The sequence below is a fragment of the Lepisosteus platostomus genome, chromosome 5 (genome assembly GCF_059453375.1).
Source record: "Lepisosteus platostomus isolate fLepPlt1 chromosome 5, fLepPlt1.hap1, whole genome shotgun sequence".
NCBI lineage: Eukaryota > Metazoa > Chordata > Actinopteri > Semionotiformes > Lepisosteidae > Lepisosteus > Lepisosteus platostomus.
This window is the reverse complement of record NC_142615.1, coordinates 25,725,729-25,865,911: the sequence shown is the minus strand read 5'-3', so window position 1 is coordinate 25,865,911 and position 140,183 is coordinate 25,725,729. Positions and strand designations below refer to the sequence as shown.

The following is a 140,183-nucleotide window of genomic DNA, read 5'->3' as shown; positions in this document are numbered from 1 at the left end:
AAAAAAACAAAAACCTTCAGCATTAATTAGTCCAAAGCAAGCTAAAACCTGTACACAACAGATCATATACACCAAGAGCCAAACATTTCATAACAGAAAACCACGATCCAAAACAAAGAAACTAAAGAAATCTTCCAGTTGCAAAGGGCACTCTCAGAAAACATCAATAACGCCATCTACAGCATCCAGTGCAAAAAGTGCGGGGTGACCTATGTGGGGGGAACGGGTAACTCCATCCGAACCCAGCTGACACAACACAGGTACATCAGGAACCACGGGACTGGAAAGCAACCCCAACTGGACAGAGACAGAAAGAAAGAAAAAGGAAAGGGAGTGGATCAAAAGACTTAATACTATCTTTACACAAGACCTGTACATCAGAAAAACTGGGAGGGTTTTAGTCGTTGGAAGGAGAGTCCTCTCCTCCTTGTCCCAGATGGTCCCCTCTCGGATAAAGTCTGGGAGAAGGAGCTTCGTTCCCCTCTCCTAACTAGCCAGATCCTACAGGAACTGGAACTCTTCACCATACTAACACGCAACAAACAGAAGAATAACTGAAACCAATCAGCTATGGAAACTCACACAGCTTGCACAGTCCTACTAGGGAGGAAAACAAAAGACCCTGATTGCCTATTGAGATGTTAATGGTCCATGCATAATCCCCACCAGGGAAAGCAGAAACCCATTCACCAACTGAAACTGCACCTACTCATACAGAAACGTACAGAAGGAACACAGACCATAGGATACAAACTAGCCCCCTAGGAGGAACTACAACACACTGCCCCTTACAAAACAGGATAAAAACAAGCCAGCATGGACACAATGTTCCAGAACAATGCCTGAAGAAGACCCAGGCAGAAACATAGCGACACACAGAAAGGCAAGATAGTCTTCCTATGGAGCCACAGATTCTACAGAGTTAAAGCTGCCTAACAGTGGAAACCTAACGGTGTCAACGAAGCTTTAGGCATTTAAATGGTAAGTATGGATCAATCCAGAGTTGACAATGCACGCAACCATATGGTCACCCTCCACACTGCCTACACAGCAAACATGTCAGACAGGATACCTTCCACCAAGGAACCAGGATCATCTACAAAATGATCCAAACAGTCCACCATTTACAAAACACAGCAGTTTTATTGGACGGGAGAACCGAGCACCCGCCAGCCTACGACGGAAGACCGAGGAACTCATAAAACCTGCTAAGCCACCTAAACTCACATATCTGAAGCTGGTAAGCAATGCCAAAAATTGGCTTCACACCACACTGCAGATCCTCGAAGAGCACTACGACGAAAATCTGTCATACAACTAGAGGATCTTGAGCTTCCCCACTGGGAGGAAGCTTTCACACTTACTTCCAACTGATCAAAGAAACATTATGGGAGGAAATTGCAGAACACCACCTTTGGACCCTACAGTACACAAACTATCAATACTGGGTTAGGGAAGGACACTCGAGCAGATCAAATTATCACAGCAGTTTTTAAATTCTACAACGACTTCTACTGCGAAAGACTGCGAACAAGACCAAGTAAGAGTTAAGTTGTTTTATAAAGTCATTATTTTAGAGCAAGGTATAATTCTGATAAAAATACAATAAACAATATGGTGAAGCTATTGGAGAGAAAATTAAGGCTCGGTTAAGAAACGGAAACAGTCTTGACTTGTTCCTTTACACAAAAGTTATTTATTTTCAAAAGAGACCCATGAGGATTCCTCTGGTGTGCAAGACCTGCCTGAAGACATTTGACCAGTTTCCTCTTCACCTAAAGAGGGTGTGTATGAAATGAGCCTCAGCAGAGGAGATCAGCAAGGTCCTTCTCCAGGCCAGGAAGGACTTGTTGAATCACTTGAGGAATCGGCAGGTCAGGGATTGCAAGAGCATAGGGCTCATGTGTGGTGAGAATGTGAGACTGGCGGAGTCCATGGACTGTTTTATGTGGAATCTTGAAGACACATCAGCAAGGTAAGATATTTAGAATTTATAAGGGTTCTTCTGTTTCATTTCTAACCTTTACCTTTATGTAAGGGTATGTTAAAATGATATACCAGTGGTCCAGATGCCCTGAGCAAGAGGCTGCTGTCCAGGAGGAAGAGATGCCAGAGACTGAAATGGAAGAGGAAGGGGAAGATGTGAGTTCTGGAGAACTTTCTATTTTTTCCAAATGTATCTTTTGTTTTATACTTGTATTCTAGTTTGTCTTAGAAGTAAAAATGTTTAAATGTGTATTTTGTATTCCTTCTGTCCCCCCAGTTCTTAAAAGCCTCAGCAGGCTTTCAGGAAGATGGTGACCCAGGCTGGACTGGACAGAACGCACTCCCTGGATGCTCCTCACCTGGCTGGGTTTAAACAGGACCTTACCAAGGATCTTGGAGTGGCAGATTGCTCTCAGGAGGTATTTATTTTTTAAAGGCATTTAAAACTGAGCAGTGATAATTCCATAGCACATGTTTTTACTCCTTAGCTTAAAATTCACCCATGTGAAATCTCAGCCATAAACATAGTGACTCTACATTTATCAGGTAGAAAATGTTTCCAGATTCCTATTTTTATGGATCCATCTGCATCTTCCTTAAACTTTGTAAAGGGCCTATCCAAAACAACAATTATTGTAACCAAATGAAGACCACTGGACTGTCTCACCAAATCACTGCTAATTATATTAAGAACATAAACCATTTTCCGGGCTACATCCTAAATGATATCAGTGTGAAAGTAGAGGATCCCAGCCTGGATAACCTCATCATCAACTTCCAAAGTATCCTAAAGGATATTCAGAAGAAGAACAGTAAGAATGTTGCCAAGAGATTACTAAAATTAGGTCATTTTCATTATAAAACTTCTTTCAGTTGTACTTTTAATTTGAATACAAAAAAAGTTGATGAGTACGAATTTCTCAAACAGATATAGACAGTTGCAGAGTCCAGAACCAAGTACGAAGGATTGCTGGAAGGTGTTGATGGTTGCAAAGAGAGATGTGTTGCACAGACTGGGCAAGACATCACCTTGCCTGAGCAGCTTCTTGTACTGTATTACCTGCAGGCCTTTCTCCACCTGAAGCACCTGCAGCACCCAGGGGTGGTAAAGAACATGTTAAATCTTTGCGCATAGCGCTCCTTTGGAAGTACTTTGTCCAAGTTCAAAAGCAATCGTGGGATTTACTTCATGCGTGCAAAAAGCATGCCTCGCACGACAGATTTAAATGGGGAATGGAGCCTGCTTCTTGCTGTTTTTCCTGTGGTTGCAGTTACAAAGTTGATCGTGCTTTCACATTCTGTTATCAGTATTCACTGGCTGAGCTTTATCAGTTGGTTCGTAAAGGAATCTCTGCTTCGGTTCCAGAAAAGTCATCTGTAGTGTGTTTTTTTCCGTGCCCATGGCAGTCTTTTAAAGCTGGTAGTAATGGCGGCGAAGTTAATTTTTTATCCTCTTTAAAAGAATAAGGACGGGCTGGGGCGAGCTCCATTTACCACTCTTTCAGCTAACCGCCGAACTCGCGAACTGATTACACTGCAGAGCCACAGGCGCCTCGCTTTTCACCATTCTCTGGGTTAGGGTGAAAAAAAAACTTTGCTGGTATTAGCTGGCCTGCTGGGAGTACCTCTTCCTCACTGATAAGAAAGATTTGTGGTTCATCTTTCGCAAGCTGTATAGATTTCTTTCAAAACAAGTTGTTCCAGAAAGGAAACGAACACTTGCATGCACCTGAATTAAAAGGCATGGGATTTGCCCATAAGGATAAATTCTGTACAGTAAGACAGGAATAAAGGCACCGCTGGGAATCGGACCCAGGATCTCCTGTTTACTAGACAGGCGCTTTAGCCAACTAAGCCACGGCGCCGGCAAAGTGCTGTCCTTTGACAGCCACTTGGACACGTCTCAACTGCTCTGAGACATCTGCGTTCGGTGTGCACCGAGCCTGCTCGCCCTGCAAGTTGCCTCATTTACATGCTGTAGCGGCGAGGCTTAATAATAATGCAGAATTAAGTGTTTCTGAGCTTCCCAGATGAGGCCCCATTTCTCTGTTCATCTCTGTGGTGCAGCCACAGAGAAACCATTCATGCAAGATGTTTTCTTTTGATAAGGACAGCTCCCACAGGGGGATGCACTTAGCTAAGCCTGGCTATCATGATCAATGGTCATCCATTGGCCCCTATCTGTTTAGGGAGTGCCAGTTGGACATCTGGACTGCATTACTAAGTGTCAGGAGTAAGTGACTCATATCTCACCTTGATCAACCAATCAGGGACCGGTAGGGCCGAGTAACCCACGTGGGACTCTGATGCCCATGGAACTTTCAGCCAATCAATGAGCTGAAGTTCCTCCAGGTAAAAACAGGCAACACAGAAAGCCTGAGAGATTCAGATTCAGATTCAGATTCAACGAGATTCAGATTCAGATTCAGATTCAGATGCAACAATTCTAAAGGGAATTCAAAGGAGAATTCCAGGGCAGGACGGCCCAGGAGCAGAAGGCTCCCAAGGGCAGGACATTCTCGCAGCGCGCCTCCTGACCATCCTGAGACTCAGCCCGGACAACCACGGAACGGCCAGTGTGTCCGAGTGCCAGAACTTTCCTTTGTTCTAAGAGACTAGAGTGGAGGTTGCCAGAGAGTAACCAACAGCAGGCCTCGTGAACAGGTCGGAACTGTGGACAGCTGAATTACTATTCAGAACTAGCTCTTCATCAGGAACGAACCGGTCCTCTTCCTAACTTGCTGGGACCCACAGTCATCTTTTCTCCTGTGCACAAACTTTGCTAGTTAAAGCCAACACTAACTAGCCGGTCAGTGAGCATCAGCAGCGCACCGTCGCAAGCCGCACAGCACAGCCTGGCACGGAGCCAGAGAGCGCGGATTGGACAGCAACAGCCTGCAACTGTTTCTTTGTGCCCGCAGGAGATCTGAATCCCCAAAGATTGGATGAGTATTCAACTTCAATGCATTACAGCTGATATCAATTTAATTCCTAAGAGTTATGTACTTGTTTGAGTATCTAATGTAGAAGTTGTAACCAAGTTCACTTTACGAAACGGTCTTAATGAATGATATACTGAACGTATGTCCTCTTGATATGTGTAACACTTTGTAACTGATTGAATATATACCTTTTGTATTCTGATAACCCTCTCGATAAGATCTGTTAGGTTTACATGCATATTCTATGTATTAATAAATGTATCCTCGTGTGTTAGTACCTGTGTGTGCGCGTTGTTTGAGTTATGTCGCATGGTTGGATTCTAAAGCCACCAAAAGAATCAACTTTGTGATTTACTGCTACAATTAATAATTGTCTCAGTAAATGCCCAAACCCTACAGAACTGGTGCCTTCAGAGAGCCACTATGATTACATATTTGGCGTCCCTGGCACGGGCGTGGCAAGACTGAAATGAGTCAACCAAGCGGAATAATTCAATATAAAACGCCGCGGGTTTCATACACGACAATACAGTGTGCTGAAAGCCGAAAGAAAAAGTTCCCCATGCTCTTTAAGCAGTGCTTGATTGTTTTGTGATCTTTTGCAATCTACCGGGTTGATTGCATACTTGATCTTGTGGTTTTCTGTGGTAAAACTGTGATTTCGTACTTAAAAGTAATACTCTTTAAGTTTAACGATGGTTGCTAAAAGGTCTGAATTCGAGTCGCTATTAAGCACTCTCTCTAGCAGCGACAGGTCTGACCACGATCTCTTCCATATCTCCGTCAGCGGAGAAGCTAGGAGAATAAACCTCCATTCTCTGAGAGAGCTAGCGAAGGACATAGAGAGATTTGACCCCGCAGTGTCAGAGAATAATATCGAGAGTTATATTCAAGACCTCAGGTATAACCTGCAGTACCTGCCAAACGCCACAGAACAGGAGAAAGTGTTTCTGGTTAGAAAAACTACCAGCAGAGCTGTACATGAGTGGATGGCTAGGCAGATGAAAGAAGTCTGTAATGATTTTGAGCAGCTTTGTCAAGCACTTATCGAAGAATACAGTGCGTTTATTGACCCGACCGCTGCGATAGCCGCCGCTCTTAACATTAAGCACGAGAGAGCAGAGTCCCCTCGCGCATATTACGAGAGACTTAGACGAACTTATTTTGCAGGGCGAAGTGATGAGGGTTGTGAAGAGAACACACATTTCAAGGGTTTATTCATTGCGAATCTCCACCCGTCAGTCAGAAAGATGATCTTAATGCATACAGATGCACAGACCATGAAAATGACTGATATTAAGAGATTCGTGCAGAAAGCCTGGGAGTATGATGTCCAAAGTCGCTCTGAGCAAAAAGCTGCTAAAGCGACTGTGTTCGCCGTCAGAGCCAGCAGGGTTAATTCCCCCCTGCTCGAAGGAGCACAGGCTCCTGAGCTGGCTAAGCCCCGTTCCAAAGCACTTACACAGGACCGCACCCAGCGTCCTAAGTGCCATGAGAACGCCGGGGGAGGGAAAGGGCTAGAAAAAGCTGAACAAAAGGATTCAGTAGCCGCCCGCCTGCCCAGGCTTGAACAAGCTTTATTAGGACAGGGACAACCGCTCCCCAAGGCTGCCGGAAGCGTGAATGAGCTGATACTCTCCACTGGAGGAGGTGGAGACCCGCCCCCTCTCCCTCCCTCAGTCTATCTGATTGAGCGGAAGGGTTCCTGCCTGGATGAATTCAGCCACTCCCAAGTGAGCGCTGACTCCACCCCTGAAGTCACAGAGCAGGCAGTAAAACGCAGAGGAAAACCAAGAAGCTTTTACTTCAAGGCTGCCAGGGGAGATGTCTTACCCAGTGAGACACTGATTGACACTGAGGTTGAGAGGTGTTTGATGTCACACGGCAAGCTCAAACGGGTAGAAAAAGGAAAGGGCATGCGACTCAGAGAGGAACCTTTGGTGAATCACCAGAAAGGCAAGGTGTGGAAACAGGTCAAGGCTCCTAAGCCTTCTGTACAGAAGGAAAGGGGGGCCAAGAGGCAGACTGTGCTCACACAGTGCCCACCGAACACAGAAGCCTATGCGGAGATTCCTTCTGTTCCCTCTGGACAAGAAATATAAATATTTCCTTGTTCCCCAGATATACAGGGAAGTCGTGTCCCGGCTGAGGTCCCAACAGCCTCCCTGCCACAGGAGCGCTGCTCCGAGCAGCCGCCTGATCCACCAGGTAAAGCACACCCCTTTTACATCCCTAAAGAGGAGCAGATCTCCCCACCTGGCGATGAAAAGGAGCTTTCCCTGTACACCCTGGCACCCAAGAGGGGTCAGGACCACCACCCCGCAGTGGTGGAAGGGATCCAGATGGCAGGAGAGTAGGTTGGTGATGTAGCCCTCACCCTTAGCCCTGAGAGGTCCTCTATTAGTGAGGATCTGCTTGAGCAGCTGTCACAGGGCCACCGCCAGGTGCCCCTGGTGCAACATTCACAGGTTAGACAGGAGGTCCAGCTCGACGCTGAGACTACTGCGCTGTGGACACACCTGATCCCAGATGCCGATTCCCTCTGCTTTGACCCAGGGAACCTGCAGTCAGGTAACATTATTTCTCACAACTACCAGGTAGTGAGTGAGACTGACCTGATTGTTCCTGCCTCAACGTCAGGGTTGCCAACACACCCAGTCCCCCAGAAGGGACAGGGAATGAAAGCCGAGCCGGTTTTCTTACAGCCACCAGCTCAGTCTGTCAGTCTGAGTCTGACCAACAGTGGTTCAGCCAGACTGGAGCTGGATGGTAAAGTCACCCGCCTGCCAGTGCAGGACATCGCAAAGAGAGGTGTCAGAATCCCCGCCTGCACTGACATGGGCCTGGTGAGTGATAGTGAGTTCAAAGACAGTGAACTAGCTATCCCACTGCTGGGGCAGCTCCCTGAACCCCTAGCGAGGGAAGGGGGGAGCGAGCAGGTGTCCTACACCTACCCCCAGTGAACGTTTGTAAACATGCCAATAGAGGGATTCCTCAATCAGGAAGTGTGCAGGGTGGACCTGAACAGTGAGAATGGGGTAACAGTCCCAGATCACTCGGGTGCTCCAGATGACCACTCAGCCGAGGGTCAGGCATGCTCCACCACTGCACCACCCCCAGCGGGGTTCCTAGAGCACAGCCATGAAGAAATCGAAAAAGCAGATGCCCTGGAAAAGGAGGAGCAGCATCAGCAGCTGTGTCAGATCTCCCCAGATTTCCAGGATGTTGGTGCCCAAGATGCCACATGGCATACTGAGAAAGACACCATGTACAGGCTGTGCCAGCTTAGAAAGGCAACAGTCACTCAGAAGGAGATGACTGGGGTCAGCCACCCGAAAAGACTTTTGGGAGAACTGATTGCTGCCACCACTGTTGCGCGTTTGCTATTTCTGGTAGGTTTGTGTGCTACTGGCACTCTCCCCCTGACTGCCCCAAGAAGGCAGGTGTCAGAAATGCCAGAGGGTAGTGACAGACTGTATCGACAGCAGCAAAAGTTGGAAAGCTTAGGGAAAACCCTACAGGCAACTTCCTATGCAACAGGGTTAAACCTTATTCCCCAACCAGTGGACATGATTGCCAGTGTTATACAGTGGGTTTATGCTTGTGTGCAACAGTCCAGAATGTTGACACAAGACCTATTAAGGGAGTTTAGTGCCACTGTAGCCAGTCTAACCATGGCACAATTCCCAAACCCACTTGATTCCACTCTTCTCAGTAGAGGAGTATGTGACATTAACCACCCCATCGCTCATAGCTCACCCAGAAGGCAATCCAAGATTGAATTCGGTTCCAAATCTTGAGATGAGTATGGCTACCAAAGCTATTCATTGGCTGTGTCTAAACGACTCACCAATGAAGGGTGTAAAGCTACTAACGAGTAGAGGGAGGTTAATGAACCCCATGAAGAGCAGGTGGGAAGTAAATGGCTGGTCAACACACCACATTTAACTGACACTATGACTTGTGACAGGCATGATACAGCTACCGCAATGCAGCTACCTAACTTAACAGTTTTCCTGCAAGTTCCCGAGAAGGCCATAGTACAGCTTGAACTTAACACTGTACTGTCTAGAACCAGACAACATAAGACCAAACTTGAGGTCATGGATGCCTTCAGGTGCCACACTATTGAATTGGATAGAAATCCAAGAAACAGTAAGCCCTGAAGAGGTACAGGTAGTTTAGTTTGCTTTAATGGGACAAACCTCCAAACCACCCTAGCAGATACCCAACACAGGTGTTGTGGTTTATCGGGGGCTGGGAACAGGAACTGTTGTTATTGTAACACTACTGCCAGGTAGCTGGATCATGACTGACAGTGTACTCTGAATGATGTAGTCTCACATCAAGATGTACTCTGGGTAGCATGAATGAGTCAAAGGTAGCATGTCAAAAGAAAGGAAGTGACTTCTCCCCAAATATCTACTACAGAGGTATCAGATATTGACAGTGAACTTCCTCATGTGTAATTCCTAGACTGAGATAATGTCTCCTACCGTGTTTATACATACTCCAGGTGTTATTCATCCTGTTTGTATCCAATGCTGGTTCCGGTATGAATTCTCGAGGAGTAATGTAGACATTTAAGATTAATGTTCTAATGGCAAGGGACATCACTTAACTCTGTTTCGTTTTGAAGGCAACAACGCCTCAGGACCTCGTGACCTTCAAAAAGGGGGGATATGTAGCGGCGAGGCTTATTAATAAGAAAGAATTAAGTGTTTCTGAGCTTTCCCAAATTAGGCCTCATCTCTCTGTTCATCTCTGTGGTGCAGCCACAGAGAAACTATTCATGCAGGCTGATTTAAGGTTTCCTTTGATAAGGTTTCCTAGGACAGCTCCCAAAGGGGGATGCACTTAGCTAAGCCTGGCTATCATGATCAATGGTCATCCATTGGCGCCTATCTGTCTAGGGAGTGCCAGATGGACATCTGGACTGCATTCCTAAGTGTCAGGAGTAAGTGACTCATATCTCACCTTGATCAACCAATCAGGGACTGGTAGGGCCGAGTAACCCACATGGGACTCTGATGCCCATGGAACTTTCAGCCAATCAACGAGCTGAAGTTCCTCCAGGTAAAAACAGGCAACACAGAGAGCCTGAGGGATTCGGTAAGATTCAGTGGAGAATTCTGTGGACTATTCTAAAGGGAATTCAAAGGAGAATTCCAGGGCAAGACGGCCCAGGAGCAGAAGGCTCCCAAGGGCAGGACATTCTTGCAGAGCGCCTCCTGACCATCCTGAGACTCAGTCCGGACCACCACGGAACGGCCAGTGTGTCCGAGTGCCAGAACTTTCCTTTGTTCTAAGAGTCTAGAGCGGAGGTTGCCAGAGAGTAACCAGAGGATCCACTTGAGGTTAGCACCAGCAGCAGGCCTCGTGAACAGGTCGGAACTGTGGACAGCTGAATCACTATTCAGAACTAGCTCTTCACCAGGAACGAACCTGTCCTCTTCCTGACTTGCTGGGACCCACAGTCATCTTTTCTCCTGTGCACAAACTTTGCTAACTAGCCGGTCAGTGAACATCAGCAGCGCACCGTCGCAAGCCGCACAGCACAGCCTGGCACCGAGCCAGAGAGCGCGGATTGGACAGCAACAGCCTGCAACTGTTTCTTTGTGCCCGCAGGAGATCTGAATCCCCAGAGATTGGATGAGTATTCAACTTCAGTTTATAACTGCTCGAGAATTCAATTGTTATCCAAACCAGTTGATATCAATTTAATTCCTAAGAGTTATGTACTTGTTTTGAGTATCTAATGTAGAAGTTGTAACCAAGTTCACTTTACGAAACGGTCTTAATGAATGATATACTGAACATATGTCCTCTTGATATATGTAACTCTTTGTAAATGACTGAATATATACCTTTTGTATTCTGATAACCCTCTCGATAAGATCTGTTAGGTTTACATGCATATTCAATGTATTAATAAATGTATCCTCATGTATTGGTACCTGTGTGTGTGCGTTGTTTGAGTTATATCGCATGGTTGGATTCTAAGGCCATCAAAAGAATCATTTTAGGATTTACTGCTACAATTAATAATTGTCCCAGTAAATGCCCAAACCCTACAGAACTGGTGCCTTCAGAGAGCACACTACATTTTTATTGGCGTCCCTGGGTGGGCTGGTAAGACTGAAATGAGTCAACCAAGCGGAATAATTCAATATAAAACGCCGCGGGTTTCATACACGACAATACAGTGTGCTGAAAACCGAAAGGAAAAAAGTTCCCCTTGCTCTTTAAGCAGTGCTTGATTGTTTTGTGATCTCTTGCGATCTACCGGGTTGATTGCATACTTGATCTTGTGGTTTTCTGTGGTAAAACTGTGATTTCGTACTACTCGTAATACTCTTTAAGTTTAACGATGGTTGCTAAAAGGTCTGAATTCGAGTCGCTATTAAGCACTCTCTCTAGCAGCGACAAGTCTGACCACGATCTCTTCCATATCTCCGTCAGCGGAGAAGCTAGGAGAATAAACTTCCATTCTCTGAGAGAGCTAGCGAAGTACATAGAGAGATTTGACCCCCCAGTGTCAGAGAATAATATCGAGAGGTATATTCAAGACCTCAGGTATACCCTGCAGTACGTACCAAACGCCACAGAACAGGAGAAAGTGTTTCTGGTCAGGAAAACTACCAGCAGAGCTGTACATGAGTGGATGGCTAGGCAGATGAAAGAGGTCTGTAATGACTTTGAAGAGCTATGTCAAGCACTTATCCAAGAATACAGTGCGTTTATTGACCCGACTGCCGCGATAGCCGCCGCTCTTAACATTAAGCACGAGAGAGCAGAGTCCCCTTGCGAATATTACGAGAGACTTAGACGAACTTATTTTGCAGGGCGAAATGATGAGTGTTGCGAAGAGAACACACATTTCAAGGGTTTATTAATTGCGAATCTCCAACCGTCAGCCAGAAAGATGATCTTAATGCATACAGATGCACAGACCATGAGATTGGATGAGTATTCAACTTCAATGCATTACAGCTTGAGAATTCAATTGTTATCCAAACCAGTTGATATCAATTTAATTCCTAAGAGTTATGTACTTGTTTTGAGTATCTAATGTAGAAGTTATAACCAAGTTCATTTACGAGACGGTCTTAATGAATGATATACTGAATGTATGTCCTCTTGATATATGTAACACTTTGTAACTGATTGAATATATACCTTTTGTATTCTGATAACCCTCTCGATAAGATCTGTTAGGTTTATATGCATATTTTATGTATTAATAATGTATCCTCGTGTATTAGTACCTGTGTGTGTGCGTTGTTTGAGTTATATCGCATGGTTGGATTCTAAAGCCATAAAAAGAATCAATTTTGTGATTTACTGCTACAATTAATAATTGTCCCAGTAAATGCCCAAACCCTACAGAACTGGTGCCTTCAGAGAGCACACTACATTTAATTTGGCGTCCCTGGGCCGGCTATGGCAACGTTACAGTGACTATCAGAAATCCTCAGTGAAAAGGTATGCAGATACGGTGCAGATGCAGGAGCAAGTAGTTATTGAGACAGGCGAACAGTCCAGAACGTCAGGTGAGGTCCAAGGTCGAGAGGCAAAAGGGAGTTCAGTAACCAGTAAGCGAGATTCAGAGTAAACGCGAGGTATAGCTCTCAAAGAGAAGACTCAATACCGAGTAGCGGGAAGTGGGTTTTGGATGGTTAAAATAGTGCTGCTTGCCGCACAGCAGAGCGTGTGCTGATGGATTAACACATGTTAGTATTAACCCGCTGCTGGTACTGGTTAGTTCTTTTGTGAGTTGATCCCCGATGGTGGTGACAGTGACAGAATGCTGTTTTGTGATTGATGCTATATCAAAATATAGGTCCTGTAAAATTAAGCACAGAAATAAAAAATTTTAATTGACTTGTACATCTGTCGCACTCCTACACTATTAACATCCATTGGGAGTTGAATTTCAATTATGTTTCCACTTCATTCAGATATGTTCTCTATTTTTCAGATTGTTGGCAATGCCACATGTTAAAGAAGGACAGAGGAGTAGGAGGCCAGACCTGTGGTCAAGGGCTGGTGGAGTAGGGAATGAGATCAAAGAATTTCTTAAGTTTTCTAAGCTAGAAAAAAAATTAGGTGGCATGACTATATGTGTTCAACACTGTCAAACTTGGAGAGGATTGCTCCAGCAACAGGAAATGGTTATCAGTGATTTGGCATGAATATAGAAAAAAAGTAAGAACCCAAGTGCTTAGGGCGCAGAAGGGGGTGAGTATTGTTAAGGATTCCAAACCAGATGACAGTACACAATCTATAGTCAATATTTCAAGTCAAAGTGAGGGACATACAGATGCAACCATTCAAAACAAGCGGGCGATACCGCATTATTTTCCGGTGCGCTTGATGCAGTATTCCGCAAGTTACGGTATTAATACCGTATATTCTCGCATAGGGCTGAATGATACCACAAATAAAATAATAGTATCCTGAATTTCCGCAAGGTGGAGCTAAAAAAGCTCGACCTCTCATGTTTGAGCTGTCGCCATCAAAGTCTTTACCGAAGATATTACTAATAGTATTTACAGTATAATGAATGACCTTGGACAAGCTGGAAACTCAAAGTATTGCCCTGGTCCTCATTCACCATGCCTTTCACATGCTCATAGAAGATATTGATTTAGGAACATGTGCCCGTTTACTGTGCCCGTTTAAGTATTGAATATTTATATGGAATTTTACCATAACGTGTGTGAAATCCATAAACGATATTGGTTTTGGAACATAAACATACAGTATGTAAACTGTATATGGCTGGTCTCGGCACTTTAAAGAAAAAATACACACCGGTATTCCATTTCTCCCTAAACATTTTAAGCATCGCGGTCTTTAACTAACGTGAAATAACATGTGTATAAAAAGTGGTAGTTTTAAGCTTTTCTGCGAATATGCTCGATACCGGAGTCAACAAGCATACTTTTAGAATTTGATTAATAGGGAATATAATGTGGAATCATGTATCTAAAGAAATTAATAATGATATAATTTGGTTTCTGTCAAAGCGCAATGAAACCTATAACTTGATTCTTATGGACGCCTGGTCCCGCCAGGAATTGAAGAAAAACATGGAATTGCGTATCTAAAGAAATAACAGTATACTGTAACTATGTTCATGCACAAACAGTAGCATGTTACATTATTAATTTGGGTGTCTCCTCTTGGCAGAAAGCGCTAAATTGCATTTTGAGTGTGGTTTTTGACTTTTTTAAAATTACAACCCATACATAAGCTGATACTGTTTAGACTTTTAATTATTTTAAACTGTATTACAGCAGCACAATGTGCTTTTTCACAAAACCTAGAGTAATGAAATGTCTTTCGTTGTACAGCTTTTCAGCTAAATATATTTATCGCTTACACCTTACACTTGAGGTGCCTGACAAAAACCGGTTGAACAGCTCTGTTGGAGGTTTGCAGATCAGATCAGATTCCCTTCCCCCCACAGAAAAACAGACTTATTAGTCGCTATTCACTGCGACTCCAATTTCAGGCGTAAGTGATAGATCCCAGTTTAGCCGATCTTGTTACAGCATGTTACAGTTTACTCTTATTAACCATATTAATTTTAAGTGCTTAATGCCATTTTTTGACCACGCACGAATATTCTTATGTCCATATCTTCGCAAGGGAATCAGTGCGAATTGTAATACTAATTAAATGACTGCGGGCAATTTCCACCCCCTCTGACAGCAGGAACATAACCCATTCTCAGCACAGCAGCTCATTATAATATATGGTGTTCAAATCTTTTGCTGCCTTTTGCTGCCTCACAAAGCTTTAGAGAACTTAACATTTCTATTATCAACAAATTGTAAATACGATGTTTACATTGGCATTACTAATTTTTCACTTGAGTGTATGGAGGATTGTCTGCTGTCACTGAGAGCAGTTAATTAAATGTATTTTTTGATTCACAATCAGACAAATGCAACATAAATTGTTATCTTTGTCTTCTAAGTATATTAATAAACTTTCAGCATAGCTTTCAACCCGTTTAGATTTATTTTTCTTGGGATTTTGGGATCAAACGTGGAAAGATTAGATTAGTAATCATTTTTATTTTTTAAATACATTTTTGAAAAGTGTAATCTATACTAAAAAGCTGTATTTATTTAATACCACTTGATACTTATATTAATGGAGTTTAGTTGATACTGTTTAAACTTTAAATTATTTTAAATTGTATTACAGCATTGTACACATGCTTAAAAGAGGAGAAAACGCAAGCCTTCTTCAGGTGTAAGGGTCTTCTGCTCAGAATGAAACGCTAAAATGTAATGTAGGCTCTGAATGGGTTCAATTATGATTTGGGCTTGATTAAGGTTGCTACCTTTCATCCAAAATCCTGCTTGAATCCTTCTAAACTAAAAATTAGACACGAGAAGGGGCTCTGGTGAAATTTCTCTTTTTTTAAATTCTCTTTTATTCTTGGAAAAATATCTTACCCGCTGCAATCCGGGCACAGAAGGATTAAAAGAAGCCAGACAGGCAGGGGGAAGAGTTCTAAATAAAGAGGTATCCAGGTAACAGGGAAGGTAACAGCCGCAGACATGGCCTACTTAGCCCGCCAGGGTTACCCTACTCTCCCGGAGGAGGCCCACCTGGAGATAGCACTCCAGGAGTTCCTCTGGGCCCTGGCGCCGACTGAGGTGCAGTGCCACGTGATGCTGGCCGTGCCGGTCCTCTTGGAGCAGGCCCTGGCTCTGGCTGAGCAGGCTGATGTCGTATTCGAGGAGACCGGTGGGCACCAACGGAGGGGCGCACGGGGAATCAGATGGGGAGGAGGAGACGGCCAGCGCGGGGATGCTGGGGGAGCGATACCGGCTGGTCATCTGCCACAGCTGTGGGGAGAGGGGGCACATCGCATGGGAGTACCGGGCGCTGGAGCCCCGGGGACTCCGAAGGACATCGGGAAACGGGAGAGGGGTGGCCTAAAGAGGGGAAGGCTGCCCTTGACTCTACCCCCACTCCGGAAAGCCAGAAGGAGCGCTTCACCCCACCTGCTGCCGTGGGAAGGGTTGGCCACAGCCGGGGCTTATTTCTTCCCTGCCTCATCGAGGGCAGACCCTGCCAGGCCCTCGTCGACACCGGTTCGACCATCACCCTGCTACGGCCTGGTATCCAAGGCAGCCGGACCCCCAGGGTGCTCACCATGCACTTTGGGGCTGCGAGGGTGAAACACTCAAGGGGGGTCTGCCTTCAGTGGCAGGGAAGGAATAAGCCAACTCTTCCCACAGGAGGCAGGGTGAAGCGCTCCTTGCTTAGAATAGCAATATTATGGACAATCCATTGACAATAAATATAGAAATATAGAAAAGCACATATTAAATTTGGGAAATTTGGTTTCAAAAGTCCTCATATCAATGATGCCTATACTGTTTTCCTCTACAGTATGCTAATCTGTTGTAGTGCATTCGCCCCCCTCTTATTCGCCCCCCTCTTATTTTATAGAGAAATAGAGGTTGTACAGTATACGTTACAATAAACAATTAAACATTTACTGTCAACCTTTAAATCAACAATTGATTTAAAGACGATCTGTCAAAGCGCAATGAAACCTATTACTCGATTCTTATGGACTCCCGGTCCTGCCAGGGATTAAAAAATAACATGGAATCGCGCATCTAAAGAAATAACAGTATACAGTAACTATGTTCATGCACAAACAACGGCATGTTACATTATTAACTTGGGGGTCTCCTCTTGCCAGAAAGTGCTTAATTGCATTTTGAGTGCAAAAAATTTTGAGTTTTTAAAAAATTGCAACTCATAAATAAGCAGATACTGTTTAGACTTTTTTTTAAACTATTTTTTTAAAACAGCAGCACAATGTGCCTTTTCTCGAAACCTCCTAGACTAACGAAATGTCTTGTGTTGTACAGATTTTCAGCTCAATATCGCTTACGCCTGACATAAGAGGTGCCCGATAAAAAACGGTTGAACAGCTCTTTTGGAAGTTTCGTGAAAAAGCTACAGGAGTGCCAATCGTAATCGTTTTTATTTTTAATCGTTCAATGCAGATGGCTGATGGCATGTTCCATAAGAGAATGGTAATTAAAAACCATTCATATTTTCGTTGGAGTTTAAATAAAGTTGATGTTTTATCTACAGATGCAGCCATTCAAAGTGCGCGGTACAGACACGTACCGGAGGTAATTGGCTACGGCGTCGTGCATCCTGATGCGCGATGACGCAAAATACCGCGGTACGTGATTGGTTGACCGACAGGGGCACTCGTGGTCCGTTGGTCTGTCGTAGAAAGACTTACTGTAAACGTCTTTACTGTGCACGTTGTAGATATTGAATTTTACCACTGAAGGGAAATCTTAGTAGCTGAGCATAAAAAGAATAGGAGCATACTGTAACGCGTGTGAAGGCCATAAACGATTTTAATTTTGGAACGTAAACATACAGTATATAGCTGGTCTTGGTACTTTAAAGAAAAAAATACACACCAGTATTCCTTTTCTCCCTAAACATTGTAAGCTTCGAAGTCTTTAACTAACGTGATACCGGAGTCAACAAGCATACTTTTAGAATTTGATTAAAAGGGAATATAATATGGAATCGCGTATCTCAAGAATTTAATAACGGTATGATTATATCCGTGTACTGCGGCAGGGCTGTGTAGGGCTGTTTTGCCTGCTTGTTCATGTGAGCTGTCTTGTAGCCTACTGGTCTAGGTGCATGACTACCAACTGGCAGGTTGTGTGTTTGAATCCAGCTGGTGCTGGACTTTTCATTTTTATTTATTTATTTTTTAATCGCGTAACATAAACATATTACCGTATGCAAACTGTACTGTATACAGTATGTATATGTATATTTAATGTCTTAACTGTGCCCGTTTAAGTATTGAATATTCATATCTAATTATTTTTAACTTGATTTACAGTATTTGAGAGGTATGTCTTAACACCGATACTACAGTGCTTAAGTACTGCTCACGTATATGTTTCTAGGTTTATATTATGCATTTCATACGGTCAAATTACTTTTGAGCAACTAATGAGAAGTGCGAAACGGTATGCGTTTTAGGTTCGTTTTGTGCTTGATTAGAGATATCAAGTACATACAAGTCATTTTTTAAATGTTGTAGTTCGTCTTGAAAAAATGTTACGAATACATCATCTATCAACAATTACACAGGTTCTGTTTCCATATTGCGGATTTTGGTTACGTAATATTATTTTCTAGATTTCACGTTGTGAATATGATGGGATGTCTGATGGGATGTTTCTAAAAATCCATCCTCCGTAAAACGTCTTCTCTAGTTGTCCTGCATATGTATTTGCTAATGAAGCTGTGTGTTCTGAGCCTGGATCTCTACATTTCTGTATGAACCAGCTTAGAGGGCTAAAGACAGCTTGTGTTTAAATTGAGTGTAAGGCAATTTATGCTTCTAAAGTCATGGTCAGCATTTATTTTTGTACTGTGCTGTAAACTTGTTCTGTGCCAAGTCACATTATTTTATAGCGTTTTTATAGCGTTATCAAATACGGTGTTACTGTAGTTTAGTGAGTCCCATGTCACATGGTCTGTGATTGAAACCTGTAAAACCGGTTTAATTCGTCACAGCCAGCACTCTTCAGGTGTGAGGATCTTCTGCTCAGAATGAAACGCTAAAATGTTTGTGTATATTCTAATGGTAGTGGGGGCAGGGTGTGTGGGAACAGGTTTGGTTGAAATTGCATTGGAGATCTATGTTCTTCACACCTGAAACATTTTCTCTGAAAGCATTTTCTTCGCAGTTTAACCGATCTTGTTACAGCATGTTACAGTTTACTATTATTAACCATATTAATTTTAAGTGCTTAATGTAAAATCTTGTAAAAATATATTTTCATTGTTCAAATATACATTAAGTCTGACTATCATATAATAAGTTAAATACAAAACTAAAGAAAAAATAGGGTTAAATATAATTCAAAATATTTTGCTAACAATGTAAACTGTTTATGAATAATAAAATGTAATAACTAAGGAGTAGGATGGCACAGTTGTTAGTTGTCACACAGCTGCCAGCGCACCTCACCGTGCCAGGCCACCACTGCGTCACACCACACAGCTGTCAGCGCACCTCACCGTGCCCGGCCACCACTGCATCACACAGCTGCCAGCGCACCTCACCGTGCCAGGCCACCACTACGTCACAACACACAGCTGCCAGTGCACCTCTACATACCCGACCACCACTGCATCACACAGCTGCCAGCGCACCTCACCGTGCCAGGCCACCATTGCGTCACACCACACAGCTGCCAGCGCACCTCACCGTACCAGGGCACCACTGCGTCACACCACACAGCTGCCAGCGCACCTCACCGTGCCAGGCCACCACTGCGTCACAACACACAGCTGCCAGTGCACCTCTACATACCCGACCACCACTGCATCACACAGCTGCCAGCGCACCTCACCGTACCAGGGCACCACTGCGTCACACCACACAGCTGGCAGCGCACCTCACCGTACCAGGCCACCACTGCGTCACAACACACAGCTGCCAGTGCACCTCTACATACCCGACCACCACTGCATCACACAGCTGCCAGCGCACCTCACCGTACCAGGGCACCACTGCGTCACACCACACAGCTGGCAGCGCACCTCACCGTACCAGGCCACCACTGCGTCACACCACACAGCTGCCAGCGCACCTCACCGTACCAGGGCACCACTGCGTCACACCACACCGCTTCTTATTAGTTGCTCAAAAGTATTTTGACCATATGAAATGCATAATATAAACCTAGAAACATATACTTGAGCAGTACTTAAGCACTGTAGTATCGGTGTTAAGACATACCTCTCAAATACTGTAAATCAAGTTAAAAATAATTAGATATGAATATTCAATACTTAAACGGGCACAGTTAAGACATTAAATATACATATACATACTGTATACAGTACAGTTTGCATACGGTAATATGTTTATGTTACGCGATTAAAAAATAAATAAATAAAAATGAAAAGTCCAGTACCAGCTGGATTCAAACACACAACCTGACAGTTGGTAGTCACGCACCTAGACCAGTAGCTACAAGACAGCTCGCATGAACAAGCAAGCGAAACAGCCCTACACAGCTCTGCCGCAGTACACGGATATAATTATATCGTTATTAATTTCTTGAGATACGCGATTCCATACTATATTCCCTTCTAATCAAATTCTAAAAGTATGCTTGTTGACTCCGGTATCACGTTAGTTAAAGACTTCGAAGCTTACAATGTTTAGGGAAAAATGGAATACTGGTGTGTATGTTTTTCTTTTCATGATAGGTGTCGCATTTTAAATCATTTTCGTAGTTAGAAATTATGAAACGCCCTGTTAAAAGCAAGGAAGTTTTTATGCCCGTTGAAGTAAAACAAAATGCCTGACAAAGTATGGCTTGGACAGATTCCAAGTGCTTGTACAAATGTGCTAAAGAAATTATACCTTGAGTATACAGCTTGTCCAAAGTCATCCATTATTAATACTATTAGTAATATCTTCAGTAAAGGCTTTGATGCATAAATATTTCTGATAAAGTTAGGTTGTGTACTTTTGTCCAACTGAGCAATCTTGCTTTCATAAAATATACCAACATTTTAATGACTGATGATTAACATGCTGTAATACACAGTTCAAAATTAAAGGCTCAAATGCTTTACATGAGAGGTTAAGCTCCCTCTGGCGGTTTTACAAGGCGACGCCGGATAGTTAGTCACGTGACACACGTGAACTGCGTGATACCCCGGTGGGCGTGTCGCGGTATGCGGCGAAATACCTCACCCATTTTGAATGGCTGCATCTGTAGGGGCTGCTCGCCTGCGTCTGAATAGCGGCTTCTAAATTGTGAAAACATGTGTCTGTCTTTCCGTAGGGAGAAGGGAATCTGATCTGCAAGGCCCTTTGGCTACAAAAGTAAAAAGAAGGCGCTCGCTCTCTCTCTCTCTTTTGTTTATTGCATCCAATAATCAAAAATGACACAATAAACATAATTACCATAATAACGACCAACCAACAAAAACAACCATATAATCATAATACCAACCAAAAACATAGATAACAACCACAATACAAAATCAAATATATCAAACCATTAAAGCAAAACCGTCCTCCAATTATCAACAAATCTCAATATCTTGTGCGAATTATTCGTAATACAAACCAAAAATAGCCCGCAAACTCTCTCAAATTCATCCAATTATCATAATCCCACCCCTTATGCAAAACTCATCCCATCCCAGTTTATCCTCTTTATCATACAAAAATCCACCTCAATTTTCAACATAAAGCATTACACAAAATCAATACATCAACACTCCATACTCAACAACGATAATTCACAAACAGCCAGAACATGTAACTCCACATTCCCAAATAGACCTCATTTCCATAGCCCCACCCCTTAAGCAAACCCAACACCCCTCCCCTGTTCTCTCTCTCCGCTGGTGTTTGTAATCGTTTTTATTTTAAAATAAATATTAGCAAAGTAATGTATTTTAAAAATCTTAAGATTTCTATATTTATGTCTTTATTTAGTGGTTTCATTAGTGACAAAGGCTAAACTTTCTTGGAAAAATGTCTTTTATGTAAACCATGTTTGCTATTCATTCATTTAGGGCTAGAATATGTTCATTGTCTCCCAATGAAAGAAGGGTTCCTTTCGCCGTAGTCAGGAGACATTAGAAGCTTGCCACGCACAGACTGTTACACCAGTGCATTAGCATGTTAAAGCATTGAGGAGCCTAGGTTTCTTAACTAGTAAGTACTGTACTTACTGGGTTTTGGAGGGGGGAGGTGTCTTTCGCTGGAAATCTCACCCCCTTCTACTTTGAAAATACCTGTGAAACCGGTTTAAATTGTCACACCCAGCACTCCCGCAGAGAGGGGGGTTGTACTTGCAGTGCATCGGTATAGATGGGAAAGCCAGAGCCGACCGCTATGCTGCCCACGTGTTATGCTCTTCGTTAATGTCTAAGCCGGAACACATCTAATTTTGTATTTCTTTAAAAAAAAAATCATTTGCCCAGCCTAACAGTATTGTTGTTATTGTTTTTATCCTGTAAAGCGCTTTGAGGAAGCACCTTTAAAGGCGCCATTTACAATAAAGTTAATTATTATTACTATTGTTCATTTGCTGGACAGAGAGGTGAACATTATTACGCAGAAGACAAAGATAGCGATTTCCGTTGCATTGTGCATTGTGCTGCTGTAATACAGTTTTAAATAATTAAAAGTCTAAACAGTATCAGCTTTATTTATGGGTTTTAAATAAAGGCGATTTAAACTTGATTTAAATCAATATAAATGTTTATATTGTGACACAAAGGTAACTATTCATTGTTATTAAAATGACTTAAATTCGATCATGTTGTGATATTTAGAAATATAAATTTGTTTAGTGCGAGTGAAGTTTTATTTAATCTCTGACCCAGGGAAACGTTTTATTTTTTCAAAGAAATGTTTGTTAAAAAGGAAGTCATGGTTCCAGTGGGATTCAAACACAGAGCGTGTGCCATGGGAGACAGGAACCTAACCCACAGCACCACCAGCAAGGTCGCATGCAGAGTGCTGAAAAAGCCCTACAAACATTATCAACAGACATCGTACAGCGTGTACTATTCTTGTGTTGCGGTACATGAATATAATTATATCGTTATTAATTTCTTTAGATACGCGATTCCATATTATATTTCCCTTTAATCACATTCTAAAAGTATGCTTGTTGACTCCGGTATCAGGTTAGTTAAAGACTTCGATGCTAAAAATGTTTAGGGAGAAATGGAATACTGGTGTATATTTTTTCTTTAAAGTGCCGAGGAAGCCATATACTGTATTTTTATGTTCCAAAATTAATATAGTTTATGGCCTTCACACGCATTACATTATGCTCCTATTCTTTTTATGCTCAGCTACTAAGATTTCCCTTCAGTGGTAAAATTCCATATAAATATTCAATACTAAAACGGGCACAGTAAAGACATTTAAATCTTTCTACATCCGACCAACGCACCACGAGTACCCCTGTCGGTAAACCAATCAAGTACCGCGGTATTTTGCATCGTGACGTGCGAGGCCGTAGCCAATTACCTCCGGTACGTGTCTGTGTCGCGCACTTTGAATGGCTGCATCTGTCCAAATAAGTTTGGATTTTGCAGTTCATAAGAGCTAGCCTCAGTGATCTGGCTACATAACCCTCTAATCTTGTACAATTTGGCTTACATCACAAACCTGGTGAAGAAATTGCTCTCTTCCAGCCCCGATTTGATTTGCAGTGGGACTTGCAGTGTGTCACCATTGGGTGTGCTCCACATCAGGGGTGAGTAAAGATGAGTATTGCCATAGGTGAATGTAAGCAATTATCATATGGAATTATTACACTATATTGAAAAAAACAAATTCACATCCCTGGGTGGGCTCAAACCACAACCTTTCAGTTAACAGTCGAGCGTGGGCTAACCTATTGCGCCGAAGAGACTTTTTTTTTGTTAGCAGAAATTATCGTCTTCAAGGTGTATTAATTAGATTTCCATTTTATTTAATCAAAATGTGCATTTTGGTCTGATTTTTACACATACGGGGATGTTAGCACAGTATTCAAGAAGGTGAAGAAATAAATGTTTGACTGCTGGCTCCACACCGAAGAGAACAATAAAATTGTTACCGGAAACTACAAGTTAGAATTTAGCTGGTTTGATGGAAGCGATTATGGGGATTTGCATCGTTCTCTCAAAAGCATAATTGTATAATCAGAATCTTGACAAATACTACTGGCCTGGAATGTCTTGCGATTTTGATAAATTGGCAGGTTTTATAATTTATTGAAATTGATTTTGTCTCATGTTTAATTGAAATTGTCTTCATGAAATATATTTATTGTTAAAAATGCTCTGATGTATATTTGCAAGTTTCGCAATGCCCCAAATTTTAGTCAATGACGATCCTTATAAAGCAAGATACAACATGCTCTCTAATAGAGGCCTCTTGACTTCATTCATTAATTCATACTGTATGTACTCTATTTACATTCTCACTACTGTCAGTCACTACTTTCTGTACAGATGCTTGCTAACATTTCCTTTTCAGTCGTTTGCCAATTTTGGGAGCATATCATATCAGCATGGATTCCAACAATTACTGCTGAATTTGTGTGCAGAGTGAAAGCAATAGGATGGTGACACAAATGACATAACACTGGAAATGCAGAATTAATTTTGACTTTAGGTCAAATCAGGATTAATGGATCCATAATGCAATTATTGAAAGACTCAAGGAGAATGTTGAAATGTGCAATGTTGCCATTGAGTTCTGGATGTGAATCTGTGAATGAGGTATTTGTTTTGTTACTTTCCAAATAATAACTGAATTGAAATAATTGTGGCATTTTGACATATTTTACTCCCATTTATTTAAATAAGCATTGTGAATATGCTGAACGTGAGTACCTTTGTGTTCTTTTAACATGTAAAGGTTAACACAGTTCTCTGCAGTTTGCTAGACATTAAAAGTCTGCTCCATTTCACCCACAGACCAGATGAATGAGAGAATGAATGGCACAATTCAGTTACATTAAAACAGTCCTTGGTTACACACAAATCAGTTAATAATATATTAATATTATGTTTTTTATGTGTGATGTTAATGAACAATGAACCAGTGATCTTTGCACTATAAGCTCATAATACAACACAGCCCTGGCTGGACCAGCAGTCTCTATACTGTAGGATTACAAACTTACACCATACAGAATGGACCAGTGATCTCTGGACTGTAGGGTTACAATATGACACAGCTCAGACTGGAGCAGTGGTTTCTGGACTGTAGGGTTACAATTTGATTGACCCCTAAAGTTCAATAAATCTCAATCCACCATGTCAGTTACAATCAATTAATCAATTTATTTATCACCCATACCAACATTTATAGATATGTTTACAACACAATGTCCTCCTCGCAGGTCTTACTGACTGGGCAGAATGTGAAAATAAGACTAGAAACTGAGTCTGCAGCTCTGAACTGACCCCCAGGTTCAGGACTCCTGGATGGAGCAGATGTTCAGGAGGCACTGTCCCAGTGTTGCTGCATCATAGGGGCCTCTTCGCCACACAGACACCCAGAAAGTCATTCCTGTCAGGTCATGGCACCGATACTGTCACGTCCTTCACTCGCCCTCACCCTCGCAAACCCCATTACATTCCCAAACCCATTGTTTCATGCTCTCATTCCTAACTGAACCCATCACATAATTTTTCACTTTTGATCTCACCTTTCGGCTATGCACAGGTTCTTAGGAGAACTACCTGCCGGATCCCTGACAGATACAGCAGGATAAGATTTATTGTTAATTGATCAGACAGCGTTTCAGAGCTCTGGCTGACATTAGGACAGGGTCTATTCCAGCTGACACAGGGTCACAGAGCTTGTCACCACAAACCCAGGATAGAGGGGTTCAGAGAATGAGGTCTGGACTCTGTGCAGGAGGGTCACTGTGTCTCCAGAGATGCTATAAAATGACAGAGTTCCTGCCCTGTGATGCACATACACTCCTATTCTGGAGGAGGGAGGGTCAGTTACTGCGGTTCTCACATTGTTGTGCCAGAAAGAGCAACTGGAGCCAGAGCAGCACAAACTCCAAGACTGGTCATTGCGCCCAAGAACACAGTCAAAGCCCCCTTTCCTATTGATTCCTTTGTAGGTGACGCCTATAAAAGCCCCTGTCCCTCTCCACTCCACCTCCCAGTAACAGCGAGTCCCAAACAGCCCTTCTCTGCACAGCACTTGTCTCCAGCTGTCAAATCTCTCGGGGTGATCAGGATATTTCTGGCCCTTGTCACTCCAGGTCACCTTCCTGCTCCCATCAGACAGATAGAGATGTGTATTGACTGTGTTGGGGTCCAGCGTGAGCTGGGAGGAATCTAATTGGACAGAAGAGGAGAGTCAGAGGACACACAGGCAGAACAGAATCTCTGAGCAGATCTCATCTAAAGTCCAGCCCCCACACCCTGGGGTTTTTGATTGGAAAGAAGAAGACGGTCAGAGGATAGACAGGCAGAACAGACATACATCTCCTGAGACTCATGAGTAAATGCTGAGTTCCTGAACCCTGTGACTGTTTTGGGTTGTTTTTCACAAGCTTTTTCTCTCACACTTGGAAAATAATAGTACCACACACAATTTCAGCAAACTGCACTGTCTCAAATAAGATGTGTGTCAATGCATCCGTTTGTATCAGTGTGTGAGTCATACTGTGTGTCAGAGTGTATGTGTGAGTGTGCATCAGTGTGTGTTACAAAATGTGTATCAGTGTGTGTATCAATGTGTGTGTATCATTGTGTGTATCAGTCTGTCAGAGTATGTATCAGTGTGTGTATTCTTTCAACGTTAGTTGACTGAGAAGATTTTAGATTTTAGATAAGGTTTGCGACACTTGGAACAATAAACACTTCTAACTTCAAAGTAGAGAGGATGTTTGCTGAGGTCTGGAGTAGAAACAATTTTAAAATTTACCTTAGTACCTAGTTAAGGGCTGGATTAACGATTGTCAAGGAGCAGTATAGAGCACAATATAAGATGACATTAAGATCACAGAAAAAAGGGGGGGAGAAAAAAGGAGAAGATAGAGGAGTCCGCAGGAGTTGGGACTTGAAACTTGCGCCAGGCGAGAGCCCCTATTTCATGATCATCCAAACCAAACCTGACTGGAGCTGAGAATTTGAACCTTGTTAGAGAGAGCACACTGTTCTGTGTTTTTAGGGAACTTGGGTTTCCTGGGTAAAGGATACTTCAATTAGAAACGTCTTTTTTGCTTACGGTGCATGTTTATGGATAGGGATATAGGCTCCCATTTATTTGGTGGTTTCCAGGGTGCAATGAGAGAGAGATTTAACTGCAGGTTGCTTTGTATTTAGTTAGAAGGCAACTCATCTCTTATGTGGCCTCTGTAGGCATATTAAGAATTTAATGTTTAGTAGCAGTCTGGGGCTTTCTGGGTGATGAGAATGTTAGGCCTCTGAAACATTTTTTTTGTAAATACTGTACGTACAGCAGCGTGTGTGCTGTATGTTTTGTTGTGTGTAGTGTAGTTTGTGTCTTGTGTCATTGTAATAAATATTTGTTTTAACCAAGTGTGCCTGGATTATTACTCCTCTCAACAAAGCTGTGTCAGAGGACAAAGAATACACATGCCTCTAATTATACCAGCCACTTGGGTATATTGCTAGAAATCACTTACAAGTTGAATAATTATTTCATTTTTTGACTAAATCCTGATTTTCACCATTTCCTTACTCCCCATATGGAACAGTATCAATGTATGTGTAATATAGTGTGTATTAGTCTTTCTGAGTGTGCATCGGTGTGTATCAGTGTTTGAGTGTAAGAGTGTATATTAGCCTCTGAGTGTTTTGGTGTATCTCTGCTGTGTGTCAGAGCTCCAGATATCTGTCACTAGGAGATCTCAGTGACAACAGACTCACAGTGTAAAAGCTCTGCTCTGCTCCGGGGTTCTGGAGTCTGCAGACTATAGACATCACTCACTGGGGAGACACAGATAGACATTTCTCATCAGGGCAGATCTGTTGTAGAATTAAACCAGCTGGTTCTTTCATCTGTATTGGAGTGTTGATTTTACATTTATCAGTCGTGGATATGTTTTCCATCTCTTTCAGTGTCTAAAGCTTTGATTCCAGAATACATACTGTAGTTGAGAATTCATGGAGATTTGAGTCCTCTAGTACTTCAGTGGGTCCTTTTGTAGTATTGGGTCAGTGGATCCTAATGTATCTGAATTGTTCTACTGTACTCTGACTGTAGCTACTATTGTAACTGGACTTTTCTACTGGGACTGTAGCTATTATAACCTATTGTAACAGAAATGTTCTACAGTACTGGGACTATAGCTCCTATTATTAGATTATGTTTCATCACTAACCTGTTCTGGAGATCTTGACTAATTCCTTTTTGCAGATGTCTTCCAGTTGCTCTTTCAGTCCTGACACAGCTCTCCTCACAGCCTCAGTACAGAAGTGTGGACTGACAGGAATGATGGGGGAGTCTCCAGCTCCAGGAGAGACACAGAGAGACTGGACAGCCTACAGCAGGGAAGATAGAGAGGAGTTTCCAGTCAAACCTCAATGGGCTATGACACACATTCTGGAGGAGAAGCAAGAAGTAGCTCCATTGGAGAGCTCTGTGCCAAAGACATCTTTCTTTACTGCAGAGTCCTAGAGCAGTGATGTTACCTGGAGAAAAAGGATGTGATCCTCTGTGTGTGAGAGCTGGTTCAGTTCAGTGTCTCTCGTCCTCAGCTCAGCGATCTCCAGCTCCAGCTGCTCTCGGAGTCTTTCAGCCTGACTCACTGCAGCCCTCTCCTGAGCTCTGATCAGCTGTGTGACCTCAGAGCGAGTTCTCTCAATGGAGCGGATCAGCTCAGTGAAGGTCCTGTCAGTGTCCAGCACTGCTGTGTGTGCAGAGCTCTGAATGAGGAGACACAGGAATTGTTAGCATTATTACAGAGGAAAATACTCCAACTGAAGACAGAAAAGATGTCCCTCTATCCCTGATCACAGGAAGAATTTAAACTTCTCATGTCACACTCACAGTCCCGATAGTCATTGAGGTAAGATACTGATGCAGTGTCAGAGTTTCAGGCCGAATGGAGAACATCAGTATGTCCTCACATTTAGGTATCAGTGTGAATTAGGCTCCTCAGAACTAAAACTTGTTCCAGTCGCTGGTTGACTGGATTCCATCTCTACATCACCTCTATACTAGATGTTCTAAATTATATTTGTTGGGTGTATTAAGAGATATAATATTATCACATGTCGCCAGTAGCTATATCACCTTGCAGCTCTCAACTGGCAGCCCACTGAAGCTCAGCAGGGCTGAGCTGGGTCAGTACCTGGATTGGAGACCTCCTGAGAAGCTATGGTTGCCAACGGGGGGTGCCCACACTGTGGTCTGCGGGGACACTATACTGTAGTGGGCGCCGTCTTTCAGATGAGACTCTAAATCAAGGTCCTGACTCTCAGTGGTCATTAAAGATCCCCGGGCATTTCTTGATAAGAGTAGGGTGTTATCCTAGTGTCATGGCCAAATTTCCCTCCCTTGGCCTTTACCGTGGCCTCCAAATTGTCCCCATGTGTAATAGGATCCCACTTGCCCTGAAATGGACTGGCACCCTGCCTTATGCTTGTTGCTTGCTGGATAGGCTCTGGCTTCCCGCGACACCATAGGGTATAAAGCAGTTTGGCAAATGACATGACAATATTGTAACATGATGCCACTGTGTTTCCCAGGAGTACTGGTTTGTCCAGTGGCCAGCTATGGAAATGAGCTTCAATCTTGTCAATACCCACTCTGAGTGACTCCACAGCCTGGTTCAGCTCCTGCAGCTCCCTCTCTCTCTCCTGGAGACTCTGCTGGGTTTGTGTCAGTAGCTGCTTCTGTGGAGAAATGCAGATTCTCAGGACATTTCTCTCCCCACTCTCAGCACAGATACATTGTCTACAAGAAACTGAACAGTGTAATGAGTAAAATACAACTGCACAGTCCTGAGATATTGTTACCGTAGTACATACATTTTCAGGCCGGATCAATGTATATGATTGAAAAATCATGATTTTTCAGATCACAATTACTTTTTTTTTCCTAAACACATATTGATTTATATTTAATGTACTTTCATATATTACATTTCTCAAAACACAAGCGAGAAGATGGATTTACCCTGAAACAATTAAAGCAAACAGTCCATTAACACAAGATTGACTGGAATGTCCTCAAGATTATTGATGCATGGCTATCCTGTTGATCCGTCCTCTGAGCATTTGGAAAAGAGAGGAAATGATTCTTGGAGCTGACATTTCCAGATGCACCCTAGTGAATAACTCCATCTCTCGCAGCTCCTATGCCGAATTTCTAAGGACAGTGAATCTGTCTTTCTTCAAAGTTCTGCAAGCCTGTTGTTTCCCTGCTATTGTGAGATGAGGAGCTCTTTGGCCCCAGCTGAAGCTCATGAAGGTGGTTGAGGATTTTGTTCTTAATTGTGAATTCAGCTCCATCAGTCTGATGTTCTGCCTCTGATTCAGCACTCCTGAAGCGGCTTATCTCAAGCTTGTAGTGTTACTCTCAGAGTGGTGATATTGATGTCCTATATCCTGTCCTCTATTCTATGGTCACAAATGCAGTTTACTGTTATGGGTTGTCACTGTATGGACAGCTCATGAGGGTCTTGATGTTCCAAGTCTCACATTCCGATTGATGCTTCTGTGTTTTTCGTTCACAGTAAGATCTTACTGGGCTCTTTTTTCCTTCTTCAACAGGGGTGAGCATTCTGTCTCTGCCCAGATACCTGACAACCCTAAAACCTGACCAGGACCACGAGCTTCCAGATATCACTGTTCTGATCCCTGAAGGATGTGGAGGATGTGTTGGGGGTGGAAGAGGTCTGTGTGACATCTTCTGTGGTAGAGAGACCAGCTTCCTCACCTGTTTATGTAACAACACCATGATCATGTGGCATGGAGACCAGTAGACTGGAGGTCTCTTTCAGCTACAGCCTTTGACCATCGGAACAGCAGCTGAGACATTCCAGGCGGTTCATCTTCCTCTGTTCTGCTATTTAGGATGTGGCAATCAGAGCCCAGTTTTTGGCATATGAAGGCAACAGGAATCCAAGCAGGACAGAACAGTTTGTCCTCACACCAACCTGTGGATACTAACCCCAGATCACTCACTGTCCAGGTTCCACAGAGAGGAGGATGAAATTTGCCATCCATTAATCTCTTCAGTGACACAATAATCTGAATAATTGGCAGAGCACTGATCTGCTGATCTGTGACTTTAGACCATAAGGAATTCATGAAGAGCTGCCCTAGTTGTTCCAGTCAGAGGTTATTGTGATGAGCCTGTCTGTGTAAGAATTTCAGATCTCTGTGGACATGGATTGAGCTAAGAAACACCTGGATAACTTTGGACAAAACAAAACGATATGACATAATTGAGAGTTGTACAGACATTCCCTAATTGTTAAACAGTATGTGGAAATACAGTATATATTAACCTTATAGTCATCTCTGTTACTAATGTAGATAATTAAGGATAAAAAAACATGTAAATGAATACGAATGTTGATTCTACATCTTGTGATGATGTGTCTTCATCCATTGTGTCACTTAATTTCTAGTGCATTTATAGGAGTGAAAGGTGAGTACAGAGCTCTCAGTTACTGCTGTGTTAAATGGACAGTTCAGTAAATGAATGGGAGTTAGGGGTGAGTACAGAACTGTCAGTCACTGCTGTGTTCACTGTTCAGTCTAGTCGAGTTCACAGGAGTACAGAGCTGAACCAGGTGTGTTGCATTCCATTCATTCCAAAAGAATAATGAGCAGGTGAGGCGTGTCTACAAAGCAGTCAGTCACTGCTGTACTGCTAGTATTCTATGGACTCTGAAACTGAGAAATACTTCCTTGTTCCTCTATGAACTATTACAGTGAAAACCTGTTCTCCAGAACACATGGTGTGTAAAGATCAACTCACACACACCTTATCATCACACACTCCTAACACCCCTGTTTCCCCTGTACCTGAAAGCCCTCAGTAAAAAAAAAAAGTCCTCACCTGTTTCTCAGTCCTTCCTGCTGCAGGAGAGACACTATCATGACCTCTGTGTTCATCCATTGTGCACAAATAACAGACACATTTTTGATCAGTACGACAATAGAACTCCAGGGGTTTGTCGTGATTTGGGCATACAAGTTCATCCAGATGTCCAGTAGCATCAACCAGCGTGTGTCTCTTCAAACGGGCAACTTCATGGTGAGGTTGGAGGTGAGTCTGGCAGTAAGAGGCCAGACACATCAGGCAGGATTTCACAGCTCTCGCTTGACTCCCACTGCAGACAGCACACAGCACATCTCCAGGGCCAGCAGGACTGTGAGCAGGAGGAAGAGCACTGAGCCCTGTCTGCTTCAGTTTCTCCATCAGTTCAGCCAGCATGGTGTTCCTTCGCAGAACAGGTCTTGGAGTGAAGGTCTCTCTACACTGGGGGCATCTGTAGACGCCAGTGTGATCATCCAGATCCCAGTGTGCCTTAATACAGCCCATACAGTAGCTGTGCCCACAGGGAAGAGCCACTGGATCCTTCAGCAAATCCAGACACACAGAGCAGCTGAACTGGTCTTGATCCAGGAAATCTCCTGCTGTTGCCATTTTGTCATTCAGCACAAATACCACAAGGAACTAGAGAGCTGTTTCAGCAGAGGTGAAATTGAAGTTTGTGTCTGAGCTCTCTTCCTGGAGATGCAAGGGGTGTGTCCTTTGTAAAGGATGTGGCTTAGAAAGGGGTGTGGTTTTGAAACCAGCACCCAGCACTCCACTATGGTGATGGTATTTAGATCCATGAAGAGAAAGTGTGCTTCTGTCCCTGCCTGGCTCTCCCTGTGGTCAGATTATACTTGCAGATGAGCTGAGAGTCTCAGTGCCCTGCAGAGGATGACTACAGGATCAGCCAGCTGTCTGCTGGCTGGTTTCTGTATTCTCACAGGTCATTCTCAACTACACCCCAGTGTTCTCTCCAGTTTGGCATTAAGCAGTAGCAGGTTCTGTGTCAAGGCAGAGCCCTTGTCTAAGGGTGATGGGTTACCTTGACAACCACAGCTGGGGAAGTTAATTTTGGATGAGCCACAGCTGTGGGAGCTCTTTAGTCACACACTGAACACTTCCCCAGAGGGACCAGGTTAGTTGCCTGGTTTAGTTGCAGCTGAGAGAAGACGAATTCAAGGCTTCAACTAACAGACTCCCTCAAGGGGAGACAAGGACCGCTGCCGTGGTAGAATTCTGGCCATCACAGAGGACAGTCACCACCCCGGGCATGAGCTCTTTACCCCACTGCCCTCAGGCAAGAGATACAAGAGCATACAGACACTTACCACTAGATTCTTCAATAGCTTCTATCCACAAGCACTGCTATTGGCGAACACATTTGGCCATGCCCCTCAGACCACATCAACACCACCTACCTCACTGTAATTTTATTTATTGCACAACTGCAGTCATTGTTTACATGTCTGCATTGTTTACATTCGAACTGTTTACTTGTTTACTTGTACATTGTCTGCTGTTTGTTTGTATATTGTATTGAAGCCCTGTATGCACTTTGTGTTTTACACATTTTTAATAATTGAGAGACTTTCTGTCAGTAAGAAATCCATTGTACCAGTACATGTACCGGTTACATATGGCAATAAAGTTCAAGTTAATTACAGTGACAGTGTATCCTCACCAGGACAGGTTGAGTTTTTAGGCCTCGCTCTCCTTTATCTCTAGTCATGATGCTGCAAAATAGGAACAGTCCAACCTAGATTCTACTGCTCCAAGCGGTGCACTTTTTTCTTTCTTTTTCCTTTTTTTTCCTTTTTACTAAGCTCACAGTGGTGCCTCAAGCAAGGCATTGACTTTTACCAGTGTTTGCTGTGGCTCCTCCCAAGAACCTGCAAGGTTGCACCAGAAATCCACATCTTCATGGAGATTTTAAATGTGTGATACAGCAGAGTCCAACAGCCTGTGACTAACGAAATAGCATTTGCTGGCTTCAAAACTGCAATATTATGCAGTTAAAACATCCCTCTTTATTATTAATGAAGGAACATTAACAATTCATTTGTGATTCATTAACTTGGTTAATTCATTAATTCATTAACAGGTTATTGCTGATTCCTGCAGTCAATCCTGGTTTTCTGTGTACAGGTTTAAAACCCATTTGACTCTTTCTGGCTTTGTCTTTTCCTTCTGTCTGGAGACAGGGAAAATATCCTCTGTCAGAAAATGAGAGTGAAAAACAGAGAAAATATCGATTTTTGTTGTGTGAAACGGTTTTTGTACGTTGGTTATTTTCTCTCATGTTGTGAATAAAACTCCACTGAGTCTGTCTTACAGTTGCTTTGTGTGACTCTCACTTGTGCCTGTAAACACTCTTATTCCTGACACCTCTATCTAGAGAGTGTCACACCCCTGTCTCTGTGATTCTCTCTGGCTTTGACAAGGATTTCAGCACAGAAATACAGTGCAACTGCTAGAGCACTGATGAAGCAGTCAGACCTCCTGTCTGGAGCCCTGGAACAGTGGGACCTAGGACTGGGAATCAGGATTTGCTGTTGTGTGTGAAAGTCAGCATCATATTAATCCAGCACACCGGTGAGACAGGGTGGCCCTGATTGAGCTGGGCTGGCAGTGTCACTGTTATGGTTTCCAAATTATTAGAAACCACTAAAGAACTTAAACAGACCCTGCAGGGCACAGCGGAAGCCCTTAAATGGCAAAAAACAAAACTACAGTCTGGACATACATTTCAATACAAAGTTTTAATAAGAAATCCATGGGAAATTACAATATAACATTGTCTATAACACAGTCTAAGGATATTAGGATTTACAAGTCCAAATACAGGTGTAGGGAAAACCGGTTCAGGGACGCCAAATATGTAATCATAGTGGCTCTCTGAAGGCACCAGTTTTGTAGGGTTTGGGCATTTACTGAGACAATTATTAATTGTAGCAGTAAATCACAAAGTTGATTCTTTTGATGGCTTTAGAATCCAACCATGCGACATAACTCAAACAACGCGCACACACAGGTACTAATACACGAGGATACATTTATTAATACATAAAATATGCATGTAAATCTAACAGATCTTATCGAGAGGGTTATCAGAATACAAAAGGTATATTCGATCAGTTACAAAGAGTTACATATATCAAGAGGACATACGTTCAGTATATCATTCATTAAGACCGTTTCGTAAAGTGAACTTGGTTACAACTTCTACATTAGATACTCAAACAAGTACATAACTCTTAGGAATTAAATTGATATCAACTGGTTTGGATAACAATTGAATTCTCGAGCTGTAATGCATTGAAGTTGAATACTCATCCAATCTTTGGGGATTCAGATCTCCTGCGGGCACAAAGAAACAGTTGCAGGCTGTTGCTGTCCAATCCGCACTCTCTGGCTCGGTGCCAGGCTGTGCTGTGCGGCTTGCGACGGTGTGCTGCTGATGCTCACTGGCCTTCTAGTTAAGTTTGTGCACAGGAGAAAAGATGACTGTGGGTCCCAGCAAGTCAGGAAGAGGACCGGTTCGTTCCTGATGAAGAGCTAGTTCTGAATAGTGATTCAGCTGTCCACAGTTCCGACCTGTTCACGAGGCCTGCTGCTGGTTACTCTCTGGCAACCTCCACTCTAGTCTCTTAGAACAAAGGAAAGTTCTGGCACTTGGACACACTGGCCGTTCCGTGGTTGTCCGGGCTGAGTCTCAGGATGGTCAGGAGGCGCGCTGCGAGAATGTCCTGCCCTTGGGAGCCTTCTGCTCCTGGGCCGTCCTGCCCTGGAATTCTCCTTTGAATTCCCTTTAGAATTGTTGAATCTGAATCTGAATCTGAATCTGAATCTCTCAGGCTCTCTGTGTTGCCTGTTTTTACCTGGAGGAACTTCAGCTCATTGATTGGCTGAAAGTTCCATGGGCATCAGAGTCCCACGTGGGTTACTCGGCCCTACCGGTCCCTGATTGGTTGATCAAGGTGAGATATGAGTCACTTAGTCCTGACACTTAGTAATGCAGTCCAGATGTCCAACTGGCACTCCCTAAACAGATAGGCGCCAATGGATGACCATTGATCATGATAGCCAGGCTTAGCTAAGTGCATCCCCCTGTGGGTGCTGTCCTTATCAAAAGAAAACATCTTGCATGAATAGTTTCTCTGTGGCTGCACCACAGAGATGAACAGAGAAATGGGGCCTCATTTGGGAAGCTCAGAAACACTTAATTCTGCCTTATTATTAAGCCTCGCCGCTACACAGGCATAAGACAAAACACTGAGTCGCTCCAAAACCATACTTGTGCGATTATGACATAAGCCAAATACAGAGTCCAAGCTTCTCCATACGAAGGCACCTGTCACCAGGAACTGGATACATGCCCATTCCCACTGGGTAAACCAGGATACGGAATACCAGGAACTTTGAACCTAGGAACATGGAATAGGATTCATGAAGACATCTGGAACCAGGAAAACCCAAGAGTCTATGCCAAAGATCCACAACCAAGAAACCGAAAGCTTAAGTGCTGGAGCAGGTCCGACTGTACAAGCTGACACTGGAGATGTTACAAATCTGACAATGCTGAGCCCCGGATACAGGGTTAATCAACCTTATATACAAGCAAGCAACCAGCAAACTGATTCTGATTAATCTAAAGAAGAGTATTGCAAAAAACACACTCAAACAGGAATTAAAGGAACACTTCAGCACTAATGACCCACGGTGCATGTGGCAAGATATACAGGCCCTCACAAACTACAAAAGGAAGAACATCTGTGCATCTGCCCATCTGATGCCTCCCTGCCTAACGAACTCAACACCTTTCAGGCTCGGTTTGAAGCCAGCAACACAGAACCATTCAACAGAGCTTCACCCTCCACGGCTGACCAGCTGCTTTCGCTGTCTGCAGATGAGGTGAGGAGATCTCTGCTAAAAGTGAACACACGCAAGGCTGCAGGACCTGACAGCATACCCAGTCGTGTCCTCAGAGCAGGCGCCAATCAACTGGCAGGTGCATTCACAAACATTTTCAACATGTCCCTGGCCCAAGCTGTAGTCCCCACGTGCTACAAGACAACCACCATCATCTACTGCCCGGTGACACTAACCCCTGTTATGATGAAGTGCTTTGAGAGGGTGGTCATGGGGCACATTGAGGACACAATTCCAGACACAGTGGACCCATTCCAATTTGCCTACTGGCCCAACAGATCCACAGATTGTCAGGCTTGGAAATCACACCTCCAGTACACTAACTCCAAACACTGGGGTCCCCGAGGGGTGTGTGCTTAGTCCATTACTTAGTCCTTCCTCTACACCCATGACTGTAAGGCCAAACACAACACCAACTCCATCATCAAGTTTGACGATGACACCACAGTTGTAGGTCAGATCACAGGGAATGATGAGGGCCTACTGGGAGGAGGTCAATCTCCTTAAGGCTCCACGGTCGAAACATTGTTTTCTTTCTTCTCTTTTCAGCATGGAATAAACCTGTTACATGCTCCTTAACACATGTTGTGAGCACAACAACTTGAACTGAAGAGCATTTAAAACTAAAGGGCAGGAGGCACTATTTTACACAGAGGAGAGTGGGGGTGTGAAACAAGCTGACTAGCCATGTTGTTGAAGCCAATCCTCATGTTCCTCTGGAATCTGCCCCAGGCCTCAGTGCGACACTCCTCTCTCTGCTCAACCATTCCTCTCTCACCTTGAGTGAGTTTCTCTCGGCAGTGCTGGGGAGCAGGAAACACAGTTACCAGCCAGTCACACAAACACACCTTCATCATCATCATCATGTGCCAAAATGACCCTACATCACAGTGGCCTCTCGTCTTCGATCCAGAAGCAGTGTCCAGCCTTCAGCTATCTGTCTTCATGATCCCCAACATCCCTGCCAAGACCTGACGAGAGGCCAGGTCTGCTAGTACAGGAGTCTCAAGCCCAGTTCCAGTCCAGGGAGGGCCATATTCAGGATTTCTTTCGAACTTGGGCTAGCCAATTAACCAATTAAGCTAATTATGTTCTTATTAAGAGGTGGAAATAATGTGTTCAATAATATATTTTAATGTCTCACACTGTTGAAAACTTAACTCAAAACATTCAAGGTACAGTTTAATATTTAGGCCTGGATAAAGGTATTAGAATCATTTTTGTTTAATGAAACAGTTAGATCAACTTTGTAACCAAGACCTCTGGACAGGAAACCAAGAGAAACACCAGACCCTCAGGAATGGAGTTTGAGACCCCTTGTCTCACACACTCACTCACTCACACACACACACCCTCTCACTTCTAATAATAATAATAAGAAAAATAAGAATAATAATGCAGACTCACTGCTCTTGGGGTCTTGGGTCTGGCTCCGCAACCTGTGTTGGCTGAGTCACCTGTTACCTCCTGAAGTGGGGACAACAGACACAGTTCTGTTACAAACACGGTCTGCACCAGACTCAAAAGCACACAGACTCACAGACACACATTCCCACACACTAACACACACACAGATGTACACACTGTCAGATACAGTCTTCTCTTCCCCAAGAAAGGACGGCAGAGCCCTGCTACTGCGATGGGTTTTTGTCAGACACAACATTGGAGTCCAAGTCCACTTCCACACACATTCACAAATACTGACAGATATACACCCACACACTTACACACATCCACGCACAGATACACTACACACACTCACGGACATCATACACATTTATACACACAATCAGACACTCATACACACACCCACACACGTGCACACACACATTCACAGACACACACATAGACCCTGTACAGATGCAGCCATTCAAAGTGCGCGGTACAGACTCCACGGTACAGATACCGCAGGTATGATGACACGCGATACCGCGGTGCATGATTGGTTGACCAACAGGGGCACTCGTGGTCCGTTGGTCTGTTGTAGAAAGACTTACTGTAAACGTCTTTACTGTGCCCGTTGTAGATATTGAATTTTACCACTGAAGGGAAATCTTAGTAGCTGAGCATAAAAAGAATAGGAGCATACTGTAACGCGTGTGAAGGCCATAAACGATATTAATTTTGGAACGTAAACAAACAGTATATAGCTGGTCTTGGTACTTTAAAGAAAAAAATACACACCAGTATTCCATTTCTCCCTAAACATTGTAAGCTTCGAAGTCTTTAACTAACGTGATACCGGAGTCAACAAGCATACTTTTAGAATTTGATCAAAAGGGAATATAATATGGAATCGCGTATCTAAAGAATTTAATAACGGTATGATTATATCCGTGTACTGCGGCAGGGCTGTGTAGGGCTGTTTCGCCTACCTGATCATGCGAGCTGTCTTGTAGCCTACTGATCTAGGTGCATGACTACCAACTGGCAGGTTGTGTGTTCGAATCCAGCTGGTGCTGGACTTTTCATTTTTATTTATTTTTTAATCGCGTAACATAAACATATTACCGTATGCAAACTGTACTGTATACAGTATGTATATGTATATTTAATGTCTTAACTGTGCCCGTTTAATTGAATTAAAAAAAAATTATTTAACACGAACATTAAGCTGTTTACATCTTCCGCCTGAGAACAGTCACCCGTTGCTACCCAACGCAGAATGGTGATTGGCTGACACTATCTGACACCCCTCTGATTGGAGAAAAAAGACGTGCTGGTGTGCTATACACACTACCAGGAAGAGGATTTCTTTCTATTCAAAACGTGTATTTTAAAAGTTTAAGAAGTAAAAACCTTACAGCGTACACAGATTTCTAAACTGATCAGGATCGTTATCGTTGTCTTATGCATTATAATGTTCACCGCTCTGTCCAGCAAATTAATAATAAACTTTATTTTATATAGCGTTATAAACGAATAAGTAATTAGATTGCTCATAAACCTAATCACTTGCTTTTTCTTTTTATTTAGGCTCAGATTTCAACTATAGATCGTATTATTAATAGCCATAATAACAACCAACCAACAAAAACAACCATATAAACATAATGGTGGTGCTGGGCCTTCCAGTTTTATTTATTTATTTTTTAATCGCGTAACATAAACATATTACCGTATGCAAACTGTACTGTATACAATATGTATATTTAATGTCTTAACTGTGCCCATTTAAGTATTGAATATTCAAATCTAATTTTACCACTGAAGGGAAATCTTAACATAAACATACAGTATATGGCTGGTCTCGGTACATTAAAGAAAAAAATACACACCGGTATTCCATTTCTCCCTAAACATTGTAAGCTTCGAAGTCTTTAACTAACGTGATACCGGAGTCAACAAGCATACTTTTAGAATTTGATTAAAAGGGAATATAATATGGAATCGCGTATCTCAAGAAATTAATAACGATATAATTATATTCATGTTGCAAAAGAACTGCAACGGACATAAAAACTCCCTTGCATGGTTTCATTATGACCAGAATCGGTCTTGAGATATTTTTAACTTGATTTACAGTATTTGAGAGGTATGTCTTAACACCGATACTACAGTGCTTAAGTACTGCTCACGTATATGTTTCTAGGTTTATATTATGCATTTCATACGGTCAAATTACTTTTGAGCAACTAATAAGAAGCGCGAAACGGTATGCGTTTTACTTTTGTTTTGTGCTGGGACCTGTGGATTGATTAGAGATATCAAGTACATACAAGTCATTTGCCCCCCGCAGAGCACACACCGCCTCAGGACACTCCATCCCGGCCTCTCAGTTCACCACCGCGCAGGAATCTGTTGATGCTGTCCCCACCGGCTATCTCCCCCCAGGAAGCACAGCGGAATTCACAGACGCCAGTGGGACGAATAATTCTCCCAGATGTCCAACTGCTACCCATCACCCAGGAGATGGAGGGGGGGTTGTACTTGCAGTGCATCGGCATAGACGGGAAAGCAAGAGCCGACCGCTACGCCGCCCTCGTGTTTCGAAATCTTGTGACTTTTGAAATTTACTGGGGGTGGACCACGTCTGTAAATTTCGATGGGTCCAGAGGCAAAAGTGCCTTGCCTTGCAATCTCTGGGAAACCATTAGTACGATGGTGAATCGGAGATTCTCAACCCTTGCTGCGTACGACTGGAAAAGAATTTGTGATCGGATCAACGAAATGCTTCGTAGAAGGAGGCGGTCTTTTCCTCTTGTCTAACAGTCTGTCCACAAACAAAACATTCCTGTTAGACAAGAGGAATTGAAAAAAAAACAATGTTGTCAATGAAAACCGGTGTGTGTGTCTCTCCCTGCTGGATGTCCCTCTCACAAAATGCTGAATGAATAAAATAATTTTATTGAAAACGAGTTTGCGATTGTCTGGTCTTTAAATTCTGGAGATACGCGATTCCATATTATATTCCCTTTTAATCAAATTCTAAAAGTATGCTTGTTGACTCCGGTATCGCGTTAGTTAAAGACTTCGATGCTTAAAATGTTTAGGGAGAAATGGAATACTGGTGTGTATGTTTTCTTTAAAGTACCGAGACCAGCCATATACTGTATGTTTAAGTTCCAAAATTAATATCGTTTATGGGCTTCACACGCGTTGCAGTATGCTCAGGCACTAAGTAAAAGGAGATGCTTCGTATTGCTTGACTAATTTTAAAAACTAAGTTATAAATATAAAAATTGCAGGCGCTGCTCTGGTGCGTCGGCTCCTACACAGTGCCTGTCTGCCGTAAGCGTTACAATATACATACAGTACCCAACACTGCTTGTACCCATCTGTCATGCAAATAAAACACCTTGAATTGAATTGAATTGAGGGGAGAAGGGGGGGATACTAAAGCCAATACTGGCTCAATGGGCTTTGACGTGCTAATGCGTTGGTTTAACGGTCCGGGTGTGGCAGGCTTCCAATGTCAACTCAACTCGATTAGAAGACAATGAACGTATTTTAGCCCTAAATGAATTAATAGCAAACATGGTTTACATAAAATACATTTTTCCAAGAAAGTTTATAATAATACGATCTATAGTTGAAATCTGAGCCTACTTTAAAAATAAAGGAAAAGCATTTTCAGAGAGCAATCACGCTGTGTTTATGTAAAAAAAGTGATTAGGTTTATGAGCAATCTAATTACCTATTCGCTTAAAACGCTATATAAAATAAAGTTTATTTAGAGATGAATGATCAGTGTCGCAGTTTAAATAATGTGAGTCAGGAAACTAACACAGCGCCACCGGATTTAATAACGCAATAAAAACGCTATAAAATAGTGACACAGTACAGCACAGTACAACAATACTGACCATGACTTTAGAAGCATAAATTACCTTACACTCAATTTAAACACAAGCTGTCTTTCTGTATGAACCTCTAAGCTGGTTCATACAGAAAATGTAGAAATGCATTAGCCTGATCATGATTAAAAAACACATAATTAAACACGCGTTTGCGATTTAAATCAGAACATGATTTAAATCAATATAAATGTTTATATTGTAACGCATACTGTCCAGCCTCCATTTCTCTATAAAAATTTACTGTTGCACACACACACACAATAGAAGCAGGAACCGCTGTCAGAAGGGAAGATATGTTCAAAATATCGCAAATATCGATCATGTTGCGATATTTTGAAATATAAAAGTCAATTGATTGTCCATAATATCGCTTACCTATTTTTTCGAAGAAATGTTTGTTAAAATGAAAGTCCAGCACCAGCTGGATTCAAACACACAACCTGCCAGTTGGTAGTCACGCACCTAGACCAGTAGGCTACAAGAGAGCTCGCATGATCAGGCAGGCGAAACAGCCCTACACAGCCCTGCCGCAGTACACGGATATAATCATACCGTTATTAAATTCTTTAGATACGTGATTCCATATTATATTCCCTTTTAATCAAATTCTAAAAGTATGCTTGTTGACTCCGGTATCACGTTAGTTAAAGACTTCGAAGCTTACAATGTTTAGGGAGAAATGGAATACCGGTGTGTATTTTTCCTTGTGATATTTTAAGCTCTAGTTGAATGATAGGTGTCGCATTTTAAATCATTTTTGTAGCTAGAAATTATGAAACGCCCTGTTAAAAGCAAGGAAGTTTTTATGCCCCGTTGAAGTAAAACAAAATGCCTGACAAAGTATGGCTTGGACAGATTCCAAGTGCTTGTACAAATGTGCTAAAGAAATTATACTTTGAGTATACAGCTTGTCCAAAGTCATCCATTATTAATACTATTAGTAATATCTTCAGTAAAGGCTTTGATGCATAAATATTTCTGATAAAGGTAGGTTGTGTACTTTTGTCCAACTGAGCAATCTTGCTTTCATAAAATATACCAACATTTTAATGACTGATGATTAACATGCTGTAATACACAGTTCAAAATTAAAGGCTCAAATGCTGTACATGAGAGGTTAAGCTCCCCCTGGCGGTTTTACAAGGCGACGCCGGATAGTTAGTCACGTGACACACGTGAAATGCGTGATACCGCGTGATACTGTGACACGCCCACCGGGGTATGCCGCGAAATACCTCACCCATTTTGAATGGCTGCATCTGTACATACTCACAGATACAGTACACACCCACACACTGACAGACACCACATGAACTCTTACCTACAGTTAAACTATAACCCTAACATAAAAACTGCTAATATTACAACAGTAACACTATTACTAAGACTTAAACTATCATTATTACTAAAAATAACACAAACTACTACACACATAATACTAATAATAACAGTAATGATATCACAAAAACTAATGTTAATATTCTGACACTAACATGAATACTAGTGTTAAAATTAAAATTAAAAGTACCTCTATCATCACTAATTCTCACATGAATACTAGTATTATTAGTAAAACTAATAGATATACTCTCATTTCTCATTAATATTAACATGAATACTAGCATTAAAACTAAAATTATCAGTAGTGCTATCGCCATTAATACTCACATAGACACACAGACACTATGCATACTCACAGACACACACCCACACACTAACAATTACCACACACTCACACATACCCATATGTTCACAGACATCACACATGCACAGACACACACCCACACAATCACCACAAACTCACAGATACACACACCCACACACTGACAGGCACCACATACATTCTTACCTACAGTTACACTAAAACTAACACTAACACTAACACTAACACAAATTCCATTAATAACAACAGTAGTACTATCAGTATGTGTCACGATCGCTACTCCTCCTGTTAAGGGCTCTCCAGCCCTTCCTCGTTCTGTCCCATTACCCACACCTGTTCCTTATTCCGCGCCCTCTTCAGTTCCACCTTAAAAGCCAGACACAGATGTCATTCGAGGCTGTTCAATGAATCCCGTTTCGTGAGAGCCCGGGTCCTCCTGCGTCTGGCTCCGTGATGATGAACTTTCTGTTCCTGATCCCCCCCGCTGGTTCCGACCCGGGTCCCGTTCTTTTTCCCCCGGATGGATTGCCTGGCCGTGGACCGTCTTGAATTACCCATTTGGATTTCTTCATGGATTGTTCACCCCGGACTCACTACCCCTGGACACCTGCACACCAAGGACACGCCCCCGTCTCCATTCCCGTCTCCTGCATGACTTTTCCCCCAGTGTTTCCTCCTGATCGTGTCGTCTGGAAAGGGCCCAGAAAGAACTGTCCAGTATGACTTACACTATCATTAACACTGACACAAACTACTACTACACTAATAATACTAATAATAACAGTAATGCTATTACTAAAACTAACATGACTACTAGTGTATTCTAACTAGTGTACTCTAACAGTAACTATAATTATCACTAATATTAAGATGAATACTGGCATTAAAACTCAGTAGCGCCATTAATACTCACATGAACACTAGCATTAATATTAAAACTACTGATTGTACTCTCACTAATATTAACATGAAGACACTAGTATTAGTATTAGTAATACACTCTTTGAGACGAAGGTGAGACACCTACCCGGGCACAGTGACGTGGCGCCTGTCGCCGTGGTTACCATACTTATAATTTGTAAACAGCGGAAACATGCATTTAAACTGTTATTTACATAAATGTATCAACTTGGAATATAATTTTATAGCTCTAGGATACAATTACCTAAATAATAATTTGAATAATCATTCTTTAATTCCGGATTTAACATTATTAACACTAAACGCACTGTGGTAATTGATTGATACAAGCTGTATTGACTGTTTTTTAGATATTTAAAACAGGGTCAAGAACGGGAAAAGAATCAATACTCACCAATCGGCGAAATTATTCGTTTATTCTACGGTTCTTCAGTTGAATTAATTGATTGTCGATAGATAGGTGATCAATAACTCTCCTCCGTGCGCTCCTCGCGCCTTCCACGTTCTCGCTCTCTGATCCCGGCGCTCTGGCTCGTGTCTGTGACGTCACAGGGCTCTTTCTCCGCTGGAGGAGACTCCCGTGCGGAGCCCGGGGGTCTTTTCTTACAGATATAACATCTCCAAAAAAGAGATGTAGAAGGAGAAGTGACAAACCGAGAAATCAAATTGATGAAAACAGAAAAAAATAGTTTACTACAGACTAACGCGTTATAAAGCATACTCCTGTAAAAGACAAAGAGCGCAAGTCTCTGTAATAAGCGCGTTTAAGCGTTTAACACGAACCTCCACAGAATAGAAGCCAGGAGGATCAGACTCCTGATCCAGAAGGTTTAAGTAAATCTCCTGGTTATTTTTCCACTCGAGCTCTCAGTTCCTCAGCCGGTTTGATGATTTAATTAATTGTATAACTTTTATCAAACTCTCTTTAACTGTATATTTATAAGACTCTCTGTGAGAGACGTGCGATAACAGCTGAATCCCAGGGCTAGTGAGGAATCACACACAGATAGGTCTTCTGTGTGATCTGAGTCTCACTGCTCAGAGCTACAGACTGGTCAATTGGTCACTATTGTAGACACGACCATCGGTCTGTTGCTGCCGAGAATCATAATACACTGATAAGAGTGGCAATACTGCTGTTCATTAAATAAGTAAAAATAATGTAACACTACGGGATTCACGTGTGCACCCTCGCCACTGCCCCATCAGGTCGGCCCCCCACCATGGGGGACTCGAACCTGGGCCTCCAGTGTCACTCAACAGGGACCCAGCCTCTTGAGCTAAAGAGAAATTTCCCTTCAGCCCAGCGGCTGCGGCCCCTGCTATTCACAGGGAAGGGCAGTAAGCCAGCTCAGCTCTTGCAATGGAGGCCGTATGCGTTACAGTAATAATAAGAGATAATCACATTTTGCTCAATTGTCAGTCAAACACTTCTGACAGAGGTTTGGAGGCTGACTTACAGTAAAGACAATGAATCAAGACAGTAATACTGAAGGGCTGGGGGTCCTGGAAAGGGTTAATAGAAGCTTCTAGCTTCTGACCTGGAACAGAGCCCACAGCTGCCAGATGAGTGACCCTTCAGCCCAGTTCACAGAGAGGAGAACCATGAGCTCTGCTCTGTCTCTGAGAGGGCTGGGAGGAAGGAGAAAAGGGGAAGATGTGACCTGAGTCCAGGCTGTTCTATCTGATATTATTCATGTAGCAGCACTGATTGTCTGAATGTCCTCTGGTTCTGGATTGTCAGGACAGAGAAAAGAATGAAGATGAGCTACTGTCTGTTCAGTACGGAGGAGTTTGGGTAAAGTACTGAGGGACCCAGAGTTCTGTGTGTGAGTCTGAGCTGTGAATCTGACTGAGAAGGGATTGTTTTTTTATTCTACCTCAGAGAATGTTTATCCTTTGTCATGTGATGTTACATCCCCTTCAGATATTTTGCACAGACTGTCAGAGTGAGAGAAGAGGAGAGAGAGATAGACAGATAAGAGCATACACAGCGAGAGAGACAGTGCAGGTGTTCAACCACACTGTGACCACAGGAGACAGGAGGCTTTCCTCAGCTGCTGAGGAGCTCAGTGCTCATGGCCACTCAGACTCAGAGGCTCTAGCAGCAGTCAGGTCTGAGAGCTTCTCCTCATACTGACACTGGAGCTCTGAGAGTCAGCCTCCATTCTGACAGGAACAGCCCCTCCTGTTCAGCCCTGAGAGACACACTGAGAGACCTGTGTGGGGAGAAGACCTGTCACCCTGTAGAGCTCTGAGCACTGCGCTCCCCTGTGTGCCTCACTGTACAGCAATAGAGCTCTGACTGGACTCCCTGTGTGTCTCTGTACAGCACTAGATATCTGAACACTTGGCTCCCCCGTGTGTCTTCCTGTACAGCTCAGCTCTCAGCCGCCTCATCACAGTGCACTGCACATCACAGCACAAACCATAGACTCATTGCTGACCTGCAGTTCCAGTAAAGCTCTGATGAAACAGGCCCATTTTCTAAAGACAGGGGAGTCTTTACTGAAAGAGCAGTTTTACTGAAAATAATATGTCCCTCTGTAAAAATATGCTGTCATGTCATGATATGAAAATTTTTCATGCTAGCCCAGCAGGAATTGTGGCCTTAAATCACAGCTGTTTGGTTGTATTAACAAGGACTGATTATTTCTAGTTAATCATTTTGTTGTTTTTTAATACTTTGAAACAGACTCCTGCTCCTGTAGTTATTATGGTGAAGCTGCAACAAATACTACTGCTGCTATTACTACTACTGCAAATACTGCTACTATTACTACACTTACTACTGCTACTACAACTATAACAGCTACAGTACTACCATTGCTGCTACAGATACAATGGCAACTAGTAATATTTTACTGCCACTACTAATGCTTCTAAAGGTACTAGTACTACTGTTACTACTGCTGCAGGTACTACTGTTGCTGCTACTACTGCTGCCACTGCTACTACTTCTACTACTATTAATAAGAAGGATGTGAGCTGTGTTCTCACTGTTCAGCCTTGGTCTATTAACAATTACTGATGTTTTCTTTTTGTTGTTTTTCCGACTTTGAAACTAACTCCTGCTCTTCTGCTCCTGCTGCTGCAACTATTATAGTGAAGCTGCAACAAAGCTCTACTATATTGTTGAACTAAAGATTTTAAATACAGTATAACTACTACTACTGTTACTATTGCTCATGGTTCTAGTGCTACTACTGCTACTACAGCTACTGCTGCCACTGATACAACTGCAACTAATAACATTTTACAGCTACTGCTAATGTATCTAAAGCTACTAGTAGTACTGTTACTGCTACTAATACTGCTGCCACTGACACTACTGCTACTACCACTACTACTAATAAGGAGCTGCACTGTGTGTCTCCCTGCTCAGCTCTCAGCTGCCTCTGAGAGTCAGCCTCCATTCTGACAGGAACAGCCCCTCCTGTTCAACCCTGAGAGACACACCGAGAGAGTTGTGTGGGGAGAGGACGTGTCACACTGTATAGCACTGGAGCTCTGAACATTGGGCTCCCTGTGTGTCCCTGTACAGCACTGGAGCTCTGAACACTGGGCTCTCCTGTGTGTCTTCCTGTACAGCTCAGCTCTCAGCTGCCACATCACAGTGACACCCACAGCCTCACAGTACAGCCTGGCTTCCTGTGCTGGAAGAGCTCAGAGGAGCACAAACCACAGACTCACTGCAGTCTGACCAGCAGTTCCAGTAAAGCTCTGATGAAACAGGCCCATTTCCTAAGGACAGGGGAGTGAAGAGATAGTGCAGTTTTAATGAAATAATATGTCCCTCTGTAAAATTATGTTGTCATGTCATTATATGAAATTTCATTATATGAATTTCATCCTGGCCTAACAGGGATTGATGGCTTAAATCACAGCTGTTCGGCTGTATTAACAAGGACTGATTGTTTCTAGTTAATCATTTTGTTGTTTTTTAATACTTTAATACTGCTTCTGCAGTTATTATGGTTAATCTGCAACAAATACTACTGCTGCTATTACTACTACTACTGCTAGTACTGCTACTATTACTTCAGCTACTACTGCTACTACACCTATGACAGCTGCTACTGGTGCTACTACCAATGCTACTAAAGCTACTAGTACTACTGTGGGTACTGCTGCAGGTACCTTCTTGTAACTTCTACTACTGCTGTCAGTGCTGCTATTAATAAGGAGGGGGTGAACTGTGTTCTCACTGTTCAGCCTGGGTGTATTAACAAGGACTATTTTCTCATTTTGTTGTTTCTCTGACTTTTGATCCTGCTCTTCTGCCCCTGCTGCTGCAGTTATTATAGCGAAGCTGCAACACAACTCTACTAAATTGTTGAACTAAAGAGTTTAAATACAGCATAACTACTAATACTACTACTGTTACTACTGCTAATGCTTCTGCTATTACTACTGGTACTACAGCTACTACTACTACTGCCACTGATACAACAGCAACTGATAAGCTTTTACTGCTACTCCTACTGCAACTACTAATGTTACTAAAGCTTCTAGTACTACTATTATTACTGCTGGAAGTAGGACTCTTACTGCTACTAATACTGCTGCCAATGACACTACTGCTACTACCACTAATAATAATAAGGAGGTTGGTGAGCTGTGTCCTCACTGTGTTCAGCCTGTGGGTGTATCAGGGTATCAGTATCAGTTCAGCTCCACTGTGCTGTTACAGAGTCTCAATCAAACAGTCAGCTCCACAGAGAGAGACACTGGGACCACAGCTGGAGGGGCTGGAACATGTGTGTGGACTGGAGCTGCTCAGGGACAGACTCAGGGTCTGAGGGACTCAACTGGAAGAGCTGCTGTCCACCAGGCTCCATATAGAGGGGACAGTCACTGCTGGGCTTTTCTTTCTTTTTTATTTAAATTGTTGGGCTCTGCTCATAGCCACAGGATAGCCAGTTCTTATTCAGTCCACCTTGTCTCTGTATTCCTGTGCTAACCTGAGTGACCTCACTGCCATCTTGAGCACAGGCTCTCCTCACACTGTCCTTGACCAGGACCAGAAGACTCACTGCAGGACACCATTCATTGGACACTGCCTAACACAGACAGCAAGAGACACAGGACTATATTCAGGACACCAGTCACTGGACATTGCCAGACACAGTCAGCAAGAGACGCAGGACTATATTCAGGACACCAGTCACTGGACACTGCCAGACACAGACAGCAAGAATCACAGGACCATATATACATAATTGATTATCTTGATTCTGATTTACAATTATAATACTTGTCTACAACTGCAAAGATTTTTCAGTGTTAATATCTGAGCTCTTCCTGCCCCTGTAGCACCTGCAGCCCTGCTGTCTGTATCTGTATCTGTGTTTCCTCCAGTGAGACACAGAGCTGCTCCTGCCTCTCCTCTCTTCCGCACTGCTGGGAGTGTCTTCAGGGAGAGGAAACAGTGATGTGGCTGTGATATATATGGAGAAGATTGAAAGGGCCCTGTCTGATTGGCGTCCCGCCTGTGTGAGAGGTTCCTGCTGTCAATCTGAAAAGGAACTGCTGTGTGTGATTGGCGGGGTGGGGGGCTGCGTTGTTACTGGGGGTCTGGGGTACGGAGCAGCAGCTCAGTTGCCCTGTGGGCTCAGGGTGAAGACAGGGGTCTCAGCTGCGCTCTGTCCTGACGACAATGGAGAGCTGCCTGTCCATCTTCTGTCTTTCCAGTAAGTGTTCCATTTCTACAGTATTTGTCCTCTGATCTTGGTCAGAAGGAGGCACTGATTCTGTAACAGGCAGTCAGGATGAGGATCTCCAGAGGCTGTGTCATAGGTGGTTGGTGTTCCATTTTTTTACGATACATTTGATGTATTACTGTCTGTGTGCTTTTGGGTAAAGCCTCTTAAATTATTGAAGTAAAATTAAATAGAGAATCAGGGTGAAAGTCCACATTATATGAAACAGTGACAGCAGATAAGACAGATGTTGCTTTTATGTATGTTTCAAGACATACTTTGTTTATTTCCATTTTGATTTTCTGAGTGTGACTCATATTGCTAGAATATTGCTAGTTTTAGGAAATTCTGATGTTCTACTCGCTATTCTTTCAATTACGGATACTAATACAGTTAATGGAGAATTTGATCTTTGTGTAGTGTTCTGAATTTAAATTAACGCAGACAATGATTTAATATATTTGAATGTGTACAGTTTCAGTAAATTGTCTGTGAAATGATTTGAGTGTTGCAGCTCTAGAAGAACTCAGGTGTTAAATTCCAACTGCAAAAAGATAATACAAATTTAACTTAATAGCAGGATATCAAAATATTACACAACATGCAACTATACATTTTATATTCACAAATGTATTTCATTTAACTGTATGTGTTACATATAAAATAATAATTAATCATCATACTTTTTACAGTATTTTGTAGCTATTGCTGATAATACTAATTATATATATATAATTAGCAACTATATATGAACTAAATGTATATCAGTAATTATAACATTGTTTTAATTACTATTAGCAGCTTTCTAGACAGAATATTTCTTCTTTAAAACAGAAGAGAACAGGTTACAGAGCATTTACTGTAATGCCTGGAATGGGAAATAACATACAATTTATTATATTTATTTAGTAAGTATTTTCACTCATAAAATATCTCAACATTATTTCTTATTACAGCACAAGTGCAAAGACAATTGAATCACTCCTTATTTTAAAATTCAAGAAATGCATTAAGTTTTATACCATTCAATTTATGGTGCTTTTACATTTAATTTTTGTTTCAGTTTAGCTACTCTTTTGATTATAAAATTAGCTATGGTGTGAAAAGGCAGACAGATACCATTGTTTGCTTTTAAAAGGAAAATCTCAATGTTAAGGTCACTGTTTTAGAAAACCAGATCTTTTAGTAAAGATTTAAAGGTCAAAATCCACTGATAGATTTGTGTGTGATGTCAGTAGAAATGCACTACATGTAAAATATGGTAAACCCCACAGTAAATTAATCAGCATTTATGATAAATTAACATAGGATGCAAAGCAGTAATAGGATAACAGATCATGTCAAATTTTGACATTTCGTTCTTACTGTATTCATGTCATGGTGCCAACTATTGCCGTTAAAAAAAACTTACCTCCTCTTAGTTTTAAATGTGTTGCAGGCAGCCTCAGGTTTGTGTGTCGTTATTTGTTGTGAAGAAATTGACGAAGTTGACTGTCTCAATGGTTTTGAAGTTCTTGTATAAGATGTACTTATAGTATTTTCTGTTCAAGTCTAAAGAGATTAAGCATATTTAGGCTGTCAGTGAACAATATTCCTTAAGACAGGGATTCAGTTCCTTCAGCCTGTCAGTGTAGGAAAAAGTCACAGTTAAGATATATTACCAGTGAAAGAGAAAACAATGAGAAACAGACACTGACAAGACCTGATAGATCCAGCTATCCAGAGAGGACAGGCTCAGTGACCACAGCCTGGAAATAGAAAATGGACACAGGCAAATCTGAGTGCACCAAAACAACAGGCTCAGTGAACACAGCCTGGACATAGAAACTGGACACAGGCAGACCTCACTGTCCAGAGAGGACAAACTCAGAGACCACAAACTGGATGTAGAAATTGGATGCATACAGTCCTTGCTGTTCAGATAGAACAGGCTCAGTGACCACAGCCTTTCCATAGACACTGGACACAAACAGACATGGCTGTGCAGAGAGGACAGGCTCAGTGACAACAGCCTGGCCATAGAGACTGGACAGAGACAGACCTGGCTGTCCAGAGAGTACAGGCTCAGTGACCACAGTCTGGCCATTGAAGCTGGACACAGGCAGACCTGACTGTCCAGACAGGACAAACTCAGAGAACACAAACTGGACGTAGAAACTGGACACAAACAGAAATGGCTGTGCAGAGAGGATAGGCTCAGTGACAGCAGACTGGCCATAGAGACTGGACACAGACAAACCAGAATGTCCAGAGAGGACAAACTCAGTGACCTTGACATAAAAACTGGACACAGAGAGACATGACTGTCCAGACGGGACAAACTCAGAGAACACAAACTGGACATAAAAATAGATACATACAGACATGGCTGTGCAGAGAGGACAGGCTCAGTGACAGCAGCCTGGCCATACAAACTGGACACAGAACTGACTGCCCAGAAAGGATAGGCTAAGTGATCGCTGGCCATAGAGACTGGACACAGACAGACTTGGCTGTGCAGAGAACACAGGCTCATTGACCACATTGTGGCCTAAGAAACTGGACACAGACAGACCTGAATGTCCAGAGAAGACTAACTCAGTGACCACAGCATGGACATAGAAACTGGACACAGAGAGATGTGACTGCCTGGATAGGACAGGCTCAGTGACCACAGCATGGCCATTGAAATTGGAATCAAAGAGTCATGGCTGTCCAAAGAAGACAGGAACACTACAGATGCAGGCATTCAAAATGCACAACCTTGTACCGCCCGTAATTACCCACATTTACCCACAGTATGCGATTTGGGTGGCCAAATTGACCAACAGGGGCACTTGTGGTGCATTGGTTGTTAGCGAAACAATTTCATAATTTAATCTCTTTACTGTGCATGTTTTAATCCACATAGTATTGAATATGTATATGCAATTTTACAACTAAAGGGACATTTTAGTAGCTGAGCATAAAAAGAAGAGGACCATAATGCATCTAAAGGTCATAAACAATTTTAATTTATGAACATAAACATATTATGTAAACTGTATATGGTTGGTATTGGAAGTTTAAATAAAAAATACACACCAGTATTCCACTTTCTTCCTAAAGATTTTAATCATCAAAGTCTTTCATTCAGTTACATACTGTGGTTATTTTGGAAACGTTTTTACGTGTTCCTTCTGACTTTATTATGTTTATATACTTTGTAAAAAGTTATAATGTTTTAACCTTTTCTGCAAATGCTTATGCTCGTTTCACAGTAAAAGAATGCATAAGAGTTTGATTAATAGGGAATATAATATGGAATCGTATATCTAAAGAAACTGATAACAATATAATTATATCCATATATTCCAATTTATCATTTATACAGTATGCCTATTCCACAGACATTTTCATTGTCGATAACGATGCGGGGAGAGCATATCGATTCCAAAACACTCTACGGCAGCAGAAATGTGCAATTACCTGATTGAAAACGAATGTGCTCCCCAAAACATATGGTGCACAATAATCTCAACATTTGCAAACATTCCCGATACATAACCACGTTATGTACTCTGCATTGTACTATTTTATGCCATGACAGGAGAATACACACTGTATTAATTATTGTTGCTGCTGCTGGGCTTCGAGCGTTGAGTCTCCTACTTACTTCAACTAGCTTGCAGAGAAAGTCATTGATCTGCTTTTTGTCTTTTGCTTAATAAAAAGGTCAAGGTAGAACATGTTATTTATTACTGTATATTTATTTTTGGGCTTTAAACCCAAAATTTACGTTTATAATAGAGAGTCCCCATTACCCCCATTTTGATTAAAATCGCAAACAAGTGTTAATTAAATACTTTTATTGATTCTCAATCTGCCAATGCAAGACAGTACAAAAGCATCTGTGAAATCACATTCATGAATGTCCCCCACTGTGCTCAACAATCTTAGGAAGAACACGAAATAGTCTGTCAATAAAATTGTTGCAACTTTGTTCTGTCAGTTCTTCCTCCCAGAACTTGTAAATCTCAATGATCAGTTCTCAGTTTTTGCTAGGTTTTGCCTTTCTCCAAATATAGTCTTTCAGGGAATGCCATGCTGTACCATCTCTATTGGATTTAAATCTGGGGATTCAGCTGGAGTGTTCACTCATTTTACTCCCTTTGCTTTAATCATCACCTTTGCTGCTGTGTTTTGGATCATTGTCCTGAAAGAAACGGTGCCTTGATCCAAAGTGCTCCCTTTGCCTTCTTTCCCCTTTTAATGTCATCTCACTGCGCTTTCACAAACAAAGATGTCCATGGAAGCAAAATGCTTTACAATGTCTCTTGTTGACTTCCCATTTCTTTTCATTTGGTGTGAGAGAGTCTTCTTGATTTTGGCCATAGTCCATTTCTTTACCAAAGCTATAGTGCAGTAAGTTGTCTGTCCCGACAATCTTACAGATAAACGTCTACTATACTGATGAGCTAATATCTAGAAAATGTTTCTTCACTTGAATCGAACACAATATAAAATACTGAAAATTAACACAATTAATGCAATTCCATTGAAAGGCCAGGTGTGATTTTCTCTCCCAGCCTCAGCAGCAGACAGCAGATAATTGTTTGCTTCCCTGTTTAGCTGAGCTGTCTACTGCTATTGAAAAGCCGGGCATTATTTTTTAGCAGCAGACAGATAAGGCAAAAAACATGCCTAACATTTAGGCTGCAATTGAATTGGGGATCTTTGTGTACGTTGAAAGTTGTTTTACTATTAGTAATCAATAATATTAAATTTAGCACTGTAATAAATTGTTGTACTTTTCCCTGCATCTTGTAAAAAGATATTTTCATTGTTCAAATATACATTAAATCAGACTATCAGAAAATAATTTAAATACAAAATTAAAGAAAAAATAGGGTAAAATATAATTCAAAATATTTTGCTAACAATGTTAACTGTTTATAAAAAATAAAATGTATTAACTAAGGAATAGGATGGCACAGTTGTTAGCATGCTTTTTGTATGTTTTTTTCAATAAATACAACAATAGTACTAGATGTCTCAGTGGCTTTCAAAATTAAATTATGCATGCAAACCTGTGAATTAGAAAGATAACTAAGCTATGCAGCCATTTCTAATGGTGGTAATGTGGTTAGTGTTGCTATCTTGCAGCACTGGGGCCCTAAGTTCAATTCCTGCCATCCTGTGTGTGTGGAGTTTGCATGCTCTCTCTGATTTCCATGGGTTTTCTCCATATGTGTGAAATGATTTCCTCTTGCAGTCCAAAACATACTGGTAGGTTAATTGGCTTATGGGAAAACTGGTCCTGGTGTATGTGCGTGTTTGTGTCTGTTTGTCTTTCCTGTAATGGACAGGCGCCATTGTAATGGACAGGCGTATGTCCAGGGTGTATTCTGCCTTGCATCCGTTGCTTGCTGGGATAGGATCCAAAGAGATTAGAAAATGGATGAAAGTAAAGGCACTGTGTGGATGGAACTATACACAGTGTTAGAAACCCACTATGAGGTGGCAGCATCTCACTGAGGATAAATAATTTTATATTGCTGGCTTAAGGAAACAGCCTTTCCACCTCTCTTGCACATCAGTTTCTATACCTAGTTAGTTATTTTAACAAATTGCCTCTAATATATAAACATCTTCAGATGCTGGCTCTGTGGATCAGCAGCAGCTATGTTTGCCCATTCCCTCAATTCATGTGCATCCAACACACAGTTCAATGCTAGCAACTACACACAATCTAAAATACAATACTCGTTTCAGTATCTATGCAAACATACAGTCTGTTAACTTCATCATCTTCCTCTGCAGTCTATAACTTCTACTGTAATTTTGTCAAAAGTATGTCTAACCCTATTAGGAAGTGATCTTGTTATCGGTGTATTCCTCAACCTTCCCCCAAATTATATTTTCCTACATCTCTAGTCTTACATCCTGCAATAACTCAGCCAACACTTAAATCCTCAAAAACTGCTTGTGTTAATTTGTTTAAATCACAAAATATCATATGTAAATACCAGCCAGGTAGTACTCTGCATTGTGGAATAATAGTTTCTTTTAAAGGGAATTGGAGAAACTAGGAATTAGATAAATCAAGAAAGGCTTTTTTTCTAGAATTATCCTGTTCACTGGGGTATTAAACCCACACTGTGCACTATCCATAATGTTCAGAATTTGACAGCCAGAATCTGTATTGCTTTCAGATGCCACTTTTAAAGATGCTATATAAAATAAAGTAATATATTTGTCATATATTTACAATAATTTAAAGTATATATTTAAAGTAATAAATTAACAGTATATGTAAATGTTTTATGATATGTCTTTGTTGTAAATGTCTGTAATATGTCTGTAGATTGCATCTTATTTTTATTTTTTGTTTTGTTTCATGTTCATTTTTCACCCAGTTCACTCCAGTTAATAACAGTTCACCCAGTTAATAGCCACTTTTTATGCACGAAAAACGGGTGATCTTTCTATCTCGTGATCAGCTTAGTATCTTTCTGTAAGTTTTTTTCTTCTTCATTAAATGTTTAAAATACATGAATTTCATAAAGACAACACACATTTCGAACAGAAAAAAATAATATTCTGTTCTCTTCCTGGTCTGTATAACAGATCAGCAGGTCTTTTTTGCTTTTTTCCCACTGTATTTATCATATTGGCTAGCCAATGTCCTCTCTTAGCTAGGTAATGTTACTTGTGGATGTTTTTCTGCGTTGCGTAGAAGCACATGTATCCATAGAAAGTGTATTATACTACTATTTGAGCTACAGTACATAAATATAATTATATCATTATTAATTTCTTTAGGTACATGATTCCATATTATATTCCCTATTAACCAAATTCTAAAAGTATGCTTTTGTTTACTCTCGATAATGAGCGCATTCACAGAAAATGTTAATATCTTATGACTTTTCACAAAGTATATAAACTTAATATGGTCAGAAGGAGCATGTAAAAACGTTTCCGAAACGTGGTAAAATCTTACCACATGTAAGACTTTGATGCTAAAAATGTTTAGGAAGAAAGTGGAATACTGGTGTATAGTTTTTCTTCAAACTACCAATACCAGCCATATACAGTTTACACTATATGTTTATGTTCCTAAATTAATATCATTTATGGTGGTGTATCGTGGTGTTACTTTTTGTCAATGTAAAATAAGGTCTTTTCGTTTACAAAGACAGTTACAAAGAAAGTGGACCACTGTAATACTTTGAGTTTACAGCTTGTCCGAGGTCATTCATTATTAATACTATTAGTAATATCTTCTGTAAAGACTTTGATGCATAAAATATATCTGCATAATTAAAATATTTATGATAAAGGTGGTATGTTGTGTACTTTTGTCCAACTGAGCAACCTTGCTTTTATAAAATATACCAACTTTTTAATGTTTAATGATTAACATGCTGTAATACACAGTTTAAAATTATTAAAAGTCTAAAGAGTATACAACATAAATTCTTAATTGGAAAAAGATTGTCCTTCAGCAGTGATCAGGATTTAAAACCATGTATTTTCTGGCGACAGCTCAAATTGTGTACAGGATAGGTTCAGCTTTATTAGCTCCACCTGGCAGTGATTCCGGATACAATTATCATAATTGTGGTATTATACGGTATGACGCGATATGATGTGGTGTGATGCAACATGCCCACCGCGTTTTAATCCAGCGTACCCTACTCGTTTTGAATAGCTGAATCTGTATATCAACTTAATATAGTTAGAACTAGCACATATAAAATGTTTTTCAAAATAAATACAGTAAGTGATTGAGTTAAAGACTTTGATGCATAAAATGTTAATGAAGAAGGTGGAATACAGTTATGTATTTTTTTTATTTTAGGTACGACTACCAGCCATAAAGAGTATTAATATAATTTCTGATGTTCAGAGACATTATGCTCGTGCTGTTTTTATGCTCAGCTACCAAAAGTTCCCTTTAGTTGTAAAATTCTGTATTCATATTCTATATTAAGCACATTTAAACATGCACAGTAGAGAGATTTAATGAAGCAATTTTTTCAATAACAACTAATGCACCACATGTGTCACCTGTCGATCACCTTTGACCAGTGAATCACGTACCGCGACAACCTGAAGCCCCATTCCCACATCACAGGGTTTTACCACTCACTCTGAATGTGTTAGGAGGCTCGGTATTCTGTTAGGAATCCCTGGTGGGAAGATACAAGGATCCTGTGCAGACGCAGGCACGGGTAATAGATGAGGCAGGCGAACAAACCAAAACGAGAGGCAAGGACGTAGTCAAAAGGCGAAAGGCAAATCGTAATCCAGGAAGATCTCCGGTAGCAAACAGTCCGAGGCGAGAGGCGAGGTGCAAAGTCGAAAAGGCAGAAGGGGAATCCATAATCCAGAATAAACGAGATACGGGGAAAACCGCCAGGTAGAGCTCTCAAGGAGTAGACTCAATACCGAGCAACGGGGAGCAGGTGAAGATGGTATAAATAGCAGTGCGCACTGCACGGTGAGTGTGCGCAGGTGGTTTAACTCGTGCGGCGGCGTTTGTTAATAATCACCTGCTGCTGGGGCTGATTAGCTCGCTTACGAGTTGGTCTTGACTGCCTGGTGGTCGTGACAGAATGGCTACATCTGTGTATTCATTGTTCCAATTTAATTGTGCAACTTTTATCCAACCAGTCCATTGTTACAGTATATTTACAAAACACAGTTACTTTTCTTGCTAAATGAATTTACTAAGCCTCCTTTTACTTTATAACACTATAAAGGTCCATTCTCACATCGCCTTCAAGTGTTCATGACAGCAAGTGGCTTGCAGCTCTGGAGTGATACCAGTGCCTATTGGTATCAGCAGCATCTCCTGTATTGTTGGGACACAAATGCAGTTAACCTGGGTAATCCTTTAGGGAATTAGGTTTAGATTCTGATGTCACAATGTTATTATTTTTTCCCTCTTTCTATATTCCTGATATCTTTGCTGCTCTATACATTTCCAGACTGGAAATCCAGAAGAATGGAGAAGAGTGTGTTTCTCATCCTGCTGTTCTCAGGTCAGTGTTTTCTGCTGCATATCTTGTTCTTTGTTATCTGTGTATTAACTTTAAATAATAGTTTAAAAATAATGATTATTTATTTAAATAAATAATAACTATAGTATTAAATTATATAAATACAGAATACATTATTTAAAATTAATTATTAATTACTTTAAAAATATCTTTCCCTTTATACAATATAGATAATATAGTAAGATAATAAAGAGATACAAACAACAGCCAACATGAAGGTTAAAAGCAGGAAGATTATAATTAATTGGTAATGAAAAAGCACTAATGCCATTAATGGACAACCATCTGCAGCTGGAAAAGATGATGACAATACACCAAACAATGTATCTGTGAACATATTAAACAAACTTTCCAAAAGATCTGATATCAAATTTCTTTCTGTGGAAGGCACATATAAAGCCCATTGACATGACTCAGTATTAGACAAGTGGAAAAGCGGATTTCCGCCCTGAACCAACCTCATCCACTGATGTCATCCTGACTTTTTTGTGGTTGCGGTACTTGTCTGAAACTCCTTATGTGTTGTGTTGTGTGTTTCCAGGGCTCTCTTTGTGTCGCACACGTCAGTATCACTTTGTGAGCACGCCGCTGAATTGGACCGATGCTCAGCGTTACTGCAGAGACAAGTATATTGACCTGGCCTCCATCCACAGCAGGGAACAGCTAGACAGGCTTCTCAGCAATGCAGACACAGTATTCCAGGCCTGGATAGGACTGTATGTAGAATGGCAGTGGTCCCTGACAGGCAGTGATTTCTATAGTGAAGTTGAGGCTAGTTTCCGCAACTGGCATAGTGGGGAACCAAACAATCAGCAGTTAATGAATGAAGATTGTGCAGCGATGGATAGTCAAGGTACATGGAATGATAGACCCTGCAGTAACATCAAATACTTCATCTGCTATCAAGGTAACCACAGCTGTCTCTTTTTATTTACTAAGACCCTTAAAATGATTAATGTTTCACACAGCTGTAGTCATGGTTGTCTCGTTCTCTGTCACAACATTTTTCCTTATTTAATGACACGTTCATATTCAATCCAGGTAACCTGTCTCTCAGTTTCTGCCACAGAGAGCTGAGAGTTTCCTGGCTGATACATATTCCCATTAGCAATGTTAGTCCATGTGAGAAACAGGAGATGTTGGGATAAAGACTGTGTGGAAATACCCACTCCTCCATGCTAACTAAGAGGTTTATAAGACCAGGTAGGAGGGAGTCTGTGTCTAGACTCCAGGCTGGTAGGTGAGGAAGAATGAGTTTTTATTATGAGCGGATTGGGCTAGCTTATAGACCTGGGGGACTGAGTAAGGGAGGCCTGAGAAAAAATGGTCCTGGAACTGGACCTCAAGGAGTGTGCATTGCATGTCGGTGTGACTGTGCAATTTTCTCTCACAGAAAAGGGTGAGGAGTCTAGATGACATCGGTTGAGTTCTAAAGACTCTCTCTGTCTTGACATAAGCATCCAGCTGAGAGATCACAGAGTGTGTGAGAGAGAAAACAACAAATCACCTGATTATAGAGCTGTCTGCCAAACAGGATGAGCAGGGAGAGATAAAGATGGGCAAAGTTACTAATTACTTAGTGAAAACTAAACTGGTGCAAGAGCTGAGTTGAAGTGAAGATTGTGACTGGGTGGCCTGGACTAGTCTAATTGGATAGTCTATTGAAAGCCTGGCTGTGAGTAGTGATTAGTGAAGTGTAGATCAAGGATTGTTCAACATAAAGTTAATAGGGTTTAATATTTCAGTGCCTAATGACTAATGAAGACAGGGAGTGAAGAGTTGGTGGCTTGTGTGACCAGAATCAAGTGAATAGCAACCAAGGAGGAAGAGGACCATGTGGTCTTCCCTGACAGGGTGACAGGCTGGCCATGTTTGACTTAGGGAAGTGTTTGTGTCACAGAGTTTCCAAATGATGCACAGGACACAAAGACAGCAACTTGTACTTGGGAACTATCTACCAGCCTGCTTGACAATACTAATATATCCAACTCATGCAGCACACACTTTTTGTCACCTGGTTACACTTGAAACTTTTGACTTCATTACAGTGTGACAATAACATGACAGATGAAGGGTTAACCATGACAGCATCTACATTAATTTCTACTTTTGCAGGGATTTATGAAATAAAGTTTAAGGCTACTTAAAAAAATGGTCCAATGATTTTTGCAATACTTTTTTAAAACAAAAATAGTATATCTAATTAAAAAACATGTATATTTACACATAGCCTTTGTCTATTCAGATGAAACAGTCGATGCACTGACATACATTCTGATCCGGGAACAAAGAAGCTGGCCACAGGCTCAGAGATTCTGTAGAGAGAAGCACACAGACCTGGTCAGTGTGAGGAGCCAGAGGGAGAATGAGAAGATCAAAGACACGGCAAAGGGCAATGAAGTGTGGATCGGCCTCTTCAGAAGTGACTGGAAATGGTCAGACCAGGAGAGCTTTTCATTCCAGAACTGGGACACCGGGGAACCGAACAATGGGGGTGGAATTCAGAGCTGTGGTGCTGTGTACTTACAGGACAGTAAAAGGGGAAAATGGGATGATAATGTTTGCATTCACCGTGCTCCTTTCATCTGCTATGATGGTGAGTTGAACACAGTTCTTTTGAAAGAATTACGGCGATTCAATTCACTTACTGACACAGTCACAATTCTCATCTAACAACAAATTACTTAATTTAATCTCCCCCACACCAACCCACCGCAACTCATAAATCACTAACTCATGACTCGTTTGCTTATTAACATACTTCACCTCCTCACACCAACACACCTCACCTCATCACTCACCAACACATCAGACCTCCTCTGACACCAACACACCTCTCATGCTCACACACCAACACACCCTCTCACCCTCATCCACCAACACACTTCACCGCCTCACATACCAACACACCTTGCCTCCTCTGACACCAACACACCTCTCATCCTCTGACACCAACACACCTTGCCTCATCACACACCAACACACCTCTCATCCTCACACATGAACATGCCTCATCTCCTGACACACCAACACACCTCATCTCCTTACACAAAAACACACCCCACCTCCTCTGACACCAACACACCTCTCATCCTCACACACTAACACACCCCTCATCATCACACACCAACACACTTCACCTCCTCACACACCAACACACCTCTCATACTCACACACCAACACACCCCTCATCGTCACACACCAACACACTTCACCTCCTCACACACCAACACACCTCTAATCCTCACACACTAACACACCCCTCATCGTCACACACCAACACACCTTGCCTCCTCTGACACCAATACAACCCTCATCCTCACACACCAACACACTTCACCTCCTCACACAACACACCTCTCATCATCACACACTAACACACTTCACCTCCTTACACACCAACACATCACATCTCCTCTGACACCAACACACCTCTCATCCTCACACACCAACACGCCTCATCTCCTGACACACCAACACACCTCACCTCCTTACACAACAACAAACCAGACCTCCTCTAACACCAACACACCTCTCATCCTCACACACTAACACACCCCTCATCGTCACACAGCAACACACTTCATCTCCTCGCACACCAACACACCTCTCACCCTCACAAACTAACACACACCCTCATCATCACACTAACACACTTCACCTCCTCGCACACCAACACATCTCTCATACTCACACACCAACACACTTCACCTCCTCGCACACCAACACACCTCTCATCCTCACAGACCAACACACCTCTCATCCTCACACACCAACCCACCTCGCCTCCTCTGACACCAATACACCTCTCATCCTCACACACTAACACACCTCTCATCCACACACAATAACACACCTCTCATCGTCACACAACAACACACTTCACCTCCTTACAAACCAACACATCTCACCTCTTCTTATACAAACACACCTCTCATCCTCACAGACCAACACACATCACCTCCTCACAGACCAACACACTTCACCTCCCTACACACCAACATATCTCACCTCTTCTGACACCAACACACCTCTCATCGTCACACACCAACACACTTCACCTCCTTACACACCAACACACCTCTCATCCTCAAACATGAACATGCCTCATCTCCTGACACACCAACACACCTCATCTCCTTACGCACCAATGCATCTCACCTCTTCTGACACCAACACACCTCTCATCCTCACAGACCAAGACACCTCTCACCCTCACACACCAACACACCTCGCCTCCCTAAACACCAACACATCCCACCTCCTCTGACACCAACACACCTCTCATCCTCACACACCAACACACTTTACCTCCTTACACACCAACACACCTCTCATCCTCACACACTAACATACCCCTCATCATCACACACCAACACACTTCACCTCCTTACACACCAACACACCTCTCATCCTCACACATGAACATGCCTCATCTCCTGACACACCAACACACCTCATCTCCTTACGCACCAATGCATCTCACCTCTTCTGACACCAACACACCTCTCATCCTCACAGACCAAGACACCTCTCATCCTCACACACCAACACACCTCGCCTCCCTAAACACCAACACATCCCACCTCCTCTGACAACAACACACCTCTCATCCTCACACACCAACACACTTTACCTCCTTACACACCAACACACCTCTCATCCACACACAATAACACACCCCTCATCCTCACACAACAACACACTTCACCTCCTTACAAACCAACACATCTCACCTCTTCTTATACCAATACACCTCTCATCCTCACAGACCAACACACTTCACCTCCTCACACAACAACACACCTCTCATCCTCACACACAAACACAACCCTCATCCTCACACACCAACACACCTAACCTCCTTACACACCAACACACCTCACCTCCTTACGCACCAACGCATCTCACCTCTTCTGACACTAACACACCCCTCATCGTCACACATCAACACACCTCGCCTCCTCTGACGCCTTCACACCCCTCATCCTCACACATCAACACCCTTCACCTTCTCACACACCAACACACTTCCCCTCTTTACACACCAACATATCTCACCTCCTCTGACACCAACACAATCCTCATCGTCACACATCAACACACTCGTCATCCTCACACATCAACACACTTCACCTCCTCACACAACAACACACTTCACTTCCTTACACACCAACACATCTCACCTCATCACTTACTAACACATCTGACCTCCTCTGACACCAACACACCTCACCTCCTCACACAACAACACACCCCACCACCTTACTCACCAACACACCTCACCTCATCACTAATAAACAAGCCTCACCTCCTCACACACCAATACACCTTGGTCACACAGCAATTTTAACTTAACTTATTTTACAACTCATATATCTTAATGCTCGCCTTATCTGTGGCAGCTGTGGCTATCTTTCAGTGGTAAAGAGTTAATGGCATTTATGTTTCTGCTTGTAAATACAGATCTTTACAGAGTGAAGCTGGTGGATGGTAGTAATCCCTGCTCAGGGCGTGTTGAGGTCATGTCTGATCTGACCTGGGGCACAGTGTGTGAGAATGACTTTGACTGGAAGGATGCAGAGGTCATCTGTAGACAAGAGAATTGTGGGATTCCCAGAGCTGTCTTGGGCGGAGCTTACTTTGGAGAGGGGCAGTGTCCAGTCTGTTCGGAAGAGATCCAGTGCCAGGGCAATGAAACCCACCTAACCTTTTGTCCATCCTCCACCAGACAGCACCAGAACTGCACTCACAAAAATGATGTGAGCATTGTTTGTTCGGGTGAGAGCATCATTTCACACTTATTCGCTCATTACAAGGTTTTGTGCTTTAATTTTTCCTATTATAAACTATGATTTGGTCCAAATGCATCTGATGGTTTTTGCCTGGAGATCGGTGGAGAAACACTCGAATCAGAGCACAGGAGTACTGGTAACGCTCAAGACATGATGAGTACAGCTTGGAGCTGTTCTTGCAAAAGCTGGGATCTGGGGGGGGGGGGAGGGGTGTTTTCTGTGTGGATTCTGTAAGAGTGAGGTCGGCGGAGGAGAGGGCAGGCAGTTTACCAGCTGCTGTCCTGGGTAGAGCTAAGCAGTCTAAATCTTCTCAGTAAGATTCATATGATTCAGTACAGCTCAGGGAATCAATTCAAATCAGTACTCACCCTGTACCTTGCAAAACCTCCAGACAGTCCTGGTCCAGCTGGACAGTTACTTGGCAGCTCAATTTAACCCCACTGACCTTGGCAAACAAACTACCATAAAGCTCACCTGTCCAGCACCTGTGATGCAGTTGAAGCTGTATCTTCTCAAGCCACACTGAGTTCACTGACTAGTAAAACAGTCCAGTTAGTTGTCACGGTTGTCATCCCTTCTTTAGAGGGCACTCCACAACTTTTTTATTGTGTTTCCAGTTATACTCTTCCGTGCTGTGTCTTATTCCCCTTTCTCTTTTTAAGCCCGCCTATCCACCAGGCACAGGAGGAGTCCAAGTGCACGGCCTTTTTCCTGCACGTCCTGATCTACTGAGTCTGAGGCTCGGAGCACCTTGTCCCATTATGCTTTTAACTATTCGTATTCCTCCCTATTCTCTGTGTTCATCTCGGATGGATCTCCTGGCACCTGGACCTTGGGCTGTGCCCTAAATTCCCCCATTGGACTTCCTTTTTGGCTCACTGTCGTCATCACGCCCCTGTGTTCCTACTTGACCCGATCCTGCTGTGTCTTCCGTAATGGCTAACTTCAGTCACTTCCAGATTATACCTTGTCACATAGGGTCTTTAACAATGCATTTCACATGTTCCTGAGACAGCAATCACTAATCAGAATTACTCATGCAGCTCTCACTCTCCCTCCTTCCCACACACAAACCAAGACCCGTTTCCTCCTGGCTCTTTATACAGACCTTTAACTGAGCCCAGAGGAGTGGCCAGTTCCACACACAGTTCCTTTCCTTCACAAGGAGTCTCACTCTGCCTGTTGTTTCTCCTGTCAGGATACACAGCGTTTAGGCTGGCAAACGGCTCGGACCCCTGCTCTGGCCGAGTGGAGCTGGAGTACAACGGCAAGTGGGGGACAGTGTGTGACCAGTACTGGGACCTGAGAGACGCCAGTGTTCTCTGCCGGCAGCTGGGCTGTGGGGTGGCTGTAGCCGCTCCAGGACAGGCCTGGTTTGGAGAGAGAGAGGGCTCAGTGTGGAAAGATCATTTCCTCTGTGATGGCAGCGAGGCTCACTTATCTCTGTGTGCAACATCTGCCTTGGGGGGGGTGCTTTGCTCTCACAGGGACGATGCAGGACTTGTTTGCTCTGGTGAGTTCAGGAGGGTGCCAATTGTGTATTTGTATTTTTAGAGTTTATAAATGTTGATTGTGATTCTGCAGTGGCACAGTGATCACAGGACATGAAAAATAGGCAGATCAAACTCAGGGATACATCCAGTGAAAGACTGTTATTTTAAACATTGTTTGATTTATTTATAAAATAATCAAAAATAAAATAAAGCTAAAATAATCCTAGCTCATGTTCAAGGTCCTAACTGACTTACTCCTAAGTGATCTCCCTAACTAAACACCAGGCATCTATCCTGGTAACTTGTGTGTTTAATTGTCTTTTATGAGCAAAATAAGGTTTTTCCACACTCTCAGTCCATGGGCCATTCCACAATTCAGTTTCCCCCTCAGGTCCTTACTCTTCTGTTTTCCTACAGTCCAGTTTTCTATTAGGTCTGCACAGTTTCCAAAGTAATTCCTTAGCTTTCTCAGTTTAGCAGCCTTCTGTCACCCTGCACTTCTACCAAAGCAGCAGCTTTATTAAAGCAGCAATTCTGCTTTAATAATTCATCAAAAGCAGACTTCAATAAATCATCTCTCCATCCACCCATTTTCTAATCACTTCTTCCAATTTATAGTCACACAGGAGCTGTAGCCTATCCAGGGTCAAGAAATCATGATAAACAAATTAACCACAAAGAAGAATTAACCACATAGAAGTCATATGTCATATTGAATAGTAATATGTTGTCTCCCTGTGGTCTTCATGTGATCTTATACGGTGTGTTTTTGTACTGCTTATTGACAATCATCAACCCATGACTTAATTACCTAGGTATACCAAGTTAAAATTTGAAATTATTTTTGATCAGGGGATCGTCCACATCTCAACTAGAAGTGTTTACTCTGCCAGATATCACAAAAGTGTATCTAAAGAAGAAACACTTCCTAGTCACCTGTAGCTGTAGCAAAACTTTCAGTCTAATGTGTGTGTCAGCAGCAGTTTAACCCTCATTTATTATGTACATGTTGCCATTGTAATGTATTGTAATGAAATGTAGTATAACAGTAATAACTGAAGTATTATAAAAGGTCTTGTCAGGTACAGTTTCCAGGTCTCCATTCTGCAGCCTCAACAAAATCCTGTTTTTCCAGCCTCCAGCAACCACAGGCCCTGCTCTGAGGACCCCACTCAGCAGCACTGCACAGGTTAGTTTACAGCCGCTGTGACTCCAGAAGCGTAATCATCTCAGCATGGGATGATTCAATCAAATGTTGCAAAGCAAACACTCCCCATGATTAACCAACAGGCACCGCTCCTTTAAAGTCTGCATCCAATCAGATCTCTGGGGTTCTTACATTGTTCTGGTTTTTCATCATCAGAGGCTCTGCGCCTGGCTGGAGGCACTAACTGCTCTGGCCGGGTGGAGCTGCGGTATGAGGGCTCCTGGGGGACAGTCTGTGACGACTCCTGGGACCTGCAGGATGCCCAGGTGGTCTGCAGACAGCTGGGCTGTGGGGACGCAGTGAGTGCAGCAATAGAGGCCTCATTCGGACCAGGGAGTGGTGCCATCTGGCTGGACGAAGTGAACTGCAGGGGCAGTGAGCTTCTCCTGTGGGACTGCTGTCACTCTGGACTGAATCAGAGTGACTGTCAGCACAAGGAGGATGCAGGGGTTACTTGTACGGGTAAGATTGGAGGGATGGAGGATTTTCAATACATTACAAACAGGGATTCTTATCTCTGCAGGAGTTTCGTATTCTGCCATGTCATTTCCTTTATTTCATGATCATTCTAAGCAGGGGCAACATTCAGCTCTTGTTAAGCCAATTAATTTAGTTGCAGGAAGTGATTCAAGCCCAGGCCTATCTAGGTTCTCCTGCTCTGATCTCAATTTGTGAATTCTCTTGACTTCTCTGACAAATGTAAAGGGATTTAAATCTGGACAGACAGCTAGACCACATGCTTGATTTCTCTAAAACAATCTTTTCTTTTCTCTTCCCCAGGTTTTACAACTACAACAGTTACAACAGCTACTCCAGCAGCAGCAACAAGTAAATTACAAGGCTTTCCTGTTCCAAATAATCCTTATTCTCCATACTTATGCGTCTTCGCATATGCAGTGCAGAAACCTTTTCTCTCTCTTCTTGGCATGACACTAACAGTTTTACTGGTCTAGTGGAGGTCGTGGGTTGACCTTCTGTTGGGTTTTATTGACATCACTTACACTTACAAAACCGAGACAGTTGAAACTTCTTAACAGATAGTAAAAGACGTCTGATCTAAGCTTCGAGTGTTTGTATTTAACCAACACTACATCTCCTCTTCTGAGCTCCTCTCCTTTTCTGGCTTTACCAGGGGTCACTAAATTACCCAGACAGCCAAAGCAGGAGCCAGGAGGCTGGACTGTCCCAGCTGTGGTCTTCTTCCTGCTGGGAGCTCTGGTCTTTGTGCTGCTGGTCCTGCTAGTTGGGCAGCTGATATGGAACAGGAGACTGCGTAAAGGTAAGGAGTGAGTCCAATTGGGAAAACCCTGAGAAGAGCTTTGTGTTTATTACAGTGATAAGCTCATGCAAGAGCTTGTGTATGTCCAATCTGGAGTTATAACATCCATTTATTTGCCACTGTATATCCTGATAATTAAAGGATGCTCAATCTTAATGAGAAATAATATATTCACGTTGCATTTCAAACTATACATCAACCTTACAAGGTGAGAGATTCTTCCCAGGTGAGGTCAGGAAATCAGAACTTCCAGACTGGGTGTCCAGACCTGTGCTATTCAGAATTCAGCTCTCATCATTTCACGATCAAGCAGTGAGATGTGTGCTGGCCTTCACAGAGCTCTTACCTGACAATAAACAATAAACAATGGTCCAGGGATTGCAGTCTAGTGAGGTGACAGGCCAAGGTTCCGGGGTTTTGAGTTTGTCTCCCTTCTGATAAAAAAATACCCATAAAAATATAGTAATAATCATAATCATAATAATAATAATAAATTAACTTTTTCTTAAGATATGCAGCAATGTGTCTACTTCTCTGTTCTTTTCCAAAGCTTTAACTGAAGCAGAGGTCAAGCCCATGAGTGAAGCTCTGTACCAGGAAATTGACTTCACACTGACTGGAGAGGGAGCCCTCAGGAGAGGTGAGTGGACACACACATTGGCCATCAACCATGACAGCACCCTCTCTTGTATAGGAGGCAAGAGAACATGCTCAACACTCAGTACTACAGTCTCAACACATGAAGAAACACACTGCCGCAGAATGTGTGTGCCCAGGTTGTCATTACTGACTCTGTGGACCAATTATTTTAAGATAATATAAGATCATTTTATTGGCCATATACAATTACTTGTATTAGGAATTTGTCTTTTCGCATACCCCACACAGACACATAGACAGGGAGAGAAGCTTGTTGTCAGAGCGCAGGGTCAGCCATTTATATGGCACCCCTGGAGCAGTTGGGGTTAAGGGCCTTGCCCAGGGGTCCAATGGAGTAGGATTCCTCTGCCAGCCGTGGGATTCGACCAACAACCTTCCAGCCACAGGTGCAGATCCTTAGCCACAGAGCCACCACAAAGCCTTCGCAGCAGCTGGAGAAAAATCTTCCCTATTTTAATAACTGGATGTGAATTTCTTGATTAGCAATGGATGCACAGCACTGTTATGCAACACATTTGAATATCACACCTCATAGCAACAGTGAATTTACTCTTATCATTGTTTAACTGAATAGAAATAATTCAGTGCAGCATTTGTCACTTTTTAAAAGCACAAACTCTGAGTTAGTGTTCACACCCTGGCTTTTCCCCAGTGGGAAAAGACATTAGATGCAGTGAGGCTGCTGTCTGACTGCAGGTATCTCTGCTCTGTCCTCCTTTTCACAGGGAGATTCCTCTCTGATGAGTTGCCCTCTGAATACGACGATTTGGAGGACAGTAAGGGAGACCCAGTCCCAGGTAAACATAGCCCCCTTGCACATGTGTTTCTATCAACACCCTTAGAAGAAATCACGTTTGTTGTTCGAAATCTCGGTAAATCAATTTGGCAATGCAAAAGGCTCAGTGATGTCTTTATAACATGCTTGTTATGTCAGAGCAGTGGTAGTATGATGTTGTTGGTAAATTAATGCCATCTTCAATAGTTAGTTAATTTTTGCTGTCATTTTCACTTGATCACATATTAAAAATTGTTTTTCACTCCGTGCTATAAAAAACCCTATGTCAGAGTCAAAATCCCACATTCAACCCCAATGTCACAATTCTTTAAAATTGCAGTACATGATATGGGTCACTCATGGCTTAGTGAGTCTTATATCACCGAATCATATATTTGTCATACAGGGATGACTTGTCCCCATCAGCTGTGGCCAATATGCACTGTCTTCCAAATTTTCCCCCACCATGAGAATGTTTCAAGCATTACAGTACAGTGGCACTAAACATCAATAATTTACAGATGCAGCCATTTAAAATGCGCGGGCGATACCGCATTATTTTCCGGTACGCTGTACGCAGTCTACCGCAAGCTACCGGTAAATACCGCGAGTTACCGTAAATTCTCCTATAATACAACAAGCAAAATAATAGTATCCGGAATTTCCACAAGGTGGAGCTAATAAACTCAACCTCTCATGTTTGAGCTGTGGCCATCAAAGTCTTTAACGAAGATATTACTAATAGTATTAATAATGAATGACCTTGGACAAGCTGTAAGTGTAAACTCAAAGTATTGCCAAGGTCAACATTCTTTTTTTTCATTGACCGTCTTTGTAAAAGTAACACCACAGCATTTCGCAATCACGGATTTGTTTCCAATCATGCAAAGTACAGTAATTTTAGAGAATCGAATCACCATGCCTTTTACATGCTCATAAAAGAGATTGATTTAGGAACATAAACATATTACCGTATGAAAACTGTACTGTATACAGTATGTATATTTAATGTCTTAACTGTGCCCGTTTAAGTATTGAATATTCATATCTAATTTTACCACTGAAGGGAAATCTTAGTAGCTGAGCATAAAAAGAATAGGAGCATACTGCAACGCGTGTGGTCCATAAACGATATTAATTTTGGAACATAAACATACAGTATATGGCTGGTCTCGGTACTTTAAAGAAAACATACACCAAACATTGTTTCATTGTGACCAGAATCGGTCTTGGGATATTTTTAACTTGATTTACAGTATTTGAGAGGTATGTCTTAACACCGATACTACAGTGCATAAATACTGCTCACGTATATGTTTCTAGATTTATATTATGCATTTCATACGGTCAAATTACTTTTGAGCAACTAATAAGAAGCGCGAAACGGTATGCGTTTTAGTTTCGTTTTGTGCTGGGACTCTGCTTTTAACAATGTCGCCGTGGATTGATTAGAGATATCAAGTACATACAAGTCATTTTTTAAATGTTGTAGTTCGTCTTGTAAAAATGTTACGAGTACATCATCTATCAACAATTACACAGGTTCTGTTTCCATATTGCGGATTTTGGTTACGTAATATTATTTTCTAGATTTCACGTTGTGAATATATGATTTGGGCAAACAGAGCCGCAAAGAAGTACATTATAGGTTGTTGTTTTTTTTTGTGCAGTTTTATCTAGAACAAGCGATGCTTAAACCTTTGTCTTATTCTTGTGAAACTATCCACACGACAGTTACAGTACATAGCAGTTGACTTCAGTGATGTCACTGATTGGATGTTTCTAAAAATCCATCCTCTGTAAATCGTCTTCTCTAGTTGTCTTGCATATGTATTCGCTAATGAAGCTGTGTGTTCTGAGCCTGGATCTCTACATTTCTGTATGAACCAGCTTTGAGGGCTAAAGACAGCTTGTGTTTAAATTGAGTGTAAGGTAATTTATGCTTCCAAAGTCATGGTCAGCATTTATTATTGTACTGTGTTGTAAACGTGTTCTGTGCCTAGTCACATTATTTTATAGCATTTTTATAGTGTTGTCAAATCTGGTGGCGCTGTGTGTTAGTTTCCTGACTCCCATGTCACATTTAACAAACATTTCTCTGAAAAAATGAAACGTTTCCCTTGGTCAGAGATTAAATAAAACCTCACTCGCACCAAACAAATTTATATTTCTAAATATCACAACATGATCGAATTTAAGTCTTTATAATAACAATGAATAGTCACCTTTGCGTTACAAAATAAACATTTATATTGATTTTAATCGCGTTTTGATTTAAATCGTAAATGCGTGTTTAAATATATGTGTTTAAAGGTGATATACTGTATAAAAGCGCTGATTCTTATGGAGTGTGTTCCGCCGGGGATTCAAAAAAATTATTTTTTTAATCACGTATCTAAGGAAAATTGCAGTATAACTTTGTTCATGCACAAACAGTGGCATGTTACATTATAATTTGGGTGTCTCCTCTTGCCAGAAAGCTCTAAAGTGCATTTTGAGTGCGGTTTTTGACTTTTTCTAAATTGCAACCCATAAATAAAGCTGATAGAGCTTAGACTAACTGTATTCTAAACTATTAATTCATTTAGGGCTAAAATACATTCATTGTCTTCCAATCGAGTCGAGTTGACATTGGAAGCTTGCCACTCCTGGACTGTTAAACCAACGCATTAGCATGTTAAAGCGATTCCATTGAGGAGCCCAGCTACCAGTTAACACTGTACTTCCTACTTTGAAAATAACTGTGAAACCGGTTTAATTCGTCACAGCCAGCACTCCGGCAGAGAGGAGGTTGTACTCGTAAAGTAGAAGCAGGCGAGATTTCCAGCGAAAGACACCTCCCCCCCTCAAAAACCCAGTAAGCAGTAATGCTTTATGTTGATCCCATTCTTTTCTCTTCCTGTTGTGTGAAACTCATCAGCAGGTCTTTTTTTCCCAATCGGAGGCTCTGAAAATAGCGTACCGCCCACTGCGATCCGTCAGAGAGGGGCGCTGCACTGAGAGAGGGAGGAGGCGCGGAGCTCAGCAGTACAGAACGAATGTTCTGCTGCCTGGAGCGCTTATGGCAGCGATCGCGTCTGCATTTATAACTTAGTTTTTAAAATTAATCAAGCAATATGAAGCATCTCTTTTTACTTTTAAGTCACTTAATTATCATTAAGCACAGCTTTCTCACCACTTAGACTACTTTTTGATACCATCCTTAGTCAAACCAGAAACGTTTTGTTCTGTCTAATGACATTACAAGTGGAAAGATTACAGATTTTAATCGTCTTTAATTTTGTTACGTTATACATTTTAGAAACGTTTCATCCATACAAACACCACAAAACTATTTTCGATTGTATTACTGAATAGTATGTTACACTTAGTTCACTGTTTTAAATACATCTAATTAAGAAAGTTAGGTGTTAGCATAAACTATTAGCAATCAATAATATTAAATTTAGCACTGTAATAAGTTGTTGCACTTTCCCCCGCATCTTGTAAAAATATATTTTCATTGTTCAAATATACATTAAGTCTGACTATCATATAATAAGTTAAATACAAAACTAAAGAAAAAATAGGGTTAAATATAATTCAAAATATTTTGCTAACAATGTTAACTGTTTATGAATAATAAAATGTATTAACTAAGGAGTAGGATGGCACAGTTGTTAGTATGTTTTTTTTTGTTTTGTTTCTTTTTCATAAATACAACAGTAGTATCTGATGTCTCAGTGGCTTTCAAAATTAAATTATGCATGCAAACCTGTGAACTAGAAAGATAACTAAGATATCCATCCATTTATAATGGTGGCGAAGTGGTTAGCATTGCTATCTTGCAGCACTGGGGTCCTAGGTTCAATTCCTGCCATCCTGTGTGTGTGGGGTTTACATGTTCTCTCTGGGTTACATGGTTTTTCTCCATATGTGTGATATGACTCCCTCCAGAACATACTGGTATGTTAATTGGTTTATGGGAAAACTGGCCCTGGTGTGTGTGTGTTTGTGTCTGTCTGTCCTGTGATGGACTGGCGCTATGTCCAGGGTGTATTATGCCTTGTGTCCGTTGCTTGCTGGGATAGGCTCCAAATCCTATGTACTGGATAAAGAGATTAGAAATGGATGGAAGTAAAGGCACTGTGTGGATGGAACTATACACAGTGTTAGAAACCCACTATGAAATGGCAGCATCTCACTGAGAATAAAATATTTTATAGTGCTGGCTTAAGGAAACAGCCTTTCCACCTCTCTTGCACATCAGTATCCATACCTAGTTATTTAAACAAATTGCCTCTAACTATAAACATCTTAATATGCTGGCTCTGTGGATCCGCATCAGCTATGTTTGCCCATTCCTTCAATTCATGTGCATCCAACACACAGTTCAATGCCAGCAACTACACATAATCTAAAATACAATCCTTATTTCAATATCTATGTAAACATATAGTCTGTTAACTTCATCATCTTCATCAAAAGTATGCCTAACCCCATTAGGAAGTGTTCTTGTTATAAGTGTATTCCTCAGCTTTCCCCAAATTATCTTCTTCTTGCCAACATCTCTAGTCTTTTATCTTGCAATAACTCAGCCAACACTTAAATCTCCAAAAGCTGCTTGTGTTAATTTCTTTAAATCACAAATATCATGTGTAAATACTGGCCATGTAATACTCTGCATTGTGGAATAATAGTTTATTTTAAAGGGAACTAGAGAAACTAAGAACTAGAGAAATCAAGAAAGGCTTTTTGTTCTAGAATTAATAAATGCACATCCTGTTCACTGGGGAAATTAAATCCACACTGAGCAATCTTCAATATGTTCAAAATATGACAGCAAGAATCCTATCAGGGATGCATTACACCTGTTTTCAAGTCCTTGCACTGGTTACCTATCAGATTTCGAGTCAACTTCAAAATCCTTATCCTCATTCAGTACCTACAGTATATGGCTTATTATCTGTCTACTCCCCACCTTTGTCCGTCTGACTCTGGTCTTCTAGCTGTCCTCAAGAACATCTACATTCTGTGGGTGACAGGGTCTTCTCTAGATGCACCCCAGAGCTCTCAATTTTTATTCCCAGTGATATCAGTCACGTACCCTGAGTGCATTTAAATCTAACCTCAGAACCTTTCTTTTCAGAAGACTTAGTGTCTGTATCTGCTTCATTTTCTAATTTTGGTAGCACCTCTAACTGCTTGTCTTTCTTATATGTATTTACTTTGTAATCTGTGGTCCTTTTATCTGTTTTTACATCTACTGTATTGCTTTGAGATGCCACTTTTAAAGGTGATATATAAAATAAAGTTTTTTATTATTGTTATAGAGAAACATGATCAGATTTGCCCTGGTTCAGATAAAATATCTAAAGTATACTAGTTTGTCACTCTTCTCATTCCCTTTGCTAAATGACTTTTCATACTAATCTGATCAATCTAACTGCCTGTTTTCTGTGCTTTCTCTATCCTGCTAGATTTGCAATTATTCTGAAAATTTTCTTCTTGAAATAACTCATTTCTAAATAACTTTTTTTCACTATTAACATCTTGCAGCAACTCTGTGACAAAATATACACTTAGCTCAACCTGACAGTTCATCCTGCTACCAACATTGAATAAAAAAATCTTAAGATTTCTATATTTATGTCTTTATTTAGTGGTTTCATTAGTGACAAAGGCTAAACTTTCTTGGAAAAATGTCTTTTATGTGTTGCAGAAAAAAATGACTTGCTTTAACAAAATATGTTTACAAATCCTTTCACCTGCCAATCTACATGAATGCCCAACTATCTGAGAAGCTCTCCATGAAACTATGGTTGCTATTAATTCATTTAGGGCTCACTGACAGAATTGCTGTTTTTTATGCATGATAATTTTCTGATTCCTCACTCTGTTTCATGTTTATAGATAAGACTTTATTGATCGCGAAGGGAAATTGATGTACATGTTCATGTACATGATGAACATGTTTGCATGTTCTTTTGTAACATACACCTTTTTGTGATTTTTTTGTATATCTAAGCAAGTGTTCCTGCATCCCTCTTCTGCACTATAGTCATGGCTTTTTTTCTGTTTGTTTATTTCAAAGCAACACCTGCTCCATTTCTAAAACTTTTTGCCCATGTGCATTTTTGTGCACTTTAACGTCCTGAATTTTCATTTGCATTAATTTGTAGAATGAATTTGAGTTTTAGCCTTAAGTTTTCACTATCATTTGTTTCTTGTCCTACAACTGTTATTATTGATCACCGAATTATTGTACTTGACATGACTTCATTCAGCCTTTCCTGAACGTCTATGACAGGCAGAGAGAGTGCTGTTTCTGGTGCGATCTTTTGCAGCTGACATTTCACTGTTTTAAACGAACAAGAAATTAGATTGCTCATAAATCAGTTATTCTATATAAACACAGTGTTATTGCCCTCCGAAAATCCTCTTTTTCTTGTTCGTTTTAGAGACCTTGATCGAAAATAATTTTAGATGTCAGAAAGGATTTATTTTCTCTGTATTTCCTACATTGCTTTGTCGAGATTTTAACTTTATATCTAACTTTATATCTAGGCTCAGATTTCAACTATAAATCGTACAGTAATTAATAGCAGTAAATACTGATGTTTTACGCCCTCTTACCACAAAAATATATGTTTTGTAGTTGGGATTAACTTTATTTCGCACGCGTAGCTACTCCGATTCGGACACCGAACAGTTAAAGATGGCGGCAAATCAGACACCCAGAGGGGGGGGGGGCGTCTTCTCTCCTCCATAACTAAAATGCCAAATAGGAGTGGCTTAAGCGACATACACAGTCGTGTAACTGACAGTTTGAGGTAGCCTATCGTGTAAATTTCACTTTGTTGCTGATAGGTTAAGCTTTCGAAACTCTGCCCCAAAGTCATGTGACTGATTTTTCGCCCTGTTTCGTTGGTTAAACGCAAGGATCACAAGCACCACCATGGTAACTGGGATGTGTAGTTTTTAATTCCGTTTGAATTATAACTGTACGTACTGTCTTCATATTTGGCCAGGGCTTTAAAGAGAAGGCGCGCCAAAAAATTTCGATGCCGTCGTCTCCGCTTTAAAGGTACCCCCGTGCTGGAAGAATTTGACCTCAGAACGTTTGCCCAGCGTAGTTATAGTGGACATAAAAACAAGAGTTCGCTGGCATTATATCCTAGAAGACACAGACCGGCGCCAGACCGGTAAAATGCCTGATGAACTAGGGATAGGACAGTTTCCAAGTGCTTGTACAATCGATGGAAATGTTCAAATAAATGTGCAAAAGAAATAAACAAAATAATCATTTATTTCTTTATCATATTGGCTAGCTAATGTCCTCTCTTTGCTAGTTAGTGGCTGTGTTTCTGCGTTGGGTAGCAACGGGTGACTGTTCTCAGGCGGAAGATGTAAACAGCTTAATTTTCTTGTTAAATAATTTTAAAAAATTAAAATTAATTCTATACAGCAATTACATATTTGGGTACCGTTTCATAAAACTTTCATGCTTAAAATGTTTAGGGAGAAATGGAAGACTGGTGTGTATTTTTTCTTTAAACTATCAAGACCAGCCATACACAGTACAGTTTATGTACATACAGTAATGTTTATGTTCCTAAATTAATATCGTTTATGACCTTCAGATGCGTTATGCTCCTCTTCTTTTTATGCTCAGCTACTAAAATTTCCCTTTAGTGGTAAAATTCCATATAAATATGCAAAACTAAGCGGATTGAAACGTGCACAGTCAAGACATTAAAAGATTAAACCTTTTCACTACCAACCAATGCACCACGAGTGCCCTTGTCGGTCATTTTGGCCAGCCAATCACTTACCGCGGTGCCCTCCGGTGCCCTGCGGGTAGGTTACTGTACCGCGGGTTTTTACCGCTCATTTTGAATGGCTGCATCTGTAGGTCTTGAAAGTCCATTTCAAAGAAACTAAATAACTACTCATGAAAAAGTGTCACACACAGCTAAAATAACAAATTGATACCATTCCATCTTTTATGTGTTTAATATAATCTAAAACATTTTCATTTCTATGAAATCAAACTGAAACAGTGCCACTCTTTGGTCAACATAATACATTTTTCCCCAGATCCTCCTCATTTGTCTCTTCCTAGACACAATTCCACAAACACACAATTATACAGCCACACACACAAATGATGACAACTTGCCTTCATATGTGTCAAGACAGTACTAAGTGTGTAACACTTTTTTTGCATATAAGTAATGATATTAAAATATTTTTAGTCTGAATAATGGACAGTTTATCTACAAACCTTTTTTTCCTGGTTTCCTATAACCTATTGAGATATAGTGGGGAACAGATAGCTGTATCTACTGAAGAGTAAACTTTTCATTTTAGAGGATGAAATAGTTATTTTGAAGTAGTTAGGAGTAAATAAAGGAATTATAATAAAGAATCTAACCACAAGAAGTAAGAAGCAGAAGAAGAAAATTGCATCAATTTTCTAGGTGAAACACTGTAAGTAATTGATCTCATGTTCCCAGGAAAACTCCTCTGTGATGAGCTGCAGTCTGAATATGATGATGTGGAGAACAATGAGAATGATCCCAACTCAGGTGAGGGCTGTGGAAGCCAGGGGAGCTCACAGTGGGGGTGGGAGGTTCAGCAGGTCTTCAGATAGTTCACAGGGAACCATTCCAAAGTCAACTAGACCCAGAACCAGACCTTAACTGTGGTTCAACTGTCAGGGGGTCTTCAGGGTTAAATCCCAGCACATTTAGAAAGAGGGTTTCTAACAGTGGGTCTGACTCAGTTTTTGGAGTCCCACCTGGAATCCCTGCTGAGAAACATTACATTTCTGCATAAACATATATTAGTTTATTAGTGTATCCTATTCATATATTCTGTTTCCTATAGAGTTTACAACACATGTTTGGAAGAAAGATTAGATCCTAATCTCACTTCCTGTTCTTCTAAATTTAAATGTATGTATTGGGATGTTTTCACAATTAATACAGCAGGTAATACCTGAGCATTTGAAAACCCTGAGGCATGTGTAACAATACTTATACTCATCTGAAATAGGGGATTAAACACAACAAATGTGTCATCATGGATAAAGTCAGAGAACTTTCTGAAGACTGCATATGAGGTTATTCACCAAACAATCTCCCCTCAGAAGTACCACAATCTCATATTCCATTACAGGAGGCGTCCCATAAGTGTAATATGACTCCTACTGGACTTTATTTACAGTACTATAAAAATGACAAAATACATCGAAGACATACATCTGTTTTTGATGTTTTTTATCTATTTTAGTGGGATGCACTGTTCACATATTCAGTATTTTTTTTAAATATAATCTTGCCCTAACACATTTCTGGGACTTTTTGCATAAATGGTTATGAGCTCTGAGGCAAACTACACTATGTTTCAGTGCCAATGCCCTGGTCTTTTTGAAGAACTGGTTATTTAATATCCTAGATCAATTAATTACTACTGAGGGAATTAACTAAAAGTTTGTATTATATCTTGTTAACTATGTATCTTTTTACTTATATTTTACTAAATCCATCTCCATCTCAAAAGATAACATAGCTACATAATGTCTTTACTAATAGCTGGCATAGTTCTCAGGGAAATGACCGAGTGACCTCTGCTGGAACAAATGGTCTATTCAGCAGAAGGGGCTGCTTGTCACATAAGCTGGAAGAAAATAATATATATATATATGTATGTACTGGTCAGCTTTTTCAAATGACTATATATAGCCATAAGGCAAACAGAGAGTCATCTGGGAGTGTATCTTGTATTGTTTATTTCGCTATATAAAGGAGCACTGTAAACATTGGTATTTAAGTCTTGTGCCACACAACACAAGACTTCCATATGCATATGAAATAAAGACGACTTTCAACACACAAACTCTCAGCTGATGGCCTTTTTTGTGGCACAGCACTACCAACCACTAATTACTAGTGATTGTTTGGAATAATACCTATAAATTTCTACATATCCTTTCAGTAAAGAATTAATAATTATTAAATTCTAGTGACTTAAATTGACTTCTTTCACTTGCATTTTCACATTATGGGAAGGATTCCCATTGCAAAGTTCTTAGCATTGATAGTGCCACATGTATTTTGTATCTTCACACTCCATGTATTTTATAAATTTTCCACAAGCTTGTTTCTTTGAGTAATGAGATATTGAAGGGAAACTTCTGTCTCAATTTGCCTTTCTAACACATTTTATTTTATTCCACAAGTCACTGCCTCAGCAAACTTTACCACCAGCTCAGCAGGCAGAACCAGCCCGTATGAGATAGTATGAGATAGCTATTGGTATTTATCCTGATGAATAAGGTAAATGGTTAAAAAAGAAAATTACAGTGTGTTAAGAAAATATGGACATATGGTCAGTTTCTGTATGAATGACTCTGTTTTTGTAACGAACAGTTCTTTCCGGACCCTATGCGGACAACACAATCTGACGAAGTGGGGAAACACTGGGGAAATGTCATGCAGGAATACGGGGCTGAAGACAGGGGGGCATGTCCAAGGTGCGCTGGTGCAAGGGGGAGGTGTGGCCGAGGCGAACAATCCCAAAGAGTAATCCTTAGAGTATCCAAAAACACATGAGTAAGTCCAAAACCAGGAGACCCATCAAAACTCGGAATTAAAACCACGAAGGCCGGGTCGAAACCAGCGGACAGGGGACAAGGAACAGGAACAGGGGTTAAAACCTAAACGGGACCAGGCACTTCCAGGTCCCGGACTCGCACGATATGGAAATCAGATGCAGAGCCCGGCTGAGTGTCAGCGCCTGGCTTTTAAGGTGGGCTGGGAATGGGAAACAGGTGCAGAGAATAAAGTCTTAAGTGAAAGGGCTGGAGCACCCTTAAGGAGGGGGGACTAATATCGTGACAGTTTTCTGTACCCTGTCCACCTATTCTGCTGACTGTGTGTCTCTGGCAGGTGTCTCCCCCATTTCTCCTGGAGTGCAGATTCTCCTGGCCACACAGCCCATTGAAGAAGGATGTGACTATGATGATGTTGGAGTCTCCTGGCCACATGGCCCATTGAAGAAGGATGTGACTATGATGATGTTGGAGTCTCCTGGCCACACAGACCATTGAAGAAGGATGTGACTATGATGATGTCAGAGTCTCCTGACCACACCACCCTCTGAAGAAGGATCTGAGTATGATTATGTCAGAGCACTGTGAGCCTGTTTGTGCAGTTTTATAGAGGATTCATCCTCAAGTCAGATTAGAGTTTTTAACTGAGTAACACCATAACAATATGCCTTGTGTTTCTGATTAAAATACTGTTAAAATACTGTTTACTTTCCCTTAATGTGTGTAGTTCTATGCAGTATGTTATGAATTAGAACTACTAATATGAATATGAATATGAGTTATGAAAGTATGATTTGAGATTATTCAGTCACTGTACAGCTGAGACCCTGTACAGTAATCACACAGTCACTGGCCTAGTGTGACCTTGTTACTGTGTCTCCTGCTGTGTCTACAAGGCTGACACTGACCTGCACATTTATACCTTTACATTGAGAGACACTGCATTGCAACAGAAGGTCTACCTGTCCAGCAATTCTGAGACCAGAACTGAACATTGTGATTGTTGTTTCCCAGAAGTGTGTCATTATCAGAACACGTAGATACAACATCAATTCATGACCAGTTTATCTGGCCTGATTTCATGTAGCACTTGCCATAAACACTGCCCTTACGGAGTGCTACATATGTTAAACAATCTGTGTACATTATATGTGCATCTGTATACCTAGATGCATAAGAACAATCAGAATGAGTGGAAGATTAATAGTTCAAGATAAAAGAAAAAATAAAAGCATCTCACACACAGAAAAATGAAGAAAAATAAGTCTTACCACCATCCAACCCAGGACACAGCAGCGAGGCTCAAATTCTAGATTTTTCAATCTGAACTGATGATCCTTCCTTTCTAATGAGCTTTTGGAAGACTGAATGTAACCTATATGTTGTTGTTTTTTGCTGAATGTCTTTTTAAAATGTTTTTAATGACTCGGATATGACTATTAGACTAGTGTTGATAAGATGATTGTTGAGCAGGCATCTGAACACACAGAATCGGAGTATCATTCCTGCTTATTGACTTTTCTGGTTCTGATACAGTTTAGCTTTCTATATTTGCAGAGGAAATTTTTAATATGTTGGTAATCTTCATTATTTACTACACATTGAATGTACTGTATCACTTTGGATTAACATTTTAAATAAAGCTTTACTTTCATTGATCTGGTAAGAGTCATTTTCCTGGTCAGTAATAAAATAGTGAAAATGACAGTAGAATCTTGCACAACAATGTATCAAGCTGAGATTTCTTTTCTCTCTAGCAATGATTTAGAATGACATTTTAGAACACTACAGCTGTGAGCTTTTGAAAGGAAGTACATTGTGTTTCCACAACATACTTTTACAAATAATGTTTCCATGGTGATGGAACTGTAGAAATAATGTGCAAGTCAGAGATCAGTGTCTTCACATCCCCTCTCCAGGGAGAAAATCCTGCTGCAGTGGTGTTGCGGTGGAGGGAGGGGATAGAAAAGAGGTGCGCAGTGCCCTCTGCAGCCAAGGAGCTGTTATCAGCAGGGAAGCAGAAGTGCCAGATTAGAATTTGACCTCCACCTAAATTTATGTCTGAATAACATTATATACAGATGCAGCTTCTCAGAACACATGGTATTTCTTCTAGATATGGTAAAAGTTGTGCGGTGCCTTATGCATTTCACTGGCCAAAGACAATCAATAAGTTGCACTTAGATGTTATTAAAACGATTACTTCATTCAATCTGTTTCTCTAATGTGCATGTTTAAATCCATTTAATATTGAATATTAATATGACATTTTACAACTAAGGCTAAATTTTGGTAGCGAAAAATAAAAACATAAGTACTGTATAGCGCAATTGTGTTTTGATTTGAACCATTGTTTGCATCTCAATAATCCATTCGTCCTCGAGAGAAGCAAAGACAGAAATGTTTTGAGTCTCACAAAGATCCTGTTCTCAAACCAAAAGAAAGGTTTAATGTGATCCCGCTAGAAAAAAAGTCAAATTCCATCTGAAATGATGTCCCCTCAAACATTTTGTAATATCTCTGGAAGTTTGTACAGTAGAAGCCTGGTTAAATGCTTAAATTCAAACTAAACAAGACTATTGGAATAAGATTTGATGTCGAACTGGGATTGAAATAAATCGGAACACTGCACTTCATTGTGCTTTCTGTATGACAAAAGTTGTGCTTTCTGTGTTTTTGATAACTCAGCTGTTAGAGTGGAAGACCGTAGTTATAACAGCTGGGAATGCTCAGGCCTCTGGTTTGAATCTGGCTGGAAGAAAGGTGCTTTTTATGTTCTTTAATCAAAAAGTGAAAATAGCAAATTTGTCATTCACTTAAACATTCATCAAAAGCTGAGTGAAGCACAGCCTCTTGTTCTGAATTCTCATCACGTCTAGTTTTGACCTTTAAAATGTCGACTGCTCACTCTTCCTAACACAAAGAGCTGCAGGTAACAGTACCTATCGGGAGTTTAGTTCAGTGGTAGAGCACATGCCTCGCATCACTGTAACGTGTGCAGCCCTTTCTATAGACTGGATGAGTCTCCTGTTCCATCTCCAATTCTTTCTGCACATATCGCCTGTTTCACCACCGTTATCATTAGACTATGGCCCCTAATATGAGAATACTGTTCCAAAAGACTGTCTTAAATAGTAACGCTGAAAAGGGTAATGATAACAGTTTTTTTTATTAAGGTAACCTTACATTTGCTTGTATAGTATAATTTATTATCTGTACCCGCAAATCCCCAATATTACTGCTGTCTCCTGAGAAACACAAGTGTAGAGTCAAATCATATGAAATAATACAACAAATCTATTCAATTAACACCCAGATGTGACAGAACACTTTTAAGACTTATACCCCTTTAAATAAGTATTTCCTTAATTTCAGTTCTCTTCCCTCCATGGGATACCTGAAAATTCACTATAGCATAATAAAGGCTGTGCATGCATTACCTGTAATACAGCTACTAATAAAGATAACATTAAAGTTGATTATTAAGAAATTACGGCTTTTATTAATAAAATATGTTTTGATAAAAGAAGTCTTCATAGAACCTAGGTAAATCCCTGTAGTAGTCTAACAACTCCAAAAAAGAAAAAAAAACAGAACAACTTCAAAACAAAGAGAAAAAGAACATTAAAAACAAATATGGGGAACAACAAAAACACAGAATCTAATGCGAGAGCTTTTCAAGTCTTCAGTACTCCATTGTGCTCCTCTCGTCTCAGTAGACCTCTCTCATATATTTGTGTATTGATCAGCTGCTGATGGTCCATTGCTGATGGTAATTTAAGTAGGGAGCTGTGTCACCATGTGTGGACTACATCGGAACAAGTAAAATTTTATTCCATGCTGAAAAGAGAAGCAAACAACGTTTGAGCTTTGGAGCCTTCTTCAGGTCTGACAAGGAACAAACCTTTACTTGTTCCTTTGATGTTAATTTAGACCTGATCTCCAGCAAATACTTAACAGGACCTAAACTGGTCAGTTAGTTTAAATAGTTGAAGATACAGGCCACACTGCTCCAGGTGAGGCTTGAACTCAATCTCAGCATGAGTTCAATCACACCACTGGAGCTGCAGAAGTCTCTTTTTACACAGACTAATGCAATTGGAATTTGTCACGAAACAAATGAGAACTGCAGCTGTGCACTTGAGACAGGATGCCACCGTATTAATTTTAACACTCCAGTCAAACAAGCAGACATGTCACTATTGCTAAATCATTACAAAAGACGCCAACTAATGACCAGTTTTATTTTTAACAGAACTTTACTGAAAGTTAAACTTATAAAATTACCTGAGCAAATAAATACAACAATTATGACCTTCTCAGCATTTTTTTAAATTAATAAATTTATTTATCCACGGTGTGCCTTGTTATTACTTTTCAGAACTTTGATTTTCTCTCTCTCCTGTGTCAGTAGGAACTTACATTTCAAATTAAGTTCTTTAATCAGTTCCAATATCTTCCTTTCAAAGTAGGGAGGAGCAATCTGGCGTGTTGTTTTGCCTGTGGGTATTCTTTATGACTATATCTTCTGACACCTGTGCACAATCCTACAACATTACAAGAGAAGCGCTATAACAGGAGTCATAAAAGTGCAAGAGGCCACATTGAACAATCATTCGGAATTGTAAAACAACTAACGCTTTGCTTGGGTGTCATTTGGTTTGTATACCAGTCCATCAAGAGCCAGCACCATCATCATCAGGTCATGTGCAGTCCTACACAACCTTGCGATTGACTGGAATGAGCTAAATTTTCCATCTCCATGGCATGCAGCACACTCTGGCTGTTTCAACACAGTCATTATTGGACCACAGTGCACTGTCTCTTCTGTCCTGTGGCTATCATAATCACTTTTAAGAAGCCAAGTTTTTTTCTTTAACATGTGCTTGGGTGCCACCCATTTCCTTATTATCCCTGCTTTCCACTGATAACCACAAATACAGAGACCCATCATAATGAAATACTTAGCAAATCTATTCAGTTGACTCCCAAATTTTATAGAACATATTAAAGGCTCCCACTCCATTTATATAACCATTTGCTCTGTTCTGTTCTCTTCACTTCCTAGCATATCTTAAAACTCACAGCTACTAGTAATGATTGACGTTAAACATAAATAGTAAATGACACTTCTGTAAATACACACATTAATAAACTTCATTATTAATAAATATGGTATGAGTGTAAAGCAATTTTAATTAATATTCCAATACATTTCCAAGCAACGGATTATTTCCACTATATTTGGGAGCCTTCTAATGCAATCCTGCGTTACACCGAGTACGGTACTAAGCCATATGAAGACATAGTTTAAATTAGTCCGCTACTTTAGTTACTCTGGAGTGCTGCAGTTGTTACTTTGTGTTCATTGCAATTGAGAACAGGTTAAGTTTGGCACTGCGGACTAAGCACAGCAGCAAAGTTCGTTGCAATTGGACTTAAGGTGGAGCACAAGTTTAGACGGCATCTGCGTTCTAAGCACGGGTTGAACTCCTGTTAGTATGCTACTTTCAGTTCGATGCAATTGACCCATAGAGTTTGCCCTAATAAGGTCTGAATAAAGCTTAAGCAGAGCCAACCCATTGCCTTTATAACTTCCATTAATCTCCACCCATCTTCCCTCGCTCACTTTTGATCTTTCTAAGACGAGCATTTAACTGGAGTTCAGCCCAATGATACTGCTGAGAACCAGAGAAAAAATATATATATATATTGTAACGCCCTCGCCTGGTGGTGAGGAGGAAGCGCCCCTAGGCGTGCATAGTACCGCTGGGCATGCTGGGAGTTGTAGCCGGGGAGAGTCTGAGGGTCAGCACGGTGACCAGCGGCTGACCCTACCTGTGTAAATAATGTCCTAGTAGTTCTAGTGCCCTGTGTAGTCTTATAAGTGTATAGCGTGTTCTTAAGTAATTACCACCCTAAAGATGTGTACGTGTTCTGTCAGTCTCCTCATGTGCATGTATATGCTGTGTTTGGTTTTGTGGTTGTTAAAGAATAAAGCTATTGCTTGGTTTGTTAATCGCGTCTCCACTGGTCCTTTGTTCTGAAAAAAGCCTGTAAACGCTACATTGGTGTCAGAAGCGGGCAGGATGGACAAATCTTGGCAGACATTAGCCGATTCTGTCAAGTGCTGTCTGACTGTAAAAGAGACAGAACCCATCGGCAGCGCACATAGGGAGCCTGAGCAACTCCTGGGTGCGACAGGTGGCCACAGCCCTTACCAGGGCTATCCAGTAGTGGTCCTGCCGGTAGAATTGGGGCGACTGCCTGCTACTCCCGCCCAGTGGATGCCCCAAAGAGAAGAAACCCTCCCTGCCGGAGCTGACCAGCGATTCCCACACCGACGGAGGAGTCCAGCAAGGGGGAAGAGAAGCCAGCCCGTGCAGCAACCCCCGCGGAACAGCCCCGCACGCTGTTTTGAACACCTCAACCCCCTCTCCGGAGAGCGCTGTGAAGACCGGCACCCCTCACACCACTGTGGGGCGAGTCGGCTATAGCCTGTACCTCCAGTGCCGAATCGAATCGAGGAACAACCCTGCCTGGCCCTACTGCGGCTAAGGACTGTGATGGGACAGCTCGCCGCAGTGCGGGGGAAACAGGTGCTTGCCTTTCGTCTAGGTGCAGCGATGGTGCGCCACCCCTGCTACCTCGCACCCATCCAGGAGGACTGCATTCTGGGGCTGGACCTACTGCAGCGAGTGGGGGCCAGTTTGGACTTGGGCCGGCAGGAGTTGGTGTGGCAGGGGGAGCAACTTCACCTGGTGGAGGGCAGGCCCGGCGAAGGCCGAGGGCTTGCCGGAGCCGGGGGAAAAAGAGTCAGTGGCGGCGGCGGCAGACCGGGCCTGTGAGCCGGGGAGCGAGCGTGCCGGATCCTGCCCCCGAGTCGGCCGGGAGGCCAGACAAGGCGGCAGCGGTTGCGTGGAAGCGAGGCGCGGCGTTGAGGACCTCTACCAACACGACATCGAGACTGGTGACCCTCTGCCATCCGCATCCCACCTGGACGCATGGCTCACGCCAAGCGGACCGCCGCCAAGGAAAAGATTCTGGAGATGGCCGCAGCAGGAGTGATTAAGCCCTCCGCGAGCCCTCGGCGCCAGCTGTACTGGTCCAAAAAAAAGAAGGCTCGTGGAGGTTCTGCGTAAACTACCGCAAGCTGAACGAGGTTACCTGGAAGGATTCCTACCCCCTGACCAGGATAGACGATGCCAAGGACTACATCACGGGGTCGACCTGGTTCAGCTCCCTTGACCTCCGCTGTGGCTACTGGCAGGTACCAGTCGCTCGAAGCCTCTGGCAGTTTACTGCCTTTGGCCTGTGCAATGCCCCGGCGACTTTCAAGAGGCTGATGGAGAAAGTGCTGGCATCGGTCCCGTGGAACCAGTGTATGCTGTATCTGCTGCGCAGCTTTCTGGGGTTGGCTTCGTATTACCGGAGGTTTGTCCGGGACTTTGCCAGCATCGCTCCCCCGCTGCACCGCCTCACCGACAAGGGCCGCCGTTTCGACTTGAACTCGGGCTGCGATACGGCTTTCAGCCGGTTACGTGAAGCTCTGGTGGGGGTCCCCGTGCTGGCCTACCCCGATCCGTGGTTACCGTATATCCTGGATACCGACGCGAGTGTCTCAGAGTTGGACACGGTGTTGGCGCAGGAGGGGCCAGATGGGGAGCGGGTAGTTGCCTACTACAGTCGGGTTTTGAATAAGGCTGAACGGAACTACTGCGTGACCCATCGTGAGCTGCTGGCGGTGATGGTGGCGGTCTGCCACTTCAGGCCGTACCGGTTCAGGACCAGATTCCGGTTGAGGACCGACCATGTGTCCCTCACCTGACTGCTCCACTTTAAGGAGCCAGAGGGGCAGATGGTGTGATAGATGGAGGTCCTGCAGGAATACGACTTCACTGTCGTACACTGTGCGGGATCTCGCCATCTCAATGCTGACGCTCTCTCACGGCACCCCTGTGAGGCCGCAGACTGCTGCTACTGCGGCCAGCGGGAGCAGTGTGAGGGGGCCGTCCGCACCGTGGCGGAGTCGAGCGCCGTGGCCACGGCCCTGGAGGGGCCACTGGGGGTGGGTCTGTCAGACGTGGTGCAGCGACAGGCAGCTGATCCGGATGTGGGGCCGGTGCTCCCCTGGAAGGCAGCAGGAGCGCGGCCTCTGCGAGAGGAGCTTGCCCCGCACCCAAAGTCCGTCAAGGCCCTCTGCACCCTGTGGGAGGCCTTGGAGGTAAAGGATGGGGTGCTGCGCCGGGGTTGGCGGGCACCCTTCAGTGGCGAGATATGGTGGCAGCTGGTGGTGCCACAGTCGCTCCGCGGGGCTGTGCTCCGAGTGGTGCACGGTTATTCGGGCGTGGGGCATTTCGGCTGTAAAAAAAACTTCTTATTGGGGTCTTTGCCACCGGGACATGGAGTGGTATTGCCGAACGTGTGCGGTGCGCGTGGCCCAGAAGGAGCCCGCCTCCAACAACACCAGGTGGGGACTCCTATGGAGCAGGTGGGGGTTGACGTTTTGGGCCAGTTTCCGCGCACTGAGGCTGGAAACTGCTATGTCCTGGTGGCGGTGGACTATTTTACAAAGTGGCCGGAGGCCTATGCCCTCCCGGACCAGAGTGCCCCCACCGTGGCCGATGCACTGCTGGAGGGGATGTTTGCCAGGCTAGGGGTGCCGGAGGAATTACACAGTGACCAGGGGCGTAACTTCGAATCCCAGGTCTTTGCCAGAGTGTGCCAGCGCCTGGGGATCTCTAAGACGCAGACAACCCCGCTGGATCCCCGGAATGACAGGTTGGTGGAGCGGTTCAATCGGACTTCAATTGGTTTGAAGAGTTCTGCTGTGTTTTTGTGGTTAAGGCGATGGACTTGAAGTCCATCGGGGTCTCCCCGCACAGGTTCAAGTCCTGCCGACTACGACAATCTCCTTATGTCATCGTGTGCCTGCATAAAAATGGAAACGCACTGCTCTACTTTTAAAGCGCAAAATTGCTTGAAACCGCTGCCTTGGAAACAAATTCTTCAGCGTCCACAAATGACATTTCGCAGCTGAAAGCAGATAAGGATGCTTTTAGTGTTCGTGTGTCTTGTGCCCTACTTCCAGCCTTTGAAAACCTAATTAGTAAAGCTGAAAGAACCGACTCCATGGGTGTTGGTCGTGCACAAGGAGGAGCTGTGACAATAGCAGAGCAGGAGTGAGGATGGCGCAGATGGAAACTCGTTTTCATGCGCTCCTCTGGAAGGAATGAAAATAAAAGTCGAAACCCAAAACAGTAGTAGCCATAATAGTAAATGCCTCCTAACAGCTAGCAAGCGCTCCTAGTTAGTGTCATGGTGTGTATCCCTGCCTGTCATGCGGGAAACTGGGCTTTGATTACCGACGGGGAGACAGGTAGCTTTTTTACAATCAGATTCCAATCTCTAATGCTGTGTGTGAGAGTTTACGTAACTTTCCTTTTCTCACATTTTCTGACGACTATTCCAAATGGGCGCCCTGTCAACTCCTAATACTTTTCAACACCTGCCTGCATGTTTGATTATTTTTATTTTTAAAAAGTTCAATATTGATCATAACTAAGGAAATTAATGATCACGAACAAAAAAAAGGGCTGAAGTTGCGAGTCACTCTTGAATTTGAGCTGGGTTACACGGGCTTCTGTTGTGATATGGTTGTATGAGAAGCAAGAGGAATCGCTTTTCTCCTATGGAGCATGAGCTGAATCAGGAGTGAGACATTTCGTGTGTTCGTGCATATGTCAACGCATTAACCTACATCGTAAAACTAAAACTAAATTAAAAACTAACATTAAGTTATCAGAGACATTAAATTATATACAAACAAGAGACAGGCAAAGTAATAATTCTACATTAAGTGTCCTACACTGACCAAACTAATTGAAATGGTCTGATTCAGAGCCTGTGCAGTTCATGCTAATTAGAACGACACCAGTACTGAACCCTCAGCACCGTACTGAGCACAAGTTGAGCTGCTCTCCAACTTTGCTACCCACGAGATTTCATTCCAATGGAGCTCAGAGAAGGAGCTGATCTCCAGACAGTAGTGTTGTCTGCAGCCTCATGCGAATTTCGACAATTTACCCGAAGTGTTTTCTATAGCTTTCAGGTGCAGTTAATTTATATAAAGGAAGGTAAATCGTTTTAACGCAACAAAAGCCATGCAGGAGTCAAACATACAATTTCCTGATCTTAAGTCAGACACGTTATCCATTATGCCATTGGTCTTACATCGCTCAATTGCACCATAGTGACCTCAGTGCCACTAATAGTAATACATACTATATTTCTGATTGAGCGCTGAGTGCAAAGGTTGAATAAGCTTTGCTCCCGCCAACAATTCGGCGTGAAAAAACACAGCATTTAAGTTTCACAGACAAATGCAGCATGCCGACAAAACCAATTTTAAAAACAACTACGGCACACTACAATTGCACTGACTCTGAAAAGTGATCACGGCAGATGTTGTTCCCTGCATAACGCTGAAGGGACCAAAGAGTATTGCTGTTGGGAAGACAAAATTAGGCTTTTTTCTGCCTTGATGTTAAGCTAACAAAGACTATCTTGAAACACCTAATTCAGTCTCTCAACAGACTGTCAAGCAAAGTTTTTACCCATTGAACTCGCAATAGAAGGATGGTCTTAACCCACAAACACTTAGCAGCAGTGAAATTCAAACCTACCCTGTGAAGAAATTGGAGCACAAACCCAGCACCTTAGACCACCCAGCCACACTCCCAACACCTTACTTTTTTCAGAGAACGCCGGGTTCAGCTCTTGGTGTGCGACGCGTGAAAACGACTGCACCTTCGTTTTCCGAGATGCTTCCTATCACTTCTTTGTCAGCTCTGAATATAGTGCTTCTTTGGAGCAGGCTTCAGACCTTTTATTTAATGTATAAAGGAGGGCGCATTCCTAAACATGTAATTCCTGTTTTAGAAATGTTTTGGGCGGTGTGTTTTATGTAACACACAAACAGTATTCTGATTGTATTCTGTAGACCTCTGTAGCAATCATACTGGATGTGACATGGATTCTGAAATGTTTCTTGAAAAGGTATTCAGGTCTGCTTGAATCTATAATAAAAAAGTGACCTGAAACTTCCTACCTTCCAATCACTGATGTCGCTCTCCCTAAACCTGTACGTGATGTTTTGCAGATGTGCAGTGTGCCTTTACTCCTGTATTAAAAACGACCTCCGTTGTTGGTCGGAGTTGAAGGAGAACTAACTGCACAGAAAAAGTATGTAACGATAAAATGTTACTACACTTCAGAATGTCCCTATAAATCCCTGCTCACACACGTCGGTGTGGGGAGCGGGCAGGTAGAGAGCTTTTCCAGAAACTCATGATGTTTCTCCCGGGGTGTTACCTGCGGTAGTATCTTTCTCTGCGCCCTTGGAAAGAAAAGAGCGGCTCCAGTGCAAGGTAAGGTCAGAACAGCCGGTCTTCTTGTCTTACAAAACAAGAAATTTATATCAACAGGGAAATTGAACAATACAGAAATCAGCGCAGTATAAAATAGGAAGCAATCAAACAAAATGCTCAGAAAAAATCGTAGTTGAGTAAATTGGTGTAAAAATATTTGTAAGCAAAGGAGAGCCCGCGCTGTGCGTGAAACACATCAATCGTTCAGCATTTCTGAAACGTTTAATTGAATTGACAAAGAAATCCTCTCCTTAAACTTCGAAAAGGATTATCTGTTGAGCCAGCAGGCATAACACTGCAGTTGCCCGTTTCTCAAAGGTGTTTGAAGTTGTGGATAACTTTTAGCAGGTTTGGTGCCGTGGCTTAGCTGGTTAAGACGCCTCACTAAAAACCAGAAGACCCTGGGTATGAATCCCAGTGGTATCTATTCGTAGACAACAGGCCACTCATTGTCAATATTTATGGAGCTCAATTTAGAGACAACGGGAGAAGCATGAGTTACAGCTTTCTGCAGCTGTTTTATGTAAGTTTGTATCTGTTGGCTCTGTGGTGCAATGGAGAGCGTGTTGGACTTCTATTCCTTGGTAGAATTAAGTCATTCAAAGGTTGTGGGTTTGAGTCCCACCAGAGTCACATACCATTTTGATTCAACCTTTCAAAATCCTCTAGGGATTGGTGTTGATCAAGTCAAATAAAGGACTTCTTAAGAGTCCACAGTTGGAAATGAACCAGCAGCCACAAGAAAGAAATTAGCACTGGACTGTGATCACATTACTCCTGTGCTGGAGTCTTTTCTAAACTCCTTCAAATCCAGACTCAAAACCCTCTTCTTTAGAAGAGCCTTTAATGAACTATTATTTACCCCTCTGTTCCTACTGTATTTAATACCACCATCTATTGTCTCCTCTAACTGTGTATTCTCATCCTGTTTATCTTGTGTATTTTTTTAACTTTATTGTTGTCATTCTGTAAAGCACTTTGAAAAGCCACCTTTAAAGGCACTATATAATGTAAAGATTATTATTATTAATAATGAACAGTGCATTTAACACTGAGCACATGCAGTCCTTCTTTGCAAAGGATTGCAAAAGTTGGGAATTAGCTTTTCACTCGTTTTGTTAAAGACCGTATCCTGGCTTTGTTGCAGGAAATGTCTGGATGCCATCACTGGATCAAGGAGAGGATCAGGGTTTTGGGAAGTCTTTTTGATGCCTGACACTGTGTGTTGTAACGGCTGTCACTCTTGACCTAAACAACAGAGAACACTGTTGAAATCGCTGGACTGCCTAGCGGACACTTTGTCGCCTTCTTCTGACCTCTATTTAATGCGATTCTCTGAAAACGTGGCACGTTATATATCTGTGCTACCTTTATGGAGGGTGAGCACACTCATAAGAATCATAGATTCGATCACAAGCATCTAAAAACGAGCATGAGAAAATGACATCACACTATAAGGCTGAATGGCACAAATTCTCCTGTTCCTTCTGCAGCAAATGTGTGTTTTTTTTGCTTCTTAACACTGAGATAGTTGGAGATAGTTGGCAGCAGTGGGATTCCAACTCACACCCCCAAAGAGACTGGAGCTTTAATCCAGCTTTAAACTAAAAACTGGGTGACTTGTAAGGGCTGGTAGGAGAGGAAAGTAATAAATGCTTTAATATTTGATTATTAATTTTTCACCAGTTGTTTTGATCAAATTATTGTAACGCGGTGCCATATTAAGGTATAATATGTACATGAATGTCATGTCTGAGTTGGTGATGGCAGCTGACTATCGCTGAAGGACTGTTCATCATTAGCGTGTAATCCGGCATAATGAGGGAGAAGAGATTGGCCTCTGTGTCGCAGTGTTCTAGGCAAATGTAAGGTTTCTTTCTTGTAAAATATTTGTGCATCTTGAGTGCATTTTTGTTGCTGAAAATTAATCTTGTGCATTTGAATTAATTCTGATATTGTCACCTAATTCTATACATTTTATCAGCCTACATTTAGAGGAGCTTAATTGCATCAATTAATTGCATAGTGATAGTATTTCTTGCCTTTTAAATACTTCAGTGTTAATGATGTTAAGTGACATCATTGCAAAGGCGATATTTTCTGATGGCTGTTCCGGTAATAATGATTCGCGTGGGAATTACTACTGTCATTACTACTAATAGTGATAAAAACAGAGCATTCACAGATCTCTGGATGTTGGTCTGGACTCTAGAAAGTGTTTAAATTCATAGGCGACTCTGGACCTGAACACCTGTTGATGGGTCACTTCTGTCAGACACACCAGTGGAGCCCAAGCCCACTTACACACACATTCACACACACTGATAGATATACACCTACACTCTCACATACATTTACACCCACAGACACAACACACAATATACACAAAATCAGACACTCACAGATACACACCCACACACATTCACAGACACACAAATAGACACTATATACACACATAGGCACCGCATCCACTCTTAGGTACAGATACACTATAACTAACACTAATGCAGATACTGCCAATATTACAACACTAACACTATCATCAAACCCTATCATTGTTACTAACACTGACAAAAACAACTACTAGACTAATAATATGTATAATAACAATAATACTGTCATGAAACCTAACACGATGATGAGTGTTAATACTCTGACACTAACAGTATAATTATCACTAAATTTAACATGAAAACTAGCATTAAAACTAAATTTAAAAGTATCTATCATCACAAAGTCACATGTATACTTGTATTATTAGTAAAACTACCAGATATACTCTCACTAATATTAACATGAATACTAGCATTAATACTGAAACTATCAGTAATGCCATGATCATTAATACTCACATAGACACTACACACAGTCTATTTCCCTCCACTATTTCACTCTTGCTTCCTTCCAATAAGGACGGAGCTGCGGGAGAAAAGGCGCTATAGAGGATCGCTGTGGAGAGCTGCTGCTGTGCTTTGACATCTGAGCTCTGTGGAAAACGATCTCAATACAATTCTGAAAAACGCGACTCCCAGAACGCCAGCCGAACAAGTCTCCACAGCCGAAGCTGTATCTGCTAGGCGGCGCAGTCGTCGTGCACAAAGAAGGCTTTGAAAAGCATCAAAAGCATGTCATTCCAAGTTGGTCGTTTGTGTTTTCCGTTCAGATGTGAAATACCGGGAGACAGAGAGAGCGATGTCTTCCTCGTTAGAGACCATGGTTCGATTCCCCGACAGCGAGTTGCTCTCCTTCTACCTCCGTAGAGAAAGGACTGCCTTTCACTTCTCTGCATTTTCTTTCACAGCGTCATGCACCTTTTCATTGCTCTCACTTTCAGAGACTGTGCACAGCACACGACTCGACATCAGGATTCACATTGAAGTGACAGCAGGAAGCTTTGCGACATGCACTGTGCAGATCCCTTAGATCCCCACACTAGGAATCCCCAAACAGTGAGCGTGGCCACTGTGTTTCCACCCGGTTTTGAACCAGGGACCTTTCGCGTGTGAGGCAAACGTGAGAACCACTACACAACGGAAACGATGGGAAACCATGCACAGTGACCCAGTGCTGAGCTTCGCCAATGCTATTCAGCTGCTTCCAGTGCCTTTGTTGGAGTGCGCCGATTGACCGTGCTCACCAGAGACCAACACGCCTGTCATGGACGGAGCAGGAAAGGCGGCGCCACATTCTACAGCCCTCTCCACACAATCGACGCAATCGGGCTACTGAAGTGGAGAAAATCTCCTCTCCAGAAAGTGCAAATATCATCTTGGAGAGTATAAATTCTATTGCCGAAGGTCAACACTATCTACCAGAGTCACCCCTCCCACCTCCTGCAAGTTTCCGAGCTGCAGTGATGATCACTTCGGCTCACAAGCGAGAGGTCCTCGGTTGGAAACATGCGCCCCTTCTTCTTGCACGTTTTGCACATGATCGAGTGGTTTTAGTGTGGCTCCTTCGTACATGGTGCTGATCTTTTGGAAAGCAGGAGGCAAAACTGACACGTTCCCATACCGGGAAATGAACCTGGCCAGCCTGGGTGAAAACCAGGAATCTTAACCACTAGCCCATATGGGAGCACGCAGCCTTCTTCCGTGTGTCATGTAAGCAAACTGTAATTGCTGTTTGCACTTAGAGTGTCGAAGGGTCGATGTATACTGGGGCTCAGTTGAAATGCAACATCAGGACTTTTCCGACTCCTGTCACACGAAGAGGGCACAGACTTTTCTACCCCACTGCGTGTGTCTCGGTATCTTGCCGTGATTGTATAGTGGTCAGTACTTTGCGTTGTGGCCTCAACAACCCCGGTTAGAATCCAGGTCACGGCAGAATAGGGGTGTCTGCTTTTACTACTTGCATGAATGAAGGCAATAAAAAAGCCAATCGATGTGAACTAATGAAGCTTTACAGAGGAGTATTGCCTGACTGGATCATTGATGAACGACAGAGGCTACTCCGACCTCTTCTCGGTTTTCTTCAATGACTTACTAAGGATCTTCTTCACATTCGCCCATGCAGGGGAAGCCAGTTACACCAAAGCAAATGCAGGAAAGTGCATTTCAAGCAGAGACCAGTGCATTTCAAGGAGGGACCTGTTTACACCGAGAGTGGTCGGAGTATGGAACAATGTGCCGAACGCTGTTGCTGGATACGATTCTTGATGAGATCTTGGGCTCACTAAGCAGGTAATGGCAGGTACCGCTCACTCCCGATGCTCGCTCGAAGACAGCCTTTTCCATCGGCCAGGGCCTCCGGCACTTTACTGTCATGCCCTTTGGCCTGTGCAATGCCCCGGCGACGTTCCAGAGGCTGATGGAGAGGGTGCTGGCATCGGTCCCGTGGAACCAGTGTGTGCTGTATCTGGACGATCTGCTGGTTCATGCCCAGGGTTTAGACCAGGCCTTGACGAACCTCCAGGCAGTGCTGGCCTGCATCCGCCGTGCTGGCCTGAGGCTCAACCACAACAATTGAGAGCTCCTGCGGCGGGAGGGGACCTTCCTCGGACATGTTGTTGGACCGCGAGGAGTGGGTACAGACCCAGGTAAGGTTGCTGCAGTGAGGGGATGGCCGACTCCCCACACCGTCGCAGAGCTGTGCAGCTTTCTGGGGTTGGCTTTGTATTATCTGAGGTTCGACCGGGACTTTGCCAGCATCTCTCCCCCGCTGCACTGCCTCACCGACAAGGGCCGCCGTTTTGACTTGGACTCGGGCTGCGAGACGGCTTTCGGTCGGTTACGTGAAGCTCTGGTGGGGGCCTCCGTGCTAGCCTATCCCGATCCGTGGTTACCGTATATCCTGGATAACGACGCAAGTGACTTGGGGGTGGGCTTGGTGTTGGCACAGGAGGGGCCAGATGGGAGCGGGTAGTTGCCTACTACAGTCAGGCTTTGAATAAGGCTGAACGGAACTACTGCGTGACCCGTCGCGAGCTTCAGGCCATACCTATTCGGGACCCGATTCCTGTTGAGGACTGACCATGCGTCCCTCACCTGGCTGCTCCACTTTAAGGAGCCGGAGGGGCAGATGGTGCGATGGATAGAGGTCCTGCAGGAGTATGACTTCACTGTTGTGCACCGTGCTGGATCTCGCCATCTCATTGCCGGCATTCTCTCGCGGCACCCCTGTGAGGTTGTGGACTGCAACTACTGCGCCCGGTGGGAGCAGTGTGAGGGAGCCGTCTGCACAGTGACAGAGGCGAGCACCTCGGCCACAGCCCTGGAGGGGCTGCTGGGGGTGGGCATGTCAGACCTGGCACAGCAACAGGCAGCTGATCCTGACGTGGGGCCGGTGCTCCGCTGGAAGGCAGCAGGAGCGCGGCCTGTGCGAGAGGAGCTCCCCCAGCACCCAAAGTCCGTCAAGGCCCTCTGCGTCCTGTAGGAGGCCTTGGAGGTAAAGGACGGGGTGCTGCGCCGGGGGTGGCAGGTACCCTCCAGTGGCGAGATACGGTGGCAGCTGGTGGTGCCACAGTCGCTCCGCGCGGCTGTGCTCAGAGTGGTGCATGGCCAGCCGGGCATGCGGGATTTCAACTGTAAAAAAACCCTGCAGCGTCTCCGAGGCCATTTTTATTGGGGTCTTTGCCACCGGGACGTGGAGCGGTATTGCCAAACGTGTGCGGTGTGCGTGGCGCAGAAAGGTCCCCTCGAGTGCTCTCGGGCCCCCCTCCAACAACACCAGGTGGGGGCTCCTATGGAGCGGGTGGGGGTGGATGTTTTGGGCCTGTTTCCGCGCACTGAGGCCAGAAACCACTATATCCTGGTAGCAATGGACTATTTCACGAAGTGGCCGGTGGCCTATGCCCTCCCGGACCAGAGTGCCCCCACGGTGGCCAATGCACTACTGGAGGGGATGTTTGCCAGGCTGGGGGTGCCGGAGGAGTTACACAGTGACCAGGGGCGTAACTTCAAGTCCCAGGTCTTCGCCAGAGTGTGCCAGCGCCTGGGGATCTCTAAGACTCAGACCATCCAGCTGCATCCCCAGAGCGACGGGTCTGTGGAGCGGTTTAATCGGACGCTCCCCACCCAGCTGGCCTCCCTGGTGTCCTGTCACCAACGGGACTGGGACCGCCACCTCCCCCTTGAGCTCTGGGCTTATCGGACCACAGTCCAGGAATCTACCGGGTGTACCCTGGCCTCACTCATGCTGGGCCGGGAAATGCAAACCCTGGTGGACCTGGTCTTCGGCCCGCCGCCCGGAGACGAGTCGGCACCACCAGCTGGACCAGACTACGAGTAGGACCTGCAGCAGTGGATGCGGCGGGTGCACAGCTTTACCCGGACCCATCTGACTCAGGCGGGAGTCCGGCAGAAGCGGCACTACGACCTGCGCTGCAGGGGGCCTGCCTTCCTGCCCTGGGACTTGGTTTGGGTGTACAGCCTGCACCGCCGCAAAGGCCTCAGACCTAAGCTGGCGCCTTTGTGGGAGGGGGCCGCTGAGGTCCTAGGGGTGGTAGGCAAGGACTGCTACCAGGGGAGAGTGGTGGTTCTGCACCGAGACCGCCTGGCCCCCTACTGGGACCGGGAGGAGGAGCCCCGCGGGGAGGCTCCGGAGGAGCAGCCAGGGCCGGAGCCGACCGACAATGGGGTGACCGCGGGCCGCCAGCAACCACCGCTTCGTAACAGCTGCTCACGCAGAGTTCCACAGCCTTTAGCCTAGTATGAGTATAGCCTGAGGGGGGTGTTCGATGTCGGCGGGACGCCAGACGCTTCAGGTGGGGACAGTGTAACCCCCCTGGCCCGGTGGTGAGGAGGAAGTGCACCTAGGCACTCATGGTACCGTGGAGCAGGTTGGGAGTTGTAGCCGGGGAGAGTCTGAGGGTCAGCTTGATGACCAGCAGCTGACTCTGCATATGTGAATAGTGTTATAGTAGTTTTAGTGTCCTGTGTAGCCTTATAAGTGTATAGCCTGTTCTTAAGTAATTACCACCCTAAATATGTGAACGTGTTCCATCAGTCTCCTCATGTGTGTGTATGTCCTGTGTTTGGTTTTGTGTGGTTTCGATAAAAGAATAAAGCTGTCGCTTGGTTAACTATCACGTCGCCACTTGTCCTTTTCCTGAGGGAACCTGAAAACAGTACAGTATTATAGCATGAACCCCTGACGATTTTCTTGATACGTTTTATGTGCTCGTTTGTATTGTATGTATTTTTGTTGTTCAAATTAAAAGTAAAAGACACAACTTTCCGGATGCGGCTGCTGTAAAAATAAAATGACATCAAGGGTGCTGTACGCAGAGGTCTGAAACCTGCTCCACAGAAGATCTTTATCCAGAGGTGTTAAAGAAGTCGAGATCTCGCCATGAGAGGGGAAGCATCTCAGAAAAAGCAGGTGCAGTCGGTTCCACGGTCATAACGCCACTAAGTCGGGCGACAAGAGCAAAAGCCACCCGGCTTCCTCCAGGCAAGTAATGAGATAAAGAGACAGCATGCAGTGGGTAGTGTGGCCGAGTGGTCTAAGGCACTGGATTAAGGCTCCAGTCTCTTCAGGGGCGTGGGTTCGAATCCCACCGCTTCCAGGTGCTTCTGTCGAGACCCCCTTTCAGCTGGCTTCAGACGAAAGGGAGGGAACTGCTTTTTTTTCCTCCGGGCAAGTAATGAGCAATAATATTTCAAAATTACAGTTCGGATTTATTAGAAAACTTCACAAGCATTATTAGGTTAGGACTGTAAAATTGTTTTTTAATATCTTGGTATATTTACCTTCATTTTAATATAGATATAACCATAAATGATGTTAAGCATATTGAACTTTTGTCGTACTTTTTAAAACATTTTAGCTGAGGACACACGGCGACTATTATACCTTGTGATACATGCAAGACATCTGTAAACGAAGATGTAATTACAATAAAATTGGCAATTAACAGAAAACCACAATTTGTATAATATTATTCCTCGATATCAATGATCAATTGAAGGATTTGAAGAAACTATCAAAGAAACAGCAGCAATAGCAGATGATTTTGGTTTTGAACCCATCTTTACACCTCAATAATCCATTTGTCCTCGAAAAAAGAAAAGACAGGCATATTTTGAGTCTCATAATTATCCTCTTCTCGATCCAAAAGAAACGTTGATTGCTTCTGTACTTTTTTGGATTTTCTTACGAAGATCTCACGAAGTATTGCCAGGATCTATATTCAGCGTTCGGTAGTGATAACACTGCTGATATTGATTGAGTAGAAATCTATGATGTATTGACAGCTTTATCTGAAGCGAGAAGTCCTAGAACGCCATCTATGAAGTTTTAGGATTCATACCAAGAAATGCCTTTTGTTTCCCACCCCAACTACTGCTTTTGCATTATACATAATGTGAACATTACCAGTTTTGGTAGCTTCTGGGCACGATTTTCCTAAACTAAAACTTATTACAAAATTCTTTAAGATGAACCATGTCCAAAAATTGAAAATCAGGACTAATTTTAATATAAAATGAAATTACTACAGAAGAAAAGGCTTAACTGAAATATGAATAAGACTATGCAAGCCTGAAAAATAGAACAATTCAATATTTATAACTTATTTTTTTATTTTTTGAGAAATGGGCTCACACACCGGAAGACACTAACGTTTCTCTTCGTTAGAGTATGTGAATAACAGTTTAACCCCAAATGTTTGTAATTGTGATTCTGTTCAAATTAAAAAAAGCATCTATCAATAGTAAGAAATTATTAAGAAAGTAAGAAATTGTGTTATTTCATAAACTGTAAGACATGAAGACATTTACAGGTTATATCCTTTGCTTTGTCTTTTAACGCAAGCGGTCAGGATCCAAGCCCATGTTCGGACGGTTGTGTTTCTCTTGTACTCATCAAATGTCATTGTTTTGTCCGTCAGTTCTTTCCCGAGTTGTACCATGGATATTTTATACCATCAACACTTTTCATGCTCTTTTGCATTTTTCTTCACATACGGAAAAGAACTCAAGGCGTTCTTGTCACTGTGCTACACAGTACAGGACACGCAGTGAGGAATTCGCTAACATAAGAGATACTCACATAAAGTGCTTTTACTGACCATATTACAAATCACAGGAAGTAAGGTCTTAAAACATTGGGCAGTAGTGGGATTTAAACCCACACCCCAGAGAGAGTGGAGCCTAAAATCCAGCATATTAGACCATTCAGCCACACTACCTCTGGCCCCCTCTCCTTTCCTCACGTTGCTGAGTATAGGTGCCTTCATGAAATTGAGCCAGGTTTGAATCCCAGCCAATGCATCTCCAAATCTTTTCAATTGAATCTGTGATCCTGTAGCACATCCTCTGAAACCAGCAATCGAAATTGGAAACATCTTCTTCAACACTGAAAAGCTCAATTAGGACGAAGCAGTTGTACACAGGACAGCAGTACCATATGTGTTCTTGATTGATTCAGACTCGTTCTCAGTGGTTCTTGCTCACCAAAAATCTTAAAAGCTAAATGAGGCCCCATCTCACTCTCCCTTTCTGTGGTGCAGCCACTGAGAAAGTATTCATGCAGGCTGATTTAAGATGTTTTCTTTTGATAAGGGACAGCTCTTAAACGGAGATGCACTTAGCTAAGCCTAACTATCATGATCAATGGTCATCCATTGGCGCCTATCTGTCTAGGGAGTGCCGAATGGACATCTGGACTGTATTCCTAAGTGTCAGGAGTAAGTGACTCATATCTCACCTTGATCAACCAATCAGGGATTGGCAGGGCGTGGTAACACCACGTGGGTCTCCAATGCCCGCCAAACTCTCAACCAATCAGCACACATCTGTGTCTTGGTCAAAAAGGGAACGCAAGCTCAGATCGGGGCGCTCCTTGGCCATTTCCGCGCATCCTCAGAGACAATCACGTGACAACTGCTGTTGTCTGCACTGGGACTTGGACTTTGTTCTAAGCGCGAGGCCGAGGATCCCGTACGTACTCAGAATTCTACCAACGTGAATGCGTGAGTTTAGAGTAACAGTGGGGAATAACACTGATTAGCGATTTGGTAACCGAACGATATATATTGACATATATTCTCTGTTGTCTATCTCTTTGTGTTTGCATCTCTTCGAGATTATATACCTTGTATATTGATAACCCTCACAGTAAGGTCTGCCGCTTGTATCCAGGCAGACTGGTATATGTTTGGTGCACAATTTATATTAATCACTGTATCTCGTGTATTGAACCCGTGTGTGTGCGTTGTTAGTTGTTCTGACGATTGATTTTCTAAAAGCCACAACAAACCACCTCGTGATTACTGCTACAATGAATAATTGTCTCAGTAAACCCATCAAACCTCTACACAGCTAAGGAAGAGTAGCTCGGAAAATACCCAACTCAATAAGCGAGAGCGTTGGTTGCTCTTGCTCTTAATGCAAGGAGCTGTTTTTTATTTCGCATTAATCATTATTAACCAGAAACAGCTGCACAACTGGTCGCATTTGTGATTATGTCACTTCTCTGCTTCAGCAAGGTCAATAAAAGACTCTGAAAGTAGTAGAGAAAAACTGAATTAAAATCATATTAGCAATTCTGAGCGATATCTGCATACAGGCAATCCAATAAGAACGTTGAAATCTTTGAATATCATCTCTCTATATATTGCGCTGCTTTTTACTTGGAGTAAAACTATTGGATTGAAGGGTTAAAATGTATTGTTGTTATTTGGAGAAATCAATGAACTTGTGATTTTATAAGTTTTAAAAGACGGTCATGCGCACAGAAAAAAGACAGTGCTGATTATTTTTCTGGAGACGGAGCACTGATGACCTATCCGAGCCAATTGATAAAGCCCACCCAGTGGATACTCTAGCAGAACGTGGAAGAACGTTCACCATTGTAACCAAGGCAACCACAGGAACAACATCAAGAAGCACAATCAATTCCCCATTTAAATCTTTCGTGTAAGTTATGCCATGTGAAAGCATGAAGTTAATCCCCTGATCTCTTTTGAACATGGACAAGGTATTTTTGATGGAGCGCTATGAGCAAAGATTTAATAAGTTACTCCTGCCGATGATTCAGCTTAAAGATACGTAACGCTACGTAAAGCTGAAAGCGCCAAAGAGCATTTCCATTGAGAAAAAAAATCTTTCTTGATGTTAAACATAGAGAGCCTGCCTTTTAGAAGTTCTCCCTCTAAACACCTTGTGCAGCCTCCCGACAGACTAACAAAAAGCGCCTTTTCACCAACTCAATTTATAATACGCCCCTCAAAACTCACAACCGAATAACAATCCATCCGTATATTTGATTTCCAAGATCCATTCAAGGCAACTTGGCTCTTCGCAAGCAAATAATTTCAGGGAAGAAACTCAGTTTAGTCAACTACTGGTGCATTCAGCACACCAATTTCTCTCGCTTGTCAGGGTGGCCGAGTGGTCTAAGGCGCCAGACTCAAGGACGTGTGTCTTTCCAGCTGGCTTGGGAGTTCTGGTCTCCCAATGGAGGCGTGGGTTCAAATCCCACTCCTGACAGCTTCTGTTTTTACCTCTCTTGAATTGTTCCAGTGCTAGCTGACAGTGAATGACTGAAATATAAAAGCAGCAGAAGAAAGCAAGCAACTCAGTGCATTTTGTGAGTATTCGCGGGCGGTGCTTTCCGAGTCTGCTACTGCTACTCCTTCGTCCTCGAAAAAAGAAAAGACAGGCATGTTTTGAGTCTCAAAATGATATTCTGGATCCACAAGAAACATGTAAATTTGATTGATTCCGCAGTATTTTGGATGTACTGTACTTATAACTTCCATCGAAGAGAGATTTCATCAGTTGCATGAAATTGAAACTTTCGACTTTTTGTCTGGTATTGAAAATATGTTTAAAAAAAACATAAACAATTTTCTAACAAACAACTCATGAATTATTGCCAGGATCTATATTTAGTGTTCGGTAGTGATAACACTGCTGATATTGATTGAGCTGAAATCTATGATGTATTGATAACCTTATCTGAAGCGAGAAGTCCTAGAAAGCCATCTATGAAGTTTTAGGATTCATACCAAGAAATGCCTTTTGTTTCCCACCCCAACTGCTGCTTTTGCATTACACATAATGTGAACATTACCAGTTTTGGTAGCTTCTGGGCACGATTTTCCTAAACTGAAACTTATTACAAAATTCTTTAAGATGAACCATGTCCAAAAATTGTAAATCAGGACTAATTTTAATATCAAATGAAATTACTACAGAAGAAAAGGTTTAACTGAAATATGAATAAGACTATGCAAGCCTAAAAAGTAGAACAATTCAATTTATATAACTTATTTTTTTATTTTTTGAGAGATGGGCTCACACACCGGAAGACACTAACGTTTCTCTTTGTTAGAGTATGTGAATAACAGTTTAACCCAAAATGTTTGCAATTGTGATTCTGTTAAAATTCAATAAATCGTCTATCAATAGTAAGAAATTATTAAGAAAGTAAGAAATTGTTTTATTTCATAAACTATAAGACAATGAAGAGAGTTTACTTCACTTTTGTTCTTTTGACTTAAGCGTTCAGGATCCAAACCCATCTGCGGACGGTTGTGTTTCTTGAATCTCTTGAAATCATCAAAAGTCGTTGTTTTGTACTTCAGTTTTTTCTCGAGTTGTACCATGGATATTTTATGTGATCAATACTTTACATGCTTTTTTGCATTTTCCTTCACATACAGAAAAAGTTCAAGGTGTTCATGTCACTGTGCTGCACATTTACGCTGGACCACCTGTAACAGTACAGGACACACAGTGAGGAATTCGTGCAGCTTTCAGCTCAATGCCAGGTCCAGAGGGAGGACTCGCTCGCTGAATGATCTCTCAGGAAATCCTGGGTGAGATTCAAAAGGTAAACCTGGCTCTCTATGAACATGAGCAAAGAGTTCTCACTCAACAGAAGATTGTGATGTGAGTACAGTAATATAAAACACCTGAAGGTGCCAGGGATTGAACCCCGGACCTGTGGAGCAGTAAGTGACTTGTAACACTGACATAAGAGATACTTACATAAAGTGCTTTTACTGACCATATTACAAATCACAGGAAGTAAGGTCTTAAAACATTGGGCAGTAGTGGGATTTAAACCCAAGCCCCTGAGAGAGTGGAGCCTAAAATCCAGCATATTAGACCATTCAGCCACACTACCTCTGGCCCCTTCTCCTTTCCTCTCGTTGCTGAGTATAGGTGCCTTCATGCAATTGAGCCAGGTTTGAATCCCAGCCAATGCATCTCCAAATCTTTTCAAATGAATCTGTGATCTTGTAGCACATCCTCTGAAACCAACAATCAAAATTGGAAAAGTCTTCTTCAACACTGAAAAGCTCAATTAGGATGAAGCAGTTGTACACAGGACAGCAGTACCGTATGTGTTCTTGATTGATTCAGACTCGTTCTCAGTGGTTCTTGCTCACCAAATATCTTAAAAGCTGAGGAAGAACGCTACGAAAAATACTAATCAAAATACAAAATAATAATCATTATTAACCAGAAACAGCAGAAAAACTGATCACAATTGTGATTATGTCGCTTCTCTGCTTCAGCAAGGTCAATAAAGGACTCTCTGAAAGTAGTAAAGCACTAAAGCACTGCAAAACTGAATTCAAAATCATATTAGGAATTCTGAGTGGTGCCTGCCTTTTCCCTGGAGTGAAACTATTGGATTGAAGGAATTCTTATGACAGGTTTACAAGGTGCTGTTGATATTTGGATAAATCTATGAACTCGTGATTTTCATATACTTTAAATAACGGCCATACGGCCAGAATAAAATTACTGATGATTTTTCCTGAGACGAAGCACAGCTTATCTTTCCAAGACTGCTGATAAAGGCAAGCCAGTGGATACTCTAGCAGAACATGGAAAAACATTCACCTTTGTAACCAATCAGGTATGCTTTGTGATTGCTTGAAGTGAAACCCACAATCTCTTTTGAACTTAGACAAGTTATTTCTGATGGAGCGCTATGCGGAAAGACTTAATCAGCTCTACCCCTGAGGATGACTCGACTTGAAAATGCAGAACATTAACGTTTCACAGATAAAAGGAGCACAACCGACATTAAAATTGAGGGCGCACTGTGATTTGCACTGACTCAAAATTGATCTTGGTAGACAAACTTCCCTGCTGAAGGTGGAACAAGAATTTGTGTTGAGAAGAAGAAACACTTTTTTCTCCCTGCTTTGATGTTAAGCTGATAAAGTAGCTTTTAACACATTGCTCCACTTGGCGGTTGTAACACAAAAACTCTTAGCAGCAGTGGGATATAAACACACACCTCCAACGAGACTGGAGCCTTAATCCAGCACCTTCGACCACTAACCACTGTGTCCTGTCTCTTTGTCTCATTACTTGCCCGGAGGAAGCTGGGTGGCTTTTGCTCTTGTCCGACAGTGGCGTTATGACCGTGGAACCGACTGCACTTGCTTTTTCTGAGATGCTTCCCCTCTCATGGTGAGATCTCGAATTCTTAAACACCTCTGGATAGAGTTCTTCTGTGGAGCAGGCTACAGACCTCTGCGTACAGCACCCATGATGTCGTTTTATTTCTATAGCAGCACCCATCCGGAATTTTTTTTTGTTTTACTTTTTATTTGAACAACAAAATAGATTCAATATAAACAAGAGCACATATAACGTATTAATAGACTCGTGAGGGGCACATAAATAATACAATTAGACTTTATGGAAAAAAAGATTAAACAAAGTAAATAAAAACAAGTTCCACACAGCTTTCATGTTCCTACATTTCGAAAGAGTCTGTAAATATCCATTTACGTCTATTTAGAACTATTCAAACGTAGAACTCTTTGCTGATTTAGGTGGTATATTTCCTCAATTACAGGACAGCACAAACAGTTCTTAATGCAGAAATGGAAGCCTGTCTAAATTTTCCTTTCTGTTAAAGACAGTTTGGGAAGCACTTTTTTTGGGACACTGATTTTTCTCCTTTGGGGAGTTAATGAAGACTATAGGGTCTGGCACAGTGGTAGTGTAGCTGATTCTAGCTCAGAAAGTTGTGAGTTCAAATTAGGTTGGGGTCAGCTAAGAGTTCTTTACCATCTGCTGGTGCTGAACCCAGACTTCTCACCATGTAGTTGAGTTCTTCTCAGCATCTCCAAAACATCATTTCCAACTTTAGAGACAGCTACAGATGCAGCCATTCAAAATGGGTGAGGTATTTTGCGGCATACCGTGACACGCCCACCGGGGTATCACACAGTTCACGTGTGTCACGTGACTAACTATCCGGCATCGCCTTGTAAAACCGCCAGGGGGGGCTTAACCTCTCATGTACAGCATTTGAGCCTTTAATTTTGAACTGTGTATTACAGCATGTTAATCATCAGTCATTAAAATGTTGGTATATTTTATGAAAGCAAGATTGCTCAGTTGGACAAAAGTACACAACCTACCTTTATCAGAAATATTTATGCATCAAAGCCTTTACGGAAGATATTACTAATAGTATTAATAATGGATGACTTTGGACAAGCTGTATACTCAAAGTATAATTTCTTTAGCACATTTGCCATACTTTGTCAGGCATTTTGTTTTACTTCAACGGGCATAAAAACTTCCTTGCTTTTAACAGGGCGTTTCATAATTTCTAACTACGAAAATGATTTAAAATGCGACACCTATCATTCAACTAGAGCTTAAAATATCACAAGGATCCTCAAAAGCACAGCAAAGAGTGTATTAAAAGACACTTGTATTTATCAACGCTTTCCTTTCCGTATACCAGATTTTATGGAACCACTTCAGAGGGGTGTTCCAGGAATCGGCACTTTAAAGAAAAAAATACACACCAGTATTCCATTTCTCCCTAAACATTGTAAGCTTCAAAGTCTTTAACTAACGTGATACCGGAGTCAACAAGCATACTTTTAGAATTTGATTAAAAGGGAATATAATATGGAATCACGTATCTCATGAATTTAATAACGGTATGATTATATCCGTGTACTGCGGTAGGGCTGTTTCGCCTGCCTGTTCGTGCAAGCTGTCTTGTAGCCTACTGGTCTAGGTGCGTGACTACCAACTGGCAGGTTGTGTGTTCCAATCCAGCTGGTGTTGGACTTTTCATTTTTATTTATTTATTTATTTTTTAATCGCGTAACATAAACATATTACCGTATGCAAACTGTACTGTATACAGTATGTATATGTATATTTAATGTCTTAACTGTGCCCGTTTAAGTATTGAATATTCATATCTAATTTTACCACTGAAGGGAAATCTTAGTAGCTGAGCATAAAAAATAGGAGCATACTGTAACGCGTGTGAAGGCCATAAACGATATTAATTTTGGAACATACAGTATATGGCTGGTCTCGGTACTTTAAAGAAAAAAATACACACCAGTATTCCATTTCTCCCTAAACATTGTAAGCTTCGAAGTCTTTAACTAACGTGATACCGGAGTCAACAAGCATACTTTTAGAATTACTTTTGAGCAACTAATAAGAAGCGAGAAACGGTATGCGTTTTAGTTTCGTTTTGTGCTGGGACCCGTGGATTGATTAGAGATATCAAGTACATACAAGTCATTTTTTAAATGTTGTAGTTCGTCTTGAAAAAATGTTACGAGTACATCATCTATCAACAATTACACAGGTTCTGTTTCCATATTGCGGATTTTGGTTACGTAATATTATTTTCTAGATTTCACGTTGTGAATATGATGGGATGTCTGATGGGATGTTTCTAAAAATCCATCCTCTGTAAAACGTCTTCTCCAGTTGTCCTGCATATGTATTCGCTAATGAAGCTGTGTGTTCTGAGCCTGGATCTCTACATTTCTGTATGAACCAGCTTAGAGGGCTAAAGACAGCTTGTGTTTAAATTGAGTGTAAGGCAATTTATGCTTCTAAAGTCATGGTCAGCATTTATTTTTGTACTGTGCTGTAAACTTGTTCTGTGCCAAGTCACATTATTTTATAGCGTTTTTATAGCGTTATCAAATCTGGTGGCGCTGTGTTTACTGTAGTTACCTGTAGTTTCCTGACTCCCATGTCACATGGTCTGTGATTGAAACCTGTAAAACCGGTTTAATTCATCACAGCCAGCACTCTTCAGGTGTGAGGGTCTTCTGCTCAGAATGAAACGCTAAAATGTTTGTGTATATTCTAATGGTAGTGGGGGCAGGGTGTGTGGGAACAGGTTTGGTTGAAATTGCATTGGAGATCTATGTTCTTCACACCTGAAACATTTTCTCTGAAAGTATTTTCTTCGCAGTTTAACCGATCTTGTTACAGCATGTTACAGTTTACTATTATTAACCATATTAATTTTAAGTGCTGAATGTAAAATCTTGTAAAAATATATTTTCATTGTTCAAATATACATTAAGTCTGACTATCATATAATAAGTTAAATACAAAACTAAAGAAAAAATAGGGTTAAATATAATTCAAAATATTTTGCTAACAATGTTAACTGTTTATGAATAATAAAATGTATTAACTAAGGAGTAGGATGGCAAAGCTGTTAGTATGTTTTTTGTTTTGTTTCTTTTTCATAAATACAACAGTAGTACCTGATGTCTCAGTGGCTTTCAAAATTAAATTATGCATGCAAACCTGTGAACTAGAAAGATAACTAAGATATCCATCCATTATATTCCATAATATCCATGAAATATATGGCGCTGAAATATGTGTGACGCAGTGGTGGCCTGACACGGAGAGGTGCCCTGGCAGCTGTATGATGCAGTGGTGGCCTGGCACGGTGAGGTGCGCTTGCAGCTATGACACGCAGTGGTGGCCTGGCACGGTGAGGTGCGCTGGCAGCTGTGTGATGCAGTGGTGGTCGGGTATGTAGAGGTGCACTGGCAGCTGTGTGTTGTGACGCAGTGGTGGCCTGGTACGGTGAGGTGCGCTGGCAGCTGTGTGGTGTGATGCTGTGGTGGCCTGGCACGGTGAGGTGCGCTGGCATCTGTGTGATGCAGTGGTGGCCTGGCACGGTGAGGTGCGCTGGCAGCTGTGTGATGCAGTGGTGGTCGGGTATGTAGAGGTGCACTGGCAGCTGTGTGGTGTGACGCTGTGCCAGGCCACCACTGCATCATACAGCTGCCAGGGCACCTCACCGTGTCAGGCCACCACTGCGTAACACCACATAGCTGCCAGCGCACCTCACCGTGCCAGGCCATCACTGAGTCAGAGATTAAATAAAACCTCACTCGCACCAAACAAATTTATATTTCTAAATATCACAACATGATCGAATTTAAGTCATTTTAATAACAATGAATAGTCACCTAGGCGTTACAATATAAACATTTATATTGATTTAAATAACGTTTTGATTTAAATCGCAAATGCGGGTTTAAATATATGTGTTTTTTGATTCACAATCAGACAAATGCAACATAAATTGATATCTTTGTCTTCTAAGTATCTTAATAAACTTTCAGCATAGCTTTCTCCCCGTTTAGATTTATTTTGGGATCAAACGTGGAAAGATTAGATTGTAATCGTTTTTATTTTTTAAATACATTTTAGAAAAGTGTAATCTATACTAAAAAGCTGTACACCACCTGCTATAAAGATACATATTGTAATACTTTCGGGTTCGGATAGGACAGACACAAGAACTCAGACTTGCGGAGTTAAAGCAAGTTAAAGCCTTGATTTTATATATCACCTTTAAAAGTGGCATCTCAAAGCAAAGTAAATACCCAACACTGATTGTACCCATCTGTCATGCTAATAAAGCAGCTTGAATTGAACTGAGAGGGGGGGGGTATATTTGCTTTGTGTATAAAGTACATTGTGAATGTTTTCACAGCCTTCACTTTGTCGTTTTTATGCCATTTTTTGACCACGCACGAATATTCCTATGTCCGTATCTTCGCAAGGGAATCAGTGTGAATTTTAATACTAATTAAATGACCGCGGGCACTTTCCACCCCCTCTACATTCTCAGAGTAGAACAGACTAACCTTCTAATGAAAGACAGTCCACCCCCCACGGACAGGAAAAGTGCCCACAGGCACTTAAACTTAATATAGTCAGTAACAGTAAACAGTAACATGGTCAGAAGGAGCACGTACAAACGTTTCCGAAATAACCACATGTAAGACTCTGATGCTTAAAATGTTTAGGGAGAAAGTGGAATACTGGTGTGTATTTTTTCTTTAAACTACCAATACCAGCCATATACAGTCTGTAACGTAGGGATTTCTATATGTCTTTATTTAGTGGTTACATTAGAGACAAAGGTTAAGCTTTTAGCTTCAGTAACGTGTACATATCTCCCCTTTTTATAAAACGACTTGGTTGAAAACTGTTCCAGAGCCACTGTTGTTTCATCAGTGAAAAGTACATTATGAAATGCCTCTCCCTGTTCAATCCACTGGAAAAAAGAAAAGGAGCATAAAGCTTCTGATGGTCATAAACGATATTCATTTAGGTGCAGCATCAGAGGTTTGTTTTTAACTGCACTGCATTGGAGAGAGTACCATAGTGTGTGTTTTTTTTACTCCCTGGTGGAAACTGGCTTCCAGAAGAATCAGTATGGCTCAGAGATTAAATAAAACTTCACAGACATTAACGAAGAGCATAACGCGTGTACTGTATACACTGCAAGTACAACCCCCCTCTCTGCAGGAGTGCTGGCTGTGACGAATTGAACCGGTTTCATGGGTATTTTCAAAGTAGGAGGCGAGATTTCCAGCGAAAGACACCTCCCCGCCCTCAAAAACCCAGTAAGTACAGTACTAACTAGTTAAAGGCTAGGCTCCCGACTACGGCGAAAGGAACCCTTCTTTCATTAGAAGACAATGAACATATTTTAGCCCTGAATGAATTAATAGCAAACATGGTTTACATAAAAGACATTTTTCCAAGAAAGTTTAGCCTTTGTCACTAATGAAACCACTAAATAAAGACATAAATATAAAAATCTTAAGATTTTTAAAATACATGACTTTGCTAAAATTTATTTGAAAATAAAAACAATTACAACCGCCAGGGGAGAGAGAGAACAGGGGAGGGATGTTGGTTTTGCATAAGGGGCGGGGCTATGGAAATTAGGTCTGTTTGGGAATGTGTAGTTACATGTTCTGGCTGTTTGTGAATTATCGTTGTTGAGTATGGAGTGTTGAGGTATTGATTTTGTGTAATGCTTTATGTTGAAAATTGAGGTGGATTTTGTTTATGATAAACAGGATAAACTGGGATGGGAGGAAGGTTTGGTTTTGCATAAGGGGCGGGATTATGATAATTGGAGGACTTTGCGAGAGTAAAATGGTTTGATTATTTGATTTTGTATTGTGGTTGTTATCTATGTTTTTGGTTGGTATTATGTTTATATGGTTGTTTTTGTTGGTTGGTTGTTATTATGGTTATTAATAATACGATCTATAGTTGAAATCTGAGCCTAAATAAAAAGAAAAAGCAAGTGATTAGGTTTATGAGCAATCTAATTACTTATTCGTTTAAAACGCTATATAAAATAAAGTTTATTATTAATTTGCTGGACAGAGCGGTGAACATTATTATGCATAAGACAAAGATAACGATCCTGATCAGTTTAGAAATCTGTGTACGCTGTAAGGTTTTTACTTCTTAAACTTTTAAAATACACGTTTTGAATAGAAAGAAATCCTCTTCCTGGTACAGTATGTATAGCAAACCAGCACGTCTTTTTTCTCCAATCAGATGGGTGTCAGATGGTGTCAGCCAATCACCATTCTGAAGCCCTACCATAATCTCTGGTATGGGGAGACCCCAGAATTCTGTCCCATAGTTTAGACAGATGATAGATACTTTTATTGATCCCGTGAGTGAAATAAAGTAAATCATTTTCATTTTAGGAAATTATTAAACGCTCGGTTAAAAGCAAAGGAGATTGTCTGTTATAGTGGACATAAAAACAAGAGTTCGCTGGCATTATATCCTGGAAGACACAGACCGGCGCCAGACCGGTAAATGCTTGATGAACTAGGGATTGGACAGTTTCCAAGTACTTGTACAATCGATGGAAATGTTCAAATAAATGTGCAAAAGAAATAAACAAAATAATCATTTATTTCTTTATCATATTGGGTAGCTAATGTCCTCTCTTTGCTAGTTAGTGGCTGTGTTTCTGCGTTGGGTAGCAACGGGTGACTGTTCTCAGGCGGAAGATGTAAACAGCTCAATGTTCGTGTTAAATATTTTTTTTAAATTCAATTAAACGGGCACAGTTAAGACATTAAATATACATATACATACTATATACAGTACAGTTTGCATACGGTAATATGTTTATGTTACGCGATTAAAAAATAAATAAATAAAAATGAAAAGTCCAGCACCAGCTGGATTCAAACACACAACCTGCCAGTTGGTTGTCACGCACCTAGACCAGTAGGCTACAAGACAACTCACATGAACAGGCAGGCGAAACAGCCCTACACAGCCCTGCCGCAGCACACGGATATAATCATAACATTATTAAATTCTTGAGATACGCGATCCCATATTATATTCCCTTTTAATCAAATTCTAAAAGTATGCTTGTTGACTCCGGTATCACGTTAGTTAAAGACTTCGAAGCTTACAATGTTTAGAGAGAAATGGAATACTGGTGTATATTTTTTTCTTTAAAGTACCAAGACCAGCTATATACTGTATGTTTATGTTCCAAAATTAATATCGTTTATGGCCTTCACACGCATTACAGTATGCTCCTATTCTTTTTATGCTCAGCTACTAAGATTTCCCTTCAGTGGTAAAATTCAATATCTACAACGGGCACAGTAAAGACGTTTACAGTAAGTCTTTCTACGACAGACCAACGGACCACGAGTGCCCCTGTCGGTCAACCAATCACGTACCGCGGTATTTTGCGTCATCGCGCGTCACGATGCACGACGCCGTAGCCAATTACCTCCGGTACGTGTCTGTACCGCGCACTTTGAATGGCTGCATCTGTACATCAGACAATGAAAGTTTGAGACCACTTTATTATTACAGGTTCTAGCAAACCTGAAAGCTAAGGCGTTTCAGGTCACTTTTTTAATTAAAAAATTAAGCTTTTTTAATTGTGTATGAAATTCACTCCCATGGGCTCTGAAAGGGGAAATATACTGTTGGGATCCTTGCAAGTGAGGTGTCTCTTCTTGTGGTGAAGCACAGTCATACCTGACTTGTTCGGAATGACCCAAGACAGACTTTATCCAGAAGTGACGGCACCACTCCAAGTAGAATGAAAGAGAAACACAGCACGACACGGGGAGTCAAGAGGCTCCCACAATTCACCTTTCCTCACATTACTGATTTCTTCACTAACATTTTGACCGTTTTACAATCACAATGACCGTTTCACATTAAATAAGTTTTTAAACCATCAATATTTAAGAAAAAAAATAGTACTTTTTTTTCCAATTATTGAAAAAAAAAAATTAAATGCCTTGATTGCATAAAGTTTCACAGACAGAAGCAGCACGCCAGCACAACCAACATTAAAATGGAGGGCACACTACGATTTGCATTGACTCAAAAGTGATCTCGGCAGACGTTATTCCCTGCATAACGGAAAAGGTGGCAAACCGCATTTGGTTTGAGTGGACGCAAGAAAGTTTTTCTTTTCTGCCTTGATGTCAAGCTGACAAAGTATCTTTAAACACTTTGCTTAGTTTCTCGAGAGACTGCCAAAAAGCAGCTCCCTCCCTTTTGAAGTCAGTTGGAAGGGGTCTCAACAGAAGCACCTAACAAGGTGAAATTCAAACCCAAGCCGCTGAAGGGGCTGGAGCCTTAATCCAGCATTTTTCACTGTTTAGCCACAGTTACCACTGTACTGTGTCTCTTTGTCACATTACTTGCTTAGAGAAAGCCAGGTGGCTTTCGCTCTTCTGGTCCGACTTAGTAGCATTACGACTGTGTAACGAACTGCACCTGCTTTTTTTGAGATGCTGCCATTCTCGTAGTGAGATCTCGACTTCTTTAACACCTCTGGATATAGTTCTTCTATGAAACAGGCTTCACACCTCTGCGTACAGCGCCCTTGATGTCATTTTATTTTTACAGCAGCCGCATCCGGAAAGTTGTGTCTTTTACGTTTTATTTGAACAACAAAACTACATACAATACAAACAAGAGCACATATAACGTATCAAGAAAATCGTCAGTGGCACATGCTATAATACAATTACACTTTATGAAAAACGATTACACAAGGTAAATAAAGATAAGATCCGCACAGCTTGTTCTTACATTTCGAAAGAGTCCGTAAATACCCCTTTACGTCTATTTTGAACTGTTCAAACGGACTCTTCCCAGACCATTTCACTTTATACCACTTTCCTAAACGAGGATGCATCTCCTGTTTTAGAACTATTTTGGGTGGTATGGTTTATACAACACACCACAGTATTCTAATGGTGGACTGCAGATCTGTGCTATAGTTCAGTCGAATTCGAAGGATCCAGCAATCGTCCTGGATTGGACTGGGATTCTGAAATGTCTCTTGCAAAAGTATTCGGGTTTGCTTGAACCTTTGATAAAAAAAGTGATCTGATCTGAAACTACCCAGCTTACAATCTCTGAGGTAGTTGTCACTAAAGTCGGACGTGATGTGGCACACATGTGCCGTGTGCCTTTACTTTTGTAAAAAACTGGTATCGGGAAAAGTTTCTTAATATTTCTTTTGATTAGCATGCAAGAAAATGTGATCATTACCTATGGAATTTCCCGCCAGCGTGGAGCTTGAAATCACAACCTTGAGACTCAGTGTTCAAGAGTCACAGAAGAGGTCAGCCTGGTCTTCAGTTTGCCAACGATAAGCTCCGGCAGTGCTCCTCTGTAAAGCAGATTGTTCGGATCGGTTATGTGGGACGGCACTTCGATACTAAGATCGTTTGCAGCACACGCATGGTTTCCCCCTTCACACAAAAAACATAGACGAAGGAAGCTCTCTTGTCTTGGGCTGCTGACTCCCGGATTTAAAGCGCTCTGGGTGCCAGCTAAGTCTCTAACAAGCACACTATAAAGACAGGAATGACACTTTGCTCACCTCACGCATGGAATGGCGAGGCTACTTGTTCCAATATTATCTAGTCTCACCTCATATGGTGCCGATTCCTGGTTTTCATTTAAGAAAGAGCACTGCAAACACCGTAAACAGTGCAAAACGTGTGATGAAAGAAGTTTTTTCCCCCCTTTGTCTAAAGCAGAACACAGCGGAGTAATACCGATGGTTGTGAGATCAAGATTTCAGTGGAGCACTGTCGTCTACGTCTTTAGCTACATGAGTTGGACATCCTCTTGTACACGGAAAGCAGATTGAGATCCTCTGACATGAAAAGTGCCAGATAAAAGCCATTTCTAATCCTTTCTCTTAGTGGTGGAGCTATCGCATGTAAATGAGGCAACTTGCAAGGCGAGCAGGCTCGGTGCACACCGAACGCAGATGTCTCAGAGCAGTTGAGACGTGTCCAAGTGGCTGTCAAAGGACAGCACTTTGCCGGCGCCTTGGCTTAGTTGGCTAAAGCGCCTGTCTAGTAAACAGGAGATCCTGGGTCCGATTCCCAGCGGTGCCTTTCTTCCTGTCTTACTGTACAGAATTTATCCTTACAGGCAAATCCCATGCCTTTTAATTCAGGTGAATGCAAATGTTCGTTTCCTTTCTGAAACAACTTGTTTTGAAAGAAATCTATACAGCTTGCGAAAGATGAAACACAAATCTTGCTTATCAGTGAAGAAGAGGTACTCCCAGCAGGCCAGCTAATACCAGCAAAGGTTTTTTTTCTCCCTAACCCAGAGAATGGAGAAAAGTGAGGCGCCTGTGGCTCTGCAGTGTAATCAGTTCGCGAGTTCGGCGGTTAGCTGAAAGAGTGGTAAATGGAGCTCGCCCCAGCCCGTCCTTATTGTTTTAAAGAGGGTAAAAAATTACCTTTGCCGCCATTACTACCAGCTTTAAAAGACTGCCATGGGCACAGAAAAAAACACACTACAGATGACTTTTCTGGAACCGAAGCAGAGATTCCTTTACGAACCAACTGATAAAGCTCAGCCAGTGAATACTGTTAACAGAATGTGAAAGCACGATCAACTTTGTAACTGCAACCACAGGAAAAACAGCAAGAAGCAGACTCCATTCCCCATTTAAATCTGTCGTGCGAGGCATGCTTTTTGAACGCATGAAGTAAATCCCACGATCGCTTTTGAACTTGGACAAAGTACTTCCAAAGGAGCGCTATGCGCAAAGATTTAACAAGCTCAACCCCCGCCAACGATTCGGTGTGAAGAAGCAGAACATTCTAGTTTCACAGACAGAAGCAGCACGCCAGCACAAACAACATTAAAGTGGAGGGCACACTACGATTTGCATTGACACAAAGGTGATCTGGGCAGACGTCGTTCCCTGCATAACGCAAAAAGTGGCAAAGCGCTTTTGGGTTGAGAGGACGCAAGAAGGTTTTTGTTTTGTGCCTTGATGTCAAGCTGAGAAAGTATCTTTAAACACTTTGCTTAGTTTCTCGAGAGACTGCCAAAAAGCAGCTCCCTCCCTTTCTTCTGAAGTCAGCTGGAAAGGGTCTCAACAGAAGCACCTGGCAGCGGTGGGATTCGACCCCACGCCCCCACAGAAACTGGAGCTTTAATCCAGCACCTTAGACTGCTCGGCCACGCTACCCACTGTGCATTGTCTCTTTGTCTCATTACTTGCCCGGAGGAAGCCGGGTGGGTTTTACTCTTCTTGCCCGACTTAGTGGTGTTATGACCGTGGAACCGACTGCACCTGCTTTTTCTGAGATGCTTCCCCTCTCATGGCGAGATCTCGACTTCTTTAACACCTCTGGATAAAGATCTTCTGTGGAGCAGGTTTCAGACCTCTGCGTACAGCACCATTGATGTCAATTTATTTTTACAGCAGCTGCATCCTGAAAGTTGTGTCTTTTACGTTTTATTTGAACAACAAAACTACATACAATACAAACAAGAGCACATATAACGTATCAAGAAAATCGTCAGGGGAACATGCTATAATACAATTACACTTTATGAAAAACGATTACACAAGGTAAATAAAGATAAGGTCCGCACAGCTTGTTCTTACATTTCGAAAGAGTCCGTAAATACCCCTTTACGTCTATTTTGAACTGTTCAAACGTAGGACTCTTCCCAGACCATTTCACTTTATACCACATTCCTGAACGAGGATGCATCTCCTGTTTTAGAACTATTTTCGGCGGTATGGCTTATACAACACACCCACAGTATTCTAATGGTGGACTGCAGATCTGTGCTATAGTTCAGTCGAATTCGAAGGATCCAGCAATCGTCCTGGATTGGACTGGGATTCTGAAATGGTATTCGGGTTTGCTTGAACCTTTGATAAAAAAAGGGATCTGATCTGAAACTACCCAGCTTACAATCTCTGAGGTAGTTGTCACTAAACTTGGATGTGATGTGGCACACATGTGCCATGTGCCTTTACTTTTGTAAAAAACTGGTATCGGGAAAAGTTTCTTAATATTTCTTTTGATTAGCATGCAAGAAAATGTGATCATTACCTATGGAATTTCCCGCCAGCGTGGAGCTTGAATTCACAATCTTGAGATTCAGTGTTCAAGAGTCACAGAAGAGGTCGGCCTGGTCTTCAGTTTGCCAACCATAAGCTCCGGCAGTGCTCCTCTGTAAAGCAGATTGTTCGGATTGATTATGTTTGACAGCACTTCGATACTAAGATCGTTTGCAGCACACGCATGGTTTCCCCCTTCACGCAAAAAACATAGACGAAGGAAGCTCTCTTGTCTTGGGCTGCTGACTCCCGGATTTAAAGCGCTCTGGGTGCCAGCTAAGTCTATAACAAGCACACTATAAAGACAGGAATTACACTTTGCTCACATCACGCATGGAATGGCGAGGCTACTTGTTCCAATTGTAGTTTGCTCTCTGAAGGCACCAGTTCTGTTGGGTTTGGGCATTTACTGGGACAATTATTAATTGTAGCAGTAAATCACAAAATGATTATTTTGATGGCCTTAGAATCCAACCATGCGATATAACTCAAACAACGCACACACACAGGTACTAATAAAAGAGGATACATTTATTAATACATAGAATATGCGTAAATGAACTTGGTTATAACTTCTACATTATATACTCAAAACAAGTACATAACTCTTCTCGAGCAGTTATGCAGTGAAGTTGAATACTCATCCAATCTCTGGAGATTCAGATCTCCTGCGGGCACAAAGAAACAGTTGCAGGCTGTTGCTGTCCAATCCGCGCTCTCTGGCTCAGTGCCAGGCTGTGATGTGCTGCTTGCGATGGTGCGCTGCTGATGTTCACTGACCGGCTAGTTAGTGTTGGCTTTAACTAGCAAAGTTTGCGCACAGGAGAAAAGATGACTGTGGGTCCCAGCAAGTCAGGAAGAGGACCGGTTCGTTCCTGATGAAGAGCTAGTTCTGAATAGTGATTCAGCTGTCCACAGTTCTGACCTGTTCACGAGGCCTGCTGCTATGCTAACCTCGGGTAGATCCTCTGGTTACTGAAGAAAGATGTGAAGACGGGGGTTTGAATTTTATCTTTTCTGTAGGGGGTTTAGACTTCCAAGTCACAAGCTGGGGTTTATGGTAGGAAAGGGGGTTAACTGATAAGGATTGCAGATGCCAGCTAGGAACCCCCCTGGGTGTAATGTTAGGACTATTATGAAAATTGGGGAATTGGATCTTGGGTAAAGTCTGTGTTTGGGGCCTGGGGCGGAACTTTTTTACAGTGTTTATTTGTAGGAATAGTATTGTTTATATGTATAATTGTAATCATCACGTGCACAAAAACATGTATCACATCTTGCCATAACCGTGGATACAATGTCATGGCAATACATACCTGTTCGCCAAGAAAGGAAAGATCTGCCCTGACATTGTATGTATAAAAATAGGCTACACTGACGTATGCCATATTTTATAAGGGGGGAATGAAGAAAGATGTGAAGACGGGGGTTTGAATTTAATCTTTTCTGTAGGGGGTTTAGACTTCCAAGTCACAAGCTGGGGTTTATGGCAGGAAAGGGGGTTAACTGATAAGGATTGCAGATGCCAGCTAGGAACCCCCCTGGGTGTAATGTTAAACTGACCATTTGCCCAGAACATCGTAAACTGGCCAAATACCATGAACCCCCCTCTTTACCATCAGACCGAGTGACGTCAGAAACGGAGAAGAAAACTGTATATAACCCAAAAGTTTGTAACAGTACGGGGAACAATACTTCGGTTTTGTTGTTTCTTGCGGGAAACAAGACTTCGGCTTTATTGTTCCTTGCATGCAATAAACTCATCTGTTTTACTTCATCTCGGGATCAAGAACCTTATTTCTTCTGTTACAACATTACTTTCTGGCAACCTCCGCTCTAGACTCTTAGAACAAAGGAAAGTTCTGGCACTCGGACACACTGGCCGTTCCGTGGTTGTCCGGGCTGAGTCTCAGGATGGTCAGGAGGCACGCTGCAAGAATGTCCTGCCTTTGGGAGCTTTCTGCTCCTGGGCTGTCCTGCCCTGGAATTCTCCTTTGAATCCCTTTAGAAAAGTCCACAGAATTCTCCACTACAGGCTCTCTGTGTTGCTTGTTTTTACCTGGAGGAACTTCAGCTCGTTCATTGGCTGAAAGTTCCATGGGCATCAGAGTCCCACGTGGGTTACTCGGCCCTACCAGTCCCTGATTGGTTGATCAAGGTGAGATATGAGTCACTTACTCCTGACACTTAGGAATGCAGTCCAGATGTCCATCTGGCACTCCCTAGACAGATAGGCACCAATGGATGACCATTGATCATGATAGCCAGGCTTAGCTAAGTGTATCCCCCTTTTTGGGAGCTGTCCCTTATCAAAAGAAAACATCTTTAAATCAGCCTGCATGAATAGTTTCTCTGTGGCTGCACCACAGAGATGAACAGAGAGATGAGGCCTCATTTGGGAAAGCACAGAAACACTTAATTCTGTCTTATTAACAAGCATTGCTGCTACATATCCCCCCTTTTTGAAGGTCATGAGGTCCTGAGGCATTGTTGCCTTCAAAACAAAACAGAGTTAAGTGATGTCCCTTGCCATTAGAACATTAACCTTAAATGTCCACATTACTCCTCGAGAATTCATACCGGACCCAGCATTGGATACAAACAGGATGAATAACATCTGGAGTATGTATAAACACGGTAGGAGACATTGTCTCAGTCTAGGCATTACACATCAGGAAGTTCACTGTCAATATCTGATACCTCTGTAGTAGATATTTGGGGAGAAGTCACTTCCTTTCTTTTGATATGCTACCTTTGACTCATTCGTGCTACCCGGAGTACATCTTGATGTGAGTGTACAGCATTCAGAGTACATCCAGTCATGATCCAGCTACCCGGCAGTAGTGTTACAATAACAACAGTTCCTGTTCCCAGCCCCCGATAAACCACAACACCTGTGTTGGGTATCTGCTAGGGTGGTTTGGAGGTTTGTTCCATTAAAGCAAATAAAATACCTGTACCTCTTCAGGGCATACTGTTTCTTGGATTTCCATCCAATTCAATAGTGTGGCACCTGAAGGCATCCACGACCTCAAGTTTGGTCTTATATTGTCTGGTTCTAGACCGTACAGTGTTAAGTTCAAGCTGTACTATGGCCTTCTCGGGAACTTGCAGGAAAACTGTTTGATTAGGTAGCTGCATTGCGGTAGCTGTATCATGCCTGTCACAAGTCATAGGGTCAGTTAAATGTGGTGTGCTGACCAGCAATTTACTTCCCACCTGCTCTTCATGGGGTTCATTAACCTCCCTCTGCCCATTAGTAGCTTTACACCCTTCATTGGTGAATTGTTTAGACACAGCCAATGGATAGCCATATCCATCTCAAGATTTGGAACCGAATTCAATCTTGGTTTGCCTTCTGGGTGAGCTATGAACGATGGGGTGAATGTCACATACTCCTCTACTGAGAAGAGTGGAATCAAGTGGGTTTGGGAATTGTGCCATGGTTAGATTGGCTACAGTGGCACTAAGCTCCCTTAACAGGTCTTGTGTCAACATTCTGGCCTGTTGCACACAAGCATAAACCCACTGTATAACACTGGCAATCATGTCCACTGGTTGGGGGATAAGGTTTAACCCTGTTGCATAGGAAGTTGCCTGTAGGATTTTTCCTAAGCTTTCCAACTTTTGCTGCTGTTGATACAGTCTGTCACTACCCTCTGGCATCTCTGACACCTGCCTTCTTGGGGCAGTCAGGGGGAGAGTGCCATTAGCACACAAACCTACCAGAAAAAGCAAACGTGCAACAGTGGCGGCAGCAATCAGTCCTCCCAAAAGTATTTTCGGGTGGCTGATCCCAGTCATCTCCTTCTGAGTGACTGTTGCCTTTCTAAGCTGGCACAGCCTGTACATGGTGTCTTTCTCAGTATGCCTTGTGGCATCTTGGGCACCACCATCCTGGAAATCTGGGGAGATCTGACGCAGCGGCTGATGCTGCTCCTCCGTTTCCAGCGCATCTGCTTTTTCGATTTGTTCATGCCTGTGCTCTAGGAACCCTGCAGGGGGCGGTGCAGCGGTGGAGCATGCCTGACCCTCGGCTGAGTGGTCATCTGGAGCACCTGAGTGATCTGGGATTGTTACCCCATTCTCACTGTTCCGGTCCACCCTGCACACCTCCTGATTGAGGAATCCCTCTATCGGCATGTTTACAGTCGTTCGCTGGGGGTAGGTGTAGGACACCTGTTTACTCCCCCCTTCCCTCGCTAGGGGTTCAGGGAGCTGCCCCAGCACTGGGATAGCTAGTTCACAGTCTTTGAACTCACTATCACTCACCAGGCCCATGTCAGTGCGGGCGGGGATTCTGACACCCCTCTTTGCGATGTCCTGCACTGGCAGGCGGGTGGCTTGACCATCCAGCTCCAGTCTGGGTGAACCACTGTTGGTCAGACTCAGACTGACAGACTGAGCTGGTGGCTGTGAGAAAACCGTCTCGGCTTTCATTCCCTGTCCCTTCCTGGGGACTGGGTTTGTTGGCAACCCTGCCGTTGAGGCAGGAACAATCAGGTCAGTCTCACTCACTACCTGGTAGTTGTGAGAAATAATGTTACCTGACTGCAGGTTCCCTGGGTCACAGCAGAGGGAATCGGCATCTGGGATCAGGTGTGTCCACAGCGCAGTAGTCTCAGCGTCCAGCTGGACCTCCTGTCTAACCTGTGAATGTTGCACCAGGGACACCTGGCGGTGGCCCTGCGACAGCTGCTCAAGCAGATCGTTACTAATAGAGGACCTCTCAGGGCTAAGGGTGAGGGCTACATCACCAACCTGCTCTCCTGCCATCTGGATCCCTTCCACCACTGCAGGGTGGTGGTCCTGACCCCTCTTGGGTGCCAGGATGCACAGGGAAAGCTCCTTTTCATCACCAGGTGGGGAGATCAGCTCCTCTTAAGGGATGTAAAAGGGGTGTGCTTTACCTGGTGGATCAGGCGGCTGCTCGGAGCACCGCTCCTGTGGCAGGGAGGCTGCTGGGACCTCGGCCAGGACACGACTTCCCTGTATATTCGGGGAACAAGAAAATATTTTTATTTCTTGTCCAGAGGAAACAGAAGGAATCTCCGCATTGGCTTCTGTGTTCGGTGGGCACTGTGTGAGCACAGTCTGCCTCTTGGCCCCCCTTTCCTTCTGTACAGAAGGCTTAGGAGCCTTGACCTGTTTCCACATTTTGCCTTTCTGGTGATCCACCAAAGGTTCCTCTCTGAGTTGCATGCCCTTTTCTTTTTCAACCCGTTTGAGCTTGCTGTGTGACATCAAACACCTTTCAACCTCAGTGTCAATCAGTGTCTCACTGGGTAAGACATCTCCCATGGCAGCCTTGAGGTAAAAGCTTCTTGCTTTTCCTCTGTGATTTACTGCCTGCTCTGTGACTTCAGGGGTGGAGTCAGCACTCGCTTGGGAGTGGCTGACCTCATCCAGGCAGGAACCCTTCCGCTCAATCAGATAGACTGAGGGAGGGAGAGGGGGCGGGTCTCCGCCTCCTCCAGTGGAGAGTATCAGCTCATTCACGCTTCCGGCAGCCTTGGGGAGCGGTTGTCCCTGTCCTAATAAAGTTTGTTCAAGCCTGGCAAGGCGGGCGGCTACTGAATCCTTTTGTTCAGCCTTTTCTAGCCCTTTCCCTCCCCCGGTGTTCTCATGGCACTTAGAAAGCTGGGTGCGGTCCTGTGTGCCTGCTTTGGAACTTGTCCCACACTGGAGGAGGACAAACAAACTGCACGGAGGAGCACAAGGCAAGTCTTCACAAGACAAAAACCTCCAGTGTGTTTTCAGAGTGCTGTGTACTGGAGGTTTTTGTCTTGTGAAGACTTGCCTTGTGCTCCTCCAGTGCAGGACAAGCCAACACAAGGGAGCACATTCGCCAACATCCAGGCACACAATGCGATTTGTAAAGAAGCTAGTTTCCAATGAGTTGCACACGAACAATCCTTCAGTCCCGCTCAGGGGACACGGAGCCCCCGCCACACAGCTTCAAGTAGTGAGTCAGACGCCACTGCTTTCACTTACGGCCACACCACCCTGAACACGCCTGATCTTGTCTGATCCACCACTGGTTTTTCGTATAACTATGCATATATTCATTTCTTACTGATTTCATTCATTGAGCACGGATGCGATAGAGGTACAGCCATTCACTATTTGACATGTCTGCCCTGGTCCAGAACCAAGCAATCAGAAAACAGGTTAATCTGTCTTGAGAATTAGCATACAGTACCGAGGCCCCCATGACCAAATAAAGGCTAACCTCGATAATCAGCCTAAATAATGCAGACTACAGTGTAGCAGCAATGCTTGTTAATAAGACAGAATTAAGTGTTGCTGTGCTTTCCCAAATGAGGCCCCATCTGAGACTCAACCCGGACCACCACGGAACGGCCAGTGTGTCCGAGTGCCAGAACTTTCATCTGTTCTAAGAGTCTAGAGAGGAGGTTGCCAGAGAGTAACCAGAGGATCCACCTGAGGTTAGCATCAGCAGCAAGCCTCGTGAACAGGTCAGAACTGTGGACAGCTGAATCACTATTCAGAACTAGGGCTTCATCAGGAACGAACCGGTCTTCTTCCTCACCTGCTGGGACCCACACTCATCTTTTCTCCTGTGCACAAACTTTGCTAGTTAAAGCCAACACTAACTAGCCGGTCAGTGAGCATCAGCAGCGCACCGTCGCAAGCCACACAGCACAGCCTGGCACGGAGCCAGAGAGCCCGCAGGAGATCTGCATCCCCAGAGATTGGATGAGCATTCAACTTCACTGCATCACAGCTCGAGAATTCAATTGTTATTCCAACCAGTTGATATCAATTTAATTCCTAAGAGTTATGTACTTGTTTTTAGTATCTAATGTAGAAGTTATAACCAAGTTCATTTACGAAACGGTCTAAATGAATGATATACTGAACATATGTCCTCTTGATATATGTAACTCTTCGTAACTGATTGAATATATACCTTTTGTATTCTGATAACCCTCTCGATAAGATCTGTTAGGTTTACATGCATATTTTATGTATTAATAAATATTTCCTCATGTATTAGTACCTGTGTGTATACGTTGTTTGAGTTATATCGCATGGTTGGATTCTAAGGCCATTAAAATAATTATTTTATGATTTACTGCTACAATTAATAATTGTCCTAGTAAATGCCCAAACCCTACAGAACTGGTGCCTCGTGAGAGCACACTACAACTGTATTATTATTATTATTTTTATTATTGAGAGACAGGCTCACTGTTCCTCAGGGTGGGACAGGACATGACACACTGTATTATTATTATTGAGAGACAGGCTCACTGTATGTATTTTTATTACTGAGAGAGAGGTTCACTGTCTGTTCCTAATGCTGGGAAAGGAGATCACACACTGCATTATTATTATTGAGAGACAAGCTCACTGTTCCTCAGGCTGGGACAGGAGATGACACACTGTATTATTATTATTGAGAGACAGGCTCACTGTTCCTCAGGCTGGGGCAGTAGATCACACTGTATTATTATTATTGAGAGTCTGGCTCACTGTTCCCCAGGCTGGGAGAGGAGGTCACACACTGTATTATTATTATTGAGAGACAGGCTCACTCCTGTCTGTTCCTCAGGCTGGGACAGGAGATCACACACTGTATTTTTATTATTGAGAGACAGGCTCACTGTTCCTCAGGCTGGGACAGGAGATCACACTGTATTATTATTATTGAGAGACAAGCTCACTGTTCCTCTGGCTGGGAGAGGAGGTCACACACTGTATTATTATTATTGAGAGACAGGCTCACTGTCTGTTCCTCAGGCTAGGACAGGAAGTCACACACTGTATTATTATTATTGCGAGACAGGCTCACTGTCTGTTCCTCAGGCTGGGACAGGAGATCACACACTGTATTATTATTATCGAGAGACCTGCTCTTTCCTGACTGTTCCTTAGGCTGGGACAGGAGATCATAATCTGCTTTATTATTATTGAGAGACTGGCTCACTCCTGTCTGTTCCCTAGGTTGGGACAGGAGATCACACACTGTATTATTATTGAGAGACGGGCTCACTCCTGTCTGTTCCTCAGGCTGGGACAGTGGATCACATACTATATTATTATAACTGAGAGACAGGCTCACTTTCTATTCCCCAGACTGGGACAGAAGATCACACACTGTATTATTATTGAGAGACAAGCTCACTGTCTGTTCCTCATGCTGGGACAGGAGATCACACAGTTTATTAATATTATTGTTGAGAAACATGCTCACTGTCTATTCCTCTGGCGGGGGCAGGAAATGACACACTGTATTATTAGTATTGAGAGACAGGCTCAGTGTTCCCCAGGCTGGGACAGGAGATCACACACTGTATTATTATTATTGAGATACAGGCTCACTGTCTGTTCCTCAGGCTGGGACAGGAAATGACACACTGTATTATTATTATTGAGAGACAGGCTCGCTGTCTGCTCCTCAGGCTGGGAAAGGAGATCACACACTGTATTATTATTATTGAGAGACAGGCTCACTGTCTGTTCCTCAGGCTAGGACAGGAAGTCACACACTGTATTATTATTATTGAGAGACTGGCTCACTCCTGTCTGCTCCTCAGGCTGGGACAGGAGATCACACACCGTATATGTTACAGATTTGGTAAGAGAAACCGAAACCAGTGAGAGAACCCACTTGCAGGAGCTGACAAAGCCTAGCCATGATCCAAAGAAAGCCACAGTCCAAGGAACGAACCGAGAGTCCAGGGGAAGCCAGAGATCCAAAAGGGAACGAGTTACCGAAGCCAAAGCGTGATCCGAAATCGTAGACAATAGAGCAATCCGATAGTCCAGGGGTAGCCAGAGATCCAAAACAGAGCGTGAGTAACGAAGCCAAGCCGTGATCCGAAAAGCCGTAGTCAAAAGTGGAAAAACCGTAAACCGAAAGCCAGGAAGAACACTAGGTAGAAGAAGGAGTAGCGCAACCAGGAAGCTCGAAAGGGAAACCAATACTGAGCAAGGAGGTAGGGAAAGACAGGTGTTTAAGTAGGATGAGACGGGGGTGTGGTGGTGAAAAGGAAAACTGATAGGAAAACTGATGGAGTAGGGCTACGCCTACTTTTGCCTCTTCCGTTGCCGGGAGGCAGGGATCGTAACAGTACTATTATTATTGAGAGACGGGCTGACTGTCTGTTCCTCTGGTTGGGGCAGAAAATGACACACTGTATTATTATTATTGAGAGACAGGCTCGCTGTCTGCTCCTCAGGCTGGGACAGGAGATCACACACTGTTGTAGTGTGCTCTCACGAGGCACCAGTTCTGTAGGGGTTTGGGCATTTACTGGGACAATTATTAATTGTGGCAGTAAATCACAAAATTGATTCTTTTAATGGTCTTAGTATCCAACCATGCGATATAACTCAAAAAAACGCACACACAGGTACTAATACACGAGGATACATTTATTATTATATGGAATATGCATGTAAACCTAACAGATCTTATCGTAAAGGTTATCAGAATACAAAAGATATATATTCATTCAGTTACAGTTACACATATCTAGAGGACATACGTTCAGTATATCATTCATTTAGACCATTTCGTAATTGAACTTGTTTACAACTTCTACATTAGATACTCAAAACAAGTACATAACTCTTAGGAGTTAAATTGATATCAACTGGTTGGGATAACAATTGAATTCTCGAGCAGTAATGCAGTGAAGTGGAATACTCATCCAATCTCTGGGGATTTAGGTCTCCTGCGGGCTCAATGGCTCCGTGCATGGCTGTGGTGTGCGTCTTGCGACGTTGCGCTGCTGATGCTCTCTAAAGACCGGCTAGTTAGTTTTGGCTGAAACTAGCGAAGTTTGTGCACAGGAAAAAAGATGACTGTGGGTCCCAGCAGGTCAGGAAGAAGACCAGTTCGTTCCTGATGAAGCGATAGTTCTGAATAGTGATTCAGCTGTCCACAGTTCTGACCTGTTCACAAGGCTTGCTGCTGGTGCTAACCTCGGGTGGATCCTTTGGTTACTCTCTGGCAACCTCTGCTCTTGACTCTTAGAACAAAGCAAAGTTCTGGCATTCGGACACACTGGCCGTTCCGTGGTTGTCCAGGCTGAGTCTCAGGATGGTCAGGAGGCGCGCTGCGAGAATGTTCTGCCCTTGGGAGCCTTTCTGCTTCTGGGCCGTCCCGCCCTGGAATTGTCTCACAGCCCTGGAATTCTCCTTTGAATTCCCTTTAGAATAGTCTCGGAGCTCTGTGTTGCCTGTTTTTACCTGTAGGAACTTCAGCTCGTTTATTGGATGAAAGTTTCATGGGCATCAGAGACCCACGTGGGTTGCTCGGCCCTACCAGTCCCTGATTGGTTGATCAAGGTGAGATATGAGTCACTTACTCCTGACACTTAGGAATGCAGTTCAGATGTCCATCTGGCACTCCCTAGACAGATAGGCGCCAATGGATGCCCATTGATCATGATAGCCAGGCTTAGCTAAATGCATCCCCATTTGGGAGCTGTCCCTTATCAAAAGAAAACATCTTTAAATCAGCCTGCCTGAATAGCTTCTCTGTGGCTGCACCACAGAGATGAAGAGAGAGATGGGGCCTCATTTGGGAAAGCACAGCAACACTTAATTCTCTTATTAACAAGCATTGCCGCTACAATTAGTAGGAAGAAAGATACAATGTTTTGAAAATGTAATATGTTTTAAAGGATTAAAGGGAAAAGAAATACTTTATATACGCAAACTAATTCAACTGAGCTCCTCTAAACAATATCGCCTGAAGAATTGCCAAAGCACAGTGTATCAATTTGGGTGACACTGGGGGAAAAGGATCACAACATTGAAAACCACAAGGCTTATTTTCAACATCAAAATTTGTGCTTGAAAATATTTGACAAAAAAAGGAATATTACACGCACGGAAATCAATATTTACCACTAGGATAGAATGCAGCATAGAACAGTTGGATAGAAGGTTAGTGTAACTCTATAGTGCATCACAGAGGTCAGTCTCTTCCCCCTCATTATGCAGGCTGACTTCACTGTCCTCCAGCGATAGTCAGCTGTAATCACTGATGCAGACATGATGTTAATACTCTGACAGCATCTTGGCTGATTTGGTTAAAGTGTTTTCCTATTAAACAGGTGATTCTGCGTTCAAATCCCACCAGTGTCTTTCTTCCTGTCTTGTCTTACAAAATGTATCACTATGGATGATTACATGCAGCTTGATTTTGTTTAATGCAAGTTTTCATTCCCTTTCTGATGGCTCTCTACAGTAATTTTTAAAAGTACTAATCGGGATGGATTACTGTACATATCCTCAGTAAAGGGGAATATATAAGTAGTGACTATCCAAATTGCATTTTTGTGTGAAACACATTTCAGAAAATTGAAAACCAATTTTCAAAACTCACAATAACAAGACAAAGGCAAAACATAAGTTCACTTGCACTTTATGCATATTTACCACAACCTTGCCTTCTGATCATAAAAAGTCTTAATTTTAATATAGCAGTTTTAAATGGGACATTCAGAACATGGCATATGAGAATATATGGTTAACCGAGGATGAGCAAAGGATGATCACACTTTCTGCTTATTGCTATGAACCTACCCCTGGTTATAAAAATGTCTCAAAATTCTGACACTGAGGTGTAAGACACAATGTAACAGGCTCTCATAATCCCGAAATATTTATGTTTAAAATTAAGGTAAATATGTCAAAATATCGAAGTCCAAATGCACGGTGCTAATGTAACAATGCTTGCATGTTCTTAAACAAATCTGCATTGTATTTTTTTAAATATTTCAGCAGAGGATGCAACGGGGGTATAAATGACGACTCGACTTTTTCTTGGGTGAATATGGTTTTCTGGGGAGTTGCGATGTTGGGCATACAGTAATTGGACATTTCCCGGTGATTCTGACACCTGTTAAGCACTCGCATTTCCTGCAAATATTAAAATGGTTAAGGTTTCGCTGAGCAATCCAATCGACCTTTGCGAAGACAATGTTTACATCGCAAAAGAAACCTGTCCCTGGGTGGACTCGAACCACCAACCTTTCAGTGAACAACCGAACGCGCCACACAGACAGAATGGTGGGTCCATCTCTCTCATCACAACTTTCAGGTTAATTTTTTTTTTCTGCCAGCTGGCAATATTTCTTCTGCACTGATAATCAAGAATTGAATTTCATTTCTCGCAAACTGTGTGAATTTCTTGAAATACAAGTTTTCCATAAAGGAATTGAATACATGCATGTTACGAAATCAAGCCCTTTGTGATAGTCCGAAATGGTACGTTATGTACCACGAGATAGGAAAAAAACACATGACTGGGATTTTAAGCTACGTGACCTATGGTCACCAAACTGTGTTGAAGCAAGAGAGCATAAAGTGTGAACGCGGTGACTAGGTTTTTATACTAGCAGGACTATGCTACCACACACATGGTCGCACTACCGCTCAATCAACACAATCAATTACACACAGATGCCCGGATTGTTCTCAGCGTCTAATTAGAACCTGCTTCCAGTCTGAGGCGGGACTCCGTGAAGCCGCCTGAACACTTTCCCGTGTGTATCTGACCCCAACGGAGGAGTTCCACGTAAATTCGACAGAATTAGATCACCCACCGTGTAAAATTTGCTCAGATTCATTTATTGTTCAATTCGTTTCTAATTTCCGAGGACAGTGTGTTAAACTCGCTGTCAGACAGAGTACGGAACATGCGACACGTCCGTCCACACTTTCTTTTATCAAGGGGGCTGTTCTATCAACACGTACCGCAATGAAAATAATTTTACTAATTTTCATGTGTAATTGCATGTCATATTAAAATGTGTAATACAAGTATTTCTTTGCTTCCCAGTAAAGAAATACTGATCAGCTTTTGACATGTTCTGATAATAATTTGTCTAATTTCTCAGAGATTACTTTTGCTTCGCAGCACTGAGAACCTGGAAGCCCGTTTCCGCCAGGGAGTAAAAAAAAACGCACTATGGTATCTCAGAATTGTGACTTAGAATCTCAGAATTGCGACCTAAAAACTCAGAATTTTGACTTTAGATCTCACATTTGCGACTTCGAAATAGCCCATATTTCATTGTCGGAGTTCTGAGATACCAAGTCGCAATTTTGAGTTACTTAGTCGGAATTCTGCGATACCATAGCGCGTTTTTTTAACTCCCTGGCAGAAACGGGCTTTCATACATTTCAATTAGTCTGATCAGTGTAGGACAAGTTAATGTAGAACCATTGCTATGTGTGTCTCTTGTTTGTATATAAATGAATGTCTTTGACAACTTAATGTTAGTTTTTAATTTAGTTTTACGATGTAGGTCATGCGTTAACATATGCACGAGCATACGAAATGTCTCCCTCCTGATTCAGCTCATGCTCCATAGGAGAGAAGCGATTCCTCCTGCTTCTCGTACAACCATATCAGAACAGAAGCCCGTGTCACCCGGCTCTGATTCAAGAACAACTCACATCTTTAGCCCCTTTTTTATTCGTGATCATAATTTTCTAAAGTTATGATCAATATTGAACTTTTTCTAAATAAAACGACAATAATCAAACATACAAAGTATTAGGAGTTGACAGGGTGCCCCTTTGGAATAGTCGTCAGAAAATGTGAGAAAAGGAAAGTTACCTAAGCTCTCACACACAGCATTAGAGATTGGAATCTGATTGTAAAAAAAAAAAACTACCTGTCTCCCCTTCATTTAACGGTGCTGTTGTTTTTATTTTACATGTTGTTAGCATTTTAATGAATTGTTAAAAGATTGATACACAAATCGCTAAATAAGAAAACGTAAAAACCCAACTGTAAGCAGTTGACCATTCATATTCCTGAATTTTAAATCCCTGTGTTTATCTGTGTCCAAGTGCCTGGTGCAGCTATTTTGAAAGCAGAGTCTATGATTTATTGCGGAAGCGCATTTTTGCCACCCAGGAAAAAAATCTTAATTAATAAATACCAAATTATCTCCTAATTACGAGATAGCAACGATGTCATTTGTGTGTATGAACAACCTGTTACATTTGCAATGGCAGTACCTACAGGCTATCGAAAGGTTTGCTGGCACTGTGGGTTTAGTTTTCCTGACAATATGCATGCTGAGAAATGCGCACGGACTGACTTTCTTCTCGCAATGAAAATGTTACCGTTTGTACCTCATGTAAACAGTTCTAACCATTAGCACACTCATATATATCCTGAATCAAGAACGAATGTGACCTAGAATACATTGTACCGCTTCAAACTGAAAGTCAGATATGTAGTCTCAAAACTACATAACTCAGGATTTTTTTTTCCTTGATGGCAGCATTGGCTTCTGTTATTTAGATTCAACCACTGAAGAGGTTGGTTTTGTGTTTTTAGCTATTGAACATAACTGGTAAGTTAAAGTCAGTTCTTGTAACTCTTTCCGCTCGAAAGCGCTGTATTAATACCGGCGCACCTGTCTCCACAGGAAAGTTATTGCTGTTCCAAAACCAATGTACTGCAGCTTGTGGCCACGTGTTCCTGCTGTCAGCATGTGATACCATGTTCTTCCACCGCTAGAAATATTACTGCTCTAGTACAGGAGTAAAAGAAGAAACAAATGCAAACACCGTTTAGAAAAAACACACACGTCTCAGGCCTTAACTATGACAAGGATGGGATTTGAACCTAGACGAGCAGAGCACAGTGGATTAGCAATCCAAAAAAAGACTCCTGTTTAATTTTCTTTTCGCTTGCTCGATTTGTAGTACGCACCTCAATCATTACAACCGGCAAACAAAAGGGCTTCATGTGCCACAGCATTCTGCTGCAGGTACGGTTTGCACCGTGTATTGGGCGAACCCGAATGAAATATTTCAAATATGTGAAGAATTTCATGAAACCTGAAAAAAGAAGATCAAAGCCAATGTCAACAATTCGGAGCCTGTAGGTAGTTTCAACAGAACAAAACGATCTGAAGCCGCAATTCTTTCATAGAGTATTGTGACACTCTACGCTGTTGCTATCACTGCTATATCTGCTGCCGTTGCTTAGAACTCTACTCAGCGGGCAAGTTAGTTGTACAAGGAATAGACTACTTTGAGCCGTCCAAATTCCATTATGTGAATTTAAGCTTTTTTTTATTAATAATCGCATTAGTAATACAATGGGTGCTCAGAAACGTTACTTATTAGCTTATGAAGCAATAGTGTTTCGACAATTTGCGGTCTTCAAAAAGTAAACGCTGAAGTTTTTATACTTCCTTGTGAGCAGATCACCTTTGATTTAGAAAAGGAAAACTTACTCCCCTGTTGCTTTCATTGCAATATCTGAATCGAGACCCAAGCGCTAAGAAAGCTGAAAAACGCAGAAGTCATAAACCCGATTTTAATTTAGATACACATTTTCTGATGCAGCCTTCATTACAAGTCAATTTCTCGAAAGCGTGTTATGTAAAAATGAGAAAAACGAAAATATGTGGATGACAATATTTAAAAGCTGAAGATTTTACTTTTGAGAAATTGTCATTTTATGTATCTAGACGCTTTTCAACCACTGCTTTTAGAACTTTGCTGTGCTTCCTGAATCATTTTCAGTGTTATAAACTGGGTGTGGAAGTAGCGATCACTTTGTAGAGCAGTTGATAGACTGGAGCTGTTCAGACTACTCTTCTTATTTCTCAAATGCTTCCATCATTTTTCTTTCACACTAGGACGCGAGTGTGCACATGTTTGGTTTTCGTTTCACTGATTCTCATTGAAGATTTGTGAATTAAGGAGGAAAAATCAGTTGCTTGGGAAAGCAGAAGGTTTGGTTCTCAACGATCTTGAAGACACGCCCATGTAGTGCAGCGTGTGATATTTGTACTATAAAAGACCAAGTGCTCAAAGTGACGTCTGCGTTTACCGTTTAGACTTTTCATCTCGGGCGCACTTTTAGAAAGCAAAGATAGAGCAGTTGTGTTGAATCACACTATGACAGCTGTCAGCAGAGTGGCGCAGCGGAAGCGTGCTGGGCCCATAACCCAGAGGTCGATGGATCGAAACCATCCTCTGCTATACACACCGTCAGTCTAATGAAGTGAATTTAAACTGTTTTTTTTCTCTCGTGTGTGTGCAAGCTTCACACTTACTGTATTCGTTAATCTTTACCAATAGCAGATGCCCAAATGTATCTTTGGTTGTTCTGCGATCCTTCATAGTTTCCTCAATTCCTTCAAATGAACATCCATATCAAAGCAATTATATATACATTACAATTAAGGTACATATTAAAAATATCAACGCACATTTGTATAATGCTCATTTAATAATGATTGTCAAGGATTGTCAAGTTCTCCAACAAATCTGTGTTCTAATTTTAAAATATTTTTGCTAAGGATACAACGGGTGTATAAATGAATTCTCCCAACAGCCAGTTAAAGAAAAATTCCACACGTGAGGATGGTTTCTTGGACATTGACTTAGGTACTTAATTGTTTACTTGTTGTAGTTGCACACGAGTAAAACACGAAGATTTCCTGCAACATTCAAGAGGGTTTGCGAAGAAATCCCTTCAATTTTTAGCGGAGATTATGTTTACATCATCACAATCTGAAGCGCGTCCCTGAGTGCGTTTGACCCAGCAGCCCTTTGTTTAACAGCTGCACAGGGACACATTCCCATTGCTTTTCACAAATCACTGGCATTTGTTTGCAGCATTTCTTCTGTCCTGAGAAGCAAGATTTGTATTTTATCTTTCAGAAGTTGTATGAATTTCTTGAAGTTCAGAAACAAATTGTTCCAGAAAAGAAATGAACACTTGCTTCAAAGTAAATAAAGACGTATGTGTCTCTTGCTGTGTGTGCTCTTATCTGTCCATCTCTCTCTCCTCTTCTCTCTGGCAGTCAGTGTAGAGTATCTGAAGGGGATGTAACACCACTTGGAAAAGAAGAAAAATTCTCAGGCAGAATAAAAAATCATTATTCTCTTCTCAGTCAGATTCACAGCTCAGACTCACACTCAGACAGAAGCTCAACTCCGTACTGCTCTCTATCCTCACAATCCAGAACTAGAAGATATTCAGACAATCAGTGCTGCTACATGAACAATATCAGACAGAACAGCCTGGACTCATGTCACATTTCCCCCTTTTTTCCTTCCTCCCAGCCCTCTTAGAGACATAGAAGTGCTCCTGGTTCTCCTCTCTGTGTACTGGGCTCAGGGGTCACTGATCTGTCAGTTGTGGGCTCTGTTCCAGGTCGAAAGCAAGAAGGTTCTATTAACGCTTTCTAGGACTTCCAGCCCTTCAGTATTACTTTCTTTACTGTATGTCAGCCTCCCAAAATGTTTATAAATGTTTTATAACACATATGAGTGTGGAATTATCTTATTATTTATATATAGTATTTATGTAATAAACAACAGTAGTGACACTATGATCAGTATATTGATTATTTGTAGCCGATGGTCCGATGGTCGTGTCTACAATAGTGACCATTTGACCAGTCTGTAGCTCTGGGCAGTGGGACTCAGATCACACAGAAGACCCGTCTGTGTGTGATTCCATACGAGCCCTGGGATTCAGCTACTCTAACAAATGTCTCATAGACCGTCTTATAAATTTACAATTAGATGAAGTCATGTAACAGTTTTACAGATAATTTAAATAATCAGACAGCAGTTTTGGCAGTGGATACATCTCCACATGGGGGAAAGAAACTGAAATATATGTGCTCACTGTAAAGTAGGAAGAGGTGGTCAGTCAAGCAAAACAACTTTGCAGATAATGTGAAGTGACATTGTTTTGTGTCAATCAGCTCACAGATTTCGCTTCATGTGCCTTAAGCTGTGCAATTTGTATGGTTGTTGAATGAGATTGATTTCTTCACAAGCCCAGTCAATTGCCAGTGGAGAGCTTGCCGACGCACACCTTCATGAAGACTCTCTTTAAGATTTCATTGTCAAGTCGCCTCCTTTGCATACAATAGTAGCACCGACACTAAGAGAAAGGATGAGAAATGGCGTTTATCAAGCGATTGCAGTGTTTGTTTGACTGAGGATCCTTGTGTGCTGAACTGGCCTCTGGAGAAGTGTAGTGCAGTAAAACAGAAGGTTTGTGTCACTCAAGATTGTTACAGAACAGAACAATACAATTACAATACTTTTGTGAGAGTAAATATTACTGGTGCATCACAGTTCTTATAATGGTGAAAACAGGAGCACCTTCTCTACAATTTTGACTGAAGTATTTAAACGGAAAGAAATAATATCACTATGCAATTCATAAATGCAATTGAGCTCCTCTAAATGTTCTAGTCTGATGAAACAATGTATAGAATTAGGTGACAATATCGAAATTAATTCAAATGCACAAGATTAATTTTCAGCAACAAAAAAAGTGCTCGGAAATATTTTACAAGAATGAAACCTAACATTCACCTAAATAAACATTCACCCTCTACATAAGTAGAGAACAGTAGGACAGAAGGTTAGTGTCACTGGACACTGCGTCAGAGAGGCCGATCTCTTCTCCCTCATTATGCAGGCTTACCCACTCATGATGAACTGTCCTCCAGCGATACTCAGCTGCCATCATCGACTCAGACATGACGTTCATGTACATATTATACCTTAATATGGCACTGCGTTACAATAATTTGATCAAAACAACTGGTGAATAAATAATAATCAAATATTTTTTCCTTTCTTTTAGTAGCTAAAGACCAAAAAAGAAGCATTTATTCTTTTCCTCTCCTACCAGCCCTTACAAGTCACCCAGTTTTTAATTTAGAGCTGGATTAAAGCTCTAGTCTCTTTGGGGGTGTGAGTTGGAATCCCACTGCTGCCAAATATCTCCAACTATCTCAGTGTTAAGAAGCAAAAAACACACATTTGCTGCAGAAGTAACAGGAGAATTTGTGCCATTCAGCCTTATAGCGTGATGTCATTTTCTCATGCTCATTTTTAGATGCTTGTGATCGAATCTATGATTCTTATGAGTGTGCCCTCCATAAAGGTAGCAGATATAACGTGCCACGTTTTCAGAGAATCGCATTAAATACAGGTCAGAAGAGGCGACAAAGTGTCCGCTAGGCAGTTCAGCGATTTCAACAGTGTTCTCTGTTGTTTAGGTCCAGAATGACACCCGTTACAACACACAGTGTCAGGCATCAAAAAGACTTCCCAAAACCCTGATCCTCTCCTTGATCCGGTGATGGCATCCAGATATTTCCTGCAACAAAGCCAGGATACAATCTTCAACAACACGAGTGAAAGGCTAATTCCCAACCTTTGCAATCCTTTGCAAAGAAGGACCGCATGTGCTCAATGTTAAATGCACTGTTCATTATTATTAATCATAATAATAATCTTTGCATTATATAGTGCCTTTAAAGGTGGCTTTCCAAAGCGCTTTACAGAATGAAACCAATAAAGTTAAAAAAATACACAAGATAAGCAGGATGAGAATACACAGTTAGAGAAGACAATAGATGGTGGTATTAAATACAGTAGGAACAGAGGGGTAAAGAATAGTTCATTAAAGGCTCTTCTTTGTCAATTCAATGAAATGTTTCAGAAATGCTGAACGATTGATGTGTTTCACGCGAAGCGCGGGCTCTCCTTTGCTTACAAATATTTTTTTTCCACCAATTTACTCAACTACGATTTTTGCTGAGCATTTTGTTTGATTGCTTCCTATTGTATACTGCACTGATTTCTGTATTGTTCAATTTCCCTGTTGATTTTAATTTCTTGTTTTCTAAGACAATCAGACCAGCTGTTCTGACCATACCTTGCACTGGAGCCACTCTTTTCTTTCCAAAGGCGTGGAGAGAGATGCTACTGCAGGTAACACCCCATGAGAAACATCATGGGCATCTGTAAAAGCTCTCTACCTGCCCGCTCCCCACACCGACGTGTGTGAGCAGGGATTTAAAGGGACATTTTGAAGTGTAGAAACATTTTATTGTTACATACTTTTTCTGTGCAGTTAGTTCTCCTTCAACTCCGCCCAACAACAGAGGTCAGTTTTAATACAGGAGTAAAGGCACATTGCACATCTGCAAAACATCACATACAGGTTTAGGGAGAGCTACATCAGTGATTGGAAGGTAGGAAGTTTCGGGTCACTTTTTTATTATAGATTCAAGCAGCCCTGAATACCTTTTCAAGAAACATTTCAGAATCCCAGTCACGTCCAGTATGATTGCTACACAGGTCTACAGTATACAATCAGAATACTGTTTGTGCGTTATATAAAACACACCGCCCAAAGTATTTCTAAAACAGGAATTACACGTTTCTGAATGCGCCCTCCTTTATAAATAAAATAAAAGGTCTGAAGCCTGCTCCAAAGAAGCACTATATTCAGAGCTGACAAAGAAGTGATAGGAAACATCTCGGAAAACGAAGGTGCAGTCATTTCCAAGCATCGCACAACAAGAGCTGAACCCACCCGACGTTCTCCAAAAGAGTAAGGTGTTGGGAGTGTGGCTGGGTGGTCTAAGTGCTGGGTTTGTGCTCCATTTTCTTCGCTGGGTTAGGTTTGAATCTTGCCGCTGCTAAGTGTTGGTGGGTTAAGACCTTCCTTCTATTGCGAGTTCAATGGGTAAAAGCTTTGCTTGACAGTCTGTCGAGAGACTGAACTAGGTGTTTCAAGATAGTCTTTGTCAGCTTAACATCAAGGCATAAAAAAGCCTCATTTTGTGTTCCCAACAGCAATGCTCTTTGGTCCCTTCAGCATTATGCAGGGAACAACATCTGCCGTGATCACTTTTGAGTCAGTGTGAATCGTAGTGTGCCGCAATTGTTTTTTAAATTGGTTTTGTAGGCATGGTGCATTTTTCTGTGAAACTTGAATGCTGTGCTTTTTCACGCAGAATCATCGGCAGGAGCAAAGCTTATTCAATCTTTGCGCACAGCGCTCCATCAGAAATACTTTGTCCAAGTTTTGAAGAGATTGTGGGATTCTCTGCACACGTT

At 42.3% G+C, this 140,183-nt stretch overlaps 2 protein-coding genes, 2 long non-coding RNA genes and 5 other non-coding genes across 11 annotated transcripts; 6 read left to right on the top strand and 3 right to left on the bottom strand.

The window, feature by feature from the left end:
• Nucleotides 1-3,777: 3,777 nt before the first annotated feature.
• On the bottom strand, nt 3,778-3,851 carry trnat-agu (transfer RNA threonine (anticodon AGU)). Its single transcript has one exon. It is a non-coding gene; the product is annotated as a tRNA-Thr (tRNA).
• A 20,977-nt stretch (nt 3,852-24,828) lies between these two features.
• LOC148665474 (E3 ubiquitin-protein ligase TRIM16-like) lies at nt 24,829-32,255 on the bottom strand. 2 transcript variants are annotated; one of them, XM_088631603.1, is made up of 6 exons: nt 31,573-32,255; nt 29,310-29,396; nt 28,191-28,424; nt 27,881-28,040; nt 27,426-27,485; nt 24,829-25,865 (listed from the first exon to the last, which is right to left on the bottom strand). In XM_088631603.1, the coding sequence occupies exons 1-6, from the start codon at nt 32,161-32,163 to the stop codon at nt 25,342-25,344; spliced, it is 1,656 nt and encodes a 551-aa protein (XP_088487729.1). In that variant the 5' UTR covers nt 32,164-32,255; the 3' UTR covers nt 24,829-25,341. The 2 variants fall into 2 exon arrangements, with proteins under 2 accessions (XP_088487729.1, XP_088487730.1); XM_088631604.1 differs by lacking the exon at nt 27,426-27,485.
• Nucleotides 32,256-36,637: 4,382 nt separating this feature from the next.
• Nucleotides 36,638-44,909, bottom strand: LOC148665473 (uncharacterized). The gene is made up of 3 exons (XR_015936556.1): nt 44,758-44,909; nt 37,891-37,950; nt 36,638-37,286 (listed from the first exon to the last, which is right to left on the bottom strand). It is a non-coding gene; the product is annotated as an uncharacterized LOC148665473 (long non-coding RNA).
• A 5,066-nt stretch (nt 44,910-49,975) lies between these two features.
• LOC148665472 (uncharacterized) lies at nt 49,976-62,105 on the top strand. 2 transcript variants are annotated; one of them, XR_015936557.1, is made up of 4 exons: nt 49,976-50,060; nt 59,027-59,080; nt 59,640-60,005; nt 61,344-62,104. It is a non-coding gene; the product is annotated as an uncharacterized LOC148665472 (long non-coding RNA). The 2 variants fall into 2 exon arrangements; XR_015936558.1 differs by lacking the exon at nt 49,976-50,060 and adding an exon at nt 58,817-58,924 and having other exon boundaries at nt 61,344-62,105.
• A 2,938-nt stretch (nt 62,106-65,043) lies between these two features.
• Nucleotides 65,044-81,578, top strand: LOC148665471 (antigen WC1.1-like). The gene is made up of 10 exons (XM_088632891.1): nt 65,044-65,050; nt 66,092-66,232; nt 67,522-67,575; nt 67,750-68,055; nt 68,374-68,421; nt 68,726-68,872; nt 69,423-69,512; nt 70,258-70,329; nt 78,806-78,877; nt 81,242-81,578. Exons 1-10 carry the CDS (start codon nt 65,044-65,046, stop codon nt 81,400-81,402), a joined length of 1,098 nt encoding a protein of 365 aa, XP_088489017.1. The 3' UTR covers nt 81,403-81,578.
• Nucleotides 81,579-92,873: 11,295 nt separating this feature from the next.
• trnar-ucu (transfer RNA arginine (anticodon UCU)) lies at nt 92,874-92,966 on the top strand. The gene is made up of 2 exons: nt 92,874-92,910; nt 92,931-92,966. It is a non-coding gene; the product is annotated as a tRNA-Arg (tRNA).
• Nucleotides 92,967-100,262: 7,296 nt separating this feature from the next.
• Nucleotides 100,263-100,344, top strand: trnal-aag (transfer RNA leucine (anticodon AAG)). Its single transcript has one exon. It is a non-coding gene; the product is annotated as a tRNA-Leu (tRNA).
• Nucleotides 100,345-104,156: 3,812 nt separating this feature from the next.
• On the top strand, nt 104,157-104,269 carry trnal-caa (transfer RNA leucine (anticodon CAA)). The gene is made up of 2 exons: nt 104,157-104,194; nt 104,224-104,269. It is a non-coding gene; the product is annotated as a tRNA-Leu (tRNA).
• Nucleotides 104,270-135,206: 30,937 nt separating this feature from the next.
• Nucleotides 135,207-135,278, top strand: trnam-cau (transfer RNA methionine (anticodon CAU)). The gene has a single exon. It is a non-coding gene; the product is annotated as a tRNA-Met (tRNA).
• Nucleotides 135,279-140,183: the final 4,905 nt, after the last annotated feature.

Coding starts and splice junctions, on each gene's coding strand:
- LOC148665474 (XM_088631603.1), bottom strand. CDS start 32,163: ATGGCAACAGCAGGAGATTTCCTGGATCAAGACCAGTTCAGCTGCTCT. Junction 27,486..27,880: donor AGTCAAGATCTCCAGAACAG/GTTAGTGATGAA, acceptor GTGTCTCCCCAG/TGAGTGATGTCTATAGTCTG. Junction 25,866..27,425: donor CAGAGCAGAGCTTTTACACT/GTGAGTCTGTTG, acceptor CTGTCCAATTAG/ATTCCTCCCAGCTCACGCTG.
- LOC148665471 (XM_088632891.1), top strand. Junction 68,873..69,422: donor GAACAGGAGACTGCGTAAAG/GTAAGGAGTGAG, acceptor TCTTTTCCAAAG/CTTTAACTGAAGCAGAGGTC. Junction 78,878..81,241: donor TGAGAATGATCCCAACTCAG/GTGAGGGCTGTG, acceptor TGTCTCTGGCAG/GTGTCTCCCCCATTTCTCCT.